Source organism: Anabrus simplex, chromosome 1 (assembly GCF_040414725.1).
Source record: "Anabrus simplex isolate iqAnaSimp1 chromosome 1, ASM4041472v1, whole genome shotgun sequence".
NCBI lineage: Eukaryota > Metazoa > Arthropoda > Insecta > Orthoptera > Tettigoniidae > Anabrus > Anabrus simplex.
Genome location: NC_090265.1, coordinates 1,220,670,113 through 1,220,812,776, shown reverse-complemented (window position 1 = coordinate 1,220,812,776; position 142,664 = coordinate 1,220,670,113). Strand labels below are relative to the sequence as shown.

General features: G+C 39.2%; 1 protein-coding gene across 2 annotated transcripts; it reads right to left on the bottom strand.

Annotated features, from left to right (window-relative positions):
• Window positions 1-33,361: 33,361 nt before the first annotated feature.
• On the bottom strand, window positions 33,362-118,105 carry TrpRS (Tryptophanyl-tRNA synthetase). 2 transcript variants are annotated; one of them, XM_067137581.2, is made up of 8 exons: window positions 117,809-118,105; window positions 117,161-117,389; window positions 110,241-110,423; window positions 90,088-90,298; window positions 62,507-62,680; window positions 56,194-56,334; window positions 52,728-52,905; window positions 33,362-33,687 (listed from the first exon to the last, which is right to left on the bottom strand). In XM_067137581.2, exons 1-7 carry the CDS (start codon window positions 117,960-117,962, stop codon window positions 52,747-52,749), a joined length of 1,251 nt encoding a protein of 416 aa, XP_066993682.2. In that variant the 5' UTR covers window positions 117,963-118,105; the 3' UTR covers window positions 33,362-33,687; window positions 52,728-52,746. The 2 variants fall into 2 exon arrangements, with proteins under 2 accessions (XP_066993682.2, XP_066993683.2); XM_067137582.2 differs by lacking the exon at window positions 33,362-33,687 and having other exon boundaries at window positions 50,761-52,905; window positions 62,507-62,587.
• Between the last annotated feature and the right edge of the window lie 24,559 nt (window positions 118,106-142,664).

The following is a 142,664-nucleotide window of genomic DNA, read 5'->3' as shown; positions in this document are numbered from 1 at the left end:
CGCCGTGGAAGTGAATCGATAAGTCCCTGGTAGTCCTCTGGACGCAGCTGACACCAAATCTTTTGCAGAGCGGCCGCCAATCCTGGTCTGTTCGTGGGTGCAGGATCCATGGCACGGAGCCTGCGTTCCAGGACATCCCCAGATATGCTCGATAGGGTTCATATCGGGGCTCCTGGGTGGCCATGGCAGTCCTTGGACCTCCGCTGCATGTTCCTGGAACCATTCCCGGGCGACGTGGGAGCGATGTGGCGGCGCGTTATCATCTTGAAACACCGCAGAACCGTCTGGGCGCTGGAAGGCCAAACATGGGTGGAGATGGTCTCCAAGCAGCTCAACATACCGCGTACCATTCAAAGTCTCTTCCAGAACAACTAGGGAGCCCATTCCATACCAGGAAAATGCACCCCAGACCATAACAGAGACAGCAGCGCCCTAGACCACACGTTCGAGGCAGGTGGGATCCATCGCTTCATGTGGTCTGCGCCATACACGGTGCCTCCCATCGGCATGGTGCAGTTGAAATCGTGATTCGCCCGACCATATCATGTTACGTCATTGTTCCAGTGTCCATGCCTGGTGACTGGCGACAAATGCGCGTCGTTGTGCCCGATGACGTTGGGTTAACAGTGGCACCCGTGTGCGGCGCCGGCTCCCATACCCCATAGAACCCATGTTCCTACGGATTGTCCACTGGGAGACGTGTCTAGCACGGCCTGTGTTGAATTGAGCCGTGATTTGTTGCACAGTTGCCCGTCTGTCACTATTGACAATCCGCCTCAGATGTCGCCGGTCACGGTCATCGAGGGTGGCTGGACGGCCGGTCGTTCGTCTGTTGTGGATGGTGACACCCGCATTCAACCATTCACGATACACCCTGGATACGGTTGACCGTGTGAAGCCGAATTCCCGCACCACTTCCGAAATCGCACTTCCCATCCATCGGGCACCGACCACCATACCCCGTTCGAACGGTGTCAGCTCACGATGACGTTCCATGTTACACCTGTCACATGCACAGCCACTGCTCACAAGGTATCTTATACAACTGCCGCTGGCACAGGGGGCGTGTGTTGCGCAGACAACACACCTGCGCATCAGTGCTCCGCTATCCCATGACATTTGCTCAGTCAGTGTATTTCTGCAGTACAGGTCTCCATGTACTTGATAACTTGAAGCAGTCTTCCCTGTTGATGTTATTTGGGCTCAGTCGAAGAGTCTTTTTTACAGGCGCGATGACCTTCACCTGGTCAAAGAGGATTTCATGGTCTGTACTGTAGAAATGTTCTGCTATGGTAGACTGGCTTATGGCATTCCCTGTGGATGATGAAAGAGTGACATTCTTTACCGACCTGATGTGTTCTTTCACTCTGGTGCTAACAAGCCTTTTTATCATGCCAATATATGAGCAACCACAACCACATGGAACTTCATACATGCCCGGTGTTTCAAGATGTGGTTTTTCTCTGAATGGTCGAAAGAGTGATTGGAGCTTCCGGTCTGTGATGAAAACTGGAATTATGTTGTACTTCCTAAGAATACGCCGTATTCTGTCAGTTATACCTGCCACGTAAGGAAGAAATACTTTTTTCTTTTTACTGTAGTCTTGGTTGATACCATCCCTGTTAGGCTCATTGAGATCTTCACAGCTCGTGTCATGTCTTCTGACGTATAGTCGTTTTTCTTCATGGATGTTGTCAGTTCTCTTAATGCACTTGAGCGGTTAACAGCGTCTGCAAACCACCGCCAATACCACCACCACTACAACAACAAAAGATTTTTTTTAATATTACCGTACCTTTCATTTAAAACAAAACAAACCCGATGGCATAACAGCTCCGAAGGGCCAGGGCCTATCAAGCGACCGCCGCTCAGCCCGAAGACCCGCAAATTACGAGGTGTCGTGTGGTCGACACGACGAATCTTCTCGGCCGTTATTCTTGGTTTTCTAGACCGGGGCCGCTATCTCGCCGTCAGATAGCTCGTCAAATTGTAATCATGTAGGCTGAGTGGACCTCGCACCAGCCCTCAGATCTATATAAAAATCCCTGACCTCGCCGGGAATCGAAACCGGAACCTCCGGGTAACAGTCGGGCACGCTACGCCGGCTACCACATTTAATTAATCTGATACAATTACACAAATAATTAACCAAGAGGCCGCACACCCCTTCGTATCTCCTTAGTGTCCACATCCTTTCCGCACCTCCTGGTAGCCAGTTACCACGTGGTAACTGAGACCATAGGATTATTATTATTATTATTATTATTATTATTATTATTATTATTATTATTATTATTATTTTCATTATTGGTATAACGAGCTCAGTGCCTTCGGTTTTTACCTTAACGCACGTTTGCCACACTTTTGTTACTGACTTTTCAATATTGGTGTCCAGATTGTATGCCATATCACCTTCGAAGATAATATTCCCCTCGTTTTGCTGTCTGGAGTTTAAACATTGGTTGGCTAGTTGTTTTTAAAAACTATCTGCATTTCTAGTTACGCGATTGCTGATAGCGTGATCATAGCCATTTTGTTGATAATAAATTCATCGCGGAGGTTTCTTGGGTTGGGTACAATAAAAATATGGTAACAGACTACAAGTACAAATCTGAAACATCAATTTTTTAAAAAATTTATGTTTGTTTGTTAGTGTTTTAACGTCACACTAACATTTGGAAGGTTAAGAGCGCGCAGCTGTAAGCTTGAATTCGGGAGATAGTGGGTTCGAACCCCACTGAAGGCAGCCCTGAAGATGGTTTTCCGTGGTTTCCTATTTTCGCATCAGGCAAATGCTGGGGCTGTACCTCAATGGAGGCAACGGCTGCTTCCTTCCCATTCCTAGCCCTTTCCTACCCCGACGTCGCTATAAGACCTATCTGTGCCGGTGCGATGCCAAACAACTTGTTAAAAAGACATTTGGAAGGTTTTCTGTGACAAGTATAGAAAAGGTAGCGATCGTGACCTTAATTAAGGTACAGCCCCAACATTTCCCTGGTGTGAGAATAGGAAACTACGGAAAATCATCTTCAGGGCTGCTGATAGTGGAGTTCGAAGCCACCATCTTCCGAATGCAAGCTCACAGCTACGTGCCCTCGATCGCCCTATAATATTTAAAAATGGTGTCAAATTTCCTTTTGAAAAAAATCAATGATCATAAATATGTCTTTCAATAAACGAAACTCAAATTGATAACGATTAATTTATTTGTCTCACGAATCGTTTTCGAGTCATTTGTATGGAATTTGGAGTTGACAAGTATAGGATACAGTACATCGAAGGGGGAAACTGACTCAGGGTCTATGAATCTACCACGAATGAAACCTACGAGTATAGAATAAGATACGATAGAGAACCTCACCAATGTGCAGCCAGAATTGAAGCCAAAGTACACGCGTGACCGCGATACTGTTTCGGCTACAATATAGACCGGTCGTATCTGTTACTAGCATGTGCCCGCGGCTTTGCCCGCGTTTAGTAATTCAACCGTTAGATGTTTCTAAACTCTTTATTTAAAGGCACATTAAAGCATTATATTTATTAACCCATATCTTTTTGACGTAAATTGCATGAAATACATTATTTCATTTTTATTTTATTGTTACTTTCAATGCTTAAGATACCGGGTTGATGGATGGTACAAATAATATTAAAAACATGTTAAAGACCATGTCATATAATACAAAATATACTGTTTCCTTAGATCTTCGGAGTAAACTATATTAATGTCCTTCCATTTGGAGGTAAGGTGCATACTCTATTGTGTTTGCCTTTCGAACTCTTGAACAATCCACGTACAGTTGACAATGGCAAAAGCACCGTTTTCGAAGCGTTGACAGCTTCTTGTCTTGGTGCAAGAATTGTTGTTAGACACAGCCATGCGTTTTAGGTGAAAACCTGTGCCCACCTATGACAAACATTTTAGATCTTTGTTTGCCGTGGATTTGGCTGGGAATCGCACACATGAACACAGACAGACAGACATCATGGACTGAAGGAAAATAGCTTCCTATTCCACGGACTTACAATGGCATCCTGACTGATATATGTATTATTCCTTGTTTATTATTATCGTCTATCTTTTGTCATATATGTTTCCTCTAAATGTATAAGTGTCCAACCCTTGTCCCCTCTCTCTACGGGGTTTGGATATGAAGTGAGATGAATCTTCGTAGCAAATTTTTACGATCGGATGACTTTCATGACGTCAACCTAATCAGATGAGTTAATGAGATGAAAGGAATGACATTATATATGATAGCAAGAATGAAGAGGATGAAACCCGGCGCCGACACATAGCCCACTCCTCCCGAATAGTTCAAGACTTAACGTCCCGATCCGACGGACGAATCACCATCAACAGCGGCATATGCCCTCACACCATATAAGACCTAAAACGGTTTCCTACGCCCTGGACGTAAAATGGCTCCTTGAATATTGTGTTCTCTACCTACCTTATGTACGTTGCCTAGCGACAGCGACTCTATGCATTTAATCTTGGTGACAGCACGTTGGATTGTTATATCCCAATGCACGTCTTCCGATGTCTTTTCGTTCATAACTCACCAACGAAAGCGAAAATGAAAATTCCGGCTTCGAGGTGCATTCGGACCCCTTTCCATCTACCTATGTTCAAAATTTCAGATCTCTGCGTGCTGTAGATTTTGCTGGGCATCGCGCACAGACAGACAGACAGACAGACAGACAGACAGACAGACACACACACACTTCCTTTTATAATTACAGATTGATCAAGTTACTATACTCAAATACAGTAAAGACAATACGCGACACTTCCGGATTTAGCCTTGTTAAAATGGGAGGCAACTAGCAAGTGACGCTCCTAGTGGCGTGACCTGAAAATTCGCGCTAAATTCAAATATCAATGGAAATGTATATACGGAAATGAATAAATAAATTACGTCTAGAAAGAAAGTGTTGCTGAAATATTAACTTCAAAGTTGCTGAAGCAATTCTGGATACATGAATGAAGAATTATTTAACAGGTTATTATTTAAAGACTGAAATTAGACATATAATCAAGATGTGAAATGGACTGCTGTGAAAGGGCTTGATCTTTCATTTATGCAATACGTTTTTAGCTTTAGCATACCTGCCTGAACTTTCACGGCTAGATTTGTCTTATTTTCTCATTTAAAAACATTGTACATCACATTAGGACACTTGTCAATACAAATACCGGCACATTCCTTACACACATGATTCAATGATTTTCCATTTAAGAGCTGGACAATTTTCCTTTTAACTTGAAGCCTACTAACAGAAAGAAAATCTATAAATTTAACCGCAAAAACATTCAAAATTTCCCTACAAGCAATACTTGCCATTACATTAGGGTAAAGCAAATTTGCATCATCACATTTCTTAAATCGCCCATATTTTCTTCAGTTCTTGACAACGCATTACGGCATTCCAAACGGTGTAACTTGGAACACAACCAGCCACACACATATGCATATGCATTTTTCTAAATTAAATCAAAACCCACAGATCACACCTACAACAACACATCGGTATTGAAGGTTAACTGCTGCACTAATACAATAAAATAAGCTTATTATATTTCAAGCCAGTTGAAATATGGGCCGCGCAGGTCAGAAGTTTAGGAAGTGGGCCTTCTATTGTACCCGCTCAAAGCCTGAGTCCCAACCAGCATTTATCTCAGGGAGTGTTACGGTCCGAATCTATCGCAACTCATAAACAATAAAAAAAATTGAGATATAAGATCTCAAACTAAATGTAAGGGCGCCATCCAATCAGTACTACAGGGTTGAACAGGACACTCTAATCTTTATCTTTAAGGCTCATCATAAAACACACAAATTATATATATATATTCAAATCAAAGGGAAATTATGAAGGCTCCATCCTAGGGATGGGGACGGATATTTAAACGGTCACCAAGGGTTTACTATTCTACAAGAACAAGAACCTGGAACTGTTTCCTTGCAAATGCTAAAGGAGCATTTTATTTAAGTAAACAAAATAATTTTTACACACAACAAAATCTGTTGACCCTTGATTTGCCGGTAATTTGGCAAATTATTCCTGAAAAATGATTACATAATATTTGTCACTTTTGACCACCCTTCCATTTGGGTGGTGGAACCGTTGATATCTGAAGGTATCAGATTTACCTTCGTTAACACCATGACCATATTTGATCATGGACCAATTACCTGTTGGCTAAGTAGGCGCGATCACATGGACCATGTTATCGCCTCCACTTTGATTTAGATGAGACCAACCCGGGAAACTACAAACTCTCCCCGGGTTCCTAACCCAGATATGCTAATCGTTAGTTGAAGGAATACGACAAAGGGACTCTAACCTAATGGTCCAGATGTAGGGATTTACCTTCATTTTACACATATTAACTTAACTTATTATTTACAACCAATTGACATTATTACGTTAATTCGCCAGCTGACTTCCCTAGTATCATCCATCATCATCATCCGAAATAATAAGAAAAAAATTTATTAAATATTATTATTATTATTATTATTATTATTATTATTATTATTATTATTATTATTATTATTATTATTATTATTTGTGGAGACCATGATTATCGTAACCCGTAATCATCCTCGGAATAATATTTCAACTTTTCGCGATTTTTATTTTCATCTGAAATAAATAAAAGTAGCTTCTTTGATCATTCTTCTTCTCCTTCTTCAAATATTCTCATTGTTATTATTATTATTAGTTAAACATCTCAAATTTTTCATTTCAACTCCCAACATCATTATTATGTCCAAAATATAAAAAAATAAATTCTTCTTCAAAAAAGTAGTTTTTTATATTTATTATTATTATTATTATTATTATTATTAACTTCAAAAAAATTAATTTCGCTTGTTACACGGTAGTCCATTCTATATATGTTTAACACATAACCCCTTTTACAATTCCGATTTATTTTGGCACTAATCAATCCAGACATGATTTACTTGGAATATTATTATTATTAATAGTATTATTATTCTTTCGAGAATCTTTATTTTTATTCCCCATCTTTATAATTTAGTCACATACGTTCTCTCCCAAACAGAAATCACCAAGATCCGAATTCACATCGGTCGAGACATAATAGTGTTCGAACCCCCAACCTTATTTTCGTACTGTCGTTAATTCATGGAGACCATATGCTCCTAAGACAATTCTCAAATCCCCTAACACCTCGCAGTTGGGCAAATACCTCCAATCTCTGCAAGTGTTAAATTATTCCTTCCTTTTCCATTTTGAAGTCCATTTATCCATTGGAACTCTTCAAAACATTTTCACTAATTAACCCTCGGTGTGTGGACTCTATTCTGCCACTCAATACACCGGTATATAAATACAACCTCTATGTGGGCCTTAAGATCCATCTATTTCTTCATCAACATCAGTACAATTCACTTTCATTTCGGGCCGGATTTCTGTCCCACAAAACTCCAAATCTCAACTTGTGGCTCAAATCACTCTGGGCTTCAAACATAGCGTGACCATATTATCAAAATGCCTATCTCGTTTCTACCAAAATTATTTATGATTATTATGGAGTCCAAAAACGTTAAATCAACAATTAGTGTTAAAATCGGATTCAATGCCCAAATTATATTTATTCACGGCACATGTGATCTCCACATTTAAATTACTTTAATTTGCAATCATTCTATCCAACTAGGCCCGTGCCTTTATTCTCAAAGATTATTATTAAACACGCCTTTACACATTACCAAATTTTAATGTACTACTTCGACACTTGTACAGATTATTATTATTATTTTGTCCACTGGCGAACTACGCGATATTTACAAACAAATCAATGGACTTCATTCCGTCCCACAACAATTTAAATCACTTGGCAATCCTACCTCTGGATTATCTTAACAACATGCCTTAATATCTATAAAGGTTCCGATAACGGAAAAACACTTTGGAAGCACTTCTAAATGAATATTAACATTATCTGTACGTGAAACGTGCTCCTTATCATATCAAACAACTCAAGCACTTGAATGAACAACTCAACCCTACTATACTCTATTTAATAATCAAAATTATGATGAGTGCTCGATCTAATCATGTACATATTAATTTGTCCCTTTGTCTACCTATCTTTGAATTTATACGAGCCGGAAACGGCTCGTTTCACAATCAAGTTACATGATAAAATAATATGATGTCCTCCCCCTAACGATAGCAATCTACAAATATTTTAAAAGGTTACTCATCTCTGCCATTGTAGTCTGCTAAAACCGGACGAGAAGCACAGGCCCCGTCCAGTCTTTAGCCCTGCATTCCACTGGTATTCATGCCAGCTTGAAGAATTAATCCTTGACCCTTTTCAACTTTACACATTTTGAATAAAAACAAATAAATTAACTGTTGCACTTTGGAATAATTTCCACCCTAAATTCTACTCATAAATTTTACACTCTCGGCCTTGTATCTAGCCCACTTAATGTAGATATACATTCTTCATTCCTTTCCCGGACACTAGGAACATGGGATACCTCGGGATTCCCTTTGCAACGGCCCGTGCGCGCACTTGAATTTCCCGTCTCACGTTCGTGTAGCTGACCAGGTATCAGTTTAGAATCGACTGTTTACTAGGTGACATAAACACTCGTGACCGTTCTCATGTAACGCACTTCCTAATCTGTTGGTAGAATCTCACACTCCGTAAGTTATGCTTTACTGAGTCCTGTCTATTTGAAACACTTCATACTAGTATACTGCTCAAGACTGTAATATGAGCTCCATCACGTCATGAATCACTGTACTATGTAACAATATAATACTTCGAACCCTACTCCACGAGTAAGTACACACTCGCACCCCTGGCGTAATCACGGCTCGAACAAATATCAGAGGTTGTCACGCACCCCTGGCGTTGTGACCGCTCGAACGCTTTGTCAAAAGTAGTTGTCAGTCCTTGTCCACGACCTCATATTTATACTTGTATCCCCTCTCCTCCGAGTTCACCGGAGTTCATCTTGGGACGCGCAGTCCCGATATCTTCATACGACACTTTGCGGTTCGGCCCGTGGCTTAAATATGTGATCCAATGATGTAATTATGTTCTCAAAGGCTCTATACCAATTCTCAACTATTATCGTTCGCTGGTAATGGATATATTCGCGAATTTAGCTGCCGTATCCCGGCTCGGGATTTCGCGCTCTTTTGTGGCTTCCTTTGCCTTCAGCCAATCAACGAATAGCGTCCATGAATTCTCAGAATTACACCATGCAATCTCCCGCAATTATTAACTTTTTATAAGTTTTATGATATAGTAAGGCTCCTAAATTCCACTTTATTCTGAATTGATAATTCACTTCCTTCTATCAGTTTAATCCACGGAGTTAGCCTCGCTAGTGCTTCTTACAATACGAAGTTGTCGCCTTGCTTTGGTCAAGTGAATTTTTCCATTGGTCCACCTAAACCACGTGACCGGGAAGGCTCATATTTTTTTCTTCCAGTGCCAACCCCGCGTTCAACTCCCGCTAGTTACATGGAGATACCCCGCCATCATTTCTCAGAAATTTGCACCCGGCTCTCTGCGCTCTTTCCACTACCTAGACTGCCCGGGGCTATGAAAACCTTCCGCAACTAGTCAACAACTCGTGCCTTTCTCTTTCCCCCTCGTCACGATTTCTGAGAATTCTAATTCTGCTGTTCATTGTTTTTGTTAATCTCAATGGAGACAATATTCTGTGCATGTATCACCATACCATCTCGGCCTGGCCTGTTCTTACTGTATGTACAGTACGATCTTCTTGCTTCTGAAAATGAAATATATATTCCTCCATAACTAATTATAATTGCATGACGCTTATCACACCCCCACCAGGGCGCACTATAAAAATATCTTTGTAACTGGAAGAATATATAGTATATGCAAACACAGTATTTACATTTTCTTGTTACGAGGGAAACGGAAGAAAGACCGCGAATCCTTCTGCACTTCATAGTTATTACAGCCAAACGCAGCACATATCTTTCCACTCATATTGACAGGAGATATAAAGGAATGATACACGCTACTATTTACTTATGTCAACTTAATGCAAACGCATAAATAACCCCAAAAACTTCACAAACAAATGCACGTGCTCTTATGACAGAATCAGTAACTCTCATGTCACTCCGCTAGACAGAGCTCTAATCGCTGTCCCTCGATATCTCGCAGAGTGTCGCGTATTCTCCCTACTGTATTTGCTATACTTAAAATAAATTCAAGCATTCAGTATTATTATTTGTGATTATTGAGGCGTTGAAAGGAGTTGCAACAAAAATTAAGTTACGGACTTAGGGAAGAAATCAGAAATCTATATATAAATGGCGGGACGAGTTTGACCGTGCTAAAGGCACTGTAGACAAAAATATTGTTCATGTTCACGCACAAATTCTGATAGGCTTAGCTTCAGGAAGAACTTGTTTTATGCCATAAATAGATTTGGAAATTCTTAAGGGGAGGCAATTTTCTCTAAATTTAGCCATCTGTATCACCAGTAGCGGCGATTAGGGGGGCGCCCCTCCCCCACTTTGTAGAAGAAACATTACATTTTTAATTCCATTTTAGCCGGCTGAAACTAGGAATTATTTTTAAAAAATTGTACAAGTCCTTTTGTCTTATCAGCTAATTCTTTCCTTTATTTTTTAAATTATTAAAAAATGATTAGCAGAAATATGCATACAATGTCGTTCGTCGCGGCTAACCGATTTGTATAGCGTCACAGCAAATAGTGGAGACTCTGCAGTGCCGTGAGGAAGGGTAACAAGGTGTTTCTTTTTTTTCCCTCCGAGATCATGGACACTGAGGTACGATTCACCCGCTTGCCGCGCGCATTCGTCAGTCGGGCAGTCCCTTTAGTGTGTCGTCAAATACAAGATGATTTTTAATTTTATAATCACGCCGTACTTCTATTTCATTGTAATACATGTATAATATTCTTTCTTTGCTGAAAGTTGCATTTTATCGTATTGAATCAACATATTAAAAAACTATTATTACTGCTCTTAAGTTCGTAAACTCTTAACACTTACCTTTCTGTCGGAATACGCATTTTTTCTCTTTTTTCAGTTTTGATGTATATACCCTGCCACCTCCCCTCCCCCTCTCTATATCCCACAAACCTGGGTACCTTTTGTTATCTGAACATTCTTTGCCGCCCCCCCCCCTCCCCCACTTCATATTCTCAATCGCCGCTACTGTCTATCACAGGCAACAAAGCACAGGGATAAACTTTACCAAACTTTACATAGATTTGGTATTAATCATCCACTCCAGTGGATAACTATAGGCCTATGTAGGCCTACTATAGATCTCTCAGGAGTTCCTAGGACCATAAACATTAAAGTACAACTCCCATCTAGAACTACACTCAATATAGTTCACGAGGAAATTTCATAATTTCCGTTGCGATTCTATACACTTGACATTTATATGTAACATGGAAAGTGTCACTTTTGTTCCTAATATATATATTAACATATTAATCTCAAATTTCCACTTACATTTTACACACTAATTTTTATTGTTGAAGACAGGCTTACATGCTAGTAATACATATTTGTCAAAAACACCATTAAAATTTCATATGAAAAACTATACGTTCAAAAAAACAATTGAAAAGAAAGAAAAACCGTAAAACTGTCTCTCTCTGTCATGAGAGCCCTGGAAGAGCCTATCCAATTCTCTCTCTCTTTTTTTTTTTTTTTTACGTCGCTCCAACACAGATAGGTCTTATGGCGACGATGGGAAAAGTAAAGGCTAGGAGTGGGAAGAAAGCGGCCGTGACCTTGATTGAGGTGCAGCCCCAGCGTTTGTTTGGTGTGTATCCACTATTCACAACCTCAGTATTAACTGGGATCGAGTAAGTTAGCTCTATGTCCGACCATTGCCCTCAGAAACTAATCTCCGACTCATTTTTGGTGTACGCTAAGTGAATCCCAAGGTCGTATGCCTCTCCAAGGGAGAAAGTCTCGCTTTTAAATATTTGGCTCCCTGGTGTGGAATCGATCCCATATCCTTCCAGGTAATCCGAGTACGCCTCACAAGTTTCAGTGTCTGTCTACAGAACCAAACAAAGGTGTAATACAGACAGAGAAAAAGAAACAGTATTGTATATAGGTCTACACACACGTTCATTTCAGTGCATGTTTGTTAATTAAAATAGCATTCAGTAGAAAGGAGGAGCAAACGAATGTGAAGATTTAAGACTATGACTGTCTCTTCGGTCGCAAACGAAAATGAATCGTGGATAACGAAAAGTAGAAGACAAAAAGTTAAATCCAGACAGCCGAAATAAGATTCTTCAGAGAACATTTCCAACGGAAAGATCGAGGAAACACGCGACAAAATGCTTCTATTACTTTCAACATTTTTTTATTTTTTTTGTTAGTGATTTAACACATCGAAGGTTTTCGGCGACGCAAAGATGAGAAAGGGATAGGGTTGGGAAGGTAGCGCCCGTGGCCTTAAGGTACAGCCCCACCATTTGCCGTGAAAATTGGAAACTACGGAAAACCTTCAAAGCTGCCGACGATGGGATTCGAACCCACTATCTCCGGAAAGCAAACTCAGAGCTACGCGACCCTGACCGCACGACCAATTCACTCGAATATCGCATTAGCAGAACAGAATGAAATGGAAGGGGCATATTATAAGAACGGTGGAAGATCTGTCATAATAGGTACGTAAGTAGGCCTACAGACCCTTAGGTAAGGGTGGTGCTGGCCATCTACGGAACAAGTGTTTATAAGAAGAGAAGAAGAAGAAAATATACAGTCATGTGAAATACTAATCCACATACAACAATTAGGCCGTTCATGGGTTCCATTATAAACTGTGTAATATAAAGCGTTATCATGAACCAGGTTTGAACTGTGTATGTTTAAGATGTGGTGCACACTGTACAAGGTACCATGTTTTAAATTGTAAACAGCGATCAGAATCACTGGTGAAATTTTGCAACGAAGACTAATGTTTTATATAGTAATTCTTTACACATTGTGCGCGTTAAATAAATTATTAATTAGGCCTATTTCAACTACAGTTCTCTAGCGATGTCATGAGCTTAACATCGTTGGTCCAAACAACTTCATCGTACTCACTGCCACGGATATCATTATATAAATGTTATCAGGCAGTTTCTCCACGCCCAGCAGCCTACATTGGCCTAATGACCAAACATGTCCCCACACTTTATCATTTTGTTAATGTCGCATCGACTCGGTTAGCTCTTTCGGCGACGATGGGACATGAAAGGGCTAAAACTTGAAAGGAAGCAGCTGAGGCCTTAATTATGGTTCAACCCCAGCATTTGGGTTGTGGTTCAATCCCAGCATTTGTCTAGTGCGACAATAAGAAACCATAGAAATCGATCTTCTTCAGGGCTGCCGATGGTGGGGTTCGAACCCATTTTCCCTATCGAGAAAGAAAAGGAACGCAGTCCTATGGTTTCTAGCAGCTGCCACTCGTGATAACCTTTCTGGCTATAAACAACCAATGTTGCTCACCCTGACTGATTATCTGGATCGTCTGAGGAAGGAACGATGGAGACTTTTCCGACACCGACAGCTTGACGCAGCCTTTGGCAGTCATCTATATCACTTTTGATCTTCATCAGCATAAGGATGTCCTGCAGTCGTGGTATATATGTTTCAGTGGCTAACTATGATGCTAGAGATTTAGAAAATAACATCAGTAAGGGAGCATTCCAGATAATGAGAAGACCAAATTCCTTACAAAAGTGTCCTTTTTCTTCCAGCGAAATGAATGGCATACTTGTAATGAGGAGTGTTTTAGATATGATTGTAAGTGTATTTTTGTTTCCAAAGTATTTAGTTTAAATTATGTTTATAAATACATAAGCCTATTATAAAAATATCCAAATAATATAGAAAAATGCAAGTTCACAGCTGCGCGGTTTGTATCGCTCCAAACCGCGCAGCCAACTCACTAGGTCCTTAAAATTGAAATAGGCAAATCAAAACAAAGCCATCTTATAACATTTCATGAAAGGCCTTGGAGGAATAAAAGGTAGACCTAGAGGTTTCCATTATTCGTAACCTCGATACAAATGCGAAATGGTAGCTATCTCTATGGCCTTGCCGCCTTTTCCCACAGGAGTTAATCTGGTGTGGTCATATTTTGGGTAGGCTGCGTGAACCTCAGGGCCATGTGCCTCTCCAGAAGTGGAAATCTCGTTTCTAAAGTTTTTCAACTTCCTCGCGGGGATTCGAACACACGTCCTACCGAGTGAACCGATCGGGCTTTTACAGCTTTGGCTAGGCAGTCCTTAAAATGAGTCAACGACGCCAACGGAACGCTGTAGAAATGGAGATGAAATCATTGAAAAGCACACGAAATTTACACCAACCAGTTAAAGCAGGTGTTTTGTTCATTATTTCCTGTTGAGTTAAAGGAATAATTACATTCATTTCCGAAAGACGCTGTGTGCCGACTACAACAGTCAACAGCAAGTAGCCTGTATTGTACTTCTAATTGTCTCATGTTTCATCGTAACGTTCAGAACTATTGTTTTACGCGTCTCAGTGGCGGGACACAGAGAAAGGGCACACATCCTTGTTGTGACAGCTGAAGAACTATTAACTGGTGAAACAAGAGATGGGAAGGTGGAAGTAGGATTAGAATAGCACCTGTATCATTCCCGGCGCGCGTGCCGTCACCGTGATGCGTGTGTGTGCAGCTGATAGAACACCTGCCAACATAGCGACAGTCTCTTTTTATTAATGAAGACTCCATCACCATCTCATCATCAACCGAAGGTCTTAATTCAGTGCTTAGTCCATCCGCCTGTTGCTATTTCTTAATGGATGCAGTTCTTTTACATCTGTCTCTTGGAATAGGCCAGCGCAAACTGTAGCTACTACGGTACTGAGGTCTGTCTCATCTATGGCCATGACAGAACGGAAGCTACTGAAGTATGAGATTCCTCAGCACCATGTGTTGGAGTAGCGGGCAGTGGCGGTTCGTGACATTTTACTCTGGCAAGGCTGTGCCGCCATCTCTTTGGTTCTAAGACATTTCGTACCACTTGACCGGCTGATTACCTGCGAAGTGTCAGCTAATGACTTTAAAATATTTAGGAGAGGACATTCCGTACCACTTGAAAGAGTGGGAAGTATTGCGAAGTAAAAACGATATCCTAATGAATGTATTCATTTGTATAGGCTATCCATTGTCCGCTACTGGCGTAGAAGCCTCCGGTGTGACCACTACTGATGTTAATCTTCCGTCGGGCCCAACTGATCTGATTGGCAAACGTGTTATTCTTATCTCGTATTCGTCATTCGCGGGGACTACTTCCACCTTCCAGTAGTATCCTGTTTCCGCGTGACCTTAAAGCCCTTATCGGTCAGTTCAACAGAATCTTTTATTTTACTTACTTGATAATGAAATAATGTAGTAGTTTATAAATATTCACAATTATAGTAATATTATCCATCATTATGCTCGTCAGGCACATTGCGCCCGGACACGATGTATATTTCTATTGTATTTTGTTTCATAATTTATACTTCAAAAAATCGACTTTCTTATGATAATATTTATGTAAACATAAGTGATAAGTATAGTCTAATGGGTAATTATTCAAATACCTAATATAGAAGTTTTTTTTAGTAAATGGTGTCAATTATTTTTGTTCCTGATTTCTAAAGTGTGTCTGTCATACTCATTACAGCCGCTGGCGTGGAAATGGAACTTCAATTGAACGTCAAGTGGTACGGATTGTCCTGGCGTAAATATTTGGGGATTAAGGGAAAACCGTCCGCAGGTAGATAACGACCTACGAAATGCTCTCAAAAATCAAGTGGTACGGAATGTCCGGACACCATCTCTTTCCCCTCCCCCAATCGGTCCAGTTTTCACTAACCAGTATCACGATACTTTTAGATGAATAATAATAATAATAATAATAATAATAATAATAATAATAATAATAATAATAATAATAGTTACGGCGTTACCCGTGGACCAGCAGAGGTGAAAGAAGGTGAATGGGTCTAACTACAATGTCACGAATTGATTTAAAACTTTAACAAAGGTTATATTTCTTTAGAATTACAAAAATGAACAAATAACAATGTATCAGGTACCAGTAGCAATAAACAATTCTAGGAAAGACCAGATTGGTGGTATAAACAGATCTTGGGCTTCAAGCCCTCACTTTACAGTTCCTGAGCTCCCAGCTAAAATTTACAAAAGACACAAATTTACACAAGGACAGAAATCCCTCAATACCTGGAGCGCTTGCTCCCAACATACAATATCCAGCCTTCAAAAGGCATTCAGTAATCTTACTTTGAAAAAGAGCTAACAGGCTCTCAGTTTTCAAGCCTACTCAAGGCAACACCAAAAATATCTTACATATTTTGGCCTTCCATAGCCCAGCTTACAAACTGAAACAGGGGTATCTCGTACCCAACCTATAGGGCCTTCGTGTAAAAAGAAATAGCAGTTAGATAAATGGCCCAAACACAAAATGAAAGGAGACGAATGCTTGCACTCCTAGATATGAATTCTTAAAACCTAAAGGACACTAGGCCAATGAAACAGGGGATATTCCCAAACTATGGAGGTGACTCATATAAGAAAAAATTTAAGACATTACAGAAAGGAAGAAAACCAGTTACAAAACGCAGTCACCTCAAACCAATATGAAGGGGAGCTCGAGAGGGAACATCACTCCCTATCCCCGATTTACACTTTCAGAAAAGTAAGTTACATGGTGAAAGTTTCGGACCTCTCCCTCGGGTTAAACTGCAGAGCTAGCAAGAAATAAAGATGTTAATTGGCCATTACCTTGTCGGTGTACTGCTGCCTGATGAAAGAGGCGCCTCCCGCCTCCTGCTTGACACACACACACTAGTTCAGATGATATCAATTGGCCAAGAAACGTAAAAATCCGCAGTTTATAAACCCTCGGGGAAAGTTCGAGACCTTTCATGAATAAACCAGCCACGCCCTCTCACTTTATTGGTGAATTTAAAAGTTACACTCAAAATCGAGGAAGAAGCTTGTGATAGGCGGAAAATTAATTACAGAAATTCGTGATTGGCTAGATTCAAAACGGGCGGAAAGAAAAGATAAATATTGCCAACATAAAAATAAGGAACATTAATTAGTTTAAAAAACTTATGAATACAAAACTTATTTAAATCAAAGTTCATCCACTTCTCGCGAGGGTGCACGATCACAATTTTTGTAGTGACATCTGTTGAAGAAAGTCCAAACTTCTTGATGAAGGGCAAACAAAACAAGTAGAAATTCACACAGTACTGGAAACTTCACAATACCAAAATTACGTCAAATTACTGTAGTGACATCTTCCGAGTAAAGGTTTAAGTAGGTCTAGTTTCAAGTTCACTGTTTCTCCTGTAGAGGAGTTCTTTTAGGCGCAAGATGTAAATGCGCGGCGTTGGGGTGTACCTCCCGGTACAATAATAATAATAATAATAATAATAATAATAATAATAATAATAATAATAATAATAATAATAATAATAATAATAATAATAATAACAATAATAATAATAATAATAATAATAATAATAATAATAATAATAATACCGAGCTTGACAGCTGAAGTCGCTTAAGTGCGGCCGGTATCCAGTATTCGGGAGATAGTGGCTTCGAACCGTACTGTCGGCAGCTTTGAAGATGGTTTTCCGCGGTTTCCCATTTTCACACCAGGCAAATGCTGGGGCTGTACCTTAATTAAGGCCACGGACGCTTCCTTATCACTCCCAGTCCTTTACTTTCCCATCGTCGCCATAAGACCTATCTCTGTCGGTGCGACGTAAAGCAACTTGTAAATAATAATAATAATAATAATAATAATAATAATAATAATAATAATAATAATAATAATAATAATAATAATAATAATAATAATAATAATAATAATCATAATAATAATCATAATAATAATAATCCGATGGCACTGGCTGAACATAAATCTGCTTGCACTACAACATTGATTAACTACACTACAATGGCACTTCACACACATTAATTAACAGGCTAATGCAATCCCAACTATTACGGCACTGCACTGTTTCACTGGTCACAATCACAACTGATAGGTAAACTTATTTTTTTCTGTTTGCTAGTGGCTTTACGTCGTACGACACAGACAGGTCTTATGGCGACGATGGGATAGGAAAGGGCTAGGAGTGGGAATGAAGCGGCCGTGGCCTTAATTAAGGTACAGCCCCAGCATTTGCCTCGTGTGAAAATGGGAAATCACAGAAAATCATCTTCAGGGCTGCTCCTAACCGCACGGCCAACTCGCCCGGTAGGTAAACAATTATAAATAGTAAATGTAAATACAGTATGAGGTAAACAATTGACAGGGAATCTGCCACCTGGGTGACCGCCCTAAATGCAGATCACTGATGACTGATTTGATTTGAACGTGCTGACCACGAATCTACCACATAATCATGAACGCATGCACATTGTAGTTTTCCTTGACCGTGAATCGTTCCAACAGACTTGTTTAGCGACGGTTCCCAACGAGTACATAGCTCGCGCATATGCTTACATCAGTCCATGTATCGGTACAAAAACGTATGCAAACTGCTCGTTGGAACAAACATATGAGAGGCAACGGATCCGGTTGCAAAAGCCAAGTAATATGTCTGAGGATGTCACCCTGACCTCGTGACATTCCAAAACTTGCAGACCTTCTGGATGGGCAGTAGTCGTCTTGGCAGTGAGCTGTTGTGCCACCGGTTTGTTTGAGTAATGGCATTCGGAGCCAGAAAAGTGTGTTGGGATGTTGGGGAAGGCATTACTCATAGGCTACATTCAGCCGTGCTACAATAGCTCTTTCTTGATGTTGATAAACAACAGATATTTGTATTTGTTCCTTTTGACCTGTCTAAACCTATTAAAAACCATTTAATTATTTTAATAACTCTTTCTTGTTCAGTACGGAGAACTACTGAATTCCTCTCCTTGTCTAGTATGCCTCACTGAAGCGTTATCATCGGTTGATAATTTGACAAGATAGACTATAACCGCATAACCATTGGTGATGTTATTTGGATGAACTTATGCAATATGGAACCAACCAAAATTTTACAGATCTCTAGATTTCTAATGTACCTTGATGTATGTAACTTATTGTGCAAAATAGAACTAATTCCTACCTGCAATAAGCTGACCCCTAAAAAGCTGTGAACCAACCACCACCACCAACCAGTCGAGCAAACAGTTTCCATGTTAGTTTTGTGTAAATAAGTTATAGGTGTTTAAATACAGATATTTACTAACAGGAGTGTATTATATTATTGGTTCATACAATGTATTGCTGTAGCCTCTGTGGCTCAGGTGGGCTGTTTTTCTAGAACTAATTCATTTCAGTTCAGAAATTTATAATGAACTGAAGGAACACATCAAATGGTCTCAGACTAGCATGACAGATGCCAAGTATATTTCCAAACTTCTCAGAATGAATTACTTGAATGCATGCTTGAAGTACAGGGTGTATCCAAGATGATGTTACAAACTTTCAGGAATGATTGAGGACAGCACATGGATCAATTTGAGATAAGGAACCATACTTCAGAAACGATCGAGCCAAAAGTTAAGCAAAATTCTACTCATTTAAGTCCATTTACCTGCACAAGTTTCACAAGCTGCTCCATTTACAACAAATATTCAAAACGGCGTTTCCCTGCCTCAATGCAGGCATGGCATTATCGCACAAAGTTCTGTCATACCCGTTCAAATATCCGCGGTGAGAATTCTTGCCAAGAGATCCTCTTCAGTTTCGACAGGTGTCAAATACACAAGGCTTTTCACATGGCCCCACAAGAAGAAATCAAGTAGGGTGAGATCAGGCGAACGAGAAGGCTACAAAACAGGACCTCCTCTTCCTATCCACTTTGCAGGGAATGTCTAATCCAGGTGTTCACAAACCCTCAGTCCAAAGTGAGGCAGGGCTCCATCACACTGGAACCACATTTGTTGACGAACGGCAAGTGGGATGTGTTCCAGGAACATGGGTAGTACATCTCTGAGCACCACTATGTTCACTGCTGCATTTAGGCAGGGAGGAAGAAGAAATGGGCCTACTATGTAATCAATGACTATGCCTGCCCACACGCCGACTAAAAGTTTGTGCTGATGGCTCTTCACAACTGTAGCGTGGGGATTCTCATCGGCCAAAAAATGACTATTGTGACTATTTAGCATTCCGTCTCTGGTGAAACAGGCTTCATCTGTGAAAAGCGTAGGCCTATATGCAGGAAAGTGACGATTGACTGCAAGACCCATTGGCTGAACACGACTCGAGGTGCGAAGTCAGCAGGACTCAAAGCCTGCACTTTCTCTGGTTGGTAGGGGTGTAGCTGCATTTCAAGTAATACTCGCCACACAGTAATATTTAAAGTTAAAAACTTCATGATTGTTCCGTATTGAATAGAGAAATAAGATGTACAATATTATAGGGAAGGATCCACCTTTCAATACTCCGTAGTAAGTTGAACTAAAAAGTAGTTACAACCTGTTTATTGGGACCGGTTTCAACACATTTCAAGTGTCATCATCAGCCAATTAGCGAAGATCTTAAAACAACTAATATATTGAACACAGGCAAAAAATTAACATTGTATCATATCGTAGCAATTCAGTTAATGTTCAAAACACAATAATCAGTCAAGAGAGTAAACAGAACATCACTATCTTGCGCCGAAAACAAATATAGTTGAAGTTCATACGCAGATCAACTATGCACTTATGTAAAGTCGTTGCTAGGCAGGTCTTGTAGGCATTTGTTTCTCCGGCCGAAGAGTAAAAGGTGACGTGAATGAAGTCTTAGGAAAACAGTGTAGGATTTAATTTCGTCAAATTCAAAGTGGATATATAGGTTTTAAAATAACTTAAAACGTTAAAAAAGAATAAAGCCAAATAAAAATATATTAAAAAATAGGAAGAAATAATGAAAGAAATACGAGGTTCAACTCGAAACAACTTGCCGTAGTAATTGATAAAGAAATTATAAATAGAGAAAGGGGGTGGGGAACGTTTATTAGAGGGTGGTGATGGTGGTTATTGTTATTAGAGGAAATACAATTGGGCAACAATCCTTTATATAACACTAATTCAAGGAAAAAGAGGAAGAGAACCGACACTTCGAAAAATGAAAATATCGGTTAAAGGAAGACAAGGGCCACGAAGGGCGTGAAAATGAAAGACTCCCTAGCCCTCGCAAACACATGTTTTTATCATTACAATTGAGTTTTAGTTATTTCATGAACATTTGTATAATAGCTATAGAATGTTTGAAATGTTATCTGACAGAATAAGGTTTTGATTAGTGACTGAAGATGCCTCAAAATATGAGGCGAAACATGTCTCACTTCTGAAAAATGTTTTAAGTTGGATGTCAATATCTTGTAATATGCAAACCATTCCTTTCACGTGCAACTGCTCGAGTGCTGATTGCAGGCGTCTCGTCCACACAAGCAAGCACTGTATCTTCTAAGCAGGGAGTCCATGTAATTCATTGTCTTCCTTGATCATTGTACTGTGGTACCAATTGCCCTGTTTCACTCAATTGTTGGAACAGTCGTGGAAACATGGTGTGAGCTGGATATCTCCTATGTGGATATTTGGTCCTGTATAACCGCTCAGCTTCTCTGCTTCTTCCATTTGCTTGCCCATACACGAACACCATACCTGCAAGTTCCATAACCGGGTACAACTCCATCTGGATAGGGCTGATCAACGTACACTTCAATCCGTAACACAGACTGAAGCCTACAGTATGGACATCGCACACGTCAGTACACAATACGCAATCTGCATTGGATTCACAATTAAGTATTTATTTTCCACCTAGTCGATACAATGATTGCTTAAGGCAATTTTTAATGGTCAAAAGTGGTACATGTTTCGTATATTATCAACATCTTCAGCCACATAACACTGTTTAGATGAAAAATGTATAAAATTGACAAAGTAATGCTTTAGAGGAAGTGTCCTTTTAAAGGACTTTGTCAATTTTATACATTTTTCATCTAAACAGTGTTATGTGGCTGAAGATGTTGATAATATACGAAACATGTACCACTTTTGACAATTAAAAATTGCCTTAAGCAATCATTGTATCGACTAGGTGGAAAATAAATACTTAATTGTGAATCTATTGAAGTGCGATACGGACCATGAAGCTGATTTTATGTAATCTGCATTGGAGTCGTTGAGTTATTATCCTAGCCTCTTCTGCTCGTTGGGATTGTCTCCCTTAATGTACTCTTAGCACACGTAGTGTACAGTACAACTGGAGGCATCACAGCGATTTTTGCTTTAACTTTTGATTGCCGGCCGCAGTGGTGTAGTGTTGGCTACTGAGTGCAGGATTCGAATCAGTGTATCGATTCATTCAAATGTCCGAGTGAATCGATTCACAGGAGCGAGCTCACGGCACACGATTCGGCTGACTTGCAGCAGACTGCTGAGCGGCACACTCAGGGATCAGCAAGACAAAACACACACAGACGGTTCATTATCGGCACACTGGACATTATTACAAGTGATGAAAATCATCTTTCTGTCCATATTGAAAATTTCGCTAAGTATATAGGAAAAAATTTTAAAATTTTACTTCCACCTATTCAATACAATACAAGATATTGACATCCAACTTAAAACATTTTTCAGAAGTGAGACATGTTTTGCCTCATATTTTGAGGCATCTTCAGTCACTAATCAAAACCTTATTCTGTCAGATAACATTACTGAACTATTCTAAAAACAACCTTTGAACTATAAACAACCTTTGAACTGTCTGACCTTCAAACATTATGGGCAAATATACGCTGGCGTCTTCAACATTTGCCCAGCATTTTGGAATGTTTTTCCTTATCTTTTATATTTATTAATGTAATCCTTTTCATATTCTTTTATCTCATATTTATGTGTTATTCTACTTATGCATCAAACTCTGACTACGGCTTTAAACCATCAGCTGCCACTCATAATTGTAAGACACCTCCATTTTTGAATGTGCCACTTAAGATCCTACTATTTTAATATCATCTGAATGAATTGTATATTTTTAATGAAATAATTTTATATGCTTTCCACTATATACCGATATTTAAAATTTAATTTTGACTAAGGCTTCAAGCCATCTTCTGTACCACTGTACCATCCTATGACGTCTTTTTCATCAAGTGAACAACACATGTTTTTATCATTACAATTGAGTTTTAGTTATTTCATGAACATTTGTATAATAGCTATAGAATGTTTGAAATGTTATCCGACAGAATAAGGTTTTGATTAGTGACTGAAGATGCCTCAAAATATGAGGCGAAACATGTCTCACTTCTGAAAAATGTTTTAAGTTGGATGTCAATATCTTGTACTGTATTGAATAGGTGGAAGTAAAATTTTTTCCTATATACACTGGACATTGGCGAGGAGCCAAACGTCCGCTGCAGCAAGACATACAGAGCCATGACACACTGAAAGAATCGTATGCACTTACGGATCAGTGAGACACCACACGCACACGGCTCATTGTCGGTACACTGGACATTGATTAGATGTTGATTTCCATAGGGAATCTGAAATATTTGTTCCGAATGAGTAAATTTATAGTACCAACTAGCTGATGTACCCGTGCTTCGCTACCGGATTCTCAGAAAGACTGACTTTGTGGTTTTCCTAACCTGAAATCAACATAGGTCATTACAAAAACGTAAGTATGAATGTAACGATTAAAAGCAATGTTATCATATAAAATGCTCGATCAAATGGAAAGCCTCATGTTTTATCACTTTTAACGAACAGTGCTGCGGTTAGATTGCGGTGCCAATCTAATAGTCCAAAGTTCCAGAGCTGGGATGACCAGGCCGCAGATTGCCATGAACACTCATCTGCCATTATTCCGCTAAATATGCACACTGTTCATTCCAATCAGTGCCTCAGAGTAGGGACTGAATAGCCCAAATGCTATGATGATCCAGTGTGTTACGTACCAGAAGTATCAGAAAATTTATAAACCAGGGGAATGGCATGCTAAAGAAGAAAGTTATCTAACTCCCCAGCTACTTCCTATCAATATTCAGGCAGGCTGTTACACTCTGTACGACTGGGCGAGTTGACCGTGTGGTTAGCGGTGCGCAGCTGTGAGCTTGCATCCGAGAGACAGTGGATTCGAACCCCATTGTCTTCAGCGCTGAAGATGGTATTCCGTGGTTTCCCACTCTCACACCAGTCAAATGCTGGGCCTGTACCTTAATTAAGGCCTAAGACACTCCTAGCCCTTTCCTATCCCATCGTCGCCATAAAACCTATCTATGTCGGTGTGACGTAAATCAAATAAAAAATACTCTGTACGCAGCAGTAATTCTATATACCGGAGATGAGGGGCAGCAGAAGACACAAAGCACATCACGACAAACAATGGTCAATGTAATGTTATTGTTGATCAATGTTATGAGCTTTCTATATTGTAGGCCTTCACATTTAGTTTTCTTTCGACTCTGTGATTTGTAAAATATTTTATACCATAAACTGTAGTTTCTTATTCTCCGACTTTACATACCGATTTTCATTAAATACTGTTTACCCATTTTCTCGTTACTCGGCGCTGATATGGACTTAGTAACAAAAATCCAAATTCATGAATATCTTTGTGATCATAGCCAGTACGGTAACAATGTATAAGACATGAATAAAATATTTGAGAATTACATTTTAGGCCTTCCCCTAAACTACCATTACACTCAGCGTGAATAAAATAATTTACAGCCTAGACTTATTTCGTGACTTTGCATACCGATTTTCATCAAGATAGGACTACTAATAACAACAATATTTGAGAATTATATTTTAGGCCTTCCCTTAAACTACCATTTTTCTCAGCGTGAATACAATTATTGATAGCCTAGATTGTAGCAACTTATTCCCCAACTTTGCATACCCATTTTCTTTAAAATACGACCACTAATAACACAAATAGTTGAGAATTCAATTTTAGGCCTTCCCCTAAACTACCATTTCACTCAGCGTGAGTAAAATGATTTATAGCCTAGATTGTAGAGGCTCATCCCCCGACTTCACATACCGATTTTAATTAGACCACTAATAACATAAATAGTTGAGAATTCAATTTTAGGCCTTCCCCTAAACTACCATTTCACTCAGCGTGAGTAAAATGATTTATAGCCTAGATTGTAGAGGCTCATTCCCGGACTTCACATACCGATTTTCATTAAATTCTCTTCAACCGTTTTCTCGTGATGCGTGTACATACATACATACATACAGACAGACAGACAGACAGACAGACAGACAGACAGACAGAAATTACGGAAAAGTAAAAAGTGCATTTTCTTGTTACTATGGACATGACCGATACAGAAATACCATTATTTTCAAATTCTGACCAATGTACAGACAAAACTCTTATTTTATATATATAGATATAAATGGTCCGTTATTGGACATTATAAATTTTCCAGCTAACTCATTCCTGGCTGCCAGCATTTCGCCCTCATGTGCTAGGCTGGGCTCATCAGTTGGTACCTAGCACACCTACCAAGACGCTGGCTAGTGCATACCGGGGAGGCCACTGCGTAGGCTAATTGTAGCCACCGGCAGTGCCAATGCACTATGAGACACTTTGTCTCATTATCAAAAATTGATGCCTGCTTGGCCATCAGATGATTAGATGTTGATTCCCATAGGGAATCTGAAATATTTGTTCCGAATGAGTAAATTTATAATACCAATATAAATGGTCCGTTATTGGACATTATAAATTTTCCAGCTAACTCATTCCTGGCTGCCAGCGTTTCGCCCTCGTGTGCTAGGCTGGGCTCATCAGTTGGTACCTAGCACACCTACCAAGACGCTGGCTAGTGCATACCGGGGAGGCCACTGCGTAGGCTAATTGTAGCCACCGGCAGTGCCAATGCACTATGAGACACTTTGTCTCATTATCAAAAATTGATGCCTGCTAGGTACCAACTGATGAGCCCAGCCTAGCACACGAGGGCGAAACGCTGGCAGCCAGGAATGAGTTAGCTGGAAAATTTATAATGTCCAATAACGGACCATTTATATTGGTATTATAAATTTACTCATTCGGAACAAATATTTCAGATTCCCTATGGGAATCAACATCTAATCATCTGATGGCCAAGCAGGCATCAATTTTTGATAATGAGACAAAGTGTCTCATAGTGCATTGGCACTGCCGGTGGCTACAATTAGCCTACGCAGTGGCCTCCCCGGTATGCACTAGCCAGCGTCTTGGTAGGTGTGCTAGGTACCAACTGATGAGCCCAGCCTAGCACACGAGGGCGAAACGCTGGCAGCCAGGAATGAGTTAGCTGGAAAATTTATAATGTCCAATAACGGACCATTTATATTGGTATTACACTGGACATTGGCGGGGAGCCGAACTTCTACTGCAGCGAGACATACAGAGCCATGGCACACTGAAAGAATCGTACGCTATGACGGACTCTCGCTCTCAGCTCATTTCAAAATAATCCCCACTTGCATTCATTGTCCTCTATTTATCTGGAAGTTTAAATAATAGATGGATTTATATGCAGTGTTAAAAAGGTAGTTAAAACATAATTCCAAAGTACTTAGCTAGTAAGTAGGTGGGCTATTAGGTTATTCTGTTTATTAGTTTAATGAATCAGTATTTTATATCTAAGTTGATATTCAACAATTAACAACTCAGCTCTCTAGCCTACCCTATGACTACGAGCCATACTCATGGCAACTCAAAATTGTCTGTTTTATATTGGGAAGAACCCCTCAGTATTCTCTCAGTTCGTATGTCGCATCATTGCACAATACTTCAATAATCAAATCACAAAATCATATGTGTACATGGACAGTAAGTGAGCCGATTGATGCAATAGCTTAAATAAAAAGATGTTGAATCAGAAAACCAGTGGGCTACTGTACATCTCGGGTAGCCTATACAAGATATGATTTAAAAAATCCTCTGCTGAAAGAAAAGGACATATTTTCAAAGGTGACTGAGCAAGCTGGCCATGCGGTTAGCTTGCATCCGGGGGATGGTGGGTTCGAATTCTTCCGTCAGCAGCCATTAAGATGGTTTTTCATGGTTTCTCATTTTCACACAAGCAAATGTTGGTGCTGTACCTTAACACAATGCGGACCGGTCCCGAGAAAACTCGTGTTTGCCTAGCCGAGCGTTGCGGACCGGTCCCAAATTATCTCATGTTAGCAGCAGACCCAGCAGACTGAACTTTAGTGCTATCTTTTGAGATATACGGGAACTATTTGGAGGTCAAGGGTGATAGAACTCTGTTATGTATGGTTCTACACAATCGATAGTCGCATTTCTTTTCGAGTATTCTTCATATCATAAATTTTCTTTGCATCTCTTGACAACATGTTTACAAAGTTCGAAGAGCCATGCAAGATGGCAGCGCCCAGGGATCGCACGTGTTTAGACAAAGATGAAATGTATCTCCAATGGGGGAGCATTTTTTGAACGGAGAAATGATTTCTCCTTTAGCAGGTTAGCAAACTTGATTTGCTAACTCGGCGGGGCCACACAGTTTGGTCTGCCTGCTAAGCAGAGTCCTGGAGGGGCGTGCCATTCCAGCTGATGAGTCCAAATGGCACGTCTGGACGAAACTCTGCATAATGCACACGGCCTAACCACCCAAAAGCGGGTTCTATTGCTGTGATTTTAAGATCTGCGGCTGTGAAAGCATTTTTTGACAAAGATGAAATTATTCGCGAATTATGTGCTGATACAGGCTCTGAATATCTAAGTGAAGCTGAATATTTAGAGTTTGATGATGAAATATCTTCTAACGGAAATGTTTCAAGTGATGACGAGGATATAGTTTTATCTTCAAGGTGTGGAACTCAAGTAGCGCAGAACGAGTCTGATAATTGTGTTACGGGTGTAAATATTCTAAATATTGTAAATAATGTAGTGTTTTCTGACAACTGGATTATGGACAACAGTGAACCTAGGCTAGAGGATTTTGAAGGTGCTCCTGGTATAAAGGTATGGCCTAATGAATCTGGAAACATAGGACAAGTAACAGGACTTACGTTTGGTGAGGAATTTTTTTCAGTATGTAGCTGAACAGACAAACTTATACTATGAGCAGAATTCACATTCTCATAACGTATCCCCTAAAACACCAAAGTGGACTAATGTCACTAGCAGGGAAATTAAAAAAAATATTGCTCTGTGTATACTGATGGGGCAGGTGAAGGAATCATGTCTGAAAGATTACTGGCCAACCGATCCCCTAATAAAAAACCCATATTTTCAAAAACTATGAGCCGAAATAGATTTCAAGAAATACCCTGCATTTCAACAACTATTCAGGAAGGCCACTAGAAAAATACACAGTAGTCCTTCAAAAGCTAGTGAAGTTCTGACAGTTTATTTGAATGCATGCACTCCAGCTTAGAGGTAGTTAGAAAGTGGCCAGGAACAGGGCTGTGTATGGGGTGAAGGGCACCCGGTCCGCAATGTGTTAATTAAGGCTATGGCCACTTCCTTCCCATTCATAGCCCTTTCCTATCCCGTCTATCTGTGTCGGTGCGACATAAAGCAACTTATATGATTTATATTTAATATGGAGTCTACAAAAGAAGCTCCTGTGTAGCATTGTTAAAAACAAAAGAAATGATAATAGTACTATCAACACAGTAGAGCTTCCAAACAAAGAGGTAACTAGAAATGAAAATGAAATATTACAGGAGTTCAGTAGATATTTCAATCACTTACTGAACTGTAATACAACTGACGACACACAAGACGACCCTCTAAACCCTATAAGTTAGAATGCAGAACGTATGACCTGGCTGGAAGTGGAAACAGCAATATGTAAAATGAAAAACAACACATCTGCAGGATTGGATGAGTTCAGTGTGAACATGATCAAAGCTCATGGAGAACCTGGAATACAATGGGTACAGAGTACTAAATAAAATTTGGGAAGAAAATGAAATCCCCAGTGACTGGAGGCAAGGAGTGATTATTCCACAATTTTAAAAAGGTGACCAAAATAAGTGTAATAACTATAGAGGCGTGACCCTTCTATCTCATGGGTTAAAAATATATGAGACCATCCTGGAGAGAAAAATAAAAAAATTTGTTCAACTTAAACTCGAGGAAGAACAACATGAATTTAGAGCGAACAGATCAATGCTAGACCTCATTTTTTTGACAAGAATGCTCTTTGAAAAATACTGGGATAAGAATAGAATGGTTATAGTTGTATTCTTGGATATTGAGAAGGCATATGATCATGTACCACGTAAGCACATATGGGAATGTCTGATACGTAAAGAAGTGCCAGATGAGATTATAGCTCGAGTAAAACAACTATATTGAGAGACAACGAGCTGTGTGCAAATTCAAGGAGGCAGGTCAAACGGTTTTGAAACCAAGAGCAGAGTCCAACAAGGAAGATGTCTATCACCAATTTTCTTCATTACTAAAGGAGTGAAAATGAAGGATCAGACAACAAATGCACTTGTATTTGCTGATGATGGGGTGAGACAGAAGCAGAAGTTCAAGCTAAACTAGATCTTTGGCAAGAAGAATTTAAAAGAATAGGAATGATCATCAGCCGAACTAAAACCGTCGGTTTAGTGATGAGACAAAATCCTGAAGCAGTCCACCTACGAGTGCAAAATGAAGAAGTAGACATTATCAATAACTTCAAATACTTAGGGAGCTTCATTTCTTCTGACAATACAATAAACCAAGAAATAGGCAATAGAATACAAGCTGCATCAAAATTCTACCATTCCGTTTGTCAATTACTTTGGGATGACTCATTTCCCCAAGCTTGCAAGCTCACACTGTACAAAACATATCTTGTATACCAATTCTAACATACGGACTGGAAGCAGCAACGTTGACTAGATCTGAACAAAGTCGCCTACAGGCCACTGAAATGAAGTTCCTTCGGTCATGTCTTCAAAAGACAAGGATAGACAAAATAAAGAATGAAAGTATTTGGCAACAACTTGGATTGGACAGGAGTCTGTTGGAAACCTTAGAATTAAGCAGATTATGATGGTGAGGACATGACGAGGACGGCTCCAATTAGGACCCCAAGAGCATACTATGAAAGGAATGTTGTTGGCAAGAGGCCCAGAGGAAGGCCTCGTGATAGTGAGGAAAAGCAAATTTTCAAAGACCTAGCCAAACGTGATATAAATTGGCAGCAAAAGTTAGAACATCAGCTGTGGATGGACAGGATGAACTGGAAGAGTCTCATAAACACCCGCACCTGGCTTGCTGGAGCGGATAATCGATGATGATGATGGGAGGCTACTTGTTGTGAACACAGGTATTTTTACATCTAATTCTGTATATATCATAGAGTTATGACTTTCAGAGAACTGTGGAAAACCATATGTTAGTGTATAAAATTTGAGTTATCATTATAAAATGACATTTTCAAGTTCTTTGAAATCACTTAAGACTAGGCAAACAATTGGTAGGGAATTTCCCACCTGGGCGACAGCTCTAAATGCAGATCATTGATGATTGTGTATACAGATATTTTTCATCTAATTCTATATAATAATTTAATGGAGTTGTCGCTGTGGGGAAAAGGCTTTGTAACATCAAAACTTGATGCAAAGAGATGGCTGCAGGGAAAATCTGAATCTGGAAGCTAGATGGCACATAGAAAAGCAGTTCATAGAATGAAGACCAGATGGCAGCAGCAAGCATTGAATGTTGTTGCTGCTGTCTTATCAGTACACACTACACAGATGCAATAGGAATGGTGACTCTAATGTGCCAAGAATTCGATCACTGTATTGATTCAGTAACGTGAACGGAATAAAATGAATCGATTCTTTAAAATGAATCTAATATACCATCACTAGTGTAGTGGATAACGTCTTGGTCTTCTAATCGCAAGTTAACAGTTTCAAACCTGACCACCGGGCGAGTTGCCGTGCGCGTAGAGGCGCGCTGCTGTGAGCTTGCATCCGGGAGATAGTAGGTTCGAATCCCACTATCGGCAGCCCTGAAGATGGTTTTCCGTGGTTTCCCATTTTCACACCAGGCAAATGCTGGGGCTGTACCTTAATTAAGGCCACGGCCGCTTCCTTCCAACTCCTAGGCCTTTCCTATCCCATTGTCGCCATAAGACCTATCTGTGTCGGTGCGACGTAAAGCCCCTAGCAAACCTGACTGAGGTTGGTGGCTTTTACGGGTGTTTAAAGGTTACAGCCCCATGTTGTTGGCTTCCGGTATGTTAAAGAACTACTGCGGGATGAAATTCTGACACCCCGGAGTCTGCTAAGAATGGACGGATATTAAACAACTTGGATTATTAATAACTTTTGACTCAAATGATTCTGGACTATGGTATATGTAATCCTTCCCCATAACCATGCCATCGTCTCAGCTGGACCCGCTTTTACAATTTAGCTCCCCACATTTTCATATTTGTTACCTGGGTACATCATTGTAATTTTATATCACTCTCGTAGATCACACCTGAAAAGGCTGACATTAGATTATCAAGTACACACAAATTCATTGTTAAGTTCAACAATGTATATACTTCCAGCTATATGTAACTATTCATAAGATACTGACATTCTTTTTCAAATACCACGTTGATTTTCCTATAATGGCTTGGTCTTGCATAACTTCCAATATTTCATTGCTATTTATCACTACTGACACTCATTCACTGCATACATCATATATTATAACTCCCTTTATGCACTCAACTTGCATATGCTTCGACTTCTATTAATATATACCAATAATTTGCTTGTTTAACAACAAACATGAGTGTAGAGGTCTCCCAGTGCAAGTGGGCGGTATAGTACTTGAACAGGAAGAAATTAACTGCTTCATGGATGAATTAGAAACTGTCACATCAAATACTCAAAATTATTATTATATCTGAAAAAGATACTGTTTGATTAAAAACAGAATGACATGTTTTGTTCATGAAAGAACATTAGCAGATCACACTTTTAATTATTATTATTATTATTATTATTATTATTATTATTATTATTGGATGAATATTATTAAAAAGTGACTCCTAGCTGGACTAGTGAAGAGAGAGGGACCACAAGAGGAGTACTTTATTAATATAATGAAACATGTCATTCTGTTTTTAATTAAATTATACCCTTTTCAGGCATAATCTGTTATTAAAGGTTTTCTTTTTTAGGTATTTTCTAATTTATCCTCAGAATGAAGAACCCGACAGTTATAGGTAGATTAACAAAGTTGAAACTGAAAAGAAATGCCTTTCACTATAACAAAACCTACCGCAGACGATGATGTGCATTATTAAAGACCTTAGGCTTGGAGTGTACCGGAGAAGCACAGGACAGTGACTGACAACAACTTCATATAAGAGTCAAAGAGTCAGGAGATTGTTGGAGAATCACACAGATGACAGTCACCACCAAATTCTCTTCACGGACAAGAAAATTTTCACTGTGAAGGAAAGATTGAATAATCAGAATCACTGCATTTTTTTGAAAAAGGAGTGAGAATACAATCATATCACAAACTACCAAAGCAACATTCTGGAAAGGGTTGTGAAGCCCTTAAAGCACTAACTTGTTTGCAGGTAAGCACTGGATATTCCAGCAGGACTGAGTGCCTGCTCACATGGCCATGTTGACTAAACACTGGCTGGAGCGTGATGTGGCAGAGTTCAACGCATCTTGTTGGAGATCTGACCTTAATCCATTACACTATCACTAGTGAAATATTTTAAAGGAGATCTCTAAGCAAAGTCCTTACAAGCAAATTTGATTGAGACAGCAGCCTTAATACTGCTATAAATGGTGCGCAAGTCGGCACACAAGTGGCCAGATCACTTGTCACCACAAAGAGTAAATATTTTGAGCTTTTTAAATCTAGCATATTATATGTAGTCCGTAACAAATAAATACCATACATGCACAATATTGTCATTTCTCTATACACTAGCCACCTTTGTATGAGGGACAGAATTTATGGCATACTAAGTAACGCATTGTACACTATCTTAATAATAATAATGTTATTTGCTTTACGTCTCACTAACTACTCTTACGGTTTTCGGAGAAGCCGAGGTGCCGGAATTTAGTCCCGCAGGAGTTTTTTTACGTGCCAGTAAATCTACCGACACAAGGCTGACGTATTTGAGCACCTTCAAATACCACCGGACTGAGCCAGGATCGAACCCGCCAAGTTGGGGTCAGAAGGCCAGTGCCTCAACCGTCTGAGCCACTCAGCCCGGCGTGTACACTATCTTGCTACATCCAAATCATCTAAAATGCTAAATGTACATTCAAGTTTGTTTATTTAAGAAATAAGTTATGAAGCATACACATTTTACAACTTTAAAAAAATACTGTATACTGTACACTGAATTCAGGTGAACTGAGTGAATATCAGATAATAAATTAACACATGGAGCATAGCAAAGAACTAGTTCCAATGTGATAACACGATATAGAGAGTAACATACAAACCATCCAACTAATTGTCAAGTAAATGGCTGCACTTTTTTCAAATAAGGATCAATTCATTTGTAAACTTAACTGCACTTTCTTCATCTTCTCCTTCCCCTATCTGTGATCTTACTTAAAACTTTCCAGTACACTGGATTCTGTAAACAAAATAAATGACCAGTATATTATTCCAAAACCATATTATAATGCAACATGAGGGAAAATCACTACAGGGTACTTCCTGCACACTTTTTATTGCTCAATGACTATAGCTACTGTAGACATTGTTATCAGATCTAATGATGACAATCTAGTAAATGAACAGAGAAATGGAATTCTATCTTGTACAACAAAAACTTCCAGTAATGTTTCATGCATTTTTTATTACATGTCTATTTCTTCTCATACACTTGACAGTAACTTCTGATGAACGTATGTCCAAAATGCTCTGGTTTACTTTGCTGTGGGACCAAAAAGTGTAATCAATGTTAACAAATAATTTGAACTCCCTTCTCAAAGACTTATGTGCACAAACATGAAGGTTAACCATGTGTTTTAGGAAGACAAATCTGAAATAAATAGTACTTAACATTTCACGGATATATTTTCAAACACTAAAGCAATTCACTGGAAAATTGATAAGAAGCTTCCTAGATTACCATTCTTTTATACCGCGTGATTCAGCCGCCCCTTCCAATGTAGTTTTATGCAACCCAACTAATGCGTGACATGGTTATATGGTGGCTGCTCCCCTGCAGCCATACTATACGGTACTAATGTTCAATGAGCACATTTTGCACACGATTTTGTACCCTACCGGCAGATTATATCGTCCACTCACAAAATATGACCCCTTGAAATCATGTAGCAACGTCCTTTGACCGTGTTAATGTGTAGTGCCCCGTGACCGGGTGCAACAAATGGGGAATCAATGCATAAAACTAAGTGACAGTGGAGTAATTAATGTCTTAAACACTGAACCACATGGCGTATGTTCTCTACTCTCATCGTACTACCAGCACATTCACAGCAGTGTAGCATAGTGGATGTGGTTAGGCGTTAGCCTAGCAATTGACGGAACGTGCTATCTGCGGTTCCAATCCTGCATCATTCAAATATTTTTACATCGTATGATGTTTGAATAAGTAAACACAGGCCCACGTTTGCCGCATTCAAACAGTAGAATGACGCTGTTATTCATCCTGTGCCTTGCGCATACCCCACTGGTTAGGGCCTGAATGTAATTTCTGCTGTCATTTGGCATGTTTTTCACAGAGCAATAAGTTGACATGCCCCTCATTTATGGGGAAGCAAGTCCAGCCCCGTGGTGTAGGGGACAACGCGTCTGCCTGTCACCCGGCGGCCCCGGGTTCGATTCTCGGCCGGGCCTGGAGTTTTTAATTGTAATGATTAATATCCCTGGCCTGGGGACTGGGTGTTTGTGACGACCTTAATCTACCTTTCCTCACACACAACATTCCACATTAGCGCCATTCCAATTACACACAGGTTCATACAATATGGTCCCAGTAGGGGCAAAAGATCCACACGGGTCAACGCCCCGAACAAATAGCATTTAAAAAAAAATAAAAAATAAAAAAAAAAATGGGGAAGCAAGGTAAAGTGCGTGTGAGGCACGACGTCTTACCACGAACAGGCGACACGAGGCTGCTACGACATTCCACTGCATTGAAAGACGCCCAAGGACAACAGGCGTGATTTCCAAGCAGCCACCAGACCGTGATAGGCCCCTTATGTCGGGTGAAACAGAAGAGGCTGTTCTGGAGGCAGCTCGTTATATTCCAACACGTCAGTACAAGGGCGACTGCACAGCAGGTGAACACCAGCCAGCCGCCCGTCTGGCGAATACTACATGAACATAAATTTCACCCATACTATCTTGAGCTACACCAGAAACTCCACAGGCGTGATTTCGAAGCTCAAATGGAGTTCTGTTGGTAGCTATTGGACAGGTTGGAAAATGGTGCAGCATTCATATTGCACATTTTGTTCTCGGATGAATCACGCTTCCACAATAATGGGAACGTTGATCGCCACGACATGCACTATTGGAGTCTGGACAATCCTCACTGGGTGCAACAGGCGGCCCATCAAGTACAATGGGGAGTGAATGTGTGGTGAGGAATCTCGGGGGATCGCCTGATTGGACCATATTTCTTTAAGGGCCATTGGATGGGCCCACACTACCTGCACTTTTTGCATCAGGAACTCCCACTGCTACTGGAGGATATGCCCTTGCACGATTCTTTGACAATGTGGTAGCAACAGGATGAAACTCCACCACATTCAACCTGTTCATAACCATCTGAACAAGGAACTGTCAAGATAGGACGAGGAGGCCCTGTTTCTTGGCCTGCCAGATCAATGGATTTAATGCCGTTAGACTTCTTCTTGTGGGGGCATTTGGAGAACGTTGTTTACACTTGAGCGCCGGAAAATACCGACCAGCTCCGGCAACTAATCACGGACGCCTGCCGAGCAGTTACACCTGGAATGCTTCAGCGTGCAGGATGATCTATTGGACATCAGGCTCAAATGTGCATAAACCAAAACAGTCAAGTTACGCATTTGCTCTTGTAACATATTTATCTCAACACAGTATTCATAACTAAACTCTTATTCGTTTGATCAAAATAATCATAAAAATTCTACGTCACAAATGAGATATATGGGGAAGTACTGTATCCCAAGGCACCCCAAGAAGAAAATAATTATATACGCAACAGAAACCTACACAATAACAGAGAAATAAGAGTAGAGTATAGTTCTTTAAAGAGAATGGTACAGAAAGAGGGACAGAGTGAAAAATGAAGACATATGAAAAGAACTAAAAGTGCACAAGCTAAATGAACAATTAGAGTAAAACGACTGAAATGGTTTGGACATACTACATGGATGAATAAAGAAAGAATGACATAACAGACACCGGAAGGACAGATGACAGGAAAGAGAGGACATTGAAGACTAAAATTGTATTGGATGGACTTGGTGAAGAATAGTCTGTATGTGTCCGGCTTGCTAACTAATCGGCCCTTCTTAGAGCCACAAATACATTCATTCACACAAAATTTGCATGAAAGCAGGTATTGAACTTACATTACGAGTGATACGTATTAAACAAAAATTTAAAAAACACGGAATCATCACCCCAGACTCAAACTTCCCACCTCATACATAAGCCCTCTCTGCCGTGCCTTTACCAACCACGCTATGGTTTCATACGGCACACTGTGCTGCTTATAGCATGTATTACGTTTACTGCAGTCACAATATCACTTTAGTGTTTCGCGAGCGTGTCAGGTTCATATGATCTAGAAGGCACATGTATGCCTTAGTGGTTTTTTTTTTGCTAGGGGCTTTACGTCGCACCGACACAGATAGGTCTTATGGCGACGATGGGATAGGAAAGGCCTAGGAGTTGGAAGGAAGCGGCCGTGGCCTTAATTAAGGTACAGCCCCAGCATTTGCCTGGTGTGAAAATGGGAAACCACGGAAAACCATCTTCAGGGCTGCCGATAGTGGGATTCGAACCTACTATCTCCCGGATGCAAGCTCACAGCCGCGCGCCTCTACGCGCACGGCCAACTCGCCCGGTACCTTAGTGTTTAATACGAGTGTAATATTATGGTGTCCTACAATGGTGAGGCAGTAAATACCAAGGTATCCAGTTGTGTTGCCTGAGCTTACCGGCAGGGCAAATGTTTTCAGGACGGAATTAATATTGCAAGTTGCATAAAACTACATTTGAAGGGACGGCTGAATCACACGGTATGATTTTTCAAGGAGTTGTCACAATATGTTGAAAATTCTGAAAGTTCTCAAGTATATAGTTATTCAAAAAAGTCAAACAACTTAAGAGCTATAATATTTAACACAAACTTGATTCTAATAATCACATTCTTGTAAATAACCTTCATTCAAATCAGAGTCAATTTTACATCACACATTTGCTCTCGTAACGTATTTATCTAAACACAGCATCGTTTGATGAAAGTAATCATAAAAATCTGCATCACAACTGAGATATATGGGGAAGTACTGTATCCCATTACACTTTACCAAAAATGAAGTTCAATAATTTTCATGTGTCTTATTTGTTAGTTTGTTTCAAATTCCAAAAGTCAAGGAAACCGAGGTTGACAGTTGTCATTAAAAGAAAATTTTAAAAAATGAACAAGTGACAAATTTAGGGCTAGATTCCACCTCACCATAATAAACAGTGCCTTGGAATGCACTACTGTTCAATGTCTGTTCACAGAATTTTTCTGGAGGCAATGGACGATCTTGACATAAGCATTGTTATTAAGGGAGAATGCCTTTAATAATATTCAATATGCAGATGATACATTAGTCTGTGGAGACAGCCTGGAGGGCCTGTAGATACTGATGAACAGAAGTGAGAAAAGTCAGTATTATACGCTGTCAATCAACATAAAAAATGCAAAGTAGGTAATGGAAAGGAACAAACAAATGCAATTCAAGTCATTCTATTCATGCACTTGAAGATAGAAACAATAAAAGGAATATGAAACAGGAAATACACTATGACAGGACAGTGTCAATAGAGGGAGGTAGGTAAGGGTTGTTCTGCCCGAAGGCAGGTCCGAACCTCCGCAGAGGTATTCCTGAGCCGGAGTTTACTTGCGGTAGGGTGGCCAGTTCCTTTCCGCTCCTCCATTCCCTTACCCCCCACCAACAGCGCGTGGCAACCCATCCAACTCCTGACCACGCCCAATGTTGCTTAACTTCGGAGATCTCACGGGATCCGGTGTTTCAACACGGCTACGGCCGTTGGCAATAGAGGGAGAACCTGTTAAAATTGTTAAGATAAGTGGCTGAGGAGAAAAGGATGTGGAAGAACAGGGATTGACGAGGGGAAAGCCAATCTATCTGCAGACAGCAGTGTATGAAGATGAGGAGATTGTCCTTGTCTTTTTTTTCTATTTTTCTCTCTTCCCACACTGGCCTGTCATTGTGTTTTTCCTGTTGTGTGTTCCTTTCATTGTTCCCATCTTTCTATATATGTCATTAAATAAAAGACAAAATATATTATGTTTCCAAGAATAAAAATCATTATCTAGCTCAGCTAATGGCTAATAATCACCCAGTAAATGAACACACCGGGGGACAACAATTAACGACCGGGCAAGTTGGCTGTGCGGTTAGGTGTGCGCAGCTGTGAGTTTGCATCCAGGAGATAGTGGGTTCGAACTCCACTGTCAGCAGCCCTGAAGATGGTTTTCCGTGGTTTCCCATTTTCACACCAGGCAAATGCTGGGGCTGCGCCTTAATTAAGGCCATGGCTGCTTCCTTCCAACTCCTAGCCCTTTCCTACCCCATCGTCGCCATAAGACCTACGTGTGTCGGTGTGACGTAAAGCATCTTGTAAAAAAAAATATTTAAAAAACCAACAATTAACGAAGACTGGGATCAGTCATCAGAGATAAGTCCAGAATAGGAAAGTCCCAAGGCGGAGATTCTGAGGAAGTTGAAGCTATTTAGGTGTCACGTGACTGCATCATCAAATAATCAGGATTTCTTGGACAGACAATGTTCTGAAAAGAAACGGAAAGCAGAAAGAGGTTCTTTTGACAGTAAAATCTCAAACTGGAGATTTTAGGGCCTATCATGAAGAACACATAAAGATATGCTTTATTACAATTGATTCTCCACGGGAAGACAGAAGGAAATAGAGGATCTGGAAAAGAAGAAGTTCTTGGTTGAAGAATTTGAGAACATGATTCAATACAAGTCCAGAGGGACTTTTCGGAACTGTTACAGATAAATGATGTGTTGCCATAGCGATTGCCAACATCCAAAACAGATAGGCACCTCAAGAAGAAAATAATTACATACGCAGCAGAAACCTATACAATAATCGAGATAAGAGTAGAGTATAGGCAGCTGAAATGAAGTTCCTTAAAAGAGAATGGTATGGAAGGAGGGACAGAGTGGAGAAATGAAGATATAATGAAAAGAACTGAGGTGTTATAATTAATAAATAAACTTGAAATCTGACGGTGTACGTCTTCGTATATCTGTATAATATATTTGGACCTTTCGTATGTGTTGTTGGACCATATGCACGGCACATTTTATACTTCTATGTTGGTAACAGTATATTCAACTGCCTAAAATGTGTACGTTAACGCCATCTATGCGCGCGCAGTGGAACTTGTGGCGAGTTTGAACGCTGTTAGACAGATAGCGCCTGACTCACAGGACTGTCAGCTGTTGCGCTGAGCACTCCACAAACGACTGTCTGCTTGTCTGCTATTTGAACTTACTGGAGTAAGAGGCTTTGTAATGCCTACTATATATTGCAAGATGAATATCGTTGCTAAAGGAATTGGATAAAGTGGTGTGGTGCATCTCTTTCAGGGATTAGTTGTGAATATAATATAAATATATTTTAATTTGATGAAAAGGATGTAGTGTTTAAGATAGGATTAATTTTGTTGTGTGACGGGTGGTTGCTTGGTGCACTGTTCATTATGGATTATTTGGTAATTTAGTGTTCTTCATTTATGCAAGTACTGCATCTTATTTATTCGTGGATTAGTTTTTTCTAAATTTTGTGCGGGCATTCATTTACATCATTGTGATGTCCGTTGAACTCTTGGTGTGTTTTGGTCTTTTCCCATTTTATTTTTCATATTATTTATTTTATTTCTGGTAAATTTGGGTGTGTGCTTCTCGTGACGTTTTCTTCACGCTGGTGTCTTCATTTGAATTATTGCCATCCGTGCTTGTAAATTCTGCCTGTGTTTGGTGTAAATTTTATTGTGACATCGTGTTCTATTTATTTTCATTATTTTAATTCAGGTTCGTTTCTCCTCTGTAACCGTACATTTTGAATTGTGCACCGAGCAATCTCTGTTGACACTAATTTTCCAAAATAATAATAATTATAATTAAAAGCAATTAAGGTAGATAGTTATATCTTGGGCTATTTGGTGACAGTAAAGTTTGGTATTATTCATTTTACGTGTAGTGTTTCTGTAGAATGTAAGGACATTGTTAATGGAGGGCTTTAATAACGTTTATGTCATCATTCTTGCATTATTGAGTCAGCTTATCTCCTCGAACCGTCTCTGTCTGCCATTGTTGATTATCTGCCCTTATCGTTTCCTGGTCGTTACGTAACTGTTGTACTGTTATTATTATCATCATCTTGTCGCGTGTGGAGTCTGCCTCTGGATGCTGTTGTGTACGGATCTCAATTGTTGTTGCACTCTCACGAGTGTGTATCAGTGGCGGTTCGTGCATGAAGGGCTTTTGGGCGCCGCCCCGCCGCCTTTACTAAAACACGTAACATAATTTCACTCCGTAGCTGATTATATAAAGAGATGGACAAATGTAGCAAAGTCTAACTTATGGTAGTGTGTTATTCAGTTAGTCAATGTTATCTTTATTGTTTTGGCTGTAAACGTTTCGCTTTTTTATTTTCAAAGACATGGCAAAGTCTGTCTGACCATGGCATCCGTTCAGCAAGCACGATGTTTTCTCTTTGGTCCAACACGATGTTTTCTCTTTAGACATTAGGCGGTCGGGTGCTGGCAGGAGAGCCCCCAGTAAGTTCCTAGAGTTTGACAAGAGCGAGGGGTGCGGGAAGAGCCTTGGAGACGATATGGGCTGAAGAGCCTTGGAGACGATATGGGCTTGTCAGGGGAAGGAAGAGTGCAGGCGGGGTGTATGCTTAGAGCATTTAATACTTGGCCTGACCGGCAGAGCCCGTAGCAACGCCGCCAACCACTTTACAATGTACCTAGGCCTTTTCTCACACGTCTTACGTTAACTGTTGTTAGAGGTTAATTCCAAAACTGTTTACAAAACAGGGGATTCCATTAGACTGACTATTTAAAGAATTCCGTTCTAAAAATAAGCTAAAGTAAATATTTAAAATCTAATCATAAGGTGATGGCACTATTTGTACGTTGGTCACATTGCTTTGAGATTTGAGGAAGCCGAAAGGAACTCGGGCGTGCATTGTTCTCGTGAATGTCATTGTCATTTGTGATCAGTGAAACAGGAGTAGCCGTGATTGCAGTAGCTGTTAGCCGGCTAATGTTTGTACAGTTCCGATGACATCAGAAAATGAAAGGTGCTTCTGTACGCTGAAAAGGATTAAGTCGTTCACTAGGAATACCATGGAGGAAGACCGACTTAACGCGCTTGCTATGTGCTCCATCGAGAAACAGCTGTTGGCAGTTCCTAACTTCAACGAACGTGTCATCAACCACTTCGCAGAGCAGGAGAGGAGAATGGATTTTGTATACAAGCAAGTCAAGGTATCGTTACCTACTTTCTTGTATTATTTTCATGTGTATCTTCATCCCGTCATTATCATCATCGTCATCAAAGTACGAACTTTATACTTATAATAACAATTGACTGACATTTCGTAATCTACTAGAATTGTTTTTCGGATTCAGTTGTTGAGTTTTCTTGTTAGTGGTATTCGCTCTGCTGTTTTCACACTTCACTCCACTTCACTTCCCTACATGTGTTGTAATATCTTAGCCTGTTTTTTTGAACCTCAACCTGAAAAGTATGAATTTAGTGGTTTTGTGAACATAAGTATATGTTTATTGTCGATGTTTTAAGGGTACGTAGATTGTAATGCTTTCGGATTTGCGGTGCTTTAAGTTTCTACTTTTTTCCACTTTGCGATATTATCTGATTTTCGCTACGTGATCGTTCTGCCTCGGAAGAAGATACCTACAGTATTTAGCCAGTGTTTTATTATTATTATTATCATCATCATTATATTTCATCTACAATTATCGTGGCGCTGGCCAGTGAAAACTGGGCCGTTGGAGAGGGGGGGAGGAGAAGATGATGGCACAGCCCCGCCAGAGTAAAATGTCACGAACCGCCACTGGTGTGTATTTGAGTATGTGATTACTAACATTTTGGTATTACCTGTCCGGTTCTCTCTTGAAGTGTACGGTATATGAATGATGATTTCTCGTTTCTTTCTGTTTGTGTTTTAAATTTGGGGGTGTTAAATTTTACTATGCTATTCGGTTCTATTTCTGGGGTATGCTATGTGACTGATATTTTTCGTCAGATATGTCTTGGTGATTCATTTCGTGCGACACGCTTTGTATTTATCTTCTTCTGCTATGCGTTCGGTGTGGTAAACCCTTCATTAAGAATAGTCCTTAGACAATTTATTTATTTTAAGTGTAGATAGCATGTTATATGGTACGTTTTAAGTTTATTCAAGGAGCTCCTTTCTTAGTTAGGTCGCTAGTGTTAGTATTTCTTTAATATATATATCATCATCATCATCATCTGTTTACCCTCCAGGGTCGGCTTTTCCCTCGGACACAGCGAGGGATCCCACCTCTACCGCCTCAAGGGCAGTGTCCTGGAGCTTCAGACTCTTGGTCGGGGATACAACTGGGGAGAATGACCAGTACCTCGCCCAGGCGGCCTCACCTGCTATGCTGAACAGGGGCCTTGTGGAGGGATGGGAAGATTGGAAGAGATAGGCAAGGAAGAGGGAAGGAAGCGGCCGTGGCCTTATGTTAGGTACCATCCCGGCATTCGCCTGGAGGAGAAGTGGGAAACCACAGAAAACCACTTCCAGGATGGCTGAGGTGGGAATCGAACCCACCTCTACTCAGTTGACCTCCCGAGGCTGAGTGGACCCCGTTCCAGCCCTCATACCACTTTTCAAATTTTGTGGCAGAGCCGGGAATCGAACCCGGGCCTCCGGGGGTGGCAGCTAATCACGCTAACCACTACACCACAGAATATATATATATATATTTTTTTAATTTTGTACTATTTATCTAAATTATTTATTTATTTAAATTAAGAGATATTATATTTAATTGTTAAAAACCTCACCTTAGGATTTATAAAAATTTTAATTTAAAGGCTCTATATTTAACCAAAGGTGATTTAATTGTTTTATTTGCTTAAATTTCTAACTTCATTTTCTTATTGCAGATAAAATTGCTTTTATTTCACAAATTTATTTCCTGCTAAAGATGTAAAGTTTTGTATAGTTTACTGAATTATAGTAGTCAAGGTCTGTCTAGGGAGGTCAAGTCACGAATGCTACTTATGGAGCCACCATATTGGGTCTTTAAGCGAGCGTAACCAAAGGCAAGTGTATTCGAATTTAGGGGATTTCGGTACCGTACATTGAAATAAAAACAAAATACCAACTATTTTTCATAAAGATTTTAATTGGACATCTACTGTTCATGTATACAACGTATATAAATCTATAACGCTTAAATGATATGAGTACATTCACAGCTATTTGAATAGGAAGATAATTAACAGAGCCTGAAATTGTTCTTTTTTTGAGATACAGTTATCAACAGAAAAGCTCATGTCCTACTCTTTTACGTCCTTACAACTTGGTCTTACTATGTTTCTTATTAATATCGTCTGTCAAATGCGTAATCTTATTGACAGAAACATAGAAATCTGTACAGTACCTGCGTCATATTATGATTACCAGTACGGTACGTGAAATACTGAACTTGAAGTATTGTACTTAAAGTACTAAAAGACAGTTGTCATAAATTACCTTCAGCGTTTTCTTTATTAAGAAAGTAATTACCGACACTGCGTTTCTAAAAGGTTACCCCAGTATGTTGACAAACACTGAATACCTCTTGAGTTGAGTGCATTAAATTATGAATGGTAACTGTTGTTATCCATTCATGTGGTATTTCTTTGAGTCCTAAGGCAAAAATATTCTGCACATACGCAACGAGAGTGATGTTCTTAGCTACTCTTAACTACTTTATTGATAACCCATGCCGCTATATACTACAAAGTGGTAGTGGTGATTATTGTTTTAAGAGGAAGTACAACTGGGCAACCATCCTCTATAAACACTAATCATAAGAAAACAAATGAAGGTATCGGCAAAAGAAAGATGAAGGCCACAAAGTGTGTGGAAATGAAAAACTTCCTAGGCCTCGAATGCCCTAATGCCATCGCCGTCGGAAAAGAACAAGTGTAATGATGATGATGATGATGATGCTTGTTATTTTAAGGGGCCTAACATCGAAGGTCATCGACCCAGTACAAGTGTTGACCAGGAGAGGTCGGATGGGCTAGAATAGGTGAGAGTCTGACACAAGTGAGTGAAAGCAATGTCAACATTCAGCTAAGGGCCTCGTAGTCACAACCCAAAATAGATTTCCCGTTGTGGGTGGGGACAATAGAATAACACCCACGGTATCCCCTGCCTGTCATAGAGGCTACTGAAAGGGGCGTCAGGAGCTCTTAACTAGGGAGCGTGGGTTGGCGACCACGGGGCTCTTAGCTGAGTCGTAACATTCATGCATATAATAATAATAATAATAATAATAATAATAATAATAATAATAATAATAATAATAATAATAATAATAATAATAATGGTTTATTTTAGGGACTACATTAGGATATTATGTTAGACTACGGTACGTTAAATTACAGTAGGTGGTTAGTGCGAGTGAAGCGAGTGTTGTGATCTTTAAGTATTTGTCCAGCCATAATGTACTCTAGAGAGCATTTAAGATGAATGATATTTAGCTTAAATAATAACTACAGTACCGTATAAGACTGCTATTAACAATGGTTGCGTTGATGGCAAGCTGAACACAAATTGTTGGTTTGAAGTGATAGGCCTATTGTTTGTCGTGATTGTAATTGGTAAATGAACAGGAACAAGCATTTCAAATGTAGGGTTATAAAGATACTGTCTGTAGTTTACATTAAAAGGAATAGAATGAAATGGCGTATTGCTTTTAGTGCCGGGAACGCCCGAGGACAAGTTCGGCTCGTCAAGTGAAGGTCTTTTGATATGACACCCGTAGGCGACCTGCGCGTCGTGATGAGGAAGAAATGATGATGAATACGACACATACACCCAGCCCCCGTACCAGCGAAATTAACCGGAATCGAACCCGGGACCCCTGACACCAAAGGCCAGCACGCTAACCATTTAGCCATGGAGCCGGAAACATGAAAGGGAAATTTTCATAAACATCAATACTACTATTACACATTTCCTGTTACTTTTCTTGTTTGTTTTGTCTTTCTTTGGGAGGTTTCCTATTGTATGTCAAAGACTTGGATGGATTAGGGACGTTGAAAATTGTTGGGATGGAGTTCCACTTGAGTAGTTTCCGTCCATCTTCCCTCTTAAATTCAAATTGCGATTCTTCAAAATGATGCTAGAAGAAAATATATAATAAGGCATATAAATATAAAACATCGTTCATATAAACATTCTATTATTCAGGAATAATACGAATGTATAACTTCACTAAACGCGCACAAGACGGAATTATCTGTAGGTTGCCATATGTCACGCCTACAGTTTTGTACCCACTGAGATCTTCTTTGCTTATCTCTCGGGAAGCGAAACAGTCTAATTCTGTCAGTTGTCTTACTTTGACAATATGGCGAGGTACAGTATCCCATTTTCCTTCAAAATACAAGTAATAACTCACATCATTACATCGGGCACGCCCACACAAGAACGATATTTAAGACCCAATATGGCCGCCACCGCAAAGGATTGTGGTAGCGTGACCAGACCTTCCTAGACAGACCTTGATAGTAGTTTTTTTTTGAAAAGGGTATACAAATTTTTTTCTTGTAGATGCTTGTTCTAGTTCCCTTGTTGATCCCACCTCTTTTAGTTCCTTGGGAAATGGGTCCCTTGTGTTCAATATTCACTCTTCCACATTTATTTTAATTTTTTTCTGTGTTTTGGTAGCATTTTGATTTTGTTGCTTCCTTGTTGTGATATGCCTTCCCATGGTGTCACTAGCCGGACACCATTTTGATATCATTTGTGTGTGAGGGGGCGTGTCAGAACTGAAAGTGCACAAGCTAAATGAACAATTGGAGTAAAACGACTAAAATAATTTGGACATACTACACGGATGAATAAAGAAAGAATGACATAACAGACACTGGAAGGACCGATGATAGGAAAGAGAGGCCAATGAAGACTAAAATTGTATTGGATGGTTTGGTGAAGAATAGTAGGAGACAATAGAACCTGGACTGGAGCACACTGCTGGATGAGGAACGGTGAACAGACAAAAAAATATGGAGAACCATATTTTCTCCATCCAGTGTCAGCTGGCAAACGGGAAACAATGACGATGATGGACTGCATACTAATTTTATACATTCTGTTTAGAATAACACCTTATCACCAGATGACCTTGACAATCACTACTGTACTCTTCATCTTCAGAAGGAACATCCAGAGTATTATAAAAATTCCAGTAACTGTCAAAGTTGTAAGATAAGGGACTTCGTTCATGAACTGTGCTCATGCTGTTTAATATCAAAGAAATAATCAAAATCATAACTTTCTTCAATCCTCTATCCTCTTGTTATTTGAGTAAAATGTTAACATGAAGCATTTTATTAGATACCATGCTGAACCAGTACTCCTTTTCCAGACGACCTCATACTTCCGACACTTCAGAAAGCAAGCACAGAAATACATCAGAATTTGATCAGTTGTAAAGCACTATAGTCATTGTTTAGTCGAGAAAATAGAGAGGGGAAAAAAGGAAACGAATCAAAGGACAACATAATAGGACTAGTGAGAGAGTGTGTGTAAGAGGAAAAGTGAGATTAAATTGGAAAGACACTACTCAAGATTTCTCTCAAGCTGAAGAGCTAGAACATCCGCTAAGGACACCTAGTTTAAGACACTGCATAGATCAGATTTGTCAATTCCGGTACTCTCATGCAAATGCCTTAAAATGTTTTATGATTACAATTGCTACTCTTAAAAAAATACCAATAGGATCCTTTGTTTCCTTCTGTGCCTCCTAAAACTTTTATTTTCATTTCTCAGTTTTGTTGACTTCTAACGTAGTGATTCTGACTGGCCCATTGGAAAGCAGAAAGTTAGTATAAATACTAACAAATGAAAGAACAGTTCAAGATAGTGCTTCAGAGATATTTCATACTTTTAATGTAACGTATCATTAGCTCATCATAAAATACTGAAAACTGTGAATTTGACTCTCATCACCAAACACAAATTTACAGAAATACAGGCAATTAATTGATTCTCCTCTTTATTTTTCCTTCATTCCATTTTCTTTCCTTTTTAACAACATATACCTATACATCTCATTATAGGGATATGGTTAAGGTATTTCTGAAGAGGTAACAACATGGAACTTACAACTTTAATAATTGATAGTACAAAAGAGGAGAAACACAGACAATAATATCTTAATATCATACAAGACAGGAAATAAAACTTTTGACCAAAGTTCCATACAGTCTATTGAATAACCATTACAATAAATACTTTAAAATAACATAATTTCTCAGTTAATGCACTTAACAATGTTCCAAACTAAGCATTCTAGCAAGGAATATTTTAACACAGACCTGGCATAAATACCATACTGACATACTCAATGAAATACATTCTTAATAAATTCACAACCATTACATTAATACACATTTCTGGAATATTGTACTGCATGTTGTATATAGAAAGTCCACATCTTACTATCTCAATAAAGCAGAGCCTAATAATCTACATACAAAGGAAGATGATTGCGCTCTGGGGCCTTCTAGCTAACTTCTGAGCTTGTTTGTCTTAACAGGCATAACCTGTAAATTCATATAAGTGAAAATCTTTTATTGCAGATTGGTAACAGTCAACAATCTTTCATGGGCCTAACAAAAAACACACCGCTAGCAAGGCCTTGGCCTGTCAAGACAATATCCTCAGCTGCATTGCTTGATTTTCTTAAATGGGCCTGCTGCCTCTTATATCAGACAGCTCACAAGGCATAGTGAACCTCATTCCAGCCCTCAATACAGAATTAAAATCTGTGGACTAGCCGGCAATCAAGCCTGGGACCTCCAGTAAGAGACAGGCATAGATAGAGCTGGCAATATCTGAGCCAAGAGTATGCGACTGGATAAGAACCAGTATATTCAACATTATATGGCCACTGGCAGTAAGCATAAAACATAAAAGAAAAAGTTATATTTCCACTAACAACCAGTAGTGTGAACAAGTTCTGGTGATAAGTTCTGGTCATGAGCCATCATTTACATTTGTTTGTTCCTTTCCTTTACTTAAAACCACATACAGTATTTATGGCGATTCCAGGTAGTAATAAGACAGTGATCTGCCTTGCTCCAGCAAGGAATAAACTCACCACTATAACTGATTTCCGTGAAGATACCACTGTATATGTTATCTTGGGGGTTAACCATTTTAAATAAAATAATGGTAATACATTTGAATATTACCACATGTCATGCAATATAAAATCAGATGCTAAATAGATGTAGAACATAGATCAGGCCTTGTACACTCGTAATCACAAGAATTCTGTGTGAAAAGGGAAACAGGTAACGTTTGGGCGTAGATTTTGGCCAAACCTGAGGATGAAGGAGAAGTCACAGGTGTTCGTCTTCCAGGAGGTGTGGCTTGTGACGTTACACACTCAGGGGTCACTCCCAACTCCATTTTTTTGGGAACTGAAGATGTTTCTATGATTAAACATTCTGGCTATACTGGCTTTTCCTAATCAAGGAAAAGAATTAATGAACTGTAATTTAATTGTGAAGAAGTGTGTACAATGTAGTCCCGCCCCAATATATGGCATTTAAGTGTTTGATCAGCGCTGACAATAACTCTATAGGAATGGTTTTTCAAACACCCTTGCGTCTCTGATTATCATAATTATTTAATGCCAGGTTATTTTTACTTTGGTTGGTCAGGACAAACATTATTATTATCATCACCATCATCATTTATTTCCAGTTATTTATTATTTATTTCCCCTCCGCATGTGTTTCGTTCATGCTAGATATCCCGTACTTCGCTCTCTCCACATCCCCTCCCACTTCAGATGTGTGCATGTGTTAGGCGTCTAATGGATGTGACCAATGAGAGAGAGTGTGTAAGCAGGTACTGGGTGGTTCTGAGGGCTGTACTGATTTCTTGCCTGAAATGAATATTTCTGGTCATGAGATGTTAAAGATCTCGAGTGTACAATATAGATCAAACTTGTAGAGGTATATCACGCTAAAGAGAAGTAATCACACAAAAAATGAACTGAGTAGTCTTCTAAAACCTACCTTCATCTACATTCATTTTGGTGTGCATTATTTGCATGGGTGCTGAATCACCATCATTTACTGTAACAGTGATGAATGAATTAAAAATTAAGAATTGACTGACCATGAAAGCAATGCGATAATAATCATTCTAACATTAAACGAATATTCTAATGGTAATTTTCATACAGTAAATCATCATCATCATCATCATCATCATCATCATCATTTGAACAGCTTCCAGCCTTTGACCAAATCAGATTACTACATGTGCCTCTCCAAAATCACTTACTTCCCACACTTTTGCTTTTTTTACTGTTGTTCAATTTGCTTGACACTCTTTTGTTCATTCCCCCCCACTTTCTCTGGTATCTTTCCTTCCATTTTCAAAATGAACATATTTCTTGACATTCTTTCTATAATTCTCTCCAGATGCCTATTACACTGTAACATAGGTCTTCTCTTATTTTACGCTGTACGGGTTTCTCCATCACTAATTTGTTTTGCTACTTGTTCAGTACTATCATTACAACTCTGCTCCTCAAAAAATTGATTCTGACAGGTATGTTATTGCTTTTCTCTTTCATTACTTAGATCTTGTACAAACTTCCCTTGCACTTCACTTTAAACTGAGGTTCTCACAATTTAGTTCTATGCTTTTCTACTCTGTTTATTTCCTTTCTGTTTCCTCAATCACACTTCCCAGATATTTACACATTTCTACTCTCAGTAATTTCCCTCAACCACATGTTATTCCAATATTTGGTCTATTCTTCCTGCATGTTGTGATGGCAACTGCACTGTTCTTTACAGAAACTTCAATCTGGCTCTAAAGGTTGTCCTCAGATTTTGAGAAGTCATCTGCATAATCCTCATTAAATATAATTCTGGAGTACTCTTTTTATGATTTAAAATTACAAATTTTGTATGGTATACTTTATTTTTTCATTACAATATTTTTTGGTATTAAGTGTACTTTGTCTTATAGACAACCTCTAGATTGCAGAGGTTTTACTATATAATTAATTAATTAATTAATTAATTAATAAATAAATAAATAAATAAATAAATAAATAAATAAATAAATAAATAAATAAATAAATAAATAAATAAATAAATACATATTTCCTCTTTCTCACAATCTCCCCCATACGATCAATTATCTACACACTGCTTATATATGACACTTCTCAATCCTCCTGGCACGCGCTCAAGTACTCGGTGTACGGCTATACAGAAGAGTACTTGGGTGAGACTGAACAAGAATGTTCTCTGCACAACTTTCACATAGCTCTCGTTTCTCTCATAAATATCCCTGACCCTTTGAACTATTCCCAGAATTCCTCTGCATACTAATGTACCAGACCTAAGTTCAAACAAACGATGAACCTACAAGCTATTTAAATCACCTGACTTTAATATCATTCAAGTTATTCTCCACTGTAATTTAACGTTTGTATATTTTGCATGAATGACAGGTTTGTCAACAATCTGTACAGTGAACAGTGATAAATTTTCGTCATACATAGTTAAATCTGGACTGTAAAGCTACAGTACATGATCATACTATGCTAGATGAGTGACATAGTGTATAGGCCCAACTGCAAGACAAATCAAAAATGACCTTTGATGAAGAAAGTACGATAATGAAACTAGAATCAATCCATTCGTAACAAAAATTTGTAATTATCATCACTGTGAAATGGGACATCACATTAAAGGGGTACATGTATTTACTAAAGATGCAAATCGTCATTGCACCTGTGAAAACTACTATGTGATAATATTTTTGGAAAAATACCGACCCGCAGCACATATATTACCAAGAGTGAGAATTCCCTAACAATATTTACACAATATTGAACCTTAGATGATAGAACCTTACCGTCCAAAGTTCTAAGCTAAAGTATTTCGCACAGTGATTTTTGCAGGCGCAATGATGAAATATTATTTAAGAAAGGTCCAGATATGCAACAGAAGAAGAATACTGTCAGTTTACTCAATCCATAACCCGAAACAATATAGGTTTACGTAAGTATCACAAAGCTAGTGATAACAAGTACATATCATATCTCTTGATGCAACTCTAATGGCTACTCTCACTCACCAAGCTTCCCTTCCACTCTACATTCCTCTATTGGAAAAAGTGAAAGGGTGATACAGAAAATGGAAAATCCTGATTATATCCCCTATCCAATCTCTCCCATTTTTTTAGCTGCTACAGCTGTCACTCATTTATTTCAAAACAATAAAATATTTTTCCATTGATTGATGAAGGCTGCGATACATATGCAACTTGTGAAGATCATTTCAGGTTATACCTCGGTGAAAACGTAAAATAACTTTAACATATATTGTCATAACAGTTAAAAAGAAATTTTAAAAGGGACAGGGAGAGACTGAAAATCCAAAGCCTGTTTCCAGTCACTCGACCGGGTCACGAATGGAATGAATGAAGCCCCAATCTAGTGGCAAGGATAGGAACTGTGCCGGCTGCCAAAGCCTTTCGCACTCCTTTGGGGCAATGATTAATGAATGACAGATGAAATGAAATGATATTGGAGAGTGTTGCTGGAATGAAATATGACAGGGAAAAGTGGAGTACCCAGGGAAAAACCTGTCCCGTCTCCGCTTTGTCCAGCACAAATCTCATATGGAGTGACCAGGATTTGAACCGAGGAACCCAGCAGTGAGAAGCTGGCGCGCTGCTGCCTGAGCCATGGAGGCTCCACAGGGAGACTAAAAAATAATTTTCCAGCTATTTAATTTATCCCAGTTAGCAACGAACATATTCTGGAATATGCAGTAGAATAACAGTCAACAAGAGACAAACGTCTGGTCAGACAAAGCAGCGTGAAACTTGTGAAAATGATTGGCCAGCTTAAGCTGTAACAAAGTGAGCACACATGCCACCCACAAGCCACCATACAAGCTCCTTCCTATTTTTTGGTGAAGGCAGTGACATATTATTCATACCTCTGCATTATGAAGCCAAAAGGCTTATTTTTCTTTTTAAGAATTTATCATTTGTAAAATCTCCTAAAATTTAATATCTTGTAACATATCATTTGGTGTTCACTTTTCTTACTAAAGTTTCAAACCAAGCCTCAACATCCAAATTTGAGTTTCCTTGGTGTCATGAAAGTCTGTAATACTTCATCTGTTACTTGAGCCCTTCGTTCCTGGTGTTTAGAAACAATAGGCTGCAAAACGTCGATCAGTTCTTTCTTCAGCTCCCCTGTCAGCAGTGCACCGCTGGTATAGTCCTATAATAAAATATGAATGGTTAGAAAACATAATTTACGAGAAATAAATTCCAGTTGAACAAACACAATTCACAATAAAAAACATAATATTAAGACATAGTTGCAAAAATTATAAACATATGTGCTAGCACAAGAAGAGGGCCTGCTATAGGAACCGTGGAATAAGCTAAATAGTTTATTTACTTATGCTTATCTCGTACCCTAAATTTTGTTAAGGAATTACGGGAGAGGAAGCATCCCCACATGCTTATATATCTTGCATGGGTTGGTCTTCAAGTGTCAATATTGCTTTTTGGATCATCATCCATAGACTGGTTTGTTGAAACTCTCCATGCCATCCTATCCTGTGCTAACAGTTTCATTTCTATGAACTACAACATCCCACATCTACTCTAATTCCTTTGTCATATTCATACCTTAGTCTACCCCAACCATACCACCTACACTTCTCTCAAGAATCAACAGAACAAATCCTCAGCGTCAATATGTGTCCTATCATTCTATCGCTTCTTCTGGTCAAATTTTGCCAAATCATTACACTCTCACCAATTCAAATCTCTTAATTCGTGATTTGATCTAGCTACATCACCTTGAAGCATTCTTCTGTAACACCACATATTAAAAACTTCCATTCTCTTTCTTTCTGAGCTAGTTAGTGTCCATATATTTCACTTCCATACAATGCATACTGGATGCAAAGAAGAAGAAGATATGGACAAATTCCAGGAGACACTGGAAATAAATAGTGTGGAAGAGACTGTCTAAGGAAACTTTAATGCAATGGTCAGATGCATCGGAAAAGGAAAAATTCCTATATACAGTGAATAAATTTTCCAGCTAACTCATTCTTGGTTGCCAGCATTTTGCTCCAGTGGGTCAATTTGAGCTCCTCAGTTGGTAACTAGCACACCTACCAAGACACGTGGCTAGTGCATATAGTGGAGGCCACTGAGTAGGCTACTTGGAGCCATTGAAAGTGCCAATGCACTTTAAGAGACCAGGTCTCTAATAAAAAAAGTCATAGCAAAATCTATGACATTACTAATGTTCTCAAGAAACTTAATATGAAAGTTTCTTTCAAGACAACCAACAACAATGCTCATTCTCTTGAATTTCTTTGATCCAAAGTCCCTAATATATAAGGATTAAATAAATAATTATAACATATAATTTACGGTACTGAGCAGGTGGGCCCACCAATATTTGTTAATAGTGTTAATACACATTCAATATAATCGCTGGAGTGCAAAAACATCAATAACGGGGAAAAAAATAACACACGCTTAATCGCTCATAACAACGGACGTATCAGTGGTAGGGTTCTCGCTATAACTAAGGATAATACACAAGAATTTTTGACAGAAAAAAGCTCCCATTATTACAACGGAGCCCTCGCTATATGCTGTACTTACTATAGCGGACTTCTACTGTATATTTTGCAAAATAACTCAACTTTATAATTACAGACCTTCATTAAAGCCTTTATCACACCCATACTTTTTTCCTTCAGTCCCCTGGAAAACGTATAAACAAAGTTTTACTGTATATCCCTTATACTCTGGTAAAATCTTCCTGCCATTTGCACCCTATTACTGATCTCTTGTGTTATAATCCCACCTTGTGACACTACACATCCAAAGTACTTCAGAGGCTCGTTGTTTAACTTTATTATGCTCTCCAGTCCTCTGTCTCCATGTCACCATTATGCTTTTATTCTTGTCTTTACTTATTTTCAAGCCCCAGTGTTCTATTAGTTCACTCGAAGTATCCAATGGAATTTGTACTGTATGTTCACTTTCATCCCATATCACAATATCATCAGCAAATAACCAAGCTCTAGTATCCTTTGGCTCGATCTTCCTTTTGAATTACTCCTGTACCTCATTACAGTGACAAACAAGAGAAGGGAAAACATACCTCCCTGTCTCGGTTGGAAAAAAACATATCAAGTGCTGATATATCATGTTGGATAGTTTCTCTTTGTGCACTTAATAGTAAGGTTTCTCGCTTAACGCATTCTCTTTCATAATACCAATATAATGGTCCGTTATTGGACATTATAAATTTTCCAGCTAACTCATACTTGGTTGCCTGCGTTTCGCCCCCGCGTGCTAAGTTGGGCTCGTCAGTTGGGACTTAGCACACCTCCCAAGACGCAAGGCTAGTGCATACTGTGGAGGCCACTGCATAGGCTACTTGAAGCCACCAGCAGTGCCAATGCACTATGAGAGCTATGATTCCCTGTATTATCTGATGACCAGGCAGACATCAATTTTTGGAGATGAGACATAGCTCTCATAGTGTATTGGCACTGCTGGTGGATTCAAGTAGCTTATGCAGTGGCCTCCACAGTATGCACTAGCCTTGCGTCTTGGGAGGTGTGCTAAGTCCCAACTGACGAGCCCAACTTAGCACACGAGGGCGAAACGCAGGCAACCAAGAATGAGTTAGCTGGAAAATTTATAATGTCCAATAATGGACCATTATATTGGTATTATAAATTTACTCATTCAGGACAAATATTTTAAGTTCCCTATGGGAATCAACATCTGTATTATCTAATGGCCAGGCAGACATCCATTTTTGGAGATGAGACATAGCTCTCATAGTGCATTGGCACTGCTGGTGGCTTCAAGTAGCCTATGCAGTGGCCTCCACATTATGCACTAGCCTTGCGTCTTGGGAGGTGTGCTAAGTCCCAACTGACAAGCCCAACTTAGCACATGAGAGCGAAACGCAGGCAACCAAGAATGAGTTAGCTGGAAAATTTATAATGTCCAATAACGGACCATTATATTGGTATTATAAATTTACTCATTCAGGACAAATATTTTAAGATCCCTATGGGAATCAACATCTGCATTCTCTTTCCTCGTCCCCTGCAGAAATGTACCAATGAGGTTTTACCCAATAAAGTTACCTATGAAATCCTTCCAGGTCTCTACAAAATTTAACAATACATCCCTATCACACTCCCAGCTTTTTTCCACCAATTGTCTCATCACAAATATCCATAATTCAGAAAACCAGCCAACAGACACAGAAATAAGAAGAGGACATAGTCTAAGCTGTATTTGCTGAATTAAGACAAAATATTGGAACAGAGTAACTTACTTAAGAGGCTTGACATGCACACAGCAGTAGAGAACAAAAGATGGAAATACTATGCATTCCTTGATACTATGCTCTTCACCACTAGTGTTTCCTTATACAGTTGATTTACTACCCTTTTCTGCCTTTAATATTGGGTAAGTTACAGAGTACTGCACAAACTTATGTATGACCTACCTTACGAATCTGCTCTAGTCGTTCATCATCTTCTAAGAAGAAAGTAAGGTATCGGTAAGATATATCAACATCACAGTTACCACCTTTTTCACGATGTTCTTCTATCGTAGCCTGACCCCCAGAAAAAGCATGCTTGTTAACCTAAAAATAAATTATACAAAATAGTTTTTATCAATACAGTCACAGGAATTCTATAGAAAATATATATTTGAGAAGATAATAACTTTGTTATTCATTGAGGTTTTGCCGATTAATGTACACTAATATCAACAGCTTGAATTCTTACTGAAATATAACATCATGAAAAATGGCAGTTCCTTTTTATTTTGGAGACAGGTAACCTTCCTTCACTATTCAAGAAGACCAAAGTAATATCGATCTTGAAACCCAACAAAGACCCTCTGAGAGTGGAAAGCTACAGACCCATTGCACTGCTAAGTGTTACTCTAAAGCTCCTGGAAAGACTAATATACAATAGGATCTCAGAAACCATCAATAATCTCCTTCCCACAGAACAAGCTGGCTTCAGACCTGGAAGAAATTGCGCTGACCAAATTTTTGCATTGACCTCTCATATTGAAAATGGATTTGAGAATCGGAAGATTAGTATGGCTGTCTTCTTAGACTTATCAGCAGCCTATGATACTGTCTGGCGAGAAGGGCTTCTGCTAAAACTTATCTCTGCCATCCCCTGTGTCAAGCTTACAAATATCATTGGCAATATGATTAGCAACAGAAACTTTCAGATCTTTTCGGATGATGCAGTAAGCAAAACCTACAAACTGAATGATGGACTTCCACAAGGATCTGTTCTGGCACCCTTACTTTTCAACCTCTATACTGCTGACTTACCAGCAACTAAGTCCAGGAAATTTATTTACGCAGATGATATACTACTGGTTAGCCAAACACCAAGTTTTCCAGAAGCTGAACAAATTCTTACAGCAGATCTAGAAAAGCTAGATACATACTTCCAAAAGTGGTGTCTCCGTCCAAATCTCCAAAAGACTGTTGTATCTGTGTTTCATCTCAGAAATAAATTTGCCAACTACAAGCCTTCAATAACATTCAGAAATCAATCCTTACAACACTGTCCCTTCCCAAAATATTTAGGTGTCACATTAGACAGATCCCTAACATATAAACATCATATTAACAACACAGCCGCCAAGATTAAAAGTCGGAATAATATTCTTCAAAAATTAGCCGGCACATCTTGGGGCGCAAACAACCAAGTGTTGAGATCTACTGCTCTAGCTCTTTGCTATTCAGTTGCTGAATACTGCGCTTCAATTTGGTTGAACAGTGCTCATACTGCGAAGATTGATGCTCAACTAAATCAAACAATGCGCATCATAACCGGTTGTATTCGCTCTACAAACGTGGCCTGGCTGCCTACACTCAGTAATATTCCTCCGCCTTGCTTAAGAAGGTCTGAAGCTCTTCTAAAACTGTGGAAGAAGACCAGCCAGGACTCCAACCTCCCCGTTCACCAGGATATTACTCAACCTGCCCCTCCTCGACTTAAGTCTAGATCTCCACCCTGGCGCACTGCACTTACACTGGAAGAATCTGGGTTCTCCATCACGAACGCCTGGTTACACCAATGGCAGCAGTCTTCTGTTCCCAATCAACATCTTGTGACTCTACCTCATGTTCAACCTCCTGGATTCCATCTACCCAGACGTCAATGGAGGACTCTAAACAGGATAAGAGTCAATCAAGGAAGATGCGGCTATACGCTTTATAAATGGGGCTGGCAGAAGTCTTCTGGGTGTGATTGTGGAGCTACCTCACAGACCATCCACCACGTAATTGCCGAGTGTCCACGGAGAGCATTTCAAGGTCCTTTGGAGGACATTCATAACGCAACTGAGGAGGCCTTGAAATGGATCAATGGACTTGATTTGGAACTATAGGCTTCTGCTTGTATATATTGTGTATATATTGTATACTTATTTATATAATCTATCTGTGCACATCATACGATAAATAAATAAATAATTACATAAGGTTATGAAAAATATTGTGAAACTGAATGGAATGGTTGCTATATTTTGATTCTTAGCAAGCAACCTAATACTTGAAAAAGAAGTGCACACATCAAGCTCTATGAGTGCCTGACTAAAGAAGGTACATGAACATATATTTCTATTTGGAATTGCTTTCTATATATTATGGAAGGTTCCAGATATTATGCCAGTTCCTATTACATTATGATTCCTCAATCTAATCTGAGGAAAGTACCTATTTAAGTGAATAATCCCCACACCCTAATTTTAAAAGATGGAATTTTGAAACAAATGTGTTTTTTGTGTAGCTTTGTTACAGATTAAATTCCAACTAATACTGAAACCGAACAAACTTTCCACCCACTACTCATCAACTTAACTAACATAAATTTTGAAGAAAAAGAATTCCAGTTTTTTAATGAAAATCCACAGCCTGTTTCCAGTCTATTGACGGGGTCAGGAATGGAATGAATGAAGCACCCATCTAGCGGCGAGGATAGGAATTGTGCCGGCTGCCGAAGCCTGTCGCACTCCTCTGGGGCAATTATTAATTACTGATAGATGGAATAAAATGATATTGGAGAGTGTTGCTGGAATTAAAGATGACGGGGGAAACTGGAGTACCCGGAGAAAAACCTGTCCCACCTCCACTTTACCCAGCACAAATCTCACATAGAGTGACCGGAATTTAAACCACGGAACCCAGAGGCGAGAGGCCGGCGTGCTGCCACCTGAGCCACAGAGTTTCCCACTTTCTTATTAAAAGTCCAAAACACAATTGGCCAAGCTTCTACCAAACAAAACACCTTTGCAGAAATAGAACACGTTATTTAAAAAATACCAAAAGATATACAAAAAATAAAATAAGATATGTCAAGAAAAAACTTCCAGAACTCTTCAAAAACCAAACAAAACCTCATCTACCAACCAAATAATTAAAAACTTAAAACAAAAAATCCATGATAATAATTACTAAAGTGGATAAAGACAAGGTTGAAAAAAACAATTATTCTTTTCAGACAACCCCTTCACTAATTAATAAAGATCCTACAAATACTTGTACAATACAGAAAAAACCCAAAGTTACTAAAAAGCAAACTTTATCCTCAATTACAGTGAAGTATCTAAGCTAGTTAAGACGAATCCCAGATTACCAGTAGCAAGAGCTCAACCCAAAATACACAAAGATGGAATTCTTATAAGACCAAAAATTAACTTAGAAACAGCCCCACTTACAAATTATCACAATTCATCCACAATTTTTTTCAGAAATATTATACTTTGCAAAGTAGGACATCAATACAAAAGATAATAGAATTCTGCAATGCTACAAAGAGAATTAAACTAAAACTTTCATATACTATAAATTCACTTGACGTTACAAAAAAGAAACTATTAACATAATCAGGAAAAAACTTATAACATTTTAAAAAATGTTAAAAAGCAAACTAAGCAACCATGAAATAGAAGAAAAATAGAAGAATTTAAGACTTTCCTTAACAATAATTGCTTCCTTCAACAATAAAATACGAGGGCTGTAAATAAAGTAGTGGCAAAGATTGACGTTGTGAATGGTCTCATTTCTGTAGACCATCGATGGAATGTCTGGGAATTATCGATAAAGGTTGGTCTCAGTCATCAAACGGTGTGACACATACTCACAAAATGTCTTAACACAAGAAAAATAGCATTCTGTTGGGTTCCGCATCAATTCACCGACGTACAGAAATGGCACCAGTATGCACAGGCTGACATCAACCTGGACATATACCACAACAAAGGAGACCCATTTCTGCAGCGTATTATAGCCATAGATGAGACGTGGACATAAGCCTGAATTAAAGTGTCAATCGAATCACTATGTCCACAGAAATTTTGACAGGAACCCAGTCAGGTAAAGCTTATGCCGATTGTGGCAAAATGACTATGAGGGTGCTATTCTTACATATGCCGTGCCCGAAGGACAAACCAACGATAGTGACTACTATTACAGATTTCTGGAGCAACATCTGTGTCCGGCTATGCGGCGCAACACCAATGAATATAGGGAGAGATAAACTTTTTCCAGTTTTATATGATACGAACTGTGATCTGTTACTGAGATAAGTCTTAAACCAGTTCATTGCTACACCTCTTGCTCCTGCTTCTTGCACCTTGTTACTACATATTGTTTAATACTTGAAACTGGCTCTCCTGCTGGATTTTTTGCAGCTTGCCTTCAACTAGTGAATTTTGGAAACAGTCAAAGTCACAAGGACTCATGTCTGGTGAGTACGGAGGGTCTTCCAAGACCACCCAATGCCACTGTTGCAATGAGAGCTTGACATTGTTTGCGACATGCCAATTGTTTCACAATAAACATGGACTGATGAAGGGCGCCGGTATTAATGTGGTGCCCCTCACTAAGTGGAACTAATCACAGGCAACGTATACCCATGGTGTTGCTCACAAAGTGCTACTAATCATAGGCAATGTACCCCCACGGTGTATGACACATTACGGTAACAACTACAGGTAATAGAAACCCACAGTATTCGTCACATAATGGAACTACTCAGGTAGCGCACACCCATGGTTTTCGCACATGATGGTACTGACCACGGGTGCCAGCCAAACCCGTGGTTTGTCTCACATAGTGGTACTAATCACAAGCAATGTACACCCATGGTGTTTCTCGTAAAGTTGTACTACTCATAGGTAGCGCAGATCTATTCTGAACCCAGGGGAGTCAAACACTTGCAAGATTACAATTATTGTGTCCACCTTTTCAATACAAATATATATTTTTAGTGATTAAATTCTACATGAATTAAAAACACCAGTTAGGGACATGTTTCGCCCTAGTTATGGACATCTTCAACCTAATACTAAATCTTAAGGTCAAGAATTAAAACTATTGACTGAGATTTATCACAATTTGAGAAACCCATTTCATGCTGTGATCAATCCAATCTACAATTTGATTGTCTAGTCATTATAAAATAAATTAATTCATTGTTCGTAAATTCTGGCAAAGTTAATGTACATACTGTACATATTGTAACTATGTAAAAAGCATAAGACCATTGTATTTAGTATTAAGTTTACTACTAAGTTCCGATGTATATATTACATCGAACCCGGAACCCTCTGAACCGAAGGCCAATATGCTGACCGTTCAGCCAACGAGTCGGACACGAAATGACATGAAATGACAAATTAAAAGTCCAAAAACATCCACTGACCACAATTCAAAATGTGAGGACGAAGAATGAATGGATATAATAAGTTATTACACGTTTCCCTTTTCAGGTATTTTCCAATTTTATTAATTCTACATTAGTTTCAACAGACTGAAAAACTTCACGGTAATAGATTAGAGCAATTGTGATGTCTCGTATAAAAGTATTGACAGAAATATAGGGTACAGTATGTAGTATTCCCAATAAATTCACTCTTCATAAAATGACATTCCGTTGTCACAAGCAATCTTTATCATCATCAATTTTCCGCTCCAGCAAGCCAGGTGTGGGTGTTGACGAGCCTCTTCCAGTTCGTCCTGTCCATATACAGCTGATGTTCTACCTTTTGTTGCCAATTTACATCACGTTTGGCAAGGTCTTTGAAAATTTGCTTCTCCCAACTATCACAAGGCCTCCCTCTGGGCCTCTTACCAACAACATTCCTTTCATAGTATGCTCTTGGGGTTCTAAATGGAATCATCCTTCTCATATGTCCATACCACCGTAATCTGCTTAATTTTAAGGTTTCCAACAGGCTCCTGTCCAATCCAGGTTGTTGCCAAATACCTTCATTCCTTATTTTGTGTCTCGTCTTTTGGAGACATGACCGAAAGACCTTCATTTCAGTGGCCTGTAGGCAACTTTGTGCCGATTTAGTCAACGTTGCTGCTTCCAGTCAGTATGTTAGAATTGGTACAAGATATGTTTTGTACGGTGTGAACTTGCAAGCTTGGGAAATGAGTCATCCCAAATGAATTGACGAACGGAAGAAGCGGCCATGGCCTTAATTAAGGTACAGTCCCAGCATTTGCTTGGTGTGAAAATGGGAAACCACGGAAAACCCTCTTCAGGGCTGCCGACAGTGGGGATCGAACCCACTATCCCCCCGGATGGAAGCTCACAGCTGCGTGTCCTAACCGCATGGAGAATCATGCTTATTTCTTAAATGAACTTAAAGCTGAAAAAACAAAAAGAAACCTACCCAGCATAAATCTACATTACATTAAGAGTCAAATAACATAAGCAAATTTTTCTGAGTACTGCATGATTAAACCAGATATTCAACTCTTTCTGCCATACCTTGTTCTTAATTTGTTTAGGAGTATCGGTCAGGAAGATAGACGTATTTGGATCACTAGCAGACATCTTAGTTTGAGCTCCCTGCAAAGCAGGAAAGAATGAAGAGTGTAATAGAGCAGGTTTATGGTAGCCTAGTCTTGGAGCAACATCTCGAGTCATACGAAAGTATGGATCCTGGAACAGAAATATATTGTTGATTTTTCACTTGCAAGTAAATTGTAAATCAACAAAAAGAACTAAATTATGAATGAAAATGTAAATATTTATAATACCAACATAAAAAAATAGCTAGTGATTTGAAAGCAATACTGTTATGAAGTAAAATCTGTAAATAAATTATTGACGAAGCTGACAGCGAAAAATAATGCCATTTTATCATTAATATACGGTAACATGTTTCCCCCACACTTCTGAGGACTGTAATGAAATGAAATGTCGTATGGCTTTTAGTGCCGGGATATCCCAGAACGGGTTCGGCTCCCCAGGTGCAGGTCTTTCTATTTGACGCCTGTAGGCGACCTGCGCGTTGTGATGAGGATGAAATGATGATGATGATAACACATACACCCAGCCCCCGGGCCATTGGAATTAACCAATTAAGGTTAAAATCCCCGACCCGGCCAGGAATCGAACCCGGGACCCTCTGAACCGAAGGCCAGTACGCTGACCGTTCAGCCAACGAGTCGGACTCCGAGGACTGTGATACTCCACGACACCTTCTGAGAGACCTCCATGTTATTCTCTCTTGTGCTCTTCCACAAGTGAAATTCTTGATCGCTTCACTCCATTATAAAGAGCTCTTCACTGAGGTGTTCCATATTTCTCCCCCTGTATGGGCAATGTCCATTATTCCAGTGTTCTTAGATTACATTCCCAGCAATGAGTTTGTGCTTAATTCCTTTTATTCAATGACTGTATTCCCAAATAACTTGTTCTCTTGCGGGCTTGAGCCTCACATGCAGATTATACGCAGTTCAAAAAAATTGGGGAACATGTTTTTGAACATGTGCCATGCTCCACAAATCAATACCTCACAACCAGGTATATTACCAACTAAACCTTTATTCTCTACCGTTGAAATATACAAAAGAACACTGATGGATTCGCATTCAATTTCAGAAGTGTAAAACAGATACTGAAGGTTTCCACCTATTCAATACTGTTTGTTGTAACCTTAAAAAAATGACATATATTTGTTGAAACTAGTTTCGGTCTTACAGAGACCATCATCAATCAAAATGCAAAGTAAAGGCAAGACATAAATAAATAAATAAATAAATAAATAAATAAATAAATAAATAAATAAATAAATACACTGACTGACAGAGCAAATGCAACACCAAGAAGGAGTGGTTCGAAAGGGATGAAAGTTGGGGAAAAAACAGAGACGGCACGGACGAATAATTGATGTTTATTTCAAACCGATATGCAGGTTACACAATGCGCACAGCATCGACTCAGTAGGATGTAGGACCACCGCGAGCGGCGATGCACGCAGAAACACGTCGAGGTACAGAGTCAATAAGAGTGCGGATGGTGTCCTGAGGGATGGTTCTCCATTCTCTGTCAACCATTTGCCACAGTTGGTCGTCTGTACGAGGCTGGGGCAGAGTTTGCAAACGGCGTCCAATGAGATCCAACACGTGTTCGATTGGTGAGAGATCCGGAGAGTACGCTGGCCATGGAAGCATCTGTACACCTCGTAGAGCCTGTTGGGAGATGCGAGCAGTGTGTGGGCTGGCATTATCCTGCTGAAACAGAGCATTGGGCAGCCCCTGAAGGTACGGGAGTGCCACTGGCCGCAGCACATGCTGCACGTAGCGGTGGGCATTTAACGTGTCTTGAATACGCACTAGAGGTGACGTGGAATCATACGCAATAGCGCCCCAAACCATGATGCCGCTTTGTCTAGCGGTAGGGCGCTCCACAGTTACTGCCGGATTTGACCTTTCTCCACGCCGACGCCACACTCGTCTGCGGTGACTATCAGTGACAGAACAGAAGCGTGACTCATCGGAGAACACGACGTTCCGCCATTCCCTCATCCAAGTCGCTCTAGCCCGGCACCATGCCAGGCGTGCACGTCTATGCTGTGGAGTCAATGGTAGTCTTCTGAGCGGACGCCGGGAGTGCAGGCCTCCTTCAACCAATCGACGGGAAATTGTTCTGGTCGATATTGGAACAGCTAGGGTGTCTTGCACATGCTGAAGAATGGCGGTTGACGTGGCGTGCGGGGCTGCCACCGCCTGGCGGCGGATGCGCCGATCCTCGCGTGCTGACGTCACTCGGGCTGCGCCTGGACCCCTCGCACGTGCCACATGTCCCTGCGCCAACCATCTTCGCCACAGGCGCTGCACCGTGGACACATCCCTATGGGTATCGGCTGCGATTTGACGAAGCGACCAACCTGCCCTTCTCAGACCGATCACCATACCCCTCGTAAAGTCGTCTGTCTGCTGGAAATGCCTCCGTTGACGGCGGCCTGGCATTCTTAGCTATACACGTGTCCTGTGGCACACGACAACACGTTCTACAATGACTGTCGGCTGAGAAATCACGGTACGAAGTGGGCCATTCGCCAACGCCGTGTCCCATTTATCGTTCGCTACGTGCGCAGCACAGCGGCGCATTTCACATCATGAGCATACCTCAGTGACGTCAGTCTACCCTGCAATTGGCATAAAGTTCTGACCACTCCTTCTTGGTGTTGCATTTGCTCTGTCAGTCAGTGTAAATAAATAAATAAATAAATAAATAAATAAATAAATAAATAAATAAATAAATAAATAAATAATATATATGAAGCAAGCATGAAATTTAAGACAAGTAAAAATTTTTAAAACACTCATCACAATCACATGTCCTATGCAAGCTCTCAGTTTTCCTCCAATTGGAAAACCACACCTCACAGACCAGGTGAAACACTAAAATATCAGCACTAGATGAGTCTTCTAGAACTCAGCTCAACTGAAACAAGTGTGAACACAATGATGTTGAAGGGGAAAAAAAGTGGAAATGTCTAAATAGGGGCATAAACTAAGTGATAACAGTCCTCCAGGGTGGATTTTTATCACAGTCGGAGAGCTTCAGTATGGTGTATGCCTCCATGAGCACTTATCACAGCTTGGCACCTACGTGGTATGCTCCGTATAAGTCGACGGAGGTCACGTTGCAATATCAGGTCCTATTCTTCAATGAGAGCCTGTTCGAGGTGTTGGAGAGTCTGTGGTAGAACAGGACGTCCATGAACACTTCTGTCAAGCCTGTCCCACACATGTTCGATAGAATTAAGGTCGGGACTCACTGCTGGCAATTCCATCTCTTAAATATCCAGTTCCTGCAAGACAGCTCTGGTGATGCGCACTACATGAACCCTGGCATTGCACTGTATGCAGCAACTAACACATGCTGTAGCAGTATCTGCTCGATGTACCCCGCAGCACTAAGATTACCACGAACGACGACAAGATCCATACGACCATCAATACTGATGCCACCCCACACATCACAGCCTTCCTGGACAACATTTGGCATGTACTGCTCACCACGGCGTCTCCATACACGTTGACGTTCATCACGCTGTGTCAGGGGAAATCTGGACTCGTGTGTGAACAACACAGGTCTCCATTGGCGAAGATGCCAGTTGACGTGGGTACGGGCAAACAGAAGGCGAGCTGCGCGATGTTCCTGCGTTAAATGGAGCACTAGAACAGGACATCTGGGTCGTAAGGACACTTCTCTGAACCTGTTCCTTACTGTCTGGCCAGACACCGTGACTCCCCTGACGTTCCTGAGGTCTTGTTGCAGTTTTTGGCAGTTGCTGAATGACACCACAATGCACAGATGGTCAGATATCGGTCATCCTGTGGGGTTGTCATGCATCCAGGACCGTGTCCAACCCTCCTTGTGAACTGGCCTGTCTCACTGTAGTGATTCCACAAGCGTTGAATAACTGACGGAGAGACATTTGAGATCCGCAGCAACACGACGAAAAGTCCATCCTTCCTGGATCAAAGTGACGACCTTTGCGACTTCAACCTCGTTAAGATGTCTCATGGGATATGCTGGTTTACGTACAACATGCTCAAATGACCACAGTAGTTTGTGTACCTCACAACAACACATGGACGCACTGCTATTCACTTTGCTTTGAGGGGTCACCTGACAATTTAATGCAAGGCTATGCCTACAGATGGAGTATAACTTCGATTTGACATACTCTGAGTAGCTAAGGTCTCAAGGCATGCTGTATGACCATTGAAACCCCATCTACCAAATTAACGTTCACATACCAAACGTTACAAAACATGTTCTCCTAATTTTTTTTGAACTGTGTATAACAGGTAGTTTCCATCTCCTTCCTGTACGGTATGCATTCTAGGTTGCTCTTTAGAATTCTCATTTTGCTGAAGCACTTCTTCACAGATGCATGTCCTGCTAGGAGTGCTACTATCAATCTTAACTGAGTCCAACAATACTTAACAAGTGTTTCAGTTATTTTCTAACAGTCTATGGTCCTTTAAAACAAGAAAACTTTATTAACAATCCTCCTGTTTGATACGTATTACCATCTATTAAGACAGAGTTGCTTCACCCAAACGCGTTTCAACTCATTTTTGAGCCATCGTCAGTGGGTAATGCATAAAATTACAAAGACATATTGCTAATATTGTGTTACACTTAAAATATAATTTATAAAATGCTGTACGAGTTCTAAAACAGTCTATTTCTTGTGTAGTCATGGTTGATGTAGCTCTTAAAACATGTAATAATGTGAGGTTAGTGGGCCTCTTACCTAAAAATTAATGCCTGATATACACATAGATTGTTCGTTTTCAATATGTCACTGGCATCGGGGATTCTAGCTGATATATATATCACATCATTTAGAGCAATTTTACATCACTGGAAAAATCAATGGCATAAGACAGTGAACACGTAATGCTGATACCTTCACTATCCTAGACCTACACACCACGAACAGTGACGTAGTACTCGTCATCATCATCTTCCTTCCTAGTACTGGGCCATGTGTCCCGTTACGGTCTTGCATTTTCTCTCCATCTCTTCATTGGACGTCCTACAGATCTTTTTTCTCTGGGTTGGTATCGAAGACTCTCTTTTGGCAATCTGCCAGGTTCCACCCTTTGTATATGACGTTTCCAGCTTTCGTGATAACTGTAGATATAGTCAGTTATCGGTTATTTTTTCAGTTCTTTCAGCACCTCTTCATTCATTTTATGGTCCCATTTTGTATACCCTGCTGTACGATGCATGAATGTCATTTCATGTGCTGTAATTCAAGACAAGTCGTCGTCTTTTTTTTTTTCTTTACGTCGCACTGACACAGATATGTCTTATGGCGACGATGGGATACGAAAGGCCTAGGAAGCGGAAGGAAGCAGCTGTGGCCTTAATTAAGGTACAGCCCCGGCATTTGCCTGGTGCAAAAATGGGAAACCACGGAAAACCATCTTCAGGGCTGCCGACAGTGGGGCTCGAACCCACTACCTCTTGATTACTGGACACTGGCCGCACTTAAGCGACTGTAGCTATAGACAAGTCTTGAGATCTTAACGTCCATGCCTCAGACCCGTAACAAAGTGTTGGTTTAGCTAGTGTATTATAAAGATGCAATCGAGTATGTTTCTGAACAAGTGATGATTTCATGATGTTGTTTATTATTCCTGTAGTTTTTGTGTATTTAGTAATTTTTTCTGGTACCTAATTCTTATTGGTATGATAAGTTGTACCTGAGATAACTGAACACATTTACTCTTTCCAATATTGTATTATCTAAACATATTTTACTAGGAAATGGTTCTCTTCCCATGAAGGCCATTATTTTTCTTTTCTGTTGAAATAATCATATTAAAATCTGAGGAAACATTTTTTAGATTGAAAACTAATCTCTGTAGGTCATCTTCCGTCGTAGCAAGCAACGCAACATTGTCAGCATATAATGTGACGTCTAGGTGTTCAGTGTAGAAAGAATTAAGGAAGGCCCAGTATTCCCTAAAAGAGTTAAAAGGAGATGACCTGCAATTATATTGGCAGCTAAACGGATAGCTAATGTACCTGGGCGAATAATATTTCTGATAGTTTCAATACAAACCATAAAAGGTATAACAAGGCGTCTATTTATTGATATTGATCCATGGCGTCCTTGTTTCCAAGTTTCCATTATTGCATTCATATAGGTTATAAAAAGTAGAAGGGAGAGTCCGCAGCCTTGTCTTACACCACCATTTATTGAATTCCACGCGGTCTGGTTCTTGTTCAATTTTATAGAAATAAAGATTGGATTTGTAGATGCTGTAGATATTGTTAATAATCTGTTGAGAGACATTCTTGTTTTAGAATTTCAAGCAATTTGTTTCTGTTTACTCGGTCAAAGGCCTTTTTAAAGTCCACAAATGCAATGTGTGTTTCCGAATTGAATTCTCTATGTTTTTCTATTAAGATCTTCATAGTGAAATATGCATCAGTGCAGGAGCGCCCTTTACGGAAACCTTGTTGTTCATTCCAGCCATTTTATCTTCATAATGTTGCTGCAACTTATCTTTAATGATATTTGCATATATTTTATAACCTGAGTTAACAATGCTGATTCATCTGTAATTTTTACGTTTCTTTATGTCACCTTTTTTGTTTATGAAGAGGGATAACCTATTGCCTTCTGCCAACTTTCTGGTGGATTGTCTCAATTCCAAATTTGATTTTAAAAGCTGAGAAATCTTTGTTTGAAAGTTTTACTTGAATATTTGAACAGTTCAGCATGTATTGCATCCTCTCCAGGTGCCTTACCATTCCTTAGTTTCTTCAAAGTTTGATCTAGGCCTTCTAATGTTAGAGATTCCAATGTATTGTTGTTAGATATTGGCAAAGTTAACATTTCATTTTTTGAACTTATCTAGAGTGTTTGAAAATAATTAAGCCAGTCATTTGGTGGTATTGTTTCAAGTTTTACCTCTTCCTTAACTTCCCTGTTTAATTTCTTCAGAATTTTATAAGTTTGTGGTTGTGGTCTTGTTAAGTCTGTTTCCAATGCAGATACAAAATTTTCATAACTTTCTGTGTGTTTTTGTCTAACTTCTCGTTTAGCTACTGCTCTCTTATAATTGTATTTAATTTATCTTCTATTTTACCAGTTGACAAATTTCTTGTAAGTATCTCTTTTCTCTGATATGACCATTTTTATCTCTTCATCCCAGATTCTCAGGCCCTTGTTTTCTCTTCCATTTTCTTTTTATTCCTAAACTTTAAAAAGCTGCTTGTTTCAAAGCTAAGCTAATATTTGACCATTCTTCCTCTACATTGGCACTCACTGGTTTTGCTTGAATTAGATTATTAAGTCTATTTTGGTATAGCCATTTTATACTTGGATCACTTAAAAGACCAATTTTATAAGTTGTTTCTTTTTGTTCCACGCAGGGTGTATTTTTCTTCATCCATATTGGCTTTATGCGGAGTGGTGAAACTACTGAGAAATGATCTGTTTCCATTTCAGGGCCTCGATATACTCTAACATCTAAAATTAATTCCGCTAGCTTTTGGTTGCAGATGACATAATCCATGACAGATCACCGATTCTTAGCTGACCACGTGAACTTATGACGTCCTTATGTGGAAACAGGTTCATTGAAATGAAATTTTGTATGGCTTTTAGTGCCGGGATATCCCAGGACGGGTTTGGCTCGCCAGGTGCAGGTCTTTCTAATTGACGCCTTTAGGCGACCTGCGCGTCGTGATGAGGATGAAATGATGATGAAGACAACACATACACCCAGCCCCCGGGCCATTGGAATCAACCAATTAAGGTTAAAATCCCCGACCTGGCCGGGAATCGAACCCAGGACCCTCTGAACCGAAGGCCAGTACGCTGACCGTTTAGCCAACGAGTCGGACAACAGGTTCATTATTTTTAACCGACTGAAGAGAACAAAGTCAGTAAATTTCCTTCTGATTGCAAGTTTCTTCCCCATTTGTTCCTGTATTGTTCTGAATTTTGCGATTTCCTACCCTGGCATTAAAATCTCCCAGTAAAAGCATCATATCTCACTTATTAATTTTGTTAATTACTTTCTGTAAATTGTTATAGAATATCATTTCCATTGTCTTCTAATCGTCCCTATAGAAACTATCATTTCCATTGTCTTCTAATCGTCCCTCTACTGGGGCATAAACACCTAGGACCGTCAGACAGCCTTTGGATAGCTTTAGCCTCATCGAAATAATTCTTTAATTCCAGAAAGTGTAGTTATCTATTCTTGATCTTAGTCGTTCATGCATCATGATCAAGACTCCCGCTTGGCCTCTATCCTCTTGTTTGACCCCACTATAGGATTGTAGGTAATTTACCGTTTCTTTTCAACCTTGTAGTTTACGTTTGGTTTCAGAGAATGAAGCAATCGAGATATCCCTTTTTGAGAGAATTTCACCTAGTTGATAGTCTTTGTGTGCTATTCTCTGTACATTCCATGTAGCACACATAAATATATTCTTTTTCTTTCACTTATTATTCTTATCATTAACCTTTTCTTTGCCATGTTCATCATCTATAATATACATCCGGTTTCTTTTCCTTTTGCAAGACTTGAAAGCAATCAAATGTCCATCCAACGGGTTGCTAGCCTGAAGCGTAGTACTCGAACAACTTAATAATATTGATCCACACATAAAATTCACTATAGTCCGAAAATAATAATTCACTTAATTATCTTGATATAACCATTACAAGCAGCCACAATAACACATTATCCGCCAATATACGTAGGAAACCAACACACACAATCAATACTATCCAACAAACTTCTCTACATCCAGGTGCACATAAAAATGCAGCTTATAATAGCATCTTAAAGCAATAAAAATTCTTTTATTTCCATGTGACCTTGCCACGGTGGAGAGGCTTGCGTGTCCCAATGAAGCAGATAACCGAGCCGCAGGTGCAACCATATCGGACGGGTATCGGTTGAGAGACCAGACTAACGAATGGTTCATCGAAAGGGGGGGTAGCAGCCTTTTGGAAGTTGCAAGGGTGGCAGTTTACGGTAGATGATTGACTGATACGGCCTTGTAATAATACTCAACATGGCTTAGCTGTGTTGATACTGCTACACAGCTGAAGCAACGGGAAACAAGAGCCACAACTAACTCCCGAGGACATGCAGCTCTCTCTGTACGAATGATGTACTGATGCCGGCTTCCTCCCAGGTAAAATATTCCGGAGGTAAACTAGTCCCCCGTTTGGATCTCCAGGTGGGGACTACACAAGAGGGGTCAATCAACAGGAAGATGGATACTGACGTTCTGCGAGTAGGAGCATGGAATGTAAGAAGTTTGAATTATTGTGGCAGGCTAGAAAATCTGAAAAGGTACATCGATAGACTAAAGTTAAATGTAGTTGGTATAAGTGAAGTACGTTGGCAGGAAGAACAGGATTTCTGGTCAGGCGACTACCGAATTATCAACACAAAACCAAACAGGGGAAATGCAGCAGTTGTTTTATTAATGAAGAAAATAGGGCAGCGGGTAAGCTACTACGAAAAGCATAGTGAAAGAATTAGTCGTCAAGATAGACACCAAACCAATGCCCACCACAATAGTGCAGGTGCATGATGAGGAAATCGAAAGAATATATGAAGAGATAGAAGATTTAATACAATATGTAAAAGGCGACGACAATCTAATTGTGATGGGAGACTGGAATGCAGTGGTAGGCCAAGGAAGAGAAGGTAATACAGTAGGAGAATTCGGATTGGGACAAAGGAACGAAAGAGGAACTCAGCTGGTTGAATTCTGTACTGATCAAAACTTAGTCCTTGTCAATACTTGGTACAAACACCACAAACGACGGCTGTATACGTGGACGAAACCTGGAGACACTGGAAGGTATCAAATAGACTTCATTATGATTACGCAGAGATTCAGAAACAAGGTGTTGGATTGCAAAATTTCCCAGGAGCAAACGTAGACTCTGACCACAACTTGCTGGTCATGAAATGCCATCTGAAGTTGAAAAAATTGAAGAAAGGAAAGAATGCAAAAAGATGGGATCTAGACAAGTTGAAAGAAAAGAGTGTGAGGGATTGTTTCAAGGAACATGTTGCACAAGGGCTAAATGAAAAGGCTGAAGGAAACAATAGAGGAAGAGTGGATAGTCATAAAAAAATTAAGTCAGTAGGGCTGCTGAAGAAATGTTAGGAAGGAAGAAAAGATCAACTAAGAATCAGTGGATAACTCAGGTGATACTAGACATGATTGATGAATGACGAAAATACAAGAATGCTAGAAATGAAGAGGGGGCAGAAAAGAATACAGGTGATTAAGGAATGAAGTAGATAGAAAGTGCAAGGTAGCTAAGGAAGAATGGCTGAAGGAGAAGTGCAAGGATGTTGAAGGTTGTATGGTCCTAGGGAAGGTAGATGCTGCATACAGGAAAATCAAGGAAACCTTTGGAGAAAGGAAATCTGGGGTGTATGAATAATGAGAGCTCAGATGGAAAGCCACTTCTAGGGAAAGAAGACAAAGCAGAAAGATGGCAAGAACATAGCCAATAGTTGTATCAAGGTAAAGATGTAGATAATTTGGTTCTGGAACAAGAAGAGGCTGTTGGATGCTGATGAAATGGGAGACCCAATTTTGAGGTCAGAGTTTGACAGAGCTGTGAGAGACCTAAATAGGAACAAGGCACCTGGAATTGATGACATCCCCTCTGAATTACTGACCGCCTTACGAGAAACCAGCGTGGCAAGGTTATTCCATTTAGCGTGTAAGATGTATGAGACAAGAGAAGTTCCATCCGATTTTTGGCAGAATGTTGTTATACCCATTCCCAAGAAAGCCGGTGCTGACACGTGTGAAAACTACTGCACCATCAGTTTAGTATCTCATGCCTGCAAAATTTTAACACATATCAATTTGGCTTCAGAAGAAATGTAGGAACACGTGAAGCAATCCTGACTTTCTGTCTGAGCTTAGAGAATCGAATCAAGGAGGACAAGCCCACGTACATGGCATTCGTAGATCTACAAAAGGCTTTTGATAATGTTGATTGGATATTGATTCTGAAGGTGATTGGGATCAGATACCAAGAACGAAGAATTATCTACAATCTCTATAAAAATCAGTCTGCAGTGTAAGAATCGAGAATGCTGAAAGTGGGATGGATAGATCAGATCACGAATGAAGAGATACTGAATCGAATTGGTGAGAGGAGATCGATTTGGCTAAATTTGACAAGAAGAAGAGATAGAATGACAGGACACATCTTAAGACACCCAGGACATTCATCAATCATGTCTAGTATCACCTGAGTTATCCACTGATTCTTAGCAGCATCAATCCAGAAAGGAGTGAGGCAAGGCTGCAGTTTGTCCCACCCTCTTTTTCAATGTTTACACAGAACAGGCAATAAAGGAAATCAAAGAGGAATTTGGAAAGGGTATCACAATCCAAGGAGAGGAAATCAAAACCTTGAGATTTTTCGATGATATTGTTATTTTGTCTGAGACTGCAGAAGATCTCGAGAAGCTAATGAAAGGTATGGACAAAGTCTTGGGTAAGGAGTACAAGATGAAAAGAAATAAGTCCAAAACCAAAGTAAGGGAGTGCAGTCGAACAAAGGCAGGTGATGCAGGAAATATTAGATTAGGAAATGAAGTCTTAAAGGAAGTAGATGAATATTGTTACTTGGGTAGTAAAATAACTAACGATGGCAGAAGTAAGGAGGACATAAAATGCAGACTAGCACAAGCAAGAAAGAGCTTTCTTAAGAAAAATTTGCTCACTTCAAACACTGAAATAGGAATTAGAAAGATGTTTTTGAAGACTTTTGTGTGGAGCGTGGCATTGTATGGAAGTGAAATATGGACGATAGCGAGCTCAGAAAGAAAGAGAATAGAAGCTTTTGAAATGTGGGGTTACAGAAGAATGCTGAAAGTGGGATGGATAGATCAGATCACGAATGAAGAGATACTGAATCGAATTGGTGAGAGGAGATCGATTTGGCTAAATTTGACAAGAAGAAGAGATAGAATGACAGGACATATCTTAAGACACCCAGGACTTGTGCAGCAGCTTTTTGAAGGAAGTGAAGGTGGTAAGAACGGTAGCCCTGGGTAGACCAAGGTATGAATATGACAAGCAGATTAGAGCAGATATAGTATGCAGTAGTTACGTAGAAACGAAAAGGTTAGCACAGGATAGGGTGGGATGGAGCTCTGCATCAAACCGGTCTATGGACTGATGAGTCAAACAACAACAACAACAACATCTCAAGAAAAATACAAGAAAGAAATAAACACAGTCTATACCATAGAAGAGAAAAATGGATTTAACAAAGCCCTTATAAATAGAATCATTAACAAATATAAGAACAATGCCAAGACTAAACTAACAAAAGATTCCGCCCCTAAAGAGAAGTTCTCCATGTTTATATTTAACAAAAACATTTATCAAATCACCAACATTTAAAAAAAAACTTAAGATGAAAATAGCTTTTAGAACCCAACCACACCAATTCCAGAATAATTTTCAATTTTCGTATCACCAACAACAATACCAGATACACTAAATCAGGCATTTACAAATTGGAATGCCATTCTTGCAAATCTTCATATGTGGGACAAATGGACCAACGTTTTTTAATAAAATACATGGAACATCATAATCCAATAAAACATAATCGCTTTTCAACCATGAGTGAGCACCACAAAGATTCCAATCATGAATATATAACAATCCATCAAGACTTGAAGATTCTACAACATGGACAAAAAGGCCCCTTACTTATAATTTTAGAAAAGATCTATGTCAATACTGACCAATATAGAAACCCTTCAACAACTTATGATGATGATGATGATTGTTTTTTAAGGGCCTAATATCTAGGTCATCAGCCCCTGATGGTACGAAATGAAATGACAAATTAAACGTTTTAAATCATCCACTGACCAAAATAAAAAAATGGCATGAAGAATGAAGGGATGGATATGAATTTAAAATTATCAGTGGACCCTACCCAAAAACTACCATAAAAAATAGTATCACTGACCAAGAGACACTTCTAAATCACAATCCTGAATCGAGGGTGCTTGGTGTCTAAAGGGGTCCAAAATACAGGTCAACGGCCCCGCATAATGGTACTTATCGCTAGTAAAGGAGAACTATGGTATTTGTCTTGTTGGGGTACTAACCAAAAGTAGCGTAGACTCACGGTGTTCCACACATGATGGTACTACTCACAAATATTGGACGTCTTACAGGTAACGCAGACCTATGGTGTTCTCACATAACGGCACCACACATAGGCAACGCAAACCGATGGTGTTCGTCACAAGGGCCTAGGAGTTGCAAGGAAGCGGCCGTGGCCTTAATTAAGGTACAGCCCCAGCATTTGCCTGGTGTGAAAATGGGAAACCACTGAAAACCATCTTCAGGGCTGCCGACAGTGGGATTCGAACCCACGATCTCCCGGATGCAAGCTCACAGCTGCACCCCTCTACGCGCACGGCCAACTTGCCCGGCGGTGTACTAATCACGGGCACCGGTATTCCCGTGGTGTTCCTCATATGGTGGGTGCTAAGCACAGGCAACGCAGACCCACGGTGCCACTCATATAGTGGTACTAATCACAGGCAACGCCCAGACCCTTGGTGTTGTTCACAAGGGTAAGACTCACGGGTACTGGAAACCCACAGTGACCCACTCTCGGCTGCTACTAATCACAAGCCTATTTCGTACCTAATATAGTGGTACTACTCGCAAGTAGAGGCAACCCATGGTGTTCCCCATGTGTTGGTACTAATCAAAAGTAGTTGCATGGTTCTAATACAATCATCCCTTGGTTGCCCCTTTTAGTCACCTCTTACGACAGGCAAGGGATACCGTGGGTGTATTCTTCGTCTGCATCCCCTCACCCACAGGGGTAAACAGAAGGAAGAAATAAGAAGGGATCCGTCACTTCAAAAAATGAAGTAACGGACAAAGAAAGTCAAGGGCCACGAAGGGCATGAAAATGAAAGACTCCCTAGGCCTCGAATGCTCTAATACCGACCGGGTCGGAAAAGAACAAGAGTTGACCAAGGAAAGTTGGACAGGATAGATGAAAGTGAGGAGCCTGGCACAAGTAAGTGGAAGCAATGCCAGATCTCAGCTAAGGGCCCCATGGTCGCCAACCCATGCTCCCAAGTTGAGAGCTCCTTGGGCTCCTTTTAGTCGCCTCTTATGACAGGCAGGGAATACCGTGGGTGTACTCTTCAGCTGCATCCCCCACCCACAGGGGGGTCCAACAAATTAAACAAAATCAATGAAAGAAAGAACATATTACCTGAAACCTTCATTCCACTCATATGTAAACAACTCCATAGTAAAAATAAGCCCTGCCTCCCCAACATGATCTGTTCCTCCCCTCTACACGATTCTCCCCACTAATCACTCCAGTGTCACTTCGCTAGCTGGAAACAAGTCCACTGCGAGCAAGACTTCCAAACAAACAAACAAGGTCAGGCCATTCGAGAAGCAAAAGATAAATGAGTTAAATTATTCGCTTATATTTATCTGACAATAGATCTCAAATATTATCCGGTGCATACATTCATTTCCATTACAAAGTACAGTAGAAGTCCGATAGTCCAGCACGTTCGGGACCGGCCCAGTGCCGGATTACCGAAAATGCCGGACTATCGGGCGGTACCTCTTACTACGATATAGGTTAAGGCCTAGAGTGAAAACAGCTGTAATAGTGTGTTTTGCAGTAAAATGTTGATTAGCAGAATCATTAGTTTAATAACACACTCCTCTTTTCAAACGTGTTGTTTCTTATTGCCATTCCATAATAAAGCCGGAGTTCATCGATGTTTTTATCTGTGCGTCTTCCTTTACCATTTAGGGTCTTTCCATCTACAACTTCTCTTTTCCTTCTGTCCGCTTCAATTTCTGAACGCATGTTCCCATCCGTTTTCGACCGTGGCCAATACATTCAATTTTTTAAATCTGTTTTTATCATATGGTTGGCTTTTCAGTACTCAGTATAGCACACAGCCTTCTAGTCTGAATATTTCCAGAGATATTTAAGTAAGTCAATGCATAACAAATGGATTGTATCAGATACACTTGCACTATTAACTTTGAAATAATAAAAAAATACACCTTGATTGGTTTTGACAAATAATCATACCAGCCAACTTTTGGAAATCAAAAATAGGAAGAGTCTGTAATTCCTGCATTTCATCACATATATTGCACCACGATCTAGGTGAAAAAAGTTCAGGATAAAAGGCATACATATCTACAGTTACAATACAATTGACCATTAAATTTAAAATCTTAAACTAAGGAAACATAAAAATGGTTACAATAAAATGTACCTAATCATTCTCACTTATGACACTTACATACGAATTATAATATTTATGTCACACCGACACAAGCAACAAAATGCATAATATTTTCCTTTATCAGACGTTAAAATGAACGGAATTTTTTTTTTTTTGCTAGTTGCTTTACGTCGCACCGACACAGATAGGTCTTATGGCGACGATGGGACAGGAAAGGGCTAGGAGTGGGAAGGAAGCGGCCGTGGCCTTAATTAAGGTACAGCCCCAGCATTTGCCTGGTGTGAAAATGGGAAACCACGGAAAAGTAATAATAATAATAATAACTTAAATGTTTCCACCTTTTCAATACAATATATTCACAAAATTACAAAATTATACGGTACTAGTTTCGACCCATCTAGGGGTCATCATCAGCCGTATTGGAGCAAAGATCATTTGTGGCGAAATCCTAAGACAATATTATTTTAAAGAATAACAAGTGAAATGAGATGTTATGGTAATAGTTAATAATACAAGGAATATACATAATCAGAGGTTTTTAACAAAGAATAAAGTATAAATGGGGTGTTGTAAAAATTATAATCATGGAAATCAGTAAGTTCTTTATTCTTTGTTAAAAACCTCTGATTATGTATATTCCTTGTATTATTAACTATTACCATAACATCTCATTTCACTTGTTATTCTTTAAAATAATATTGTCTTAGGATTTCGCCACAAATGATCTTTGCTCCAATATGGCTGATGATGACCCCTAGATGGGTCGAAACTAGTACCGTATAATTTTGTAATTTTGTGAATATATTGTATTGAAAAGGTGGAAACATTTAAGTTATTATTATTATTATTACTTATATATTGTTCAATACGGACCAAAAACATGAAATTCATAACCATCAAACCACGGAAAACCATTTTCAGGGCTGCCGACAGTGGGGTTCGAATCTACTATCTCCCGAATACTGGATACTGGCCGCACTTAAGCGACTGCAGCTATCGAGCTCGGTTGAAGGGAAATTAATAGGTATCTCTGAATACTTGGAGATAACGTTTGTTATATCTTTTGACCATAACGAGAAGAGAAAATACCAGAAACTGTCACCCACACAACCCACTTAAATGCATTCAGCTCATTAAAATTATGCACTTAAATGCGTGAAACTACCACATACAAAACAATTTGACAGGGAGGAGAGCATAGAAACAAAAAAAAAAAAAAAACCATGTGGCCTACAACTCCAATGAAACAACACACAGAAACAATATTAACAGCGCGCAAACCACACAATAACAAAGTAATTCTTTTGCCCCGATTAACTGAGTTGCTAGCGCGCGCCAGCCTCTCTTGCTTGCAGGACGATTGTCGTCCAAAATCCCCAGATGTATAAAGCACACACGCTGCTGTAGTGAGCGGGAAACACGATATACGACGGCGACAGATGAAACACTCGTGAAACAAAGCATCAAATAAGTAGCTTGAAAATGAAGTTTCGTAAATTACACAAGCACATAAGAATTTATCCTAGGGGAAGAGTATTGACCGTACTTGAGGTTATATTGGTCAAAAATACGAAGATGTAAAAATAAATTGGAAAATCGGAAGAAGAGTTAAAAAATGGAAAGTTTCCGGGTAAATCGGAAGGGTTGGCAGGTATGAATAATGCATCAAATTGTTCACGAGAGATCATTATTAAAAGATAATAACTTAAAAACAATTCTAGAATGGTGCCGGACTATCGGGCGTTCCGGACTGTTGGATGCCGGACTAATGGAATTCTACTGTATATGAAATTCAATAAGACTAATGATATGACAGTTTTGCTCTTTTGGGTGGTGGTGATTATTGTTTTAAATAGGAAGTACAACTGGGCATCCATCCTCTATATAACACTAATCAGAGAGAAAAAAATGGAAGGGATCCGACACTTCGAAAAATAGGCTGTTTTAGAACTTGTAATGCATTTCATTAACACAATATAAACAATATGGCTTTGTAATTTTATCGATAACCCATTGAGTATGGCTCAAAAATGAGTTGAAACATGGTTCAGTGAAGTAACTCCATCTTAATAGATGGTAATATGTATTGAACAGGAGGAATGTTAATAAAGTTTTCTTGTTGTGAAGTGTAGCCATCAATATGGAATGAATTTCAAAACCTGTAAAATATATGGTTCTTTGATAAATAGTTTCCCATATTTGATACCTATTGTTATTTTCCACCTTTTGAGTTGTATGTCCCTGAACCAGCTCCTGATAACTTCCATAATGGAACATTTAGGTATTCCAATAGCTAGTTTTGATCCTAATAAGCATGATGCTGATCCTTGTCTAATGTTAGCTTTTTCATTTCCCTCAATGCCTCTGTGACCCAGTACCCACAATAGGTTGACATAATTGTGTTCTCCAAGGTTCGACAGTGCACTGAGGCATTCTTCTAAAAGTTTAGAAGGCACTTTGGGACTTGCATTCAAAAACAGAGGTAAGGTTATCCACCTGTTCAATACTAATTACAATGTGTTATCATTAAAATATCACATTTTATTATTCCATTTGAAATAATCTGGAATAATTGGAATAATAAAATGTGATATTTTAATGATAACACATTGTAAGTAGTATTGGATAATTGGATAATCTTACCTTTGTTTTTGAATGTAAATTTTTTTTCAGTACGGACCATTATGAAGTTTTTGATGTTAAATAAACTTTGGGACTTAATAAAGCCATAAGTGCTGCTTAGCTGTCTGAGAATATAAGAATCTGTTTGCTTACGAAAGCTCTTCTTACGTTTTCATATACACACTCCAGGACTGCATGGTATTTCAGTCTGGAATACTGTGGTATATTTACTCAAGGAAACTGGCAGTGAGCAGTTATATGGGCAGTGCTGTTCTAGTGCACTGTATGACTGTAGGTTTATTAATAGTTATTCTCAGTTAATAAAATGACATAATCGAGCTAACTGCAGGAGGTTTCAAGCAGAGGCTATCAACTTTCTTATTGTTTCAAAATGAATGGGAAATATTATACTTATTTAAGGAAACTCAACGTTTGGCAAAAAGTTCAATTTGTCTTAAACCTTCAACCAACTGAAAAGATTCAACTTAAAATGACCGTGTGGCATTTATTATAGTAAAGATTATGATCAGTATAAAGATGGAGATCATTAGCATGAATAAACTGACTAAAAGAGGAAATAATCAACCAAGAAGTTGGTATTATACACGTTTTACTATTTATGATTAATTTATGCCTAATCATATTACCCTATTAATTATGGTTCAAAACAGAATATGCACTAACTACAATTTCATTCTGTTGTCTATTTTTATTGCAATGCTACAGAGTTAGTAAATATGATTAACAAGAAAAAAACCTGAATCTCCATATACTGTATAAGAATTATTTGAAGTAAGGGCAAGTTTAGTTTACAGCACTTTGTTTACTTTCAAGATGAAATGAAATGGTGTATGGCTTTTAGTGCCGAGGGATTCCAGGACAGGTTTGGCTCGCCAGGTGCAGGTCTTTTGACTTGACACCCGTAGGTGACCTGCGCGTCGTGATGGGGATGAAATGATGATGAATACAACACATAAACACAGCCCCTGTGCCAGGGAAATTAACCAATGATGGTTAAAATTCCTGACCCTGCCAGGAATCGAACCCGTGACCCCTGTGACCAAAGGCCAGCACACTAACCATTTAGCCATGGAGCCACCTTAGTCCCATTTCTTGGTACGCAGTTGGGGATGGGGCAAGATGAATTTATTTATTTTATTTTTTTTGCTAGGGGCTTTACGTCGCACCGACACAGATAGGTCTTATGGCGACGATAGGATAGGAAAGGCCTAGGAGTTGGAAAGAAGCGGCCGTGGCCTTAATTAAGGTACAGCCCCAGCATATGCCTGGTGTGAAAATGGGAAACCACGGAAAACCATCTTCAGGGCTGCCGATAGTGGGATTCGAACCTACTATCTCCCGGATGCAAGCTCACAGCCACACGCCTCTACGTGCACGGCCAACTCGCCCGGCATGAATTTATACGGCATGTTTTTATGGCTGGATGCTCTTCCTGATGCCAACCTCAGTTGAGGAACTAATGAACATGATGACGAATGAAATCGGGTAAGAAAGTGGAAGGAATGGCTGTGGCCTATGAATAGGAACTGTTCCAGCATTCGCCTAGAAGTGAAAATAAGAAACCAGAGAAAACAATTCTCAGGACAGCTGATGATCGGGCTTGAACCAATCCATTTCCCAAATGCAGAGTTTGGCTCCATAGCTGTAGCGCTATAACATGTGCAGCCATGTGGGTACTTTTAGGATGGTGAAACTGTAAATTTCTGCTGCTCGTAAGCCATTCTACCAAGCCAAGCCTGCACATGACTGGTTTACAGGTTGAATTCATGGAGATCCAGTGCATTTATTAACTCATCTAACTCCTTCCATATTTTGTGTGTAAGAGGAGAATCCCATAATAATACATTTTTTGTATTCACTTATTTCCTACAAGGAAAGGTGTGTTTCTGAAATGAAAACACCTTGTGTGCAATTTCGATCTCCGATTCAAAGCTTGTTGGTGGGTTATATTTTACTGGAGTTGCTTTATGGTGGTGAAAGATGGACACTACTACAGGTACCAACTGGAGGCTTTTGAAATGTGGAAGTATCACAGAATTTTCAAGATCCCGAGAGTAAACCACATACCAACGAGGGGGTACTCCATCATGCTGGCAAATCATCCAAAGTTTTGAACCTCACAAAACTCAGGAAAGTAGCCTATTTTGGTTACATTTTCCAAAATGGCATATACAGCCCAATACAACTGAACATGGAAGGCAAGATATAACAGTAACATGGATGTGGGCAGAGATTATCCTGGACATGAAACATATGACAGTGGTTTGACATCCACGATGGCAACTCTGATATGGGAAACACAAAATAGGAAATATTACTCCATTATTGTTGCGAACCCTCTGTGAGGAGATGGCATCAGAGTAACAATAATAAATCGTTTATGTACAATACTTCATTAGGTAGTTTGATCCAAAAAATCATTCCTAGTTTCTTAACAATTCCATTAAATTAAATATCTACAATATAATTTATTTGGTAATTAAACAAGCTTCGATGGTTCTCCAAGATATTCAGCATGAAGGCTCGTTTGAGCCTCAACAACTTCACAATCAGCTGTCATAGATGGCTTAGGCATCACTGAAGAAGCATACTTGGTAAATGAGGAATAAGGTACTGTAGTTTACTGCTGCTTTCCTAACTGAGCCAGAAGTTGCTATTACATACCTGCCAACCTACAAAAAGAGAAATCCACAAGAACCTTAAGCGGAAAATGTTTAACAACACGTGCACACGTAACAGTCTTGAGACATAATGAAAAAAGACGGCAGTGGGGAGGATTATAAACAATACTAAAACAAGAAGTAAGTATAAATAACCACCTAATCGATACTTTATTAATGCCTCAGGCAAAATAGAATAAAATTAAAACTTACAGGACATGTTTCGACCACTTAGTGGTCCTCTTCAGCTGTATAAATAAAGAACTGAAAAGAAAAACATTGACAATAAGCACAAATAAAAGTTCTTTGGAGACTCCTTTGATAAAAATGGAGGTCATCAGAATAGGTCATCTTGCCTCTCGTTCTAGTTTGGAAAAGATGTTTATTCTGCGCTGTCAAAAACTTCATTACTATCTTGGAATTCGTTTTGAACCACAATTTCTTCTCTTTTAATAATAAAATATATCAGCAAGATGGACTTCCAATGGGAACATTTACCTCGACTTTTTGGAACACACTCAGATAGTAGGTCACATTAAAGGAATCGATCTCTGGCTTCGATATGTTGATGATACCTATGCCATAATTAACAAGGAAATAAATAATAGTCACAGTATCCTTAATACTTTGAATAATTTAGACCCAAAGATAAAATTTACAGCTGAAGAAGAAGAGAAAGGCATACTCAATTTTCTGGATATCCAAACAATTCGTAAAGACAACCATTTCCAATTTAAAATATACAGGAAACCCACTTTTACCCCGACTACAATCAAAAGTGATTCTTTACATCCCATCTCGCAAAAGAAATCAGCTTATTATAGTTTCGTCAACAGAGCCTTTGAAATTCCGCTAACAGAAACAGACAGAAAAAAGGAACTTTCTTTCATTCGTCAACAGGCTCTACATAATGGTTTCAGTTTGAAATTCATCAATAAAATCATCACTAAATGCAAATACCAACAACAAATTAAACTTAAACAGCATTCAGAAAAAGAAAAAGGATATGTAAAATTCACCTTTAATAACCCGAAGATTTACGAAATCACCAACTTATTCAAGAAACACAATACCAAGGTAGCCTTCTCTACAAACAACAACACGAAACATAGATTCTTTAGTCATAATAAAGCTAATAAACTTAAAGATGACGAATTCCAGGAATCGGGTATTTATAAGCTGACTTGTGCTCAACGTAAAAAAACTTACGTGGGACAATCTGGAAGGAACTTCTCAATTAGATATCAAGAACACGTCAATGCTGAAAGATACAAAAGATTCTCTGCCATGGGATCCCATATGAAAGAGTCCAACCACGAATTCACCAATATAAAACAGGACCTTCAAATTATCTGCATGATTAATAAAGGTAATCTTATGAACAACCTGGAAAACATCCACATCGTTCTTGATAAATTGGAAAACGGTGAAGAGAATCTCAACGAAAACAACGAGCATAAAAACATCTTATATGAGAATATTAGCAAATACTTAGAATGGGTAGACATGAAACAGACTAGACGAACAAGAGATATAATCAAACACGACATCGCAGAAGCACAGCCCAATCTCCCTCCTCCCTCACATGTTATTTTAGATGACGATAAAACTCTACTTCCCTTCTCTCCAGAGCTTTCCATGAACTGTCAAACTGTATCACATCGTTACTTCACCAGGTCGTGCTCAAAGACAGACCCTCTAGACAGCGCAGAATAAACATCTTTTCCAAACAAGAACGAGAGGCAAGATGACCTATTCTGATGACCTCCATTTTTATCAAAGGAGTCTCCAAAGAACTTTTATTTGTGCTTATTGTCAATGTTTTTCTTTTCAGTTCTTACAGCTGAAGAGGACCACTAAGTGGTCGAAACATGTCCTGTAAGTTTTAATTTTATTCTATTTTGCCTGAGGCATTAATAAAGTATCGATTAGGTGGTTATTTATACTTCTTGATTAAACATCGATACGGTCATGAAATGGACAACTTGTAATACTAAAACAAGTCGAATACAGTAGAACCTCAAAGCATTGTTCCCAGAACTGTCATTTTCCTGTATTCATCGTTGAATTTATTAGGTCCCAAAAATGTTCCACATAAACCAATATTAAATTTCCCCGCATCTATCGTTTCTCGAACTATCGTTTTATTGCAACAATCGTCGAAAAAATTATTTGTCCTCGGTCACAATTTTCCCACATTGATCAATCGTACATAAGAAAAATATACGCAAAAGGTTTTTTGAATTTAGAGGGACAGCCCAATACTCTTAGCATATAACAGCGGCAACCTGTTACGTGAGAATCTGCGAGCGATTCAGAGTTGCTAGTCTTGAACAAGGATCTTGCAGGCTGGAGTGCTGTGTGCAGGTTATTGAAACGCAACCTCACTACAAGCCTCCTCGTGCCAACGCTTCTCCTCGACCCAAATAACTGACCCCTAGAAGTATTCTTATTTACAAGAATTAAAACATAGACAGCGTAAAACTCAAATTTGCCATAATTTTCTGTGTTGGTATAGGTTGGCTAAGGCTGCCAACTTTGTTGAAAAAAAGAGAAAATCGTACCGTGTGCCAGATTCGTTTTACTTACTCATAGGGTGATTAATCGTGTCGTACATTGTGGAGTATGTGGGATGCTAGGGGCCTGTTGACCGCTCTGTTGCCCTCTGCCCAACAATGTTGTTACAAGCCGGACCTAACCAAGCCAGATCAATAATCATTTCTCACAGCCTAGTCTTGTAACTAGTTCCTAAGTTGACCGCTTCGCACAAGCCGCTGTGATATCACTTGAGACGCCACGTTGAATTTCTAACCTCTGTGACACAGTCTGGGCTGAGCTGCGGGAGCCGCGCCGTGTTGGGTATCTAACCTATCGTTCTCAAAGGGTCAACGGAATCTTTTCCAAAATACAGATTATCGCCATAATATCGACATATATCTTTAATTTGCAATAAGAGAACTGAACTTAAAGGTTTTCAATTATTACAAAATGTGTAAAGGAAGGAAACGAAGCGGCGTAAAAGTCACGCTTTTTATTTTCACCTCGTAGGCCTATATCATGGTTGCAATATTTTGATACCGTTATGTTTTTTTTTTGCTAGGGGCTTTACGTCGCACCGACACAGATAGGTCTTATGGCGACGATGGGATAGGAAAGGCCTAGGAGTTGGAAGGAAGCGGCCGTGGCCTTAATTAAGGTACAGCCCCAGCATTTGCCTGGTGTGAAAATGGGAAACCACGGAAAACCATCTTCAGGGCTGCCGATAGTGGGATTCGAACCTACTATCTCCCGGATGCAAGCTCACAGCCGCGCGCCTCTACGCGCACGGCCAACTCGCCCGGTACCGTTATGTTTAGTACGAGCTATATTGTTAGCATGTGTTGGCCTTTGGTTCAAGGGGTCTCGATTGGGTCGAGGATTTTAACTTTCCTTGGTTAATTCCAACAGTTCGGGGGCTGTCTCTTTGCCGAATTAATCATCAGAATTCATCTTCATATAATAGTAATTCTTATTATTGTTCTTATAATAATAATGATGATAATAATAATAATAATAATAATAATAATAATAATAATAATAATAATAATAATAATAATAATAATATATTTGTATAACGAAAAATGTCCCAATACAGTACCCGTATTTTAATATTTTGCTTTCTCCCTACTTTTTATGTTGCCCGCATTTATAGTTTTCCCGCATCCATCGTAATTTTCCCCTTGCCCCCTGAAAAAGATGCATCGAGGTTTTACTGTATATGTTATAAACTAGAGTATTGTTCCAGTGTATGGGACCCTCACCAGGATTACTTGATTGAAGAAATGGAAAAAATTCAAAGAAAAGCAGCTTGATTTGTTCTGGGTGATTTCCGACAAAAGAGTAGCGTCACAAAAATGTTGCAAAGTTTGGGCTGGGAAGACTTGGGAGAAAGGAGACAAGCTGCTCGTTTAAGTGGTATGTATAGATAAGAAAAGTGTTTTTCCACCAATCAATACACAATTTATTTCAAATAGATTAAACTAGTACCGGTTTCGGCTCTTTAACGGCCATCATCAGCTAGTACATGATTTGTTTCCAGCCATTAGACAATTCACAAGTTGTTATTGTATTAGACATCCGGATGTCTAATGGGGGATGGAAATGTATACAGTAGCATGTAATTAAAATATCAGTAGTCAAGGTAAAAAGTTACAATAAGTTAGAACATGAGTATGTAGGACATATTAAAACATATGGGTGGTATGTTCCAAGCTGTCAGTGGAGAGATGGCGTGGAATGACATCAGTAGACAAATATGTTTGAGTGATATCTTTAAAAGTAGGGAAGATCACAATATGAAGATAAAGCTGGAATTCAAGAGGACAAATTGGGGCAAATATTCGTTTATAGGTAGGGGAGTTAGGGATTGGAATAACTTACCAAGGGAGATGTTCAATAAATTTCCAATTTCTTTGCAATCACTTAAGATACGGCTAGGAAAACAACAGATAGGGAATCTGCCACCTGGGCGACTGCCCTAAATGCAGATCAGTAGTGATTGATTGAAATTAAATACACAAAGTTACATCTTGATGAGTGCTCATCTGTTTTCACTTAACACTGGGAACACTTTCTGTGATCGTATAAAACAAGGAAATTAAGCAGAATATGCCTCACAAAAAGACTAATAATATTGTTTCTTAGTAACTCATTACGAACACTAAAAATACTAAGTCGCTTAGAAATTCGTCACACAATTCCACGAGTTTCAGAACTACCGCCAATGTCACTCATACCCACACACCAATAAAGCCTTTCAGCTGCTACCTACTATGAAGCATGACGCAGTTACTAAATTTGTTTTATATAAATTCACAGCCTGCTAGTTTTCACGGATTTCTTTTCTTCAAAATCGTAGCCTGCTACTTGTTTGGGAACATCTCATTGAATGAAGTAGCGGTTGAGGTTGAACAGTTGACAAAAGACGGTGATAATCGATCATGTAATTATCGATACATTTACCGGTCACTTTCAAACACTGCATCTCACATTACCAGCAACTATCGAAAGTGAAACAAATCCGATTTGACAGCAGAGAGCGAAACCAACCCCGGATGTTCAAAATCCGTACAATAACGTTGTTCATCCATTCAACCATAAAACACACTCAAAATCCATACATTTTATGGAAAAACCGGAATACTTGGCAGGTATGCTATTACATATCAGTCTGCCAAGCTCACTGAAATGCACGCACCAACAGACCCTATGAGCAATATTTTCACACCATTCATAACAAGGACTGAATGGCTAAGGAATGGCATTACTAGCATCGCTCATCCCTCAGTCACTTTCATATTGTCAAAGCCAAGGATGAAACTGAAACAAGTGTATGAAAGTAACAAATTTGTTCTAGCCCATACCAGAAGACAAAAGGCACTGTAAACAATAGGTCTAACCAGCAAAGGCCATGTAGACATTTTAAGTGACAACATTTCAGTTAGTCTTCAGATGTTATAAGAAGCACAGGCACACAAGAGCCCCAGACATTTCATCTTGACAAGGGCTACCACAGCATAGTTGAAACATTGACACTTTTAAGATTTCTACGTGTCCTAATATCTCGGAAAAACCATCTAAGCTTGTCAAATGACATTGGCCATGAAAGCATCTACCAGTATATTTGGTAACTGTAATCTGTTCTCCCTTATATATGTGTGCATCTTCATTATAGGTTATTATGCCTTTCAACATTCAGTCTATGAACTTTGACAAATTAACTAAGCAATAGCACTGTGACATCATCTACAGCCTGCACGTTGAAATCATGAAATACTCAATCATTTCCTAGGTCTCCTTTTCCTTCTCCTCCATAGCTACATCCATTTATCTCCCAGGAATCCTATCTTCCTTTCATTTACCTCACATGAACCCTTCATCAAAACAGATTCAGACAGACAGCTCTATTCAAAGGGTTTATTCTTCTTCTTTTTTATTTCTTTATTTGGTAGTGGTTTAATGTTGCACCAACTCAGATAGGTCTTTCGGCAATTATGGGATAGGAAAGGGTTAGTAGGACTGGGATGGAAACAACCGTGGCCTTAATTAAGGTCAAAATGGGAAACAGCAGGAATACTATCTTCAGAGCCACCATCTCCCGAATCTAAGCTAACAATTACAATTTGCTTTTATTTTGCACTGACACAGAGAAGTCTTATGGCGACAATGGGATAGGAAAGGACTAGGAGTGGAAAGGAAGTGGCTGTGTCCTTAATTAAGGTACAGCCCCCAAATTTGCTTGGTGTGTAACTGGGAAACCACAGAAAACAGTGGGGTTCAAACCCACTATCTTCCAAATGCAAGCTCACAGCTGCACGACCCTAACCACACGATCAACTCACTCTGTTCCAAGCCAACAGTTACTAGCCCAAAGTGCATAGCCATCTCGCTGAGATTTTATGTCTTCATAATAATTACCTTCCTGCTATTGTTTCCACATTTAACACCAACAATCAAGTGTTTTACTTTCAAGTCCATTAGCTTCAGATTATGTATTGACATACACCAGTACTTATCTAACAGTGCAAAACGCAGGGAGAAGTTTAATAAAGTAAGTGTGGTTATTGAGACTAATTGTATTTGTTCCTTTTGCCTTATCGTGTTTGTTCCTGTAGTGTAGAATTTAGGTCAATTACGATATACACAGATCAAAACATGGCCACCATTTTATATGTTAACACAGGAGACTAGCATTTGTGTTATCTCATCCCAGTTATAACTTATTTCGAAGAAATATGGTAACATATAATTCTTGGACTTTTCAACACAAAGACATAACCAAGCACAGTAGCATGTACTCAGTAACAATACCAACATGTCATAAAGTAAAATTAAAGCATTCTATCAATGCACTACACAGGGTTCACATTATTATTCAATTAATTATCGAACTCCCTACCTGATCGATCGCACAGGGTATGAGACAAGGCACCTTTTCCTTGCCAAATATGAATGGAAATGACGAAGAGAAAGATGGTGCTGCTTGAATTGCTGGAAAGCTTATCTTCCCAATAACATCACTGTCACCAAATCCAAAAATTCCTTTCACTTGATTAAAGGTCACACACTTCTCAATCCGAACCATATTTTGGTAAAATTCAGGGCAATGCCTACAACAAACATCAAATGTAGTTTCAATTCCAATTAATTACTGTAGATCAGCTCAAGCTATTTGATTATCTAGGTGAAAAATCTGAAACAGGATTCCATGGGTTCACCATTATCAATAATAATAGTGAACATTTTCCTAACTAATACTGAACACAATTTCTTAACTAACCAGCTATCTAAAGGGAACTTACACTGGAGCAGATAGATAGATGACATAATAGGCATATATAACAATGTCACAAATGCACAGCACTTATTATACACACTTAATTCCCTACACAGGTCAACTAAATCCACACTGGAACCACAAACGAACAAGAAAATCAACTTTTGGACATCACAATCATCAGAAAAAATTAGAATCCATCATACAAAATATACAGAAAAAACACTCCGACTTCACACACAATATAATAGATGAGAAAAATGTTCCACCGATCAATACATTTATTGTGGATGAATTATAACACTAGTACCGGTTTCGACCTATCTTGGCTATCATCAGTTAGCACACAAATTTACAGTCATGGGATAAATTACAAAGAAGTTACTTAAGAGCATCCGGATGTCTGATAAAAAATGGAAGTAAAATATATTGCAGTATGTTCGTTAAAATAGCTCTGATTAAAAGTAGTGATGATTAGAATAAACTAAAACCTATTGATTGAGCTTGGACATGAGTACATAAACACATTAAAATATATATGCCACATCATAAGACACTAAAAATATATAGCACATTAAACACATTAAAACATGGTATATTTTAAAAACGTCTATTAAAATTTGAGTTCATGTTGCGTTGCATTCATTTTTCAATCCTCTTGTAGTTCTTGTGTTGATTAAGTTGAATATCGAGAATGTTCTATGTTCTATGTGTGACATGTGTGCACATGAGCCCCAAACGTACTCGCAGCAGAGCACAACGAATAACCAAACATATCGGTACACAATCTCCACAGCAACAACTATAACGACCATATAACGTGCATAGACGAGAGAAGTGTCACCACCAACTACTCTGATATTAAAACCTATCTTGCTACATCAACTTAATTTTCAAATTTTACTGACAAGAGTTCTTATAACATACCAATACAAAGCATATCAACCATAGAACATTCTCGATATTCAACTTAATCAACACAAGAACTACAAGAGGATTGAAAAATGAATGCAACGCAACATGAACTCAAATTTTAATAGACGTTTTTAAAATATACCATGTTTTAATGTGTTTAATGTGCTATATATTTTTAGTGTCTTATGATGTGGCATATATATTTTAATGTGTTTATGTACTCATGTCCAAGCTCAATCAATAGGTTTTAGTTTATTCTAATCATCACTACTTTTAATCAGAGCTATTTTAACGAACATACTGCAATATATTTTACTTCCATTTTTTATCAGACATCCGGATGCTCTTAAGTAACTTCTTTGTAATTTATCCCATGACTATAAATTTGTGTGCTAGCTGATGATGGCCAAGATAGGTCGAAACCGGTACTAGTGTGATAATTCATCCACAATAAATGTATTGATCGGTGGAACATTTTTCTCATCTATTACATTGAATCCAATCAATACGGAATATGAAACTTATAAATAATTCACACACAATAGACGACAAATCCAACCACCTGAACATGCACAAATTAGCTGGACTGAATACAATGATATACAGAACAATATCCACACCAAAGAGCACAACAGATTTTAAAAAAAGAAAATACAGACAATAAAACAAATCGCGAAAGAAAACCACCACCCACCTAACATGGTAGATTGATTATAAAAATATAAAACAGGAAAAACTACACCTGAAAACAACAAATACATAGTCCTCAATTACAAGAGCAAGAAACATACATGACAGCTAACATTTTCAAAAAGAAAGGTCTAAAAATAGCCTTCAGAATGAACAACATGCAACAATGACATTAGCAAATGCAAAATCAGAAAAGACCTTTTCTCAATTTCGAGAACCAAACTGCAACACCACATACAAAGGCGAATCAAAAAGTAAGATACACTAGCTCACCACGAAAGCACGATATGCGTCGTGACCGTGGCCAATGCAGAGTAAGCTACAGTAACTGCTGACACATCCGAGAGGAAGGTTGGCATGGTATCCCGTTGTGTTAAGTGTCCAGCGGATGTTCACTCCAAATTGGAGATGTGTGCAACGATCAGATTTCTACAGGCTAAACGGCTTAATTGCAAAGACATTCATCGTGAAATCGCTGCTGTATATGGTGAACGTGCAATTTCTCGCCCAGATATTGTAAAGTGGTGTAAGCAATTTGAAGCTGGATACATGGATCTCACGGACGAATATCACAAAGGCAGGCCCACAACGTCCAGAACCATTGCAAATGTTGACCGTGTGGATGGGATCATTAGAGAGAATTGGTGCATAACACTGCAGGAAATTGCCAGCATGCTGAACATTTCGTATGGAAGTGTGTTCTCCATTGTTCACCAGCACCTTGGATTTCGTAAACTGTGTCAAAGATGGCTCCCACGTCTGCTCACCGATGTTCACAAGGGACATTTCCAATAGTCACTGGCATTTCTGCAACGGTATTCTGTAGAGGGCAATGAGTTTCTGTGGCGAATCATCATTGGGGATGAAACATGAGTCCACCACTTCACCCCCCAAAGACAACATCGATGGAAAGGGTGCACACCACATCACCAACACAAAAGATGGCCAAGGTCCAATCTTCAGCAGGAAAGGTAATGGCGACAGTGCTCTTTTGACATGGAGGGTGTGGTGCATGCGGAATTTGTGCCGAAAGGCACAACAATCAACTTGGCTTTGTATTGTCAAACACTGAACCGGTTGCGTAAGGCAATTAAAGAAAAGCGGCAGGAAAAATTGAGCGTCGGTGTGATTTTGTTGCACGATGACACAACACCTCACACGGCCCGCCAAACGATCAAACTGCTGCAGCAATTCAAGTGGGAGGTATGTCAACATCCTCCATACAAGCCAGACACAGTGCCTTGCGATTATCGTGTGTTCTATAAGCTGAAAAAGGATCTCGATGGACGATTATTCCGAAACGATGAGGAGGTGAAAGCAGCTGTCTCCAGGTGGTTACATAGTGCTGGAGGTGATTTCTACGCATTCGGAATCGAAAAGTTGGTTGACCGTTTTGAGAAATGTTTGCAGTCTCTTGGGGACGATGTGAAAAAGTGAGCTTACATTGTATATTGTCATAGCCGTGTTACCTATGTGTAGATGGTTTAATAAATTGCCATAACTTGGAAGTGTAACTTACTTTTTGATTCGCCCTTATATATAGGCCAAATAAAATACAATTTCCACACTAGATGAAAACAATAATGCTGTTTGATATAATTGCCATTCAACCTTCAGAGAACAAGTATATGACAGCTACCATCATTTCACAGTAACAAAGAGCAAAAAATTTTACACACCGAAAAATAAAAGCAAATCGTTAAATATAAAGGGGACAACAGATATATACATTGCAAGAAAAATCAAACAAGAAAACAACCTCAATGATCACTACCACTACATCTAAAAACAAATCCTCCCCCCTCCTCTTTGTGCTACTAAATTAATTCAAATGTTGGTTTAAAAAAATAACACTGCACACTATTTATCCGTAGCACTTAAATAAATCCACTAGAGGATACTCGAATGCAAAGTATGCCTGGAATGTGCATTAGGATATACTTGCTTGACTAGGTGCCATCAAGAATCCTGCCGACTGTATTGATGGAGTGTCTCCAGATACTTCTGTTTTCTAGAAGACGTTTCAAATCTTGCAAGGATATATTCATTGTAAGTTTGATGATATCTATCCATCTCAATGCCGGCTGGCCTCATCTTGAGTCCCTTCCACCGTTCCAAGCATGACTACTTTTTCCACGGATTCAGACTGCCTCATATTATGCCCAAAATAAGATAGATGTAATCTTGTAATAAACGGCAATCTATAAGAACATCCTCAGATTCTATCAAATGATTTTTAACAATGCGTATATATGTAAAATACTGTTTATGTGATATTATGAAGAAATTAGAGTCACTGTATTCTCTAAACACACCATTTCATCATCACTAGTTGAAGATTCTTCTCTAAAATCTGACATTTCATGGAGAGCACGACGGGGACAGTTAGACACAAACATATGTGTTGTACCTAAAGAAATATCGCTACAGTCTAAACCAAGGTTTCCCAAACTTTTTGTGCCTGAGGCCCCATTAGCATATCGCATGCATGTCCAAGGACCCCCTCTAGCCACCAAACATAACACATAATTCAGTTAACAGAAGACAGGATTTTGTAATATTAGCATGTTTTATTTTATTCATATAATGCAGGTTTAATTTTACTTCTTTTTAAAATTTGAAGTGTAATTCAGCATTTACAGAAACATAAGTTACTTCCTAAATGAATAAAAATTATACAACAGTGTGACACTTGACTTAAAAAAATACAACAGTCTGGATCTAGAAACTTTCTTAAGAAATTTCACTTGGCACAATTGTTGGTTAAATGGAATGGATGGTGCTGTTTTCCAGAGACCAAGCGATTTAGGTCAGGTTCAAGTGTAGTCACTCGAAGCTGAATATCAGCCTTTACATTGGCTCTGTTTCTGTACTGCGTTTTCATTTGTGCGAAAGTAGAAACAGTGCACTCACAGAGGTATGTTGTCTTGAAAGCGTCAAATGCAGAATTGCAGTATTGCCTTTCCAGAAATTTAAGTTCGTAAGGGATGTGCATGGATCCAGAAATCACTCAGAGATGTGCAGTAGTGATACAGGGTCTTAAAAGAAGAGTCACAAGATACTTCAACTAGTTGATCCTTCTCAAGGGCGGGCAGTTCATATTCAGTTTCTAAGAAGGGATTTCTAGTCCTGGAGATTTCTCACCTAGAGATGGGTAATATTGCCTGAGTGTAGATCCTAGCAATTCAGGTGTTTCACCATTACATCACTTACACTCTCTGGTAGTAGTTCTTCATTTACAGACAGGACATCATAAAGTGTTGGGAAAGAATCAAATTTGCTATTGCTGATTTGGTGTGCCCATATACTCATTTTCTTTATTACTCCATCTATTTTGACTGTGAAGAGTGTAACTTTCGATCCCTGCACACTTGAATTCAATTCATTCAATTGACCGAATATATATGCTAAATAAGCAAGCCTTGCAAGCCACAAGAAATCACTGAAGAAGACTTTGAGGTGGTATATGCCATCGAAAAGGAATATCCTAACTTCATCTCTCAGTTCAAACATACCTAACCTCTGTATGCAATAGCAAATGCCCATGGTCACCCTCCACTTCCTTGCACAGCACAGAAAATAACCTGGAATATAGAAGCCTGGCTTTGATGAAATTAATAATTTTCACATCTTCTTTCAGCACATCATCCAATTCCGTGCGCATGTTGCAAGTTGTTAGTGTTTCACAGTGGATGCAACAATGAGCCGATGATACATGAGAGGCGACAGTTTTCATGTGTGCAATTATGCTTTTATATTTTCTCGATAAGGCCCTAGCACTGTCCCTAGTTAATCCAACGCATTGTTCCCGGTTGTATCCATTTTCAATCATGACTGTGTTGAGGACCTCAATGATACACTCACCATTCGCGTGCGTGGGTACGATTGAACAAAACAGAAAATCTTCGTGGATTGTGTTTTCAAATTCATATTGAATGAAAGTTAATAAGTTCAATCAATCAACTATCAATGATCTGCATTTAGGGCTGTCACCCAGGTGGCAGATACCCTATCAATTGTTTAGCTAGCTTTCTGTTAAACATATACCTTAATATAAGGTACTCGGAACACATCAATGCCCTGAAGTACACTAAATTTTCAGCTGTAGGACAGCATATGCATGACTATAATCACAAATTCACAGACATAAAACAACATATGGAAATTCTCAAAATCATCAACAAAGGACCCCTCCTTAACATTACTGAAAGCTGCTTCATACATATAGATGATATAGATCAATATTTTAACCCAAATCATAATCTTAATGACATTTCAGAAAAGCCAAATATCCTATTTGACCTTCTAAATCCCACTTTTAGAAACGTCAAACCAACAAGCCATAATTCAGTTTTTCATAATATTTACAGCACCTTTCCTCAGCAGTCATCTCTTTTCCCACATCCTTCGGCCCCACCTTAATTCCCGCCTTCCCCTCCACACCCCCCCGCACCGTTCGCCGACCTCTCGCCTTGCCCCACCCCCTCGCCCCTTCCTTTTCTTTTGAATCTCACAACCGTTAGTATGAAGCACACAACAATACACCACGCACCACATGCCGCAACGAGAGGTAAGTCTCATATAACCTACGCCATTTGACTAACATGCTCTCTCTATCCTTCTATTCATTAATTTTATCTATCATTTATTCAGGTTAACTTCATGGACACCGCAATGAATTGCGAATTTATACTAGCCACAAATTAAGAATGTGTCAGTTTTAACCATATCTTCATGTGCCGTCCTGACAATTTTCAATAGCATTTCAGCATGTTTTAACAAGCACCAGAAACATTTCATTTTATTTACGTTCGTCAATGTGGAAACACCATCTAACAGTTCTGCGTCAGCTGGTGGTTATTTACAGTGGCATCCAGTGGCTTGCATACTGCTAACACCACTCAAGTAGATTTGGTGATTGATGATCTGACTACAGAATCAACATTTACCAGTTCCAGTTTTACAATTGAAATTGTAATGATTAGCAGTGATGGAACTAACAATTCTATGAATACCAATACAAGAAAGAGTCTGGATGATGAGCATATCCAGATGCTAAGAATTTAGAGCCTAAATTATTTTTCAGATTTTACACTTAGTTCATCCAAGATTTGAATATTAACTGTGTGCTTGTACATTAGTTTTCATGTCAATTGTGTGTTTTTACATTTGCTTAGTCATTAGATGTATTACATTAAGGCTGAAGATGGCCAGCCATGGCCAAAACTAGTCTCTAGTTTAGTGATGTAATTCAATAATATTGCATAATATAGTACTGGAAAAGGTCGACCATATGACATTAATTTAATTATTATTATTGTGATCACAATTCAATACGGATCAAAACCATGAAGTTGATATCCTATGACTCTCAAACATTTCCAAAGAACTTGGATATTCATCGAACATTTCCTTTGATAATTTATTCCAATCCCTTACTCCTTGTCCTATAAATGAGTACCGGTATTTGCCTCAATTTGTCCTCTTGAATTCCAACTTCATCTTCATATTATGATCTCCCCTACTTTTAAGAGCTCCACTCAAGCTTATTCGTCAACTTTGCACTGTTCCAATTATCAGTGGTTTTGTCAAGCTGCAATCCATAGCATTTGCCAGTTTTCACACGTTCCAACAATGTATCTCTCATATCAGCTGCCATTTCTTCTTTTCTTCGCTTGACAGTGTTATCTGTCGACAATATAGCACCCAACTGTTTCGAATACTTTTCACAAAGTAAAGTTTTTACCATACATTTTATCTGCAGGTAATACTAGCTTCTCTCCAATGGTATGTGGTTGGCCATGTTTTGCAATTAACAGGGAAACCTGATAAGATGCTTAAACTAAAAATTCCTTGTCTCCCGTAACACTGTTCACGAGTACTTTCTTTGTTTCATGACATTCAGCACGTTTATTGCGAAAATAGTCCATTGGCTTGTCAGCTGCACTGCCATGCATGGTTTGGAGATATTTTAGTTTTGATGATTTCATACACTTGTTTGGTAAAACATTAACACGCAGCAAACACTGGGACTTTTCAAACATTCAACACCGTAAATTCTAGTTCCAGATATTTATAGTCATATTTACGCCGGGATTTTTTTTTTACTTGTTCAACAGTTTTCCATTTGGTGGTTGAAGTTTCCGGAACACACTCGGTTGCATCACTGTTCGATGAGACACACGCTTCAATGAACCTGTCTTTAACCAACAATCCATACTAATATACTTGCACTTTACTACTGTTCGCTTTCAGACTCCTGCAGACTGAGTAAGTGGAAGAGTGAAGATAGAATCTCTATATATGAAATAACTGAATTGTTGGCATCAGGCAACAAACTTAACTGCGCTGGCACAACTGGCCATGTACCGAACCAAACTACCAATGAAGGCACTCAAAGACATCTATTGGCCACATTTCCCCCCCCCCCCCCCCTGTGGGTGGGGACAGTAGAATACATTCACAGTATCCCCTGCCTGTCGTAAGAAGCGACTAAAAGGGGCCCCAGGAGCCCGTAACTTGGGAGCGTGGGTTAGCAACCAAGGGTCCCTTAGCTCAATCGTGGCATTGTTTCCACTTATTTGTGCCAAGCTCCTCACTTTCTATTCTAACCGATCTCCCTTGGTCAACTCTTGTTCTTTTCTGACCCTGGCGGTATTCACATCCTTCCATGCTCTGGTCTTTCTTTGGTCGACACCTTCACCCTTTGAAGTGTTGGATCCCTTCCAAATTTATCTCTGATTAGTGTTACATAGGAGGATGGTTGCCCATTTGCACTTCCTCTTAAAACAATAATCACCACCACTATTGGCCACTTTAAGAGTTACTAATAGTCTGCTGCTAACTTGTACCATCTACTGATCAAGTTAAGAGTTACATATTGTGCCCGGAATGCTGGTCCAGCACAGTTTCGAAGCATTTCAAACTTCAGAATACATGCTGCGCGCAAGCGGTCAACCAGCAACAGAGAACATGTGACAAGTGACATAGGAGCTAGTTCCAGCTGCTCAAGGCTAAGTTGCATCACTCATTGAATATTCCATTCCTTCTACCACTAATTACTCATGTAATAATTATGATTTTTTCCTAACAAATTGACAGTAATTATTGTTCCACCTTATCAATACAATATGTTGTATGCCTAGCAATTTCACAAATTAGTAGTATTACATGTTTCCTTTTATTATAAACATCATCAGCTACAGATATCTTTGCTTAATAAAAACATTAAATGTGCAAAGACAGTCTTCCCAAGATGATCTTAAAAAACATACTTCACTATTTAAAAAATATTTGAAAAAGGTAATGGTAGCCAAGAGTGCAGAGGTGAAAGAGGGGGCTTAAAAACAATTACCAACTACAAACTTAAAAAACTTGCGTAAACTGTGATAGTTTGTCATAATGTTCATCTAAAAAAATCTTTGTATACCTTTATACACCATGATCAATAACAAAACAAGGGTAAAATGTGTCTTCTTATTGCGCCGTGTTCTTGAAAAACTCATTAGCAGATCTCAAAATTGATGAGACTCATATTTCTTTGCAGACAAATATAAAGGCTCGTGACAGCTATAAGTGTGGGACATTCCATAATTGAATAGTTATTATGAAGTTGATATTTTACAATTGTGACCTATAAATTAAAGTGTCCCAAGATTTTTTGCCACTAATATGGCTTTACGTCTAGTGAAGTAATTCCACCTTCACTAGCTGATGATATTTATACTAGGTGCATCAAATGTAAACTGGAATTTGAAATTAGCAGCTCCGGTAGCAAATGGAAATGGGTAGGGCTTTGAGAGGATCTTGGTGGGGATGTCCGGAGTATGCATCTTGATGCATCACACCCCAGAGTGACCGCTCACTTCAGTACGCCATGAGTGAGCAAGAGGTACACACGTCTGTTGTGCAGCGAATCATCAAGTTTCTGACGAAAAAAGGCACCAAAGCTTCGGAAATTGAGAAGGCTCCATGCATAGTTTGGGGACGCAACTCTTTCAAAGAACCAGGTGTATGAATAGCACAAACAATTTTTGGCAGGACGGGAAGAAGTGGAAAGCGAGCCCCACCAAAGAAGACCGCGGACAAGCATCACTGCAGACAACATTCGTGCTGTATGTGACCTTATTGAAGAAGATCGGCACAAACATTTCTGAAATTGCTTCACTCATAGGAATAAGCTTTGGAAGTGTTCAAGCCATCATTAATGATGAACTCGACCTTTGGAAATTGCCTGCCTTGTGGGTTCCTCGTCTCCTCACCCAGGAACAAAAAACAAATCTGCCAAGATGTTCATTGGAGGGATCTGCATCGCTACGAGGAGGAAGGATATGATTTTTTGCATGGCATTGTGATTTCTGATGAAATTTGGGTTCATCATTACAACCCGGAGTCAAAACAAGCAAGAATGGAGTGGTGGGAATGAGGTGCAGCTGGCCCAGTCAAGGCCAAAACATGCCTTTCTGCTGGAAAGGTGTTTGAGACTGTTTTTTGGGGCTATGCAGGCATTTTGCTAGTGGATTTCTTGCATGAACCAAGGACAGTGTATGCAGCCTATTATATCCATCTTTTGGTCGAGACAAAAGCCGCATATCGCAACAAACACTGTCGGTAACCAATCCAAGATGTTGTTCTTCTGCACGACAATGCAAGGCCACACACTGCTGTTGTAACACGGGAAAAACTGGAGGAAATGTATTGGACACCTCTGAAACATCCTCCTTACAGTCCCGACTTGTCATCTTGTGACTACCACTTGTTTGGACCACTGAAAGAAGAACTGAGAGGAAAGTGATTTCATGATGATGCAGCAGTAGAGGAGTACGTGCGCAACTGGATGCACACATGTTCTTTTTTTTTTTTTGAGGACAGCATGAAAAAGTTGCCAATTCGGTAGCAAAAATGTGTCTCAAATTCGGGAGACTATGTAGAAAAATGAGGATGTGGTGGTGATTATTGTTTTAGGAGGAAGTACAACTAGGCAACCTTCCTCAAGAAAAATGAGGTGCCTGTTGTATATTTGTTGGTGGATTCAATAAAACTGTAAAATTTAATTCTGATTTATATTTGATTTACCTAGTAATAAAATGAAACATATCCAGCTACTAATTTGTGAACTAGATTAAGGCATTTCAAAGATATAAGCTTCATTGTTGTTTCCGTATTGGAACTGAGATCACAGAGATGAGTTATTTATAAGGTTCAACCTATTCAATACTAATTACATGTTGTATAGATGTTATTTACAACATTTATTTAACATGGTACCGGTTTCGACATTTAAATGTCATCATCAGCAACCATCCTCAAGAATTCGGTAGCCATAGATTAAGGCATACAACATATTGTGTCAATAAGGTGGAACAATAATTACTGTCAATTTGTTAAATTATGCTGCACATCAATACGGATCAAGTTGATTTCTTGCAATAATAATTATGATACGACTACAAGATTAACATCACCGTATACCTAATTTCATTGTCTACAAGACTACCAAGTCTCATCAAAAATCCGCCGTGGATTAAGGAAGCTACTGAAGGTGGAATGAAACCGCTCCATTCTGCAACTCGAGTATAAATGAGGCCCAAACACCGGCCTAAAAGACAGTCTTGTCCCACAGTCTAACCAGGATGGTAGACTGCTGGTGGTTGTCAGTGCAACGATACGTCAAAGTTATTGAGTAGAAGTCTTTGATATCTGCGAAAATAATAGTGAAAATAAATACCTAATCTTTCTTTGTCTACCGACTTAGTCGTGTAGTAAGCAAGTGCAATACCTTGAACATTTTCCAGTGACTAAAATCATGTGTATCAGAACTTAGAATTTTTACATTCGTAAACTGTGCATCGACACTTAGGTATTTCACGAATAAAACTTTGAATTATTAGCCAACTTTCTTAACTTGACAGTGCTAACCTTCATGTGAAGAAACAGTTTCATCTTATTTGTGAATTCAGGACAGCGTGTGAACGGAACTTATTTTCACGATTCAGAAATTGCGTTAACAGTATTATTTTACGTCTTTGAACCACAATCTTGTGAGTGAATGGGACTAATTTTGCTCAAGTTTTTGCATTCTTTTTTGCTAGTTGCTTTACGTTGGATCGACACAGATAGGTCTTACGGCGACGATGGGATAGGAAAGGCTTAGGAGTTGGAAGGAAGCAACTGCGGCGTTAATTAAGGTACAGCCCCAGCATTTGCCTGGTGTGAAAATGGGAAACCATGGAAAAACATCTTCAGGGCTGACGACAGTGGGATACGAACCCACTATCTCCCAAATGCAAGCTCACAGCTTTTTGTATTCTAACAGTAGCAGCCTTTCGGTACTTGCTAGGGCGGCAGTCTAGATGATTGACTGATATGGCCTCCTAATAATACTCAACATGGCTTAGCTGTGTTGATACTGCTACACGGCTGAAAGCAACGGGAAGCTACAGCCGTAACTACCTCCCGAGGACATGCAGCTCTCTCTGTATGAATGATGTACTGATGATGGCTTCCTCCCGGGTAAAATATTCCGGAGGTAAACTAGTCCCCCATTCGGATCTCCGGGTGGGGACCACACGAGAGGGGGCGATCATCAGGAAGATGGATACTGACATTCTGCGAGTCGGAGCGTGGAATATTAGAAGTTTGAATCGTTGTGGTAGGTTAGAGAATCTGAAAAGGGAGATGGATAGGCTAAAGTTAGATGTAGTTGGTATAAGTGAAGTACGTTGGCAGGAAGAACAGGATTTTTGGTCAGGCGACTACCGAATTATCAACACGAAATCAAACAGGGGAAATGCAGGTGTTGGTTTAATAATGAATAAGAAAATAGGGCAGCGGGTAAGCTACTATGACCAGCATAGTGAAAGAATTGTCGTCGTCAAGATAGACACTAAACCAATGCCCACCACAATAGTGCAGGTCTATATGCCTACTAGTTCAGCGGATGATGAAGAAATTGAAAGAATATATGAGGAGATAGAAGATTTAATACAATATGTAAAAGGTTATGAGAATCTAATTGTGATAGGAGACTGGAATGCAGTGGTAGGCCAAGGAAGAGAAGGTAGTATAGTAGGAGAATTTGGATTGGGACAAAGGAACAAACGAGGAAGTCGGCTGGTTGAATTCTGCACTGATCATAATTTAGTCCTTGCCAATACTTGGTTCAAACACCGAAAACGACGGCTGTATACGTGGACGAGATCTGGAGACACTGGGAGGTATCAAATAGACTTCATTATGATTAGGCAGAGATTCAGAAACCAGGTGTTAGATTGCAAAACTTTCCCAGGAGCAGACGTGGACTCTGACCACAACTTGTTGGTCATGAAATGCCATCTGAAGTTGAAGAAATTGAAGAAAGGAAAGAATGCAAAATGATGGGATCTAGACAAATTGAAAGAAAAGAGTGTGAGGGATTGTTTCAAGGAACATGTTGCACAAGGGCTAAATGAAAAGGCTGAAGGAAACACTACAGAGGAAGAGTGGAGGGTCATGAAAAATGAAGTCAGTAGGGCTGCTGAAGAAATGTTAGGAAGGAAGAAAAGATCAACTAAGAATCAGTGGATAACTCAGGAGATACTAGACCTGATTGATGAACGACGAAAATACAAGAACGCTAGAAATGAAGAGGGCAGAAAAGAATACAGGCGATTAAAGAATCAAGTGGATAGAAAGTGCAAGGTAGCTAAGGAAGAATGGCTGAAGGAGAAGTGCAAGGATGTCGAAGGCTGTATGGTCCTGGGAAAGGTAGATGCTGCATACAGGAAAATCAAGGAAACCTTTGGAGAAAGGAAATCTAGGTGCATGAATATTAAGAGCTCAGATGGAAAGCCACTTCTAGGGAAAGAAGACAAAGCAGAAAGATGGCAGGAGCATATCCAAGAGTTGTATCAAGGTAAAGATGTAGATAATTTGGTTCTGGAACATGAAGAGGCTGTTGATGCTGATGAAACGGGAGACCCAATTTTGAGGTCAGAGTTTGACAGAGCTGTGAGTGACCTAAATAGGAACAAGGCACCTGGAATTGATGATATTCCCTCTGAATTACTGACTGCCTTAGGAGAAACCAGCATGGCAAGGTTATTTCATTTAGTGTGCAAGATGTATGAGACAGGAGAAGTCCCATCCAATTTTCGGCAGAATGTTGTTATACCTATTCCCAAGAAAGCCGGTGCTGACACGTGTGAAAACTACCGCACTATTAGTTTAGTATCTCATGCCTGCAAAATTTTAACACGTATTATTTACAGAAGAATGGGAAAACAATTTGAAGCTGAGTTGGGAGAAGATCAATTTGGCTTCAGAAAAAATGTAGGAACACGTGAAGCAATCCTGACTTTACGTCTGATCTTAAAGGATCGAATCAAGAAGGACAAGCCCACGTACATGGCATTCGTAGATCTAGAAAAGGCATTTGATAATGTTGATTGGACCGAGCTATTTATGATTCTGAAGATGATAGGGATCAGATAATGAGAACGAAAAATTATCTATAATCTGTATAAAAATCAGCCTGCAGTGATAAGAATCGAGGGCTTTGAAAAAGAAGCAGCAATCCAGAAAGGAGTGAGGCAAGGCTGCAGTTTGTCCCCTCTCCTTTTCAATGTTTACAAAGAACAGGCAGTAAAGGAAATCAAAGAGAAATTTGAAAAGGTAATCACAGTCCAAGGAGAGGAAATCAAAATCTTGAAATTTGCCGATGATATTGTTATTTTATCTGAGACTGCAGAAGATCTCGAGAAGTTGCTGAATGTTATGGATGACGTCTTGGGTAAGGAGTACAAGATGAAAATAAATAAGTCCAAAACAAAAGTAATGGAGTGCAGTCGAACGAAGGCAGGTGATGTAGGAAATATTAGATTAGGAAATGAAGTCTTAAAGGAAGTAGATGAATATTGTAACTTGGGTAGTAAAATAACTAACGATGGCAGAAGTAAGGAGGACATAAAATGCAGGCTAGCACAAGCAAGGAAGAGCTTTCTTAAGAAAAGAAATTTGCTCACTTCAAACATTGATATAGGAATTAGAAAGATGTTTTTGAAGACTTTCGTGTGGAGCGTGGCATTGTATGGAAGTGAAACATGGACGATAACTAGCTCAGAAAGAAAGAGAATAGAAGCTTTTGAAATGTGGTTTTACAGAAGAATGCTGAAGGTGAGATGGACAGATCGAATCACGAATGAAGAGATACTGAATCGAATTGGTGAGAGGAGATTGATTTGGCTAAATTTGACGAGAAGAAGAGATAAAATGATAGGACACATCTTAAGACACCCAGGACTTGTTCAGTTGGTTTTTGAAGGAAGTGTAGGTGGTAAGAACGGTAGGGGTAGACCAAGGTATGAATATGACAAGCAGATGTAGGATGCAATAGTTATGTAGAAATGGAAAGGTTAGCACAGGATAGGGTGGCATGGAGGGCTGCATCAAACCAGTCTATGGACTGACGACTCAAACAACAACAGTGTCATATATAAATGTAAAGGTGCGTGTGAAAGGGGCTAATTTCACGCGGCAGCATTTTACTTCTAACACCCAGCTGAAGTGACTCATTTAACTCGGTGTAAATAATATTTCTACAGTATCCAGCAGTGTTCATTTCAATGAATAAACTCTCTCAACAATTGTAAATAGAATCAAAGTGATCTTGAAATACTGGAGGACAGGGTGAGTGTTCGGGTCCCCAAATTTCCAAACATTTAGAGCACTAATTATCTTTTTTTTTTTTTTTTTTTTTTGTGTGCTTAATTTCACAAGTGCAGTTATGTTAGGAAGTGTGCAGACTCGATTCCATTAACATTCAGCAAAAATAGTGTTTGAGTTCTTTACTTTTCTTTGTCTTAAGACAGAGACTAGTGCAGTACACTTTAACGAAGTGTCTCATGTCTGATTCCATTGACATTCAACATGAAATATCAGGATTTCTTTAATCCCTTCCTGGGAACAGTGAAAATCGGTTATAAATTGCACCTCATTACTCGTCTGTCCTACATGTCCAGGGGACTTATACATGTGCTTGCTCCGTTATTCTAAGTGAGCAAACCCTGCAACTTGAACTCCTAGAGCTTCCAGAAGATCTGGAACTTCCATAACTTCAAGACCTTTCGGAGCAGCCCTCGAGGGATTGGTACATGGTTTCATGGTGCCGAGAGCTGTTCCATGGTGAGGATGGGAGGAACAGCAGTTCAATGCAGGACATCGCCAGCAGCAGGATGGAAGGACATCATGCCTAACTATAGCCCCCAATTGTATTGAGGTGATATAATCTTAACTTCGTTTAATAAATCAGCAGTTTACAAGGACATGAACTTAATTTGGAGTAAAACCCTCTCACTCTCTGTACCCGCTCCAATTTAATATGCCATGCCCTGCATAAAATCTCGTGCTCTTCAAGTGCAAAAGTACGGGTGTTTCCTGGTACAATATGCTTATGTGAGTGATACGACAGTGAAGACGTTGCTCCTAAATTTAAAATAATGGTCTGTTAAGTGTGTTTACGGTTACATGAACAAATTGTATCCATCGAATTTCATGATTATTTCTATCCTAAATCAAAAGGATAATTGTATTAGGGTAAATCAAGAGTAAAATTTCATGACTCTCAAATACAGGGTGACACACAAAATGAGTCATCATCTGTTTCTTTGCATAATTTATCAGTCACACTAGATATCCCATTAAGAATCTCTACAGTAGTAGCAGTAGAGCATGGAGAAACAAATGAGTTAAGAAATGACGTGTAATTCACGATACTGTCGCTAGGAGATTAGCGTTTACAAAACTGGCCATCAAGGGAAGACTGCCGACGCAACAGCGATCGGCAGTTGTCTTATCTTTCATGAAACAAATTCCTTGTTGTGACTCATAAGTATTTTCGACAACAGTTTAACAATGATGGGCTCCTCGTAAGAGAACCATTCACAGGCTGCAGGAGAAATTTGTACGGGAAGGAACAATATTGGAACTGAAGCAACCTCGACCAAAGCCTGTTTATTCACTGGAGAATATTGAAGCACTACAAGTTGCTATACACAGAAACCCCAGCAAATCGTGTAGAAAAGCAGCAGTACAACTGGGAATATCCAGATGCTCTGTTCAACGGATTCTTAAAAGTGACCTCCATGATATGTACCTGTACAATATGACCTCAGCGCAGAAGCTCACTGATGAGCACAAGTGGTAGAAACTACTGTTTGCTCGCTGGGCGGAGGATAGGTAACAAGCTCTTATCAACATTTTGTTTTCTGACGAGGCACATTTTTACTGGGATGGTGAAGTTAACAAACAAAATGTATGCATCTGGGCTACCGGTACTGAAAATACAAAGTCCTTCATGAACGACATCATCATGCTCCGAGGATTACAATGTGAGCCGCAATTTTCAGTCAAGGACTTAATGCATTCTTTTTTCTTTGAAGAAACTGTGAACAGTGAGAGTTATTTGAGGATGCTCCACAATAACTTCGTTCCACAGCTTCTTGATAATGGGTTGCCATTCAACACGCAGAGATTCATGCAAGATGGAGCAAGGCCACACACTGAAAACATTGTGTTGGATTTCTTACACGAGCATTTCGACATATGGGTCATATCACTCAGGTTTCCAGGTCATTTCAATACATAAAGAAAAATATTTTTCCGAAATGTCCACATGATTTAATGGAGCTCAGAAGACTTATTCTTCGAGCTTGCAGTAAAATCACGAAAGACATGTGCCGTAGGGTAAATGCTAACATAAGTGTTAATTTGAAGGAAGTTAGAAATTTAAATAGTGGCCATATTGAGCATGTGCTGAGTTAGGACAATTCCCCATGATGTGTTTTTCATTGTAGTATATTTTCTTTGAGTTTGTATTGACAATCATATTTTATTCAGCAACAAAATGGTGAATTTTGTGCACCACTCTGTATGATTATTATATGTGCGTTAATACTATTTTGCTGCAGGCACGGCTTTCTTCTGTGGCACTGTGCTTCATCGTATTGTAGGAGGTAACTAAAAGGGGCTCCAGGGGCCCTTAACTTGGGAGCGTCACCTTTTGTTACCTGTCTCTTAAGGTCCAGGGTTGGCACCAACGAATGTCGAGTGTTATGACAGTGAATCCTGAATATCTTCGTCCATTATGACTATCGTGGGCAGTTCAAAGCAAAAAATGGAGGTGAAAATTGTTGAGGAACAACATATTTTAGCAAGGATAATGAGCGTATTTTAGGAAAATTGCAATACCTATCTAAGACTAAATGATTTATTTCACCAAAAATAGCATGACTCCTGGACCAGTATAGTAATAATAATAATAATAAATTATAATAAATTATTATTATTATTACTATTATTAACTACGGGCACAAGTCAACAGAACAGCAAGAGTCAGAAAACTTCACAAAATAATCAAGAAAGCAAAGAATTTCAACTGCGGAAAGACTTCACAAAAGACATACTAAAGCGCAGTGATGCAGTAAATTGCAATAGATACTCTAATGTACATACGTATTTATTTCTGCTTTAATAATATCTATTAAGCATCACCGAATTTTACTCTTGATTTATCCTAAAACAATTATCTTCCATTTAGGATAGAAGTAATAATGAAATCTGAGGGATATTATTCGTTCATATAAACTGTGTTTGCAATAAAATTTCCCCCTTTAAGTACTTACTACGTACATTATCATTGCGGACCTCTTGGATTACTGTCGCTCCCCCCACCCCCCCGGGTCCGCGGACCACAGTTTGGGAATGGCTGGTCTAAACAATACTTTATAAAATCAACTACAAAGCCCAAGAACAACGTATGACATCAAAATATAATTCATGCATGAGAACATTCACAAACACTCGGCGAGACGTGACTATACGAGACAAACAGAGACATACAATCCTTCTCAAACTAACCAGCTACTGCTTCAAGAAATGCAGATGCAGCCATGACTATAAAATTGAATGAACTCCAAATAGATGGTACTAGAAGGCAGAACTCATCTTTTAAACTGTGTGGCATACGCCGCCTCGCCCACCAGTGAAGAGCCAATATTGTCCAGCATACAACACATTCTCCACTGAAATGAGTTAAATAGCCATTATCTTAGTTTTCTCAGGGGATATTTCTAAGATAGTGGCTTTCTGTGACAAGCAACCAGTAAGAAGCAAGATCTGCTTAAATAACAACATTTTGGAAAAAGGAAATGATTTTAAATACCTTGGCTATGAACAGTCTTTGTTTGAAGAACTGGACATACCCGAGAGAATCTCCAAATTCAACAGATGTTTGGGAATCATCAATGAAGTTTTTAGACCATCATTAGTTCAAAAACACACCTGTACAAGAATCTACAAAACCTTGGCAAGACCTCTACTTTGTTATGGAAGTGAAGTGTGGACCCTGAGGAAATCCGATAAGAGAAGAATAACTACAGCTGAAATGAAATACATGCAGCGAACAGCAGGTGTCACTACGTGAGAACACAAAAGAAATACAGAAGTGCTGAATGATCTTAAAAGGAGACCTATATTGGAATACATCCATGAATACCAGAGAAATTAGCTAGAACACCCAAACAGGATGAACAGAAACAGGATCCCCAAAGCAGTCATAAACTACTGTCCCGGTGGGAGGAGATCTCTGGGACACCCCAGGAAGAGATGGCGTGAAAGTGCAAATTTTTGTATAGACTGTAACAGTTCTTCCAAAGGATTAATATATGAAAGGATGATGATGATGATGAGTTAAATAATGTATTATCCCTTTTTTTAGACATCAATCCACCCCTTTCAACCAACAGAACAAAACAAGAACAGCTCAACTTCAAATTATAGGCTGCCTGCCACAACACACAGGAAACCTCAGCAACAGATATGAACATGACCAGGCAGCATAAAAATGAACTATTACTGCAGCCCACAACTTATTGCTCCAAGACAAAAGCCCATATATATATATATATATATATATATAATTTTTTTTTACCCCCTAACATACATTTACCCTTTTCAAAAAGCTCCTTAGCTGTTACATACAGTATGGCCTACAACCTATAGCCTATGCCAAATTGCACTTTCCTGAGATACCAAAATGAATGAATAAGTAATATTTTACATGTATGTACTGTATTTATATAGACATTCAATGTACAGTATATTTTAAATGAAATATGAGATAAGCACAAACTTACCCAATAAAATTCAAATCAGAAAATATGAAGGTCTTCTCAACATCAAAGCCACAAGCAATAATATCTTTGGCATTTTCTTTAGCCAAGCTGATGGCATCCTCTAGTTTCAAGTCCTTCCACAGGAATTTCTCATCATCTGTGAGTTGAATTATAAGTGGAACATCAAACACATCCTGCAACCACCTGCAAACAAAATATACCACATGAAAAAAGAAAATTGTAAAAATCTTGCAACAAAGAACTAGATCAGGGCCCACCCAATCAATACCTGAAAATCATTTAGGAAAAAATAATGAATGTAATGTGAAGGAAAACTTCTGTTTATACATTTTGAATGTAATGTGAAGGAAAACTTCTGTTTATACATTTTACCAGCAGTAAACTCACAGTCACACCTGATACATCCTCCCCCCACTATCTCCCGCATACCGGATACTGGCCGCACTCAAGCGACTGCACCAATCGAGTCATAATCTATAAGCTTCATATCCGTATTGATTGTAGCTACAACATAAAAATGATACTGAAGCCTCCACCTAATCAATACATTTATTTATATACTATTAATCACAGTAATCACAGTACCAGTTTCGACCCCTCTAGGGTCATCCTCAGCTGTCATATGCCAATATAGTTATTAAAACATCACATTGGAAGGTGTTGTACATACATAAACTTGACCCAATTTGACAGGCCGTTTAAAATAAGTTGTATGTTAAAATGGTAAAATAAATCGTCTCTTCTTCAATTATAAAAAGATTACGTAATGTGAGAGGCATGTCACTACAATGTTCCTGTTGATTTGGTAAGCGTAAACTGAGATTTGTACTATTGTGTATACACTGATGTTCATAGAGTAATCACTAATTTACGTTAAAACTTATAATTAATTATTAAAAACATTTTGACATTTTATTCTTCTGGTGATTATGTTGCTTATTACACAATGTCCTTCTGTTGGTAGTATGTGTATCTTGAAGTGATCTGGACACTGTCTATGAAGAAATAGGTCGTAGTTTAATGTTTGGTTCGATGCATTGTCTATGTACTATATTCATAGTATATACTAAATGATGAGTTAATAGTAATGCGTATTGTAAGTATAAAAATTTTGTTTAGTTTGCGACGTGCACCTTAATATGACGTTATATGCTATGTCAAGTGTCAAATGGTTTTCATTTTTAATATCTTAAATGATAGCGTGTAGGCTTCTTGCTATATGTTGTAGGCTGTGATATCTGTAAATAGAAATGAATTGTGTAAGAAACGGCGTTTAATAGATTTGTAAAAAGTAAAGTTTTGTGTATATTGTACTTACACTGGGTGTTGACAACAGGTGCGTTGCACGGCAGCACGTCGAGTTCTGTTCCGTGTTAGTCTAGGGCTGCTGCTTGCGGCTGTAGAGGGGAAGTTAGGAGGGGTAGGAGGAGCGGCTGTAGGGGGAGTAGGATTAGAGTGGGAGATATCTTTAGGAGGTTCTTTTACACTGACTGACAGAGCAAATGCAACACCAAGAAGGAGTGGTTCGAAAGGGATGAAAGTTGGGGAAAAAACAGAGACGGCACGGACGAATAATTGATGTTTATTTCAAACCGATATGCAGGTTACACAATGCGCACGGCATCGACTCAGTAGGATGTAGGACCACCGCGAGCGGCGATGCACGCAGAAACACGTCGAGGTACAGAGTCAATAAGAGTGCGGATGGTGTCCTGAGGGATGGTTCTCCATTCTCTGTCAACCATTTGCAACAGTTGGTCGTCCGTACGAGGCTGGGGCAGAGTTTGCAAACGGCGTCCAATGAGATCCCACACGTGTTCGATTGGTGAGAGATCCGGAGAGTACGCTGGCCACGGAAGCATCTGTACACCTCGTAGAGCCTGTTGGGAGATGCGAGCAGTGTGTGGGCGGGCATTATCCTGCTGAAACAGAGCATTGGGCAGCCCCTGAAGGTATGGGAGTGTCACCGGCCGCAGCACATGCTGCACGTAGCGGTGGGCATTTAACGTGCTTTGAATACGCACTAGAGGTGACGTGGAATCATACGCAATAGCGCCCAAACCATGATGCCGCGTTGTCTAGCGGTAGGGCGCTCCACAGTTACTCCACGCCGACGCCACACTCGTCTGCGGTGACTATCACTGACAGAACAGAAGCGTGACTCATCGGAGAACACGACGTTCTGCCATTCCCTCATCCAAGTCGCTCTAGCCCGGCACCGTGCCAGGCGTGCACGTCTATGCTGTGGAGTCAATGGTAGTCTTCTGAGCAGACGCCGGGAGTGCAGGCCTCCTTCAACCAATCGACGGGAAATTGTTCTGGTCGATATTGGAACAGCCAGGGTGTCTTGCACATGCTGAAGAATGGCGGTTGACGTGGCGTGCGGGGCTGCCACCGCTTGGCGGCGGATGCGCCGATCCTCGTGTGCTGACGTCACTCGGGCTGCGCCTGGACCCTCACACGTGCCACATGTCCCTGCGCCAACCATCTTCGCCACAGGCGCTGCACCGTGGATACATCCCTATGGGTATCGGCTGCGATTTGACGAAGCGGCCAACCTGCCCTTCTCAGCCCGATCACCATACCCCTCGTAAAGTCGTCTGTCTGCTGGAAATGCCTCCGTTGACGGCGGCCTGGCATTCTTAGCTATACACGTGTCCTGTGGCAAACGACAACACGTTCTACAATGACTGTCGGCTGAGAAATCACGGTACGAAGTGGGCCATTCGCCAACGCCATGTCCCATTTATCGTTCGCTACGTGCGCAGCACAGCGGCGCATTTCACATCATGAACATACCTCAGTGACGTCAGCCTACCCTGCAATTGGCATAAAGTTCTGACCACTCTTTCTTGGTGTTGCATTTGCTCTGTCATTCAGTGTATATGTATGGGATGTTGTTTCTTAACTCTTTTCAGATAATGCTTTTTAGGAGGGGAATAAATGTGTCAAAAAGGATATTGGTTTTTTCTGTAATTTCATTCAAGTTAAAATTTGGATTGACATATTGGTCTAGGTTTATGTAAAATTCTTCCATGATACTGAGTAAGGGGCTCTTGGGGTTAGTACTTAGAATTTGCATGTCATTTTCAATATTTGTAAATTTGTGTTTAAGGTCTTTGATATGTTGTCCTATGGCTGAAAAATGTCTGTTTTAATGCACTGATGTGTTCGTTATATCGTATCTGGAAGTTCCTCCCAGTATGTCCTATGTAACTGGCTTTGCAGTCGTTACATTTCATGCGATAGACTCCTGAGTGGTTGTATTCTGTCTGGCTATTTCATGGATTAAATTAAGTTCTTTTATTTTTATTTTTATTTTTATTTTTTTTTTAAATTTTTATTTTAGCTGTATGTTGTCCAGCTCTATATATCATACTATAATATGCAGCTTTCTTGTGTGTGTTAGGGTGGGTAGAGTCTATAACCAGGCACAATGACCATTTAACATACAAAATATATAGAAAGCCCACTCACACATCCAATACAATAAAAATAGACTCTACCCACCCTAACACACACAAGAAAGCTGCGTATTATAGTATGATATATAGAGTTTACAACATACCACTACCAAAAAAAAAAGAACTAAATAAAGAACTTAATTTAATCCATGAAATAGCCAGACAGAATGGGTATAAAAAAGAAATGATCAATAAGATCATATACAAAATAAAAAAAATCAACCCAAATCCAAATTGATCAGAACTGAAAAAACCAAAAAGGACTACGTACTATTCACCTATAATAACAGCCATATACATCCCATAATGAACATCTTTAGAAAAACGAGGCCTAAAAATAGCTTATAAAACCAGACGCAGCAATGCCAATATCTTACATAATTCTAAATCTGTTAACAATAAAAATCGATACAACCACTCAGGAGTATATCGCATGAAATGTAACGACTGCAAAGCCAGTTACATAGGACATACTGGGAGGAACTTCCAGATACGATATAACGAACACATCAGTGCATTAAAACAGACATTTTTCAGCCATAGGACAACATATCGAAGACCATAAACACAAATTTACAAATATTGAAAATGACATGCAAATCCTAAGTACTAACCCCAAGAGCCCCTTACTCAGTACCATGGAAGAATTTTACATAAACCTAGACCAATAAGCCAATCCAAATTTTAACTTTAATGAAATTACAAAAAAAAAAAAAAAAAACAATATCCTTTTTGACGCAGTTATTCCCCTCCTAAAAAGCAATTGTCTAAAAAGAGTTAAGAAACAACATCCCATACACATAAATGAACCGCCTAAAGATATCTCCCACTCTAATCCTACTCCCGCTACAGCCGCTCCTCCTACCCCTCCTAACTTCCCCTCTACAGCCGCGAGCAGCAGCCCTAGACTAACACGTAACAGAACTCGACATGCTGCCGTGCAACGCACATAGTGTCAACACCCAGTGTAAGTACAATATACACAAAACTTTACTTTTTACAAATCTATTAAACGCCGTTTCTTACACAATTCATTTCTATTTACAGATATCACAGCCTACAGCATATAGCAAGAAGCCTACACGCTATCATTTAAGATATTAAAAATGTAAACCATTTGACACTTGACATAGCATATGACGTCATATTAATGTGCATGTCGCAAACTAAACAAAATTTTTATACTTACAATACGCATTACTATTAACTCATCATTTAGTATATACTATGAATATAGTACATAGACAATGCATCGAACCGAACATTAAACTACGACCTATTTCTTCATAGACAGTGTCCAGATCACTTCAAGATACACATACTACCAACAGAAGGACATCGTGTAATAAGCAACATAATCACCAGAAGAATAAAATGTCAAAATGTTTTTAATAATTAATTATAAGTTTTAACGTAAAATAGTGATTACTCTATGAACATCAGTGTATACACAATAGTACAAATCTCAGTTTATGCTTACCAAATCAACAGGAACATCGCAGTGACATGCCTCTCACATTACGTAATCTTTTTATAATTGAAGAAGAGACGATTTATTTTACCATTTTAACATACAACTTATTTTAAACGGCCTGTCAAATTGGGTCAAGTTTATGTATGTACAACACCTTCCAATGTGATGTTTTAATAACTATATTGGCATATGACAGCTGAGGATGACCCTAGAGGGGTCGAAACCGGTACTGTGAGTACTGTGATTAATAGTATATAAATAAATGTATTGATAAGGTGGAGGCTTCAGTATCATTTTTATGTTGCAGCTTTCAAGCTCGGTGATTTCCTCTATTATAGCAGGTATCATCAAGTTTCAATTTAGTGTTTAAAAACTCTCTTCATTTTCCTCCTTCGCAGAACCACATTACAGTATCCTTTAAATATTTCATTGCAATGACTCATCCACTGTCTCTTCCGCATGTGATCACATCCACTCTTCAATAAGTTACTCGGCCGAGTAACAAAGCAAGTGACTCGGCCCAGTACTCGATAGACGTAATTCCAGCTTTAGGGTCGGTTGGCAGGTCCTCAACAGTGACAATGAATACTTTGATGGTACTTTGATAAGCAGTTCACATGTTGGAATCACAGAAAAAGAATGTTTCACGATACCTTAAGTAGCAGAGAGGAGGAACCCTTCTAGTATTCTTACTTATATGAAAGAATTAAAACCAAAAAGCCTGAAAGTGCAAACTGCAGCCATTTTGCTTATTGCTATTGGCCAGCTTCAATCAGCTGTCATGAAGCAATGTTCATATTGTCTCCGACAGAGTTTACATATCGTTCCCACTATGGCAAACTAGCGAAAGTGACGAATTAGGGAACCTGTAGTTCTAAAGTTTTGGTCTAGATTTTGCTATTTATATAATGTCCACCCTCTGACAAAGTCTGACATCTGCAGCTCGTTCTGTATGGCTAACGCATAAAACCAATCATTAAATATAAAAATTGATTTGACATGAGTAATCACCTTTCAGGTCTCCTAATTTTTTGACAATTTGCACATTCGATAGTTTTCCAGAGGGGGAACGATATGTGGCCACAGGGTTACCACATTTGGTGAAAATAAGTGCAAAGTTTGAAATAGATATGGTGGATCCATCAATTCATACTCACAGCCAACAGATTGTATCCCCTGCACTAATAAATGTTCGTCACTGATCACTAATTCACGTTTTGTCCAGACCAATCTCTGTCATGAAACAAAGTGGTCACATTCCCTTCGGAAGACACTTTTCTATGGCCATGGCACATACTGTCCACAAGATAAGAAAAAAGTAATTTAGTGGCTCTAACTTATCTTCCGTGTTTGTCAACAGCCAATGTTCCAACGATGGCAAGCCTGTTCAGTGCATTTAGAGGTCATCGAGTCCGCTGCCATATTGGATCTGTAACCTGTATTTCGCAAACCGGAAATCAAAGTTTTACCAACACTTCTAACTGTCCCACATGTCATATGAGGTGAGATTTAGAAGATTCGACAACCTAAGTTACATTAACAACCTGGGGACAATACTGCAGTTCTACCAATTTTATAAGCAAAATGAGAAATGAATAGTCCAAGTTTCCCCCTACATCACAATCAGGGATTTCCAAAACGACAGCCAACTCCTCCCTATACATGCCACCACCTATGACAAAGCAACGCCTGTAGGTTAATGTGCCTGTTGATATTGTGATCATTGCCATAGGTCCTCCAGTTTCATATGCAATCTAAACCACAAGGATGTGATGTTACTTACAATTTCAAAAATCTAACATGCATTGACCAGGATTCATGCCCCACCCATCACTGCCAAATTTGTTATATGGTATGCAGTACTAAATATCAATGTAAGCTGTCCAGTTTTCTCTTTAACAGGACTAATTACTGACAGATACAATCCTTCCCTGACAACTAATTCCAGTACAGATATATAACTATGAATCAACGACACTTACTTGGTGAATATAAATGGAATTAGGTGACCTAGATGCATAGCTTTAGATGAAGGGCCTCGTCCAGTATATAGATAGAATGGTTTCTTCTGTTCATACAAATTCAAGATAGTATGCATGTCACGATGTGAGAAGAATATCCCTCGACGTAACAGATGATGATTTGGCTTGCCAGTGATCTTTTCAAACCTTGCAAGTAATTCATCATCAACCTTTGAGCTACCAAATCGTTCTGAAAAAACAAAAATAAATTAGTTCTTCATAAAATAATGATACAGTATATCTCAGGTATTAATCTATAACTGCACTTAAATGTTTGCAGCCCCGATACTAAAGTTTTACCAATCAGTTAATAAAAAATACGCCTACTTACAAAATAATTAGGCAATTCGCATACTGCTTGCCTTCAAAGCACCAAAGAATATTGAGACAGAATCCAAATGGTTGATAACGTGGGTACATTCGTTATGATTTTGGCATAAAGTTTGGTTTAGACACTGAAACTGTCAACTTTATATTTGTCAAAACTCCCAATTCAGCACAAATTCCATACGGAAGTTAGACCTACATAACCTAGATCTAAACCATACATATGGTGTGGCAACAAATTAAGAAAAGCTATTTATACAGAATTTTAAAAATCACACTTACTTATCAGCTTGTCATAATCAACACCAGTTTGAGACTTGGTAAAAACGTTCCACGGATTCACATCATCATCTTCATCGTTTTCATTTTTACCATTCACGTCAGGATTTCCAAGTTGAACATCTCCAACAGCCTTAATCAGTTCAACTGACATCATGTACACAGTATTTTAATCTAAATTGTAATCGCAGCAAAAGCTAATTCAAATCTAACCCAAAACGTCAATTCACACCTACACGCCGAATTCACATTTCACTCACACGACCACACGACACACGAGGATACACCGGGTGCCACCTATCAAGTCAACACAACATCGATCTATGGATTCAAAGAGAATAGTATCGATTTAAAACAAAAACAAGAAATCAATCGATATCTCGATTTATATAAAACAAACGAGCTAGCTCGTTGATATAAAAGAACATGTCCAGACCACCGCCACCTCGATCCTCTTATACTGCCTGCCGTATGCCACAAGTTTAACACAGGCAGGACGAATAGAAATGCATACTGTGACGACTTCTGCTGGTTGATATGATCCTACACTACGCGACGCTGGTGTAGATAGAAGGTGATCAGCTGTCTCCGAACATGTGTGACTTAATTCGGAATTTATAGTTTATATAAATTATTTAAAAACCGTGTGTTAATTATGTTGATGTTTCAGTACTGTGTATTCTCTTTACCGACCAATGACTGTGTTTATGTGTGATCTGTATTTCGTTCAAATTAAGATACAGTGTTCCTTGTTTTGAAAGTAATAAATGAAAAACACGCAAGAAATATTTTGCATTTAGTAACGATTTAATGACATTACTTCTGAAATTGGTTCTTCAGTATCTTAAGGAATATCTCAAACGTGTATGTGTCCATAAAGCTAAGTGATCTTTCATTAATTGACCCCAAAATCAAACTCAGTTCCAATGATCAATTATAACCTTAAAAGCCCATGTTCAACTGTTAATGTACATGCTACATAATATAAACATATCATAACTCTGCAGGCACCCAAATGATTGTTACGGACCGGTATGCAAGTATGAAGAATGCACTTCACACCATCAGTCAGTTCATTGGACACCTTTGACATTTTACGGGTATGTTTTGCGGTCGTACGAGCTTGCATTTATTTCCTTACTTCCTTTATTCGGAAATAAAATCGGCATCGTATTGTTATGGAAAATCAATTTTGGTACCAAGTCCTGAGCAATGTTCAGTACAGCACCCAAGTCCATAAGAAACAGTAATCGGAGATAAACTATCCAGGCATTCTTGAAATAATTCTCCCCATAGTGCTTCTTGTACACTAAAATTTCTCACAACTTCTTCCACATGAGAAAACCTAAATAATTAATTCGATGGGTAAATGGGATAGCTGGGTGAGTTACTGCGTATATCCTGGTAGACTTGTTAGGACTGAAAATGGACTGCCTTTTGCGTCCTCTGTATTTAATAAAATTGCGTACGGCTTTTAGTGCCGAGAGTGTCCGAGGACAAGTTGGCTTGCTAGATGCTGGTATTTTGATTTGACACCCGTAGGCGATCTGCGCGTCGTGATGAGGATGAAAAGACGACGCATACACCCAGCCTCAGTGCCAGCGAAATTAACCAATTCTGGTTAATGCCCTGCCGGGAATCGAACCCGGGACCCCTGTGACCAAAGGCCAGCACGTTAACTATTTAGCCATGGAGCCGGACTCCTCGGCATTATTTTGCAGAAAACCAATACATGCTGTAAAATCTGTCACTTTGCTTGCATAAATCCACACAGAAGTGATGAATAATATTCATTTTTGAACTGGTGAAAGGAATTATTTGTTCATCTTATCAACTTGATCATAGCAGCTGATCAAAGGTAAGTTTGCCGTATTTTTTTCCTGAGATGTACTTGATGATTTTGGCATTCTCTTTGATAACAGCTTTTGCCATGACTCTAATCTGACTGAAAAATGATTTTAAAGGTACTATTACGTAAAGGCAAATCTTGACGTGGGATAGCCTTCGATCACTTTGAGAACAGAGTGTGATCTTTTGGTTGTGAAAAAAATGCCGTTTTTCATTCGAATGTTTATTGTAACCCGACTTACAACTTGTAGGCAAATTCACATGCATTAGTAAATTGATGCATATGCCAAAGTATACGTCCTACTCCTCAAATGCTTAATCTTTTTCAGTTCACGAAAAGTTAACACCATATATTTTGCCCGTATAAAACTACCGAAAAGAGACCACAAACTGTTTACACATTAAGCCGATAAAAAGCGCGCGTACTTGGACTTTTATCGACGGCAGCGTTGCAGGTGGCGGAGAACATGTACACTGTGTCTGTTAACATGTGATTCAGAGGGAGTCGTCACACTATTAATTTCTATTCGTCCTGACACAGGAAGGCGCGACTGCCGATATTTCTCCAAGTCGCCGTAAGAGTACAGCAGTAGACGCACAATCTTCGTTGTCAGTGTGCGTGTAGCACTATGTTATTGGTGCATGAATGAGTGTGAAAACCTGGGTTATTTCGTACAATGAGCAAACGTGTCTGGTCACTTCCGTTCGTACAAGACATATTTTGTATAGAACTGTGAAATGAATTAATCATGTTAAGCTTATAAATATTTCAAAAGTGATTTTCAGGTGTAGGTACGGTACTTGTTTCTTTCCGTTTGTGCAAGGTACATTTTTTGTAGAACTGAAACTTCAGATTCCTTCCCCCAAATATTAAACTGTTGTGTACCATTTTGCCAATCTCGGCAAGGTGGTTCGCAGCCAGAAACGATACGACTCGATGAAATATCGTGTAGAATGGAATTAAGAGAAAAGCGGCTGTCGGCTTTACCTAGGCAGGACAAAATAAAGAAAGTAATTGGATATCCTCAGATTACTCTCACATCTGTGCCTTTATACCTTATTTCAGAAGGAGATGGAGCCTTCACGGCTCAGGCGGCAGAGCGTCGGCCTCTCATTGCTGGGTTCCGTGGTTCAAATCCCGGTCACTCCATGTGAGATTTGTGCTGGACAAAGCGGGGGCGGGACAGGTTTTCCTACGGATACTCCGGTTTTCCCAATCATATTTCATTCCAGCGACACTCTCGAATATAATTTCATTTCAACTGTCATCCATTAATCATTGCCCCGGAGGAGTGCGACAGTCTTCGGCAGCCGGCACAATTCCTATCCTCGCCGCTAGATGGGGGCTTCATTCATTCCATTCATGACCCGATCGAATGACTGGAAACAGGTTGGGGATTTATTTTTCAAAAGCCGAGGAGGATAGTGGATTCCTTGTGATAAGAACTGTGACGGACAATCACAAAACAAACGTCTTCATGTTTAGACATGTTGGAAATCTCAGATATCCAGACGATAATATTCCAATCAAACTAGAAACAGGAAATAAAATCCTAATTTGCGGGTACTTGGTTCGTGTTGTTGAAGAGAGGATGGAGTGTGACATTTGTGTCAGCAACATCTTACGCCTAGAGCTTCGACGCCGCTAAATGGAACTGATTATGCATCAGGAGAGAAGAGGAGCTCGATATCCAAAACTTTGTTTTGTTGCTCTGGTGAAGCATCTGCAAGAGTTCGTTTAAGCTGCTGTGCCCTATTGTCGAAGTCCTTCAAACGTACGAGCATAATACGAGAACTTGGGACGTCTCCCCTTTGAGAATGTGTTTTGTTACAGTGTGAGGTCAAAGAACATCAGCAAACTGTTAGTGATATTATCCTCACCAAGTTAGTAAGACCTCTATTGACTGATATTGCGTTGGGAAGAACACAAAAAGTACGGTACCACTCCAAGCCTTCGTCCAGGAAAATCTTTAAATTGTGCATGAAGAAGCCAGCTGCGACTTTATACAGGTAATATTGCCGATATTTAATATTACTGATGTTATTTGCGAGTTTCAGTGAACATATGACCATACTGCATTGTGTTTTGTAGGCGGTCATCATTAGAATAAGTTCGGAACATTGTGCGTCTATGCCTGACATCTAGCGGAGAAATTTTTTCGAAGCATAGTCGCATAAAGCCTCGCATAGAGCAGGCAGTATAGGAGGATAGAGACGGCGGTGGTCCTGACTGACTGACTGACATGGGATTTGTAACATGTAATGATTCATCATCGCCGAGCCAAAATTACTTGATACGGTATAAAGAAATAAAATTTTGAGGATACCGTACATTTATATTACAATGTAGGTGCTCGCTAAAGGAGGATTTTTGGATATTCCGTCGCGCAGGGGGTGAAAAGCTGGGTGAATTTTTGAAATGAGTGTATCTATATCTCAAAACTTTAAAAGTTTACAGGTGTAAAAATTGGTATTTAGAATCTCCTTTAAAAATAAAGAAACACGTACTTTTTTGTTTCCGGAAAATCCCAATAGGAGAAGTGAAAAAGGGGTTGAATGCCTTTAATGAGGATAATTATATCTCAGAAACTGAAGATATTACAGACCTGAAAATTTGTATTTGGGATCTCCTTTCAAAATTAAGAAATGCGTATTTTTTGTTTTTCGAAAATCCAATTAATGGGGGTGAATTTTTTAAATGAGTGTATCTATATCTCAAATCTTTAAAAAGTTGACATATGTAAAAATTTGTATTTAGAATCTCTTTTAAAAATAAAGAAACACGTATTTCTTGAATTCGGAAAATCCCAGTAGGAGGGGTGAAAAAGGGGTTGAATGCCATTAATGAGGATACTTATATCTCAGAAAGTGAAGATACAACAGACCTGAAAATTTGTATTTGGGATCTCCTTTAAAAACTAAGAAACACGTACCGATATATTTTTTGTTTTTGAAAAATCCAATTAATAGGGGTTAAACAGGAGCGACAAACTGCGATGAACTTTTAGAAAGATTATATCGTATCTACAGTATATCTCAGAAATGTAAAATGTTACAGACGAAAAAACTGGTATTTGGAGTCTCTTTTAAAAGTAAAGAAACATTGGTGATTTGTTTTTGTAAACTCCATTTAAGAGGAACTAAAAAGGGGGTGAAAATTTAAAATGAGCATTTCTACAGTATATCTAAAAAACTTTACAGAAGTGAAAAATGATATCTATCCCTATTAAAAATAAAGAAACAGGTATTTTTTTGTTTACGGAAAAACCACCTGAGTGGGAGGGCGGTAAAAGTAACTGAAAATGGGGTTGAATTATTTTAATTAGGATCCTGATATCTCAAAAACGGAAGAGGTTACAGACGTAAAATTGGAATCTCCATAAAAAATTAAGAAATACGTATTTTTTGTTTTCGGAAATTGAAAATATTAGTTGAGTTATTTGTATGAAGATACAATTATGTCAAAAACGAAAGCTTGTGCAGACGTGAAAACCGGTATTTGGAATATACTTTAACAGTAAAGAAACACGAGTTCTCGAAAAATCCAATAAAGGGGGAGGGGTAGGCGAAAGAATTGAAAAATTATCTGAATTAATTGTATGCGTAAACTTACACCTAATAAAATCTAAAGTTGTTACACACGTGAAAATTGGTATTTGGATCTCCATTAAAAATAAAGGAAAACGCGTTTTGGGGGGGAAATAGTCTTGAGGGGCGGGGGTGAAAAGGAGTTGAATTCCTTTTATGAGGAAACATATCTCAAAAACTGGAGATGTTAGAGTCATAATAATTGGTATTTAGAAGATCCTTTACTATTAAAGAAACAAGTATTTTTGCCGGAAAATTCACTTAAGTGGGGGGAGAGTGTGAAAGGAAATGAAAAAACTCTTTTTACGCGGATACTTATACCTCAAAACTGAAGGTAACACCGTGAACATTGGCATTTGGAATCTCCCTTAAGCATAAAGAAACATGCCATCCTTCCTTTGGGGGGGGGGGGGGAGGGAGGTAAATCAAATTAACGGCGGTGGGGTGAAAAAGGAGTTGAGACCAATTGATTTTACTGTTCATAATGTACTTATTCCCATTATAAACTGATCATTTTTAATCTTCCCTGGCTTCGTTTTCAAGAGCCCTCTTTTCCTTTGTAGACCTTAAAGTTAGATTACAGTAGATTCTCCTGGCATACAAAATAAAACTTTAAACATATTTGTAATACACGATAGGAATGGCATTGACCGTGCAATTGTTCACCTCTATAATAAGGTCAATAATGCATGGAAGTACGGTATATCATTCGTATCGCCAGAAATCCCGCGCACTTGCCTACGCGCGACAATAGTGTTGGTCACATTGTCAGCAATGACAATGGCAGCAGATGTAATTTACTGCCAAATAGTGGTCTTGCATCTTGCTGTGGGGTCCGTAACATTAATAATAATAATAATAATAATAATAATAATAATAATAATAATAATAATAATAATAATAATACCGAGCTCGATAGCTGCAGTCGCTTAATTGCGGCCAGTATCCAGTATTCGGGAGATCGTGGGTTCGAACCCCACTGTCGGCAGCCCTGAAGATGGTTTTCCGTGGTTTCCCATTTTCACACCAGGCAAATGCTGGGGCTGTACCTTAATTAAGGCCACGACCGCTTCCTTTCCACTCCTAGCCCTTCCCTGTCCCATCGTCGCCATAAGACCTATCTGTGTCGGTGCGACGTAAAGCAAATAATAATAATAATAATAATAATAATAATAATAATAATAATAATAATAATAATAATAATAATAATAATAATAATAATGTTCTGGACCATCCTCAAAACGTGCGGTCCGCGCTGGAAACGGGTCCTGGCTGGGTAATGACTACGAATGCTTCCAGCCGGGGGTTCAGTACGGCCAAGGCACCTAAGACGACACCATGCCGGATCTCCTCAAGGATTTGATCCATATTAAAAATGCTTATAGCAAAAGATGGCAAAGATGCAGGAACCCAACTGACCAGGTGGAATACCTGGACCTAGCCCGGGAAGTACGAAATCGATTGCTGGAGAGAAATATTAAAAAATGGGAGGAACTTTGCCGTAATCTCTCAGAAAACGAGTCAGATCGCGAATTTCGGCGGATCATATATAAAACGTTAAGCATTCACTTAAAGATTTCAGTATAATACCATAGCAAAGCACGGATACCTTGCCAGTAAATAAATAAAGTAGGAATGCGCTCACATTATCCAAAAGTTAGTTATTTGTCAATGGTTTTGTGCAGTAGTCTACGGTTGATTTAAAACACTTTTCACATGTCACTACATGATATCGGCAACAGTATTTATCACATAAATCACATACACAATCTTGTCCTGCGTCGTGACAGAATTTCGATTTGCATAGTTCTTCTTCTTCTTCTTCTTCTCTTTTGTTTATTGGGCTTCGCTTTGCGGTTTACCCATCCCACCCAGCCACTGTTCAGTGTAATAAGGGATACCAATCTATGAAGGACGATGTGAAAAGTTTTATAGAGATAATAATCCTAGTGGTCAAAATTTAGTAGCCAAATCCATGAAAGAATTATTGGAATTAATCATTTTTCTTCTGCATTGAGTGTCATTTAAAATTTGACATGATGAGAAAAATAGTTCGTAGTGTATATAGTAATTTTCATATCTGGTAGTGTTTTTGATTATTCAACTGTTTTTTTAGAGAGATTGTGTCGCCAACCTTATCACACCGAAACTGCGCTAAATTTATATTTACTCTGTGACTAAAACTGAGATTCTTTCGTTTTTACTTGTGCTGAGTAATGGCGCGATGTGTTCTTGAGTGTAGAGTTGAGTTGAGACAGAATGTTTTAATAAATTTTTCTAATCAATTATATTATTGAGAGTTGTACCCGAATTTATTACTGATAGGTTATGAGCCCAGTGCGTCAGTAAGTCGTGAGTAAAAAATGGCATCAGTTGCGGATACGCCGAAGATTGAGAGACTTGGGCCGAAAAACTATGTGGTGTGGTGCAAGCGAGTGAAGGTATTCCTAGTAAGAAAGAAATGCTGGACTGCCATCGATCCCGCTTACGATGATGATGAAGATTTAACTGCAGACAAAGAGGACCTAAATGCCACTGCACTTAGTTACTTGACGGAATTGATAGAGGACTGTTACTTGAATGATGTAACCAGATATGAACGAGCAAAGCATGCCTGGAACAGACTTAAAGCAATCCATTTCAAGATTTCTCCTTTTCAATTTGTGAGTACCATGGACGAACAGGCAAGCTGCATCAAGAAACATGATGAACCGGTTTTGGAATATCTGAATCGAGTTGAGCAGTTAGTAGAAAAACTGAGAAATCATGGATCCAACATCAATGATCAAGACTTGGCGGCCTACATGCTGAGAGGTTTGAAGCAAGAAAATTACAAACACATTGCCCATTTGATGGAGTTAAATGAAGAAAAACTATCGTCAGAAAATGTGAAGAGTAAATTGCTGCTGGAAGAAGATAGACTAGAGGGAGAGAAGGATGGGCGTGAGAAGAAAAATCAAGAATTGATAAGCTATGTTATGAAGAACAAAGGAAAATTCCATGTTTTTGAGAAGAAACACAATTTCTCTGGTGAAAAATTCAGCTCTTCTGGTAGATCCTGTCACTGTTGTGGTCAACTTGGCCATTTTGCAAGAGAGTGTCCAAAAGTAAGAGAAGCGAAGTCAAGAGGAAATATAATTTGTTACTCTTGTGGCAAGGAGGGACATTCTTCCTTTAAATGTAGAAACTCTGAAGCTAGTACAAGTGGCAATAGGGGCTCAGACGGGAATGCCCATGACAACAATAAACCACAGAGAGAATTCAAGAATAAAGTTGCCACTTATGAAGAGAAGAACCAGAGACAGAAGAAAAGAAGATTGGAAATAGTACTGTGATAGTGAAATACGCTGTTCATTTGATGAGAGGACCTGAGGACAAAGAATGTAAACAGGACGAAAAGTCAAGTGATGCAAACACTTGGATTGTGGACAATGGTTGTAACCATCACATTACACCTCACCGTGAATTGTTGAACAACTTTACAAGAAATGTGTCAGGTTCAGTGCAGGTAGGAAAGAAAAGCGTCGTATGTGATGTGAAAGGCAGTGGGTCCACAGTACTGAAAATAAGTGATCAGTGTGGTGGATGGAATTTGAAACTAACCAAAGTACTGTGGGTTCCAGATGCATCTTATAATATTTTGTCAGTGAGGCAACTTGAGAAAACTAATGTGCGTTTTGAGATAGACAATGGAAAGCTGACTGCTTATGAGAAAGGGAATGGAGATGAAGAATTGTTCAGTGCCTATGTAAGAGAAGAAGATGACATCATCAAATGTGATTGGTATGAACTAGAGAAATCTGTCAATCAATCAAACAATCAATACTGATCTGCATTTAGGGTAGTCGCCCAGGTGGCAGATTCCCTATCTGTTGCTTTCCTAGCCTTTTCCTAAATGATTTCAAAGAAATTGGAAATTTATTGAACATCTCCCTTGGTAAGTTATTCCAATCCCTAACTCCCCTTCCTATAAATGAATATTTGCCCCAGTTTGTCCTCTTGAATTCCAACGTTATCTTCATATTGTGATCTTTCCTACTTTTATAAACGCCATTCAAACTTATTCGTCTATTAATGTCATTGCACGCCATCTCTCCGCTGACAGCTCGGAACATACCACTTAGTCGAGCAGCTCTTCTTCTTTCTCTCAATTCTTCCCAACCCAAACATTGCAACATTTTTGTAACGCTACTCTTTTGTCGGAAATCACCCAGAACAAATCGAGCTGCTTTTCTTTGGATTTTTTCCAGTTCTTGAATCAGGTAATCCTGGTCAGGGTCCCATACACTGGAACCATACTCTAGTTGGGGTCTTACCAGAGACTTATATGCACTCTCCTTTACATCCTTACTACAACCCCTAAATACCCTCATAACCATGTGCAGAGATCTGTACCCTTTATTTACAATCCCATTTATGTGATTACCCCAATGAAGATCTTTCCTTATATTAACACCTAGATACTTACAATGATCCCAAAAAGGAACTTTCACCCCATCAACGCAGTAATTAAAACTGAGAGGACTTTTCCTATTTGTGAAACCCACAACCTGACTTTTAACCCCGTTTATCAACATACCATTGCCTGCTGTCCATCTCACATTTTCGAGGTCACGTTGCAGTTGCTCACAATCTTGTAACTTATTTATCGCCTCACCCCAAAAATTCAAGGGCATACCTGTATTTAATAACATAGTGATGGTGAACAAGAATCTGTGTGTGCAGTTGCTTGCAAGATGGTAACAAGACAAATATGGCATGGCCGTTTTGGGCATGCTGAAAATTTGCCTGACAGTGATTTGATTAGCAAACAGAAAGATAGTGAGAAGTGTGCAGGAAAGGCAAAGCTAAAAGGGCTCCTTTCCCAGAGAGACTAGTGAAATCACCAGCTCCCTTAGAACTTGTTTACTCTGATGTTTGTTTTGTAAAGCCTGAAACCTTTGGAGAGGGAAAATATTTCCTAACCTTGACAGATGACTATTCCAGATACAGTGAAGTGAGTGTGTTAAAGCACAAAAGTGAGGCTTGTGAAAGAATAATTACATTCAAAAAAGAGCTGAGAATATCCAAGATAAAAAACTGAAAAGTGTTCAAACAGATGGGGGAGGAGTATATTGTAATAATGACTTGAAACAGTTCTTTGTTGACAATGGTATTGTTCACAGGCTGTCTTTACCAGGTGAACATCAGCAAATGGGAGTGGCAGAGAGGCTGAATCAACAGCTTCTGACTTTAGTTCTGTGAATGTTATTAAATACAGATATGCCCTTGAATTTTTGGGGTGAGGCGATATATACTGCCTGTTACATTAAGAATAGGTGTAAAGCATCTGCTATTGAAAACAGTGTACCCTATGAGTTGTGGTTTAACAAAAAATTGTCTGATGAGGAAATTTGTAGAATGAGAGTATTTGGATGTCGTGCCTGGGCATATGAGGAACATAACAAAGCTAAGAAATTAGAGTCTAGAGCAAAGGAATGTGTCTTTTTGGGATATCCTGACAATAGAAGAGGTTATAGGCTGTGGGACTTGGAAAACAAGTGTGTTGTTTTGTGCAGAAACGTAGTATTTGAGGAGAGAGTGTTTCCCATGAAAACTAAGGAAGGGCCTGCTACTGTGTTACCTGTTAAGTCATGTGAGAAACCATTTGTTGTAGATTTAAGTTGGTTTGACTCTGATAATGAATCCGACTTGGTGTTTAGAACTGATGAGCAAGTAATAGGTGAGCCAGAGATAGGTCCTGAAATCAATGTGAATAACATCAATACTGAAGTGCAGGAAGAACCCATAATTCCTGAACTACGTAGGTCACAGAGAATCAGAAACAGACGAGAGTGTGTGGATTGCATTGGATGTAATTTGCATGTTGTGTGTGCTGTAACTGACAGTTTACCAAAGAGTGCCAAGGAAGCTTTGACTGGTCCCGAATGTGAAAAATGGAAATCAGCAATGGAGAAGGAACTAAGTAATTTTGAGAAAAATAAGTGTTGGGAATTGGTAGAGAGACCAAAGGGAAAGAATATTACTGGGACAAAATGGGTGTTCAGAAATTAAGAAGGACTTGATTGTAATGAGAACATTTACAGGGCTAGGCTTGTAGCTTTAGGTTATAAGCAGGTAGAAGTTGTTAATTATAATGATACTTATAGTCCTGTTTTGAGGCGTCAGACTGTCAGAATCTTGATTGCTCTTGCGGTTGTCAAAGGTTGGAATATTGAACATTATGATGTAGATGCGGCATTTCTAAAGAGTAACATTAAGGAGGAAGTGTTTGTGGAGCAAACAAATGGTTTTGAAAGAAAACCCAACTGTGTCTACAAGTTAAAGAAAAGCATGTATGGTTTACACCAAAGTTCAAAGGACTGGAACATTTGTTTTGATGGTGTTTTGAAGTCAGTCGGTCTTAAAAGATCTGTTTGTGAACCATATGTGTACTTCGGTAAAAATATGCTAGTTGGAGTGTATGTTGATGATATGATAGCTATTGGTATTGTTGAAGTTTTGGAGTGGTTTAAGTCAGAGTTGTGTCACTATCTAGACTTCAAGGATCTGGGGCAAATTAAGAGTTTTTTTTATCAATGTCTATGACGGTAACCAAAGATGCGGTGTATGTTGATCAGTACAAATACATTGATAATCTGATACATGAGTATAACCTAGAAAATGCCAAAGGGTGTGTTGCTCCGTTGGATGTAGGGGACAAGAGGATTTCAGGGGAGGCCGATAGTTGTAATCAGACTTTATATCAAAAAGCTGTAGGCAATCTACTTTATATAAACAACAATACAAGACCGGACATATCGTTTGCGGTCTGCAAGCTAAGCCAGTACTCTCAGAATCCTAACGTAAAAGATTGTCAAAGAATAAGGAAGGTGTTTAGATATCTGAAGAAAACAAGAGGTGTGAAATTATGCTACAAAGCTAGTAATGAATCAGTGAGTGTTTATTGCGATGCTGATTATGCTAACCAAATACAGTAGAGACAATACACGACACTGAGCGAGATATCGAGAGACAGCTATTGGAGCTCACTCTAGCGGATAGACCTGAACGGTACTGATTCTGTCATAAGAGCACGTGCATTTTTGTGTGAAGTTTTTGGTGTTATTTATGCATTCTCAGTGAGTTGACATAATTAAATAGTAGCGTGTGTCATTCCTTGATATCTCCTCTCAACATGAGGGGAAAGGTATGTGCTGTGTTTGGCTGCAGTAATTACGAAGTAGAGAAAAATGCGCGGTCGTTCTTCAGGTTCCCTCGTGACAAGAACATGTAAGTAATATTGTGTTTGCATATATATTCTTCCAGTGACAGAGATTTTTATAGTACTTCATAATCTTCTGACTTGCTCGACCCATGTTTTAACGGGCTTAAAATATAATACGCATATTTTATTGTATAGTGCAGCAGTTAACCTTCAATACCGATGTGTTGTTGTAGGTGTGATCTGTGGGTTTTGAAATGTCACAGAAGCGATTTGGATAAAGTGTACAAGAAAGAAGGGACGTTACGCTTATATAAGAATTATAAGATCTGTTCAGATCATTTCCAGGCCAGCGACTTTAAAAATCCTCGACTATACAGCCAAGGGTATGTTACATTTTTACTCTAATTGTACGTAAATATTCCTCAAAGCATCACTGTCGACAACATTTTCAAACTTTTCTTTCTTTTATCCCTCTTCTCAGATTAAAGCCGGGATTTTATAGATTTTCTTTCTGTTAGTAGGCTTCATGTTAAGAGGAAGCTGCCTCTGTGGATCCGTGGTAGAGTGTCGGCCTCCGGATCCCAAAATAGCGGGTTCAAACCCGGCAGAGGTAGTCGGATTTTTGAAGGGCGGAAAAAAGTCCATTCGACACTCCATGTCGTACGATGTCGGCATGTAAAAGAACTCTGGTGATACATTTGGTATTTACCCGACAAAATTAATTAAATCTCAGCCATAGACGCCCAAGAGAGATCCGGTTTACTCTAGGTCCGCTAGATGGCAGACAGAGTAAACCGGAACGTCGAAATTGACGAGCAGACAGCCAGATGGCGTCAAATCGAAATGTCTGCAAACGGTAGCTGAGGCCATACGATTATTATTATTATTATTATGTTAAGAGGAAAATTGTCCAGCTATTAAATGTTAATTCATTGCATCATATGTGTAAGGAATGTGCCGATATTTTTATTGACAAATGTCTTAATGTGATGATACAATGTTTTTAAATGAGGAAAAAGACAAATCCAACCGTAAGATTTCAGGCAGGTATGCTAAAGCTAAAAAAAGTAATGCATAAATGAAATATCAAGCCATTTCACAGCAGTCCATTTCACACCTTGTTTATATGTCTAATTTCAGTCTTTAAATAATAACCTCTTAAATAATTCTTCATTCATTTATCCAGAATTGCTTCGGCAACTTCAAAGTTAATATCTCAATACCACTTTCTTTCTAGACGTAATTTATTTATCCATTTCCGTATATACATTTCCATTGATATTTGAATTTAGCGCGATTTGTTCAGGTCAAGTCACTAGGAGCGCCACCGTCGAATTGTCTCCCATGTTAGCAAGGCGAAATCTGTAAGTGTCGTGTATTGTCTCTACTGTATTTGTCCTAACTCTGAGGACAGGAAATCTATTACTGGGTATGTGTGCAAATTTGCTGGTTGTCCAGTTATATGGTCTAGTAAGAAACAACAAATTGTTGCTACTTCAACTGTGGAGGCTGAGTTTGTATCAATGGTGATGTGCACAAAGGAAATGTTGTGGTTGCGTAATTTTTTCAATGAATTTGATGATTGTAATTACATTAAAGTGCCAATTCAAATTCTTTGTGATAAAAAAGGTGCTATACATGTGAGCTCAACTCGTGTTGTGTCTGAAAAAACTAAACATATGGATGTTCACTATTTGTTTGTTAAGGACATTGCGGCCAAGGGATTGGTAAAGTTTGTGTATGTACCATCAGATGAAAATGTGGCAGACGTTTTCACGAAGGCATTGTCAGGGGAGGGAACTTCTAAATTTAGGAACTTGTTAGGACTTGTTGATTAGTGTCCACATATTTATCTACGTATGTTGCTTATTTTTTTCTTATTTGTGTTTGTGGTCAAATTTTTATGACAAGGGGAGGTATTGGAATTAATAGTTTTTCTTCTGTATTGAGTGCCATTTAAAATTTGACATGATGAGAAAAATAGTTCGTAGTATGTATAGTAATTTTTATATCTGGTAGTGTTTTTGATTATTCAACTGTTGTTTCCAGAGATTGTGTCGCCAACCTTATCACACCGAAACTGCGCTAAATTTATATTTACTCTGTGACTAAAACTGTGATTCTTTTGTTTTTACTTGTGCTGAGTAATGGCGCGATGTGTTGTTGAGTGCAGAGTTGAGTTGAGACAGAATGTTTTAATAAATTTTTCTAATCAATTATATTATTGAGAGTTGTGCCCGAATTTATTACCGATAAGAATGAATCCGTAGAACACTAACAGGTCAGGACAACAGTAATTTCCACGGCAACAAAAGGATATATACACATGTATTACAGATGAAAACGGTACCTACATTAAATTCTAATGTTGCTTTCCAACAAAAACAAAGACAGGACTTCCGCAATACGAGGAGTCGGAGATAGAATTAAGCATGCTCATTGAATAGGCAAAGGGAATTGTTTTTGTAGAAGCGGAGTTAATATATGCTTGCGGAACAGTACAAATAGGGGGCATTGGAAGAGAAATGGTTCATTGTCACAACTTCATTACCATACCGTATTCACAGAAGTCCGACTCTACTACCTTCATTCTAAATGTGATTTAACTGCATGCGAATGAGGTTCGTAATATGCTGGTGAGTACTGTATAAGAATGCCTAGAATAGCAAGGTTTAGTAGGAATCTCCGGTAATATCCTAAACAGATATTTACCCTTGTCCTTGGCAGATCTACACCAATCGGCTTGCCACATCTGCCATATGTGTGTGATTCGAAGTGCTCCCAAAAATCCATATACAGTAATGCTAACTGAAATGAGAGGCCATGTCCATTAGCAGCCAAATTTGCTAACGCGTCAGCCTGGCAGTTGCCCGCTATATTCGAATGACCCGGAATCCAAATGAATGTTACCGTAATATCGGATAGTTGTAGATCAAAACAGGTCTTCCTTATGTTTTGAACATACCAGTTACGACTGATAGATTGTTTTGCTGAAGCTCGTAACGAGCTAAGAGAATCCGTAGCAATATAAGCCAAATCAACATGAGGATATGAATTAGTAGCAGAGCCTGTCTAATGGCAAAAACCTCTGCCGCAAAGGATGACGCCGATGATGGTAGAGTAAATAACTTAGAGATATTTAGAGACGGCACGTAAACAGCAGCTCCCACTCTTACTGGATTGCGATGTTTTGATCCGTCGGTATAGAACACAGGTGAAAGAAAATGGACATCCTGAGAATACGATAGCCGAGATTTGCATAGTTTATGGTGGTAGCCGTGTATCGCCATAGAGTTCACGAAGTGGCGGAGTTCTTGATTTGTACCTGTCCGTGATCTGTTCAGCATTGCCTCAGTTGTATAGAATTCAGCCCAGACTTCCTTTATTTTACTCTCCCTGTCTTCCATCAACTTCATCCATGTGTAGAGGGCAGGTCGAATTTCATTCGCAGGTCTCCCGAATATAATAAATAAAGTGATATCTCGATTAAGTAATCATATCCTCTTCGATCATTTGATCATAGCAATGTATCAACATTCTGAAGAGCGTGTAAGATAGATTCTATGACGGCTTCAGTTGTAGCAATGGGTTTCATGTCCATACCAATGACTGCTAACTGTTTGAATATTACGATCACAGAGTTTTCTTCGATATGTTTGCTAATTAGTTGGCCAAGGGATGGCTTATAAAGGCATGACACTCCACTAGAGGGTCTCCCCTCGTGTCCTGCCTCTGTTAATGGATGCACAGAGTAATAACCGTTGATGTCCACTGATTGCAGAAGAAAAGTTCCTCTGGCTATATATAGGTTTTGGTCCATTAAAGAGAATTCCTGAGCTTTCATTAGGGATCTTAGTCCTTCAACATTCCAGAGAAGTAGTTTCAGCACGGAATTGACGAAACCGAAAGGTTACATCTTTGGCCAGAAGTCAGTACTGAATACAGTTTCCTTGTACCTGAAGGGTACTGCAACTTTGAGGGCTTTGTTGGCACCTTTCATGTCTAGTAGTTCACATTCAGTGATATTTTCGATGCAGTTTTCTTTGAGATATTGCATGATGTCTTTTGTTGTGGTTTCTTGGCTTAGGCGTCCAAGATAGACCCATATGTTTCTTTCTGCTGCATTCAAATTACCTGATGTTGCAGTTCCTCTTTGACTGGTTGGGGGTCTTCTTATTCGTGGTTGATTATTGGGAGTTTGTGGATCTGTCAGAAATCTAATGGGCCTATGTTTACGCCTTATTATTGTTGTCCAGGGGATTACCTTATTGTATTCCTTGTTCTGTTGGCTTGTTCCTTGAATTTCAAGTTCAGTCTCATTGGATATTAGGCTGTCGGAGGTAGCAGTGTCTATCTTGCCGGGTTGTTTGTTCTGGCTACATATTTGGCTTGGGTGTGGGATGATTGGAATATCGTGAATTTTTTCTAGGTTTTGTTCTTTTTGTTCCTGGGTCTTCAAGGCTTATGAGCTCTTGGGAGAGTGTGTCTTACTCGTTGTTTTGGCGTGTATGAATTTCTTGCCAATTTCACTTGCCATAACTTCCTGTATCTTTTCTACCAGTGTATTTTCCATATCTTGCTTTAGGTTGTTGATGGTTACTTCCATAGCTTTGGCGAGTCTCGTTAGAAGTTCCTCATCTTTCTCCATTTTCCGCAGTTTTGATTTGCAGTTCTCACAGAGCCAAGAGAGTTTCCTGTTTATTTTGTTAAGCATGTCGAACTCTCCTTGTGTCAAGCCTGCGCACTTCCTATGTACCCCTAACCAACAAGGAGGTACTACCAACCTATATTGCTCACAACTGATCCAGTATGATAGACTTAATATTTTACAGAGGAAAAGATATAAATCCAACGAATCAGAAGCACCTGTGGACGTCCATACCGAATCACATACCGATCCAGATCAACTTCTTCATAGAAGTAATATAATCCAAAAGAGCAGTGCAAAGATGGACACCTCACCAACTCAATACGAAGGCACTCAATGAAAATCTGGAAAGTGTCATAATCATAGCGCTCATTCAGACTGGAAATATAGACAGAGCATTAGAGATGCTTGAGGAATCCCTCATTAAATCAACCAGAGAGAAACCTCCAAAGAGAATAAGCAAACTTTGGTTTGCCAGAAAGAAAGAGCTCGAAATCATAACGGAAGCGGAAAACACTCCTTATAAAATACTGGAACTTCGACGATGTAACAAACGCTCAAGTGCCGATGGAGATATGGAAACAACACTTCTCCAGGATATATAATAAATCATAAATGTCCAAAGTGCAAAACGAATTCACAACAGAAGATAGTATCACAGTAGTCACAACAGAAGACGTCTGGGTGGCATTTCAGCAAGGGTCCCGACAACCTGACCAATGAAGTCCTAAAGGAGTCGCTACCATTCATTATCGAGCTGTGGACTGCTCTGTACAACGCATGCTTCAAACAGGAAATATCCCTGAAAAGTGGAGAAAACCAATTGTCCAGATTCCTTATAAGGGAAAAGGACCAAAAGATGTTCCAGATTCGTACCGAGGAATTGCACCTGAATGCGCTCCATTCAAATTTCTCTCAAAGGTTATATCAACACACCTCCTGCCATTAGCGATAGCACATATGCCAGAGGTACTTTTTGGTTTCTTACCCGGCAAATCCACACTCCAGGCCACTGAGAAAATACTTGCAAACATATGCGACGCCACCAGTAAAACAGGAGGACATTTATACGTCGCCTTTGTAGACTTCACTAATGACTTCGATAGTGTGAATCGGAACATCCTGATAATTAAACTCTCTGCCATTCTAGGACAACGAAACCGCTCCTGCAACTAATCGAGAGTACACTAGCGTTCAATCTGCTATCAAAGACCGATAGAGTAAGTCAATCTAAGCCCATACTCCAAACAAACGGGATTCTCCAAGGAGACCCTCTTAGCCCGATGTTATTTAACATGCTAACTCACGACGTAGTCAGAGAAGTCGCATCAGATGATGTATCAATGATCCTTTACGCAGACGATATGGTTCTTCTTTCAAAAAGCAGATCTGCCCTGCACGTAGGATTGACTAAGCTCTGTAAGTGGTCGCAGGAAAATGAATTAGTGATAAACACCAACAAAATAAAAATCATGAAATTCAGGAGAGGAGGTAGTATCTCGAAACTAGACAACTTCCACTGCAGAAATGACAACCTAGAGTTGGTAAGCTCTTATAAATACCTAGGTTAACCCTTCAAGTCACAGGGAAAGCATTCACGAAACATACAGGAGAAAGATGCACTGCAGCAATTAGAGCCATCTTTGACATTAAAAAACATTGAAAAGCTATCACTTGACACAGCTCTAAAACTTTTTCAAATTAAGATTGCCCCTATAGCCTGTTACGCAATCACCAAAATTTGGATCCATCTTACTCCTGCTAATCTAAGAAGGCTGGAGGCCGTGAAATCAACCTATCTACGGAGAGCCCTTTGGTTATCCCAAACGACAAGGACCAGACTCGTTTATCTACTAGCAGACACAGACTTCTTCATCAGGGAGGTAGCAATAAAGAACAATCTGCCACAAACCCCACCATACAAAACCCATACACGGGAAAGGGAAGAAAAAGGTGCGGTAATACAATAGACGAAGGCTTGTATCTCACGCCGGCCATGAGCACAGATGAATGAAAGGCCCCTAACTTCCCACTGCGACGCGTATATACGAGAATGGCAGCGCATGGATTTCATTTCAGAATCTGCATCCAACGAGGATTTCACCAGGCGTCATCTCAATGTTCCTGCTCTCTATGTGGACAACGCTGTGAACAGTATCATCTACTTGTTTGCACAGCAAGGACAAACTTGCTGACATTTTACGCAGTTGATAAAATGTTTGTGTAATATACAACTCTCATGTACACACTGTGTTTAATAAATGTTATTAATTATGATCATAGCAATCATAGTCTTCCCAAGGCCATCTTGATGCGTCGACCTCCTTTACCGCACCGATCTTGACAATTGCTTATTAAGCCTATGAGCTATAACACAAGATTATAGAGTATTATAGCTATATTGAATGAAGAAGGAGACATTTGCGTCCAAAACAGGATAAGTAGGTACCAATGTAATAATCGGCAGAAATAACATGATTAAATTTTTATAAGAATGCCCATGTTATGAATGATCAGCTGATTTATCAACCTAAAATTTCTAAGAATTATTTAGTAAATGTATAATATGCAACTTTGTTTATTTTAGACGACCTTTTGAATGAGACCATTTAATTATATTATCAGAAATACCACACAATGCGTTTCAGTGGCGGCTCGTGAAAAAATCGTCCTACGTGCTACAAAAACAAGCTAAATACGCTGTTTTAAATCTGCATATTGCTATGATGAACAACGCATACTTTAAACTTGGTAATAATAATAATAATAATAATAATAATAATAATAATAATAATAATAATAATAATAATACAACTTTTCTCACAATTTATAACTCAGAACAAACAAAAACAACATTAATTTGGAAGCAGATGAATTCTTCGACAACTGTCTACGAGATAAATAATTCATTCGAGAAATATTGTTTTTACTAACCTAATGGCGCAACTTACATCAGTGCAAATAGAATCGTGGGAATATAGATCCCCACTAAGAAAACTAATTTAATTTCACTTTATATACACTGCAGTGGATAAATAATTTGATAACTCTCCGTACAAACTTTAGCACCAACACAATGACAGAAAAAACACGCACCAGTAATATAACCGCGAGATTAAAAACCGCACAAAGCAACTGAAAGAGCTGCCAACTGATTCATTGAGACCTCCCTTATTACCAGAGTAAATGTCCGGCTCCATGGCTAAATGGTTAGCGCGCTGGCCTTTGGTCACAGGGATCCCGGGTTCAATTCCCGACAGGGTCTGGAATGTTAACCATCATTGGGTGTATGTGTTGTCTTCATCATCATTTCATCCTCATCACGACTCGCAGGTCGCCTACGGGTGTCAAATCAAAAGACCTGCATCTGGCGAGTCGAACATGTCCTCGGATACTTCCGGCACTAAAAGCCATATGCTATTTCATTTCACCAGATTAAATTGCATTGCAATGCGGGATAACATTTAGGGTCAGTCAAAGATTCTTTGACTCACCTACGAATTCCGTATTTTTGACACAAAAGGAAGATGGATATTTTAATAAGCATGTGTGAGATAGATTGCCTCCACTTACGCTTTACTTTCGAGCCCAGACGATGCTACTCTCTAGTGGCAGACTCGCTTACCACGTTCAACATCAAGGTAGCAGGAGACATCGAGTACTTCTACCCCCTTGCGGGAGAGGACGTAACTATAGACGGGATCAGTGAAAGTTCATCCCGGTTTATGGTATACTCCGCCGGCTAGGGGAAGTGTTGCAAGCTTGGCTGCGCCTGCGTATTGCTTCCTTCAGACTACAGGCAAGGGCTCACTTCACATGAGCACGAGCCTTGTTCCCCGGGAGAACGGCGCTAGGTGTTCGACAGATCTCGTTCTGATTTTCACAAAACACAAATTCATACCGTACTCAAAACAACGAAAAGGCACCAGGATAATTGTACTGTACATAAATAATATTCCTTACAGTTCCAAGCTACGCGCTGGAGCCCGGTAGCACGTACTGACCGGCCGCCACTGATGCGTTTATAATTCTCACGAAACAGATCTGTATGAATTAGGCATTGCTAAGAGCCAAATTACAGCCAGAAGTTGCTTATGTGGGTCTAGCAATGGTCTTCCTCGTTCCCTGATTTTGGATTTATAAAGTTTAGGGCCAATGACTCTCAGCAGATGTTCGAATCCTGATTTCTGCAATCGGAAACGTTGTTTAAATTCAGTTTCATTGTAGTTGTTAACAACATAATCTACATATACCGTTATTCTAACTGGTTTATCGCGCACCAGTGCAGAGCCGATATATTGGTACTCATTGTCATCATCATAAGATTGTTCCTACGAGATAAAGAATAACGGATACTGTTTTAAGGCACAACTCGGTGAGGAAAGTAGTAACAACTCATATAGCACACTGCTATGAAGAGCCTCACCTGAAAATTAGTCATTAAGTTCCTCGCATATGAGGTTATGGTAAAACAAATAACCTTCCTTAATTGATAAGCCGTGTTATATTATTCTGTATTCACTCCAAGTGTTCACAAAATACCGTTATTCAGAGTTAACCTTACTACAGTTGGGCCCACGAGAGTTGAAGTCTGACATTTGAGTGGCTACAACAGTAACTACGAAGTACGCTGCGTTGTCATAGTTACGTCAATCTGCGGCATATCACCCTTTCATACAGGCTGGATATTTAATCAACGATGTTGGCCTAATGCAATTCAATAAACTTTGACCCGTTCCTAAGCTCGTGCTAATAATTCCGGCATTTAAGACGGAACACGTCGTTGCCGGTAAAAATTCATATTCACTAAGCTGACAGTAACCTCAACAAAAGTGCATGTTAAATAGATATTAGAACTGTACAACTAGCCATTGATTAACTTGCAAAGAAAAAAAGCTGACAACGAAAATAATGTTCAGGAAACAAACACTTAAATTATTACATAAACCAGCAACAACTAACACTGCTAACACCGTACTACACCGAAAAATATCACAAAAGCGACTGAGAGCAAGCCAATCCACTTGGCAACAGCATCCTTAAATGTGGCATCTCTGTTATCTTTGCCATAGCAACAGACCATTTTCGAACAGCGTTAGTCAACTTTTACTCGCCGGTGGCGCTAAACGTCAGACTTCAACTCTCGTGGGCCCAACTATAGTTACTCCGCGATACTCTACTCTACTCTGAGTTGTATTTTGTGAACGCAGCCCAGAAAGACTATAGAGTGGCTCTTTCACCGCCAGATTTGAATCCACTTGGATGCCGTGTCTGTCATATTTTAAGCGGTAAAAACAAGGGGGCGTGGTGATGAAGCAAGTACACAGGCTGCAGTACAGTAATAAAGATCGTTTCACAGTTTTTAAAATTAGGAACAGTGGCGGCTCGTGAAAAAATCGTCCTACGTGCTACAAAAAACAAGCTAAATACGCTGTTTTAAATCTGCATATTGCCATGATGAACAACGCATACTTCAAACTTGGTAATAATACTACTACTACTAATAATCATAATAGAAATATTAATAATAATAATAATAATAATAATAATAATAATAATAATAATAATAATAATAATAATAATAATAATAATACATCTTTTCTCGCAATTTATTACTCAGAACAAACAAAAACAACATTAATTTGGAAGCAGATGAATTCTTCGACAACTGTCTACGAGATAAATAATTCATTGAAGAAATATTTTTTTACTAACCTAATGGCGCAACTTACATCAGTGCAAATAGAATCGTGGGAATATAGATCCCCACTAAGAACACTAATTTAATTTCACTTTACATACACTGCAGCGGATAAATAATTTGATAAATCTTCGTATAAACTTTAGCACTAACACAATGACAGGAAAAACACGCACCAGTAATATAACCGCGAGATTAAAAACTGCAGAAAGCAACTGAAAGAGCTGCCAACTGATTCATTGAGACCTCCCCTATTAGGTTACCAGAGTAAATGTCCGGCTCCATGGCTAAATGGTTAGCGCACTGGCCTTTTTGGTCACAGGGATCCCGGGTTCGATTCCCGGCAGGGTCTGGAATTTTAACCATCATTGGGTGTACATGTTGTCGTCATCATCATTTCATCCTCATCACGACTCGCAGGTCGCCTACGGGAGTCAAATCAAAAGATCTGCATCTGGCGAGTCGAACATATCCTCGGATACTTCCGGCACTAAAAGCCATACGCTATTTCATTTCACCAGAGTAAATTACATTGTAATGCGGGATAACATTTAGGGTCAGTCAAAGATTCTTTGACTCACCTACGAATTCCTTATTTTTGACACAAAAGGAAGATGGATATTTTAATAAGTATGTGTGAGATAGATTGCCTCCACTTACGCTTTACTTTCGAACCCAGACGATGCTACTCTCTAGTGGCAGATTCGCTTACCACGTTCAACATAAGCACGGCCGACTGGATCCCTCGCTGCGCTCCGGGTAGCGGGAGACATCGAGTAATTCTACCCCCTTGTGGGAGAGGAAGTAACTATAGACGGGATCAGTGAAAGTTGATCCCGGTTTATGGTATACTCCGCCGGCTAGGGGGAGTGTTGCAAGCTTGGCTGCGCCTGCGTATTGCTTCCTCCAGGCTACAGGCAAGGGCTCACTTCACATGAGCACGAGCCTCGTTCCCCGGGAGAACGGCGCTAGGTGTTCGACAGATCTCGTCCTGATTTTCACAAAACACAAATTCATATCGTACTCAAAACAACGAAAAGGCACCAGGATAATTTTACTGTACATAAATAATATTCCTTACAGTTCCAAGCTACGTGCTGGAGCCCGGTAGCACGTACTGACCGGCCGCCACTGATTAGGAATGCACTCAAAGATGGATAATGTCTTGGTAAATGGACATAAAAATATAAGATATACATAGTACTTGCATATTGCAAGTGGCTATACTTCAAGGGGACCCATTAAGCCCGTTATTATTTAATATTGATGTGGTCACAGATACACAAACAGAACAGGTAAAACTATATATATGCAGACGATATGACACTAATATCACCCAATCGAGAAAGGCTTCAGGAAGCCTTCTACAAACTCATCGAATGGACAAAGAAATATGACCTAATAATTAATGATAAGAAAACTATAGCTATGGTGTTCAGGAGAGGAGTCCGGTTCCATGGCTAAATGGTTAGCATGCTGGCCTTTGGTCACAGGGGTCCCGGGTTTGATTCCCGGCAGGGTCAGGAATTATAACTATCATAGGTTAATTTCTCTGGCATGGGGGCTGGGTGTCTGTGTCGTCTTTATCATAATTTTATCCTCATCATGACGTGCAGGTCACATACGGGTGTCAAAAGACCTGCACCTGGCTAGCCGAACATGTCTTCGGACACTCCCGGCAATAAAAGCTATACGCCATTTCATTTCAGGAGAGGAGGAAGACCATCTACAGATGAGGGTATATATATGAATGGAAGAAAACTATCATTGATAAACCAAATTAAATATCTCTGAATCACTTTTCAGACCAGAGGAGATTGTTTCGCAGTACAGACACGAGACTTAAGATTGTTCCAATAGTGACATG

What these genes read in the sequence shown, in the direction of transcription:
- TrpRS (XM_067137581.2), bottom strand. Translation starts at nt 117,962, where the DNA reads ATGATGTCAGTTGAACTGATTAAGGCTGTTGGAGATGTTCAACTTGGA. An exon ending in TGATTATGACAAGCTGATAA is followed by an intron (nt 117,390 to 117,808) that starts GTAAGTGTGATT and finishes TTGTTTTTTCAG; the next exon opens with AACGATTTGGTAGCTCAAAG. An exon ending in CTAAACAAATTAAGAACAAG is followed by an intron (nt 56,335 to 62,506) that starts GTATGGCAGAAA and finishes ATTTATTTTTAG; the next exon opens with GTTAACAAGCATGCTTTTTC.